The sequence below is a fragment of the Phyllobates terribilis genome, unplaced genomic scaffold, assembly GCF_046119375.1.
Source record: "Phyllobates terribilis strain yellow unplaced genomic scaffold, ASM4611937v1 Scaffold_3__8_contigs__length_932513732, whole genome shotgun sequence".
Classification (NCBI taxonomy): Eukaryota; Metazoa; Chordata; class Amphibia; order Anura; family Dendrobatidae; genus Phyllobates; species Phyllobates terribilis.
Window position 1 is genome coordinate 752,350,557 of NW_027362763.1, and position 109,055 is coordinate 752,459,611.

General features: G+C 47.1%; 1 protein-coding gene across 1 annotated transcript; it reads left to right on the forward strand.

The window, feature by feature from the left end:
* Nucleotides 1-8,375: 8,375 nt before the first annotated feature.
* Nucleotides 8,376-82,738, forward strand: CNRIP1 (cannabinoid receptor interacting protein 1). The gene is made up of 3 exons (XM_073672187.1): nucleotides 8,376-8,763; nucleotides 16,509-16,653; nucleotides 80,029-82,738. Exons 1-3 carry the CDS (start codon nucleotides 8,585-8,587, stop codon nucleotides 80,191-80,193), a joined length of 489 nt encoding a protein of 162 aa, XP_073528288.1. The 5' UTR covers nucleotides 8,376-8,584; the 3' UTR covers nucleotides 80,194-82,738.
* The last annotated feature ends 26,317 nt before the right edge of the window (nucleotides 82,739-109,055 follow it).

Here is a 109,055-nt window from a genome sequence, read left to right on the forward strand (position 1 = left end):
TCCTGTGCAGAGTGCTCCCTATCTCCTGTGCAGTGTGCTCCTTATCTCCTGTGCAGTGTGCTCCTTATCTCCTGTGCAGTGTGCTCCTTATCTCCTGTGCAGAGTGCTCCCTATCTCCTGTGCAGTGTGCTCCTTATCTCCTGTGCAGTGTGCTCCTTATCTCCTGTGCAGAGTGCTCCCTATCTCCTGTGCAGTGTGCTCCTTATCTCCTGTGCAGTGTGCTCCTTATCTCCTGTGCAGTGTGCTCCCAATCTCCTGTGCAGTGTGCTCCTTATCTCCTGTGCAGTGTGCTCCTTATCTCCTGTGCAGTGTGCTCCTCATCTCTTGTGCAGTGTGCTCCTTATCCCCTGTGCAGTGCTCCTTATCTCCTGTGCACTGTGCTCATCTCCTGTGCAGTGTGCTCCCAATCTCCTGTGCAGTGTGCTCCTTATCTCCTGTGCAGTGTGCTCCTTATCTCCTGTGCAGTGTGCTCCTCATCTCTTGTGCAGTGTGCTCCTTATCTCCTGTGCAGTGTGCTCCCTATCTCCTGTGCAGTGTGCTTCTTATCTCCTGTGCAGTGTGCTCCTTATCTCCTGTGCAGTGTGCTCCTTATCTCTTGTGCAGTCTGCTCCTTATCTCCTGTGCAGTGTGCTCTTTATCTCCTGTGCAGTGTGCTTCTTATCTCCTGTGCAGTGTGCTCCTTATCTCCTGTGCACTGTGCTCCTTATCTCCTGTGCAGTGTGCTCTTTATCTCCTGTGCACTGTGCTCCCTATCTCCTGTGCAGCGTGCTCCTTATCTCCTGTGCAGTGTGCTCCTTATCTCCTGTGCACTGTGCTCCTTATCTCCTGTGCAATGTGCTCCTTATCTCCTGTGCAGTGTGCTCCTTATCTCCTGTGCACTGTGCTCCTTATCTCCTGTGCACTGTGCTCCCTATCTCCTGTGCACTGTGCTCCCTATCTCCTGTGCAGTGTGCTCCTTATCTCCTGTGCAGTGTGCTGCCTATCTCCTGTGCAGTGTGCTCCCTATCTTCTGTGCACTGTGCTACCTATCTCCTGTGCAGAGTGCTCCTTATCTTCTGTGCAGTGTGCTCCTTATCTCCTGTGCAATGTGCTCCTTATCTCCTGTGTACTGTGCTCCTTATCTCCTGTGCAGCGTGCTCCCTATCTCCTGTGCAGCGTGCTCCCTATCTCCTGTGCAGCATGCTCCTTATCTCCTGTGCAGTGTGCTCCTTATCTCCTGTGCAGTGTGCTCCTTATCTCCTGTGCAGTGTGCTCCTTATTTCCTGTGTACTGTGCTCCCTTTCTCCTGTGCAGCTTGCTCCTTATCTCCTGTGCAGCGTGCTCCTTATCTCCTGTGCAGCGTGCTCCTTATCTCCTGTGCAGTGTGCTCCCTATCTCCTGTGCGGCGTGCTCTTATCTCCTGTGCAGCGTGCTCCTTATCTCCTGTGCAGCGTGCTCCTTATCTCCTGTGCAGCGTGCTCCTTATCTCCTGTGCAGTGTGCTCCTTATCTCCTGTGCAGTGTGCTCCCTATCTCCTGTGCAGTGTGCTCCCTATCTCCTGTGCAGTGTGCACCCTATCTCCTGTGCAGTGTGCTCCTTATCTCCTGTGCAGCGTGCTCCTTATCTCCTGTGCAGCGTGCTCCTTATCTCCTGTGCAGTGTGCTCCTTATCTCCTGTGCAGAGTGCTCCTTATCTCCTGTGCAGAGTGCTCCTTATCTCCTGTGCAGTGTGCTCCTTATCTCCTGTGCAGTGTGCTCCTTATCTCCTGTGCAGAGTGCTCCCTATCTCCTGTGCAGTGTGCTCCTTATCTGTTGTGCAGTGTGCTCCTTATCTCATGTGCAGTGTGCTCTTTATCTGTTGTGCAGTGTGCTCCTTATCTCCTGTGCAGTGTGCTCCTTATCTCCTGTGCAGCGTGCTCCTTATTTCCTGTGCAGTGTGCTCCTTATCTCCTGTGCAATGTGCTCCTTATCTCCTGTGCAGTGTGCTCCTTATTTCCTGTGCAGTGTGCTCCTTATCTCCTGTGCAGTGTGCTCCTTATCCCCTGTGCAGTGCTCCTTATCTCCTGTGCACTGTGCTCCTTATCTCCTGTGCAGTGTGCTCCCAATCTCCTGTGCAGTGTGCTCCTCATATCCTGTGCAGTGTGCTCCTCATCTCTTGTGCAGTGTGCTCCTTATCTCCTGTGCAGTGTGCTCCCTATCTCCTGTGCAGTGTGCTTCTTATCTCCTGTGCAGTGTGCTCCTTATCTCCTGTGCAGTGTGCTCCTTATCTCCTGTGCAGTGTGCTCCTTATCTCATGTGCAGTGTGCTCCTTATCTGTTGTGCAGTGTGCTCCTTATCTCCTGTGCAGTGTGCTCCTTATCTCCTGTGCAGTGTGCTCCTTATCTGTTGTGCAGTGTGCTCCTTATCTCCTGTGCAGTGTGCTCCTTATCTCCTGTGCAGTGTGCTCCTTACTTCCTGTGCAGTGTGCTCCTTATCTCCTGTGCAATGTGCTCCTTATCTCCTGTGCAGTGTGCTCCTTATTTCCTGTGCAGTGTGCTCCTTATCTCCTGTGCAGTGTGCTCCTTATCCCCTGTGCAGTGCTCCTTATCTCCTGTGCACTGTGCTCCTTATCTCCTGTGCAGTGTGCTCCCAATCTCCTGTGCAGTGTGCTCCTCATCTCATGTGCAGTGTGCTCCTCATCTCCTGTGCAGTGTGCTCCTCATCTCTTGTGCAGTGTGCTCCTTATCTCCTGTGCAGTGTGCTCCCTATCTCCTGTGCAGTGTGCTCCTTATCTCCTGTGCAGTGTGCTCTTTATCTCCTGTGCAGTGTGCTCCTTATCTCCTGTGCAGTGTGCTTCTTATCTCCTGTGCAGTGTGCTCCTTGTGTGCTCCTTATCTCCTGTGCAGTGTGCTTCTTATCTCCTGTGCAGTGTGCTCCTTATCTCCTGTACGCTGTGCTCCTTATCTCATGTGCAGTGTGCTCCTTATCTCCTGTGCACTGTGCTCCCTATCTCCTGTGCAGCGTGCTCCTTATCTCCTGTGCAGTGTGCTCCTTATCTCCTGTGCACTGTGCTCCTTATCTCCTGTGCAGTGTGCTCCTTATCTCCTGTGCACTGTGCTCCTTATCTCCTGTGCACTGTGCTCCCTATCTCCTGTGCAGTGTGCTCCTTATCTCCTGTGCAGTGTGCTCCCTATCTCCTGTTCAGTGTGCTCCCTATCTTCTGTGCACTGTGCTCCCTATCTTCTGTGCACTGTGCTACCTATCTCCTGTGCAGTGTGCTCCTTATCTCCTGTGCAATGTGCTCCTTATCTCCTGTGTACTGTGCTCCTTATCTCCTGTGCAGCGTGCTCCCTATCTCCTGTGCAGCGTGCTCACTATCTACTGTGCAGCGTGCTCCTTATCTCCTGTGCAGTGTGCTCCTTATCTCCTGTGCAGTGTGCTCCTTATTTCCTGTGTACTGTGCTCCCTTTCTCCTGTGCAGCGTGCTCCTTATCTCCTGTGCAGCGTGCTCCTTATCTCCTGTGCAGCGTGCTCCTTATCTCCTGTGCAGCGTGCTCCTTATCTCCTGTGCAGCGTGCTCCTTATCTTCTGTGCAGTGTGCTCCTTATCTTCTGTGCAGTGTGCTCCCTATCTCCTGTGCAGCGTGCTCTTATCTCCTGTGCAGCGTGCTCCTTGTCTCCTGTGCAGCGTGCTCTTTATCTCCTGTGCAGCGTGCTCCTTATCTCCTGTGCAGTGTGCTCCCTATCTCCTGTGCAGTGTGCTCCCTATCTCCTGTGCAGTGTGCACCTTATCTCCTGTGCAGTGTGCTCCTTATCTCCTGTGCAGTGTGCTCCTTATCTCCTGTGCAGAGTGCTCCTTATCTCCTGTGCAGTGTGCTCCTTATCTCTTGTGCAGAGTGCTCCCTATCTCCTGTGCAGTGTGCTCCTTATCTCTTTTGCAGTGTGCTCCTTATCTCATGTGCAGTGTGCTCCTTATCTGTTGTGCAGTGTGCTCCTTATCTCCTGTGCAGTGTGCTCCTTATCTCCTGTGCAGTGTGCTCCTTATTTCCTGTGCAGTGTTCTCCTTATCTCCTGTGCAATGTGCTCCTTATCTCCTGTGCAGTGTGCTCCTTATTTCCTGTGCAGTGTGCTCCTTATCTCCTGTGCAGTATGCTCCTTATCCCCTGTGCAGTTCTCCTTATCTCCTGTGCACTGTGCTCCTTATCTCCTGTGCAGTGTGCTCCCAATCTCCTGTGCAGTGTGCTCCTTATCTCATGTGCAGTGTGCTCCTCATCTCCTGTGCAGTGTGCTCCTCATCTCTTGTGCAGTGTGCTCCTTATCTCCTGTGCAGTGTGCTCCCTATCTCCTGTGCAGTGTGCTTCTTATCTCCTGTGCAGTGTGCTCCTTATCTCCTGTGCAGTGTGCTCCTTATCTCCTGTGCAGTGTGCTCCTTATCTCCTGTGCAGTGTGCTCCTTGTGTGATCCTTATCTCCTGTGCAGTGTGCTTCTTATCTCCTGTGCAGTGTGCTCCTTATCTCCTGTGCAGTGTGCTCCTTATCTCCAGTGCACTGTGCTCCTTATCTCCTGTGCAGTGTGCTCCTTATCTCCTGTGCACTGTGCTCCTTATCTCCTGTGCACTGTGCTCCCTATCTCCTGTGCAGTGTGCTCCTTATCTCCTGTGCAGTGTGCTCCCTATCTCCTGTGCAGTGTGCTCCCTATCTTCTGTGCACTGTGCTCCCTATCTTCTGTGCACTGTGCTACCTATCTCCTGTGCAGAGTGCTCCTTATATTCTGTGCAGTGTGCTCCTTATCTCCTGTGCAGTGTGCTCCTTATCTCCTGTGTACTGTGCTCCTTATCTCCTGTGCAGCGCGCTCCCTATCTCCTGTGCAGCGTGCTCCCTATCTCCTGTGCAGTGTGCTCCCTATCTCCTGTGCAGTGTGCTCCTTATCTCCTGTGCAGCGTGCTCCTTATCTCCTGTGCAGCGTGCTCCTTATCTCCTGTGCAGCGTGCTCCTTATCTCCTGTGCAGTGTGCTCCCTATCTCCTGTGCAGTGTGCTTCTTATCTCCTGTGCAGTGTGCTCCTTATCTCCTGTGCAGAGTGCTCCTTATCTCCTGTGCAGTGTGCTCCTTATCTCCTGTGCAGAGTGCTCCTTATCTCCTGTGCAGTGTGCTCCTTATCTCCTGTGTAGTTCTCCTTATCTCCTGTGCACTGTGCTCCTTATCTCCTGTGCAGTGTGCTCCTTATCTCATGTGCAGTGTGCTCCTCATCTCCTGTGCAGTGTGCTCCTCATCTCTTGTGCAGTGTGCTCCTTATCTCCTGTGCAGTGTGCTCCCTATCTCCTGTGCAGTGTGCTTATCTCCTGTGCAGTGTGCTCCTTATCTCCTGTGCAGTGTGCTCCTTATCTCCTGTGCAGTGTGCTCCTTGTGTGCTCCTTATCTCCTGTGCAGTGTGCTTCTTATCTCCTGTGCAGTGTGCTCCTTATCTCCTGTAAGCTGTGCTCCTTATCTCCTGTGCAGAGTGCTCCTTATCTCCTGTGCAGTGTGCTCCTTATCTCCTGTGCAGTGTGCTCCTTATCTCCTGTGCAGAGTGCTCCCTATCTCCTGTGCAGTGTGCTCCTTATCTCCTGTGCAGTGTGCTCCTTATCTCCTGTGCAGAGTGCTCCCTATCTCCTGTGCAGTGTGCTCCTTATCTCCTGTGCAGTGTGCTCCTTATCTCCTGTGCAGAGTGCTCCCTATCTCCTGTGCAGTGTGCTCCTTATCTCCTGTGCAGTGTGCTCCTTATCTCCTGTGCAGTGTGCTCCTTATCTCCTGTGCAGAGTGCTCCCTATCTCCTGTGCAGTGTGCTCCCAATCTCCTGTGCAGTGTGCTCCTTATCTCATGTGCAGTGTGCTCCTCATCTCCTGTGCAGTGTGCTCCTCATCTCTTGTGCAGTGTGCTCCTTATCTCCTGTGCAGTGTGCTCCCTATCTCCTGTGCAGTGTGCTTCTTATCTCCTGTGCAGTGTGCTCCTTATCTCCTGTGCAGTGTGCTCCTTATCTCCTGTGCAGTGTGCTTCTTATCTCCTGTGCAGTGTGCTCCTTGTGTGATCCTTATCTCCTGTGCAGTGTGCTTCTTATCTCCTGTGCAGTGTGCTCCTTATCTCCTGTGCAGTGTGCTCCTTATCTCCAGTGCACTGTGCTCCTTATCTCCTGTGCAGTGTGATCCTTATCTCCTGTGCACTGTGCTCCCTATCTCCTGTGCAGTGTGCTCCTTATCTCCTGTGCAGTGTGCTCCCTATCTCCTGTGCAGTGTGCTCCCTATCTTCTGTGCACTGTGCTCCCTATCTTCTGTGCACTGTGCTACCTATCTCCTGTGCAGAGTGCTCCTTATATTCTGTGCAGTGTGCTCCTTATCTCCTGTGCAGTGTGCTCCTTATCTCCTGTGTACTGTGCTCCTTATCTCCTGTGCAGCGCGCTCCCTATCTCCTGTGCAGCGTGCTCCCTATCTCCTGTGCAGCGTGCTCCCTATCTCCTGTGCAGTGTGCTCCTTATCTCCTGTGCAGCGTGCTCCTTATCTCCTGTGCAGCGTGCTCCTTATCTCCTGTGCAGCGTGCTCCTTATCTCCTGTGCAGTGTGCTCCCTATCTCCTGTGCAGTGTGCTTCTTATCTCCTGTGCAGTGTGCTCCTTATCTCCTGTGCAGAGTGCTCCTTATCTCCTGTGCAGTGTGCTCCTTATCTCCTGTGCAGAGTGCTCCTTATCTCCTGTGCAGTGTGCTCCTTATCTCCTGTGCAGTTCTCCTTATCTCCTGTGCACTGTGCTCCTTATCTCCTGTGCAGTGTGCTCCTTATCTCATGTGCAGTGTGCTCCTCATCTCCTGTGCAGTGTGCTCCTCATCTCTTGTGCAGTGTGCTCCTCATCTCTTGTGCAGTGTGCTCCTCATCTCCTGTGCAGTGTGCTCCCTATCTCCTGTGCAGTGTGCTCCTTATCTCCTGTGCAGTGTGCTCCTTGTGTGCTCCTTATCTCCTGTGCAGTGTGCTTCTTATCTCCTGTGCAGTGTGCTCCTTATCTCCTGTAAGCTGTGCTCCTTATCTCCTGTGCAGAGTGCTCCTTATCTCCTGTGCAGTGTGCTCCTTATCTCCTGTGCAGTGTGCTCCTTATCTCCTGTGCAGAGTGCTCCCTATCTCCTGTGCAGTGTGCTCCTTATCTCCTGTGCAGTGTGCTCCTTATCTCCTGTGCAGTGTGCTCCTTATCTCCTGTGCAGAGTGCTCCCTATCTCCTGTGCAGTGTGCTCCTTATCTCCTGTGCAGTGTGCTCCTTATCTCCTCTGCAGTGTGCTCCTTATCTCCTGTGCAGTGTGCTCCTTATCTCCTGTGCAGAGTGCTCCCTATCTCCTGTGCAGTGTGCTCCTTATCTCCTGTGCAGTGTGCTCCTTATCTCCTGTGCAGAGTGCTCCCTATCTCCTGTGCAGTGTGCTCCTTATCTCCTGTGCAGTGTGCTCCTTATCTCCTGTGCAGTGTGCTCCTTATCTCCTGTGCAGTGTGCTCCTTATCTCCTGTGCAGAGTGCTCCCTATCTCCTGTGCAGTGTGCTCCTTATCTCCTGTGCAGTGTGCTCCTCATCTCCTGTGCAGTGTGCTCCCTATCTCCTGTGCAGTGTGCTCCTTATCTCCTGTGCAGTGTGCTCCTTGTGTGCTCCTTATCTCCTGTGCAGTGTGCTTCTTATCTCCTGTGCAGTGTGCTCCTTATCTCCTGTAAGCTGTGCTCATTATCTCCTGTGCAGAGTGCTCCTTATCTCCTGTGCAGTGTGCTCCTTATCTCCTGTGCAGTGTGCTCCTTATCTCCTGTGCAGAGTGCTCCCTATCTCCTGTGCAGTGTGCTCCTTATCTCCTGTGCAGTGTGCTCCTTATCTCCTGTGCAGTGTGCTCCTTATCTCCTGTGCAGAGTGCTCCCTATCTCCTGTGCAGTGTGCTCCTTATCTCCTGTGCAGTGTGCTCCTTATCTCCTGTGCAGTGTGCTCCTTATCTCCTGTGCAGAGTGCTCCCTATCTCCTGTGCAGTGTGCTCCTTATCTCCTGTGCAGTGTGCTCCTTATCTCCTGTGCAGAGTGCTCCCTATCTCCTGTGCAGTGTGCTCCTTATCTCCTGTGCAGTGTGCTCCTTATCTCCTGTGCAGTGTGCTCCTTATCTCCTGTGCAGAGTGCTCCCTATCTCCTGTGCAGTGTGCTCCTTATCTCCTGTGCAGTGCTCCTTATCTCCTGTGCAGTGTGCTCCTTATCTCCTGTGCAGTGTGCTCCCTATCTCCTGTGCAGAGTGCTCCCTATCTCCTGTGCAGTGTGCTCCTTATCTCCTGTGCAGTGTGCTCCTTATCTCCTGTGCAGAGTGCTCCCTATCTCCTGTGCAGTGTGCTCCTTATCTCCTGTGCAGCGTGCTCCTTATCTCCTTGCTGCCGTCTTGCAGGGAGGATCCTGCCTTCCCTCCCCCTTCTCAGAGATTGGATTATAATGCAGCAATCGCAGAGGATTAGAGAGCTCAGGACTCCGTGCATTGTGCTGCCGCCGCTGCCAGTGGATGGCTCTGCCCTGCCGGCTGCACCATCAGTCAGTGCTGGTCCCATAGGGAGCGTGCGATCCCTCGTCCTCCTCCTCCCCGAGCTGTCAGTGTCCTCTGCTCCAACATGGGGGAGATCCCTAATCTGGTGAAAATCTCGGTCTCCCTTAAGATCCAGCCTAATGACGGCCCGGTGTATTTTAAGGTGGACGGGCAGAGATTCGGCCAGAACAGGACGATCAAATTGTTAACTGGAGCCAAATACAAGATCGAGGTCGCCCTGAAGCCGGGAGCGGTGAGAGCCAAGTAAGTGGTGCAGAGTGCGCTGCCGGCGGCGGAGGGGTTACTGCTCATCCTGTGCGGGCTCCAGCTGCTGCTGCTGCCTCCTCTTCCTCCTCTTCTTCCTCCTGAGCTGTCATCAGCCGTACACAAACCGCACATTCCTGACATTCAGCTGCAGTGCCAGGGATTACTGCCCAGCGCCCTGTATGTTTATTCACAGTGTAGTAATAACATCCTTGTTCCCATGCATTCAGGCCTGGGGCCACATCTTGTCAAGCTGCCCGAAGGCGATAGATCGCCATCCAGCCATATTGTAGTATTTATAGGATAAATATTGATAATTGATCAGTTTGCACTAAAGGCTGCGTTCACACATTGGGCGTACAACCGCAGAGTTTTTGCAAATCTGGAGAGGGTTTGTTGCCATTGTGGCAAAAAAAAATGTGGGAAGGCAGAATAAAAATCCATTTTTGCAGGGAATTAATCATAGGTCAGGGATGGATGTGCCATGTGAATGGGTATTTATATGTTCAGTACAGATGATATGTGTTTGGGGCGATTATCGCAGTCAAGATCGATAACAATCAATGTCATTGGGCCCTGAGATGATCAGGACATCAGAAATGCTGTGATCGTGGTTGTGAGCCCTTGAATCCATCCTTGTCAATTAGGCCTTTTCAGAAATCAGATCCACATAGAGGTCATGAAGACAGGAGGTTGATACATTATTGCATAACAATGGAACAATCATGGCCATATTGACGCGCCCCCTGGGCCATGTTGTGTAGCGTTGCGCACGCGGGGAATACCCGGAGCCGGATCCGATAGGGGTAGTAGTCCTCGTGGCGGTGACCCGGTCCATGCCCAGGGTGTCAAACTAAGTGGCAGTTATTGGTATGATGGTATTAGTGTCCGACTACGCCACCCGTTGAATGCGGCTATGAAGCCGCCGCTGCAGGGCAGTCCGCTGAGGCCGGTGGTACGGATGTGCAGCGTGGATGGTATAACCCCCAACGGGAGGGGTATGGCCTCAGGGCAGAGGATGTGAATGATGTTGGGAGAGGTGGTGTGTATGTCCCAGTACTGATGGTGCAGGTGCGACGACGAAACACGGAGGCTTGAAGTGCAGTTTCAAAAGCTTTACTCACAGTTCTTTATCAGGTCCCTTGTGCACAGTTGGACCACCCGAGCCGTGCTGCGTCCACCAGGTCAGGGACTCGGCCAACTCCCAGGCAGTTCCAGAGCGTGGTCCTGAGCTCCCCTCTCTTCCTTCCTACTGGCCGTCCCCACCAGGGATCCACCTTTGTCCAGCTCCCTCGGGCCTTCTGGTGGTGAAACCTTTCCTGGCTTCCCTGACCCTATACGTGGTATGCCTTCCTGGTGGATATGGCGAGGGGTCGCGCCAAAACTTGTCCACGACCTCCGGTTCCTGGCTAAGGATAATTGGCCTCCACCAGTTTGGGATCTGGTACCCTGCTCTGCCAACCCTTCACCCGTTTCCGTTCTCTCGTGGGATCTCAGGGTTCCCTCTATGCTTTCGTCTCTGGGCCTTTCCTTGCGTCTCTCTTCTTCCTCCTTTTTCCTTCTCTCTCTCTCTCTCTCTGCTTCAGGCCTGGCTCTGGAGCTGGGCCCAGACGGAGCCACAGCTCCCTGTCAGCCCTCTCTGGCTGAGCTCCTCTCTGCACAGAGCAGACCAAAAAGACCCTGTCCTAAGATGGTGCCCACCTTATATACTCCCTCTGACACCCGAGCCCAGGTGACAAGCACCCAATGGGCTCCTACCTATGCCCAGAGTCCCTCCCCTATCTGCTCCTACACCACTAGGATGTTCCTCCCCCCTCCCCACTCCAGCCAGGGACAGAAGCTGTCGTACCTGCACATCTATCTGGTGGGAGTACCGTTGATCTGTCCCCCAGAAATGGGGTGAGTGTGGTGCATGCAGCTATCTGAGCCCAGTTCCACACTCCATCCTTACCCGGGAGTGGAATACCACACCTCTGGTTCGAGGTGCAATACCCCTGTAGCAACCGAGTCCTCAGGGTGCTACAATATCATGTAGATGAAAGCTTTTCTTCCCCTGCTATATCCTTGGATCCAAATTCCCTGGCTAGGCCAAAGTGGGTAGTTGTATCCTCCCTGGCACCTACCACCTAGGGCATATGGCGCATCATCTACACTACTGCGAGAGCTCCTGTCCGGTTTTTGGATGTTATTTAACACAGGCAATGTATTTTTTGCACAGATGTTTTGGGGATTTGCAGATAAAATAATGGCAGATAATCACGGCAGGGGGTATAGTTATTATATGCAGTACTGCCAAGAACAAAACAACCAGGTCATCCAGCCCCGGCGTGTGTATAATGTAATAGCTATTAATTTCTGCATTATTATTTACTAAATGCAATACAAATATTTACCATAGACTAAAGTTATTTATTTATGCAGCGATTAATAGATACAGGGATTATTGGAATATTTATACATTATTTTCAGTATTTTTTTATTTATTTAATTAGGATCAAGTTAACGGAAAATTATAAGTTTTGCTGCTTCCGGATCTATGGTCTTTTCCTTCCGACATTACTGGAAGGACTTGTGTGCTCTTTCTAGGAAAAAAAATGTTTTTAAAAGCAAATTACTGTAATTCTAGACATCAGTTGTAGATCTGTCAAGGGTTTGTAGGCAAATATATCTTTTGTCCCCCCCCCTTTTGGGCTGAGCATTTAGTCTACATAGCTGTCCACGGGCCGGTGCAAAACAGTCAGGCCTGGGTCCTGCTCTGCGCCATCTATTGAGTCCTGCTGGCACTTAGAGAGGTTGGATACTAGCGATAGGACCATCCCGGTTGGGTGCACCTTGTCTCTGTGGGATGGATTTTACGCTTTTTTGATCAAAATAGTATCAACCAAGTACCCTATGTTATTTACATGTACTATTACTAATTACTTACTTAGTGCAGGGTATTTGCTCATTGCTTTTATCCTAGGTTTTGTCTGCGGTGTGAATGTGCACCTACATATTGCACTTAGACCAGCAGGTGAGCCGACTCATTTCTTCAGTTTTAAATATATCTTATGGTTTGCTTAAAGGGAATCTGTCAAGTCATTTTTGCCTAGCCTACAAATAGTCTCCTGAAAACGGGCTCGGGCAGCCCTTTCAGGATCTGTAACTTTTATTAATGTAGGTTACCCCATTGTGTTGCTGTAAGCCCCTGAAAATTTATAGTCATGTGCCGTAAAGTCAAGCGTACATTAATGCCAAATGAATATTCGCCCCTTCCCCCTCCCATAATCCCGCCCCCATCCCTCTACCGGTGTCAGTGATTCAGTCACACTGCCGTATGCCCGGAGGATCGCATCGCAATCCTTGGACTGACCATCGGCTCTCCCAACCAGAGGGTGACAGCTGCATAGAAATACATCACGCTGTCATGCTCAAGCCAGGAGAGCAGACGGACAGTCTGAGGATTGCGATGTGATCCTCAGGTGAGTGGTAAGGCCGTTTGGCTGAATCAGTGATGCCGGCGCAGAGGGGTGGGCGGTATTATGGGCAGGGGAGGGGTGTATATTGATTTGGCATTAACATGTGCTTGACTTGCTGGCGCGCGACAATGCATTTTCCAGCCCTTACAGCAGCACAATGGGGCAACGTACATGAATAAAAGTTACATATCTTGAAAGGGTTGCCCAAGCCCTATTTCAGGATACTATTAGTAGGGTACACAAAAATTACCTGACAGATTCCCAAGGCTATGTGCGCACGTTCAAGATTTGATTGCAGAAACTTCTGCAGCGTTTCTGCATCTCTTGGCAGGAAAAACACTGTGGATAAAACACGCATTTTGACTCTATTTTGGCGCATTTTTAAATGCGTTTTTGATGCGTTTCTGTACATCAATGAATGCTTTTTGAAGCTAAATAAAGATATTTGAAAAAAGAAATGTGGGACATTGCTTTAACCCTTGGATTACCATCAGACCTGGGGTGAGTATATTGGTTAATTTAAATGATTAAAGAATGTGTCTGTTGTATTTCAAATAAAATGTTTTACTCGGTGTGTGTATTTATTTAACTCTTTACTTTAATTAGGTGTCTGATTGACACCTTGTCACCACCAAACAAAAGGGCTAGGTGTCAGCTAATCCCATACACCCAATCTCATTAGCATTTCCATTCATGTAATTTCTGGGGCAGCTGAGAGCTGCTATTTTTAGCGTAGGAAAGTGCCATTAGGCAAACATGTTTCCTGACTATTAATAACAGCTCACAGCTGTTTGGTTAGCTGCTATGTTTCCACGATCAGAAACAAGCATATTTTCGCCTCGTCCAAAACGCTGTGTTCAAATGCCGCACTTTTGTTGTCAATACACGCGGATCCACCGCATATAATGACATTTCAATTGGTCAAACTCTGCAGCCGAGATTAGAGTGTCCGGTACAGAAATTAACATGCTGCGGGTGAGTTTGGGTACGTGCCCATGATCAGGAGCCACTGCGGGTTTGAAGCTGCATGTTTATGCAACATCAAATCTTCAGCTTCGAGCTGTTACAGCACAGTGGATGGGATTTCTAGAAATCCCATGTCCACTATGCGTCCATCTGAGGCTGCGGATCACCCGTGGACACTGACATGCGGCGTGTCTTTCAGGACCGCGGCATGTCAAATTCTCTTGCGGATTCGCTAGTCTCCTCAACAGAACTTTGACCACTAGAATGTATTGAATGCGATAAATCCGCATGGTTCAGTGAACACATGAGGATTTACCTGTGTTCAATAGAACACAGCGTTTTGGACACAGCAAAAGTATACTACATCCAAAGCGCTGCTACGTCTGGATTGTGGGCACATACCCTAAAAATTAACAAAAAAAAATGGCCTGGGCTCCCACGTTATTTTCATAACCAGCAGAGGGAAAGCCGGCCGCTGGGAGCTGATATTAGTAGCCGGGGAAGGGGCCATTAGCTAAAAATATTCCCTGGCTATTAATAACCGCCCACAGCTGTTTGCTTAGCCTTTACTGGCTAGATTACAAGGGGACGCCAGAAAAAAATTGACGTAGGGTCCCCTGATAAAATTTAATGAGAAAAGGCTAAACAGACAGCTGTGGGCTGATATTAATAGCCAGGGAAGGGGCCATGGATCCTGGCCCCCTCTGTGGCTAATAATATCACCCCTCAGCAGTTCCAGAAATGGCGCAACCATAAGATGCGCCAAATCTGGTGCTTAGCCTCCGCTCTTCCCACTGCCGTGTAGCGGTAGCGAGTGGGGTAATAAGGTTGGAGTTCATGTCAGCCTTGGATTGGTGCCCCCAATTACTGACGCCCCCATTACTGACCCCGTAGTAAAGTTTTCTACAGCTTTTCAATAAAAACACGGCCAGAATAAAGTCTTTTATTGAAATAAAATTACACACGGTTTTGATAATTTATTTATTATTCGGCTAATCCCCGAATCCCTCGTCTCCTTAAAAAACAACAAAAAAACAACAACCATATCCCTCACTGTCCGCCGTCATGACGTAATCCAGATTGTCCCACGGCGATCCTGGTAACTTCTACAGTAGCCACATCAATCACTGTATCTCTTGGACAACCAATTCTTCAACTAAATGTTTGGCCCCAATAAAATGAAAAGGCCTATACTCACCTCCCCTGTCGGCGCGATTCCAGTGGTGTCAGCACTGTGTGTGTGTGGTTGTTGTGACACATGATGGTGGCGGCCAATCAGCATTAAATTACTGTCTCCGCCTTCAGACAAATCGAACATGGGCGCCGTCATCACATGTCACAACAACCACACGAGAGCCCCGGTGAGAGCGAGTGCCGACACCACTGGAGTGGAGCCAGAACGGGCTGTGGCCACTTTTGGCTCTGGTAAAAAAAAATTTCTGTTACTCTGGTAGAAAACCCAATACTAATATAACAGTATGCAGTAGGCTCTTGAGCTCCCTCTACCTGTAGCTATAGGCCTGGAAAAGATATGGTGTTAAAAGGTGCATGGTCACTTTAAGGCTTTATTCAATTGTCCTTTTTTTTAACGCACATTTTGGGTGTGTTTTTCACAGATAGATCATGTACCCTTTATAGTCTATGGTGATATTCACATGTCCGTTTTTTGATCTGAGTCACAGATTAAAAATCACCCATACAAGTCTTTGGGTCTATGGACATCACAAACTGTACACAGATGCCAGCCGTGTTCAATAATTCTGTTTCCGTCATTAACATTGTAATGGGTAGGAGATGCCTTGCAGTGTATTTATGACAAATGAGAAAATCACACATAGGAAATCTGGACCAAAATTGTTAATTTTTTTCTTCTTTTGTAAGAAAAAAAAATCAGATGTCTAAATGAAGACTAAGGTATTATTATTATTAATAATATTATTATTTATTTTTAGAGCACCATTAATTCTATAGTGCTGTACATGAGAAGGGGTTACATACAAAATACAGATATAAATTACAGTGAACAAACTAACAATGATAAATTGGTACAGAGGGGCGAGGACCCTGCCCTTGAGGGCTTATAATCTACAGCAGGGGTGGGGAACCTCAGGCCTGTGGAAATGGCCTATGATGACCTTTTCTCCAGCCCCCAAGCAGATTCCTGGGGACCACAATGCTTGGGCCGGCAGCTGTGTTTTGATGGCCACCAGCCTTTTCATTTCTTCTTGCTCTGCGAGCATGCACACAGTGTTCACTGCTGACCCCTGAGGCGCGTGCGATGAAAGATTACATCCTGACACCAGTGCCAGCTTCAAGACTTACTTTGTGAGCGAGATAATGCACAATTTGTACAACCCCCAAAGGATGAATAAATATCCAAATGACCCTTGTTAGAAAAAAGGTTCCCCACTCATGGTCTGCAGGGTAATGGGGAAAGATACAGTAGGTTGGGGGGTTGCGGCAGCTTTGGTGGTGAGGTGGCAGCTGGTCATTGCAGGCTGTAAGTTTTCTTGAAGAGATGCGTTTTCAAGTTTCGTCTGAAAGTTCCAAATGGTGTGGATAATCGGACATATCGGAGCACAGAATTCCAGAGGATGGTGGATAGGAGAAGCTTTGGAGGCAATTGGGTGAGTAATGTATAAGTGTGGAGGAGAGAAGGAGGTCTTGGGAGGACCGGAGAATACGTGTTGGAAGGTACCGGGAGATTAGTTCGGAGATATATGGAGGAGATAGGTTATGGATGGCTTTGTAGGTCAGGGATAGTATAGTATAGGTTTTAATAGTTTGAAAATCATTTTCAGTTTTGATTTGCATTTACCAGCAACATCCCTGAAGGTAAGCCAGTGCTTTCTCCACTAATGATCAAAATGGCCATGCCCTATACCTTGTCTTTACCCCTCCGTATATCAAAGTCATTATTACCATCAGTCCTATATTGTGTTACTGTCCTGATTAATGCATACACCAGTTTAACATTTCATTGAAGCATTACACATTCCAGAGGATGATTATTTCAGACTGACAGATTCTTTAATTAGGTGGGGCTCTCCTGACCCTATCTCCAGGCTGAGGACCTAATGGGCTGTGAAATCCTGCATTGATTGTGCGTAGTTACTGAGAGCATATTCTAATAATGATACAGGCAGGGCTGCTATGATACAGTTCAATAAAATGCATTATGTACCAGGGAGGGCCACAGTATTTGCAGGACAACCAAAAACAGCTAGAGAAGAAAGTGACACCCAAACCACTCCAGGGCCAGTTTCTCCCATTTTGATTATTTACTGATGATATATATATATTTTTTTACATCTCTTTCAGGACAATGAATTTAGGAGGATTGGTGATTCCACTAGAAGAAAAATCCAGAGATCCTCAGATGGCTTGTTACACAGCCTTCTATGATACGGAGGGAGTGACTCACACCAAAAGTGGGGAGAGGCAGCCACTCCAAGTCATGATCCAGGTACCCAACAAGTAAATTGCAACTTTTTAGGAATTTATTTTTTACAGCTATTTGATTTTTTTGATCCACAACATTTTTCTGTCTGTTCAGTTAGAAAGATCATACAAATGTGATAGCTTTGACGTTAATTCTAGACCTACAATACAGTTATCAAGGATGAGGATGAGAGGATCTAAATAACTATTCCTGGTAATAGAATTGGATAGAGCCTTGCGAATAGCTGAGTGCTTGACTCTTTCCGACAGTCCTATTAATTTGTATGTAAAGTCGCTGCGATGTCATGGCCAAATGGTGAGCTGGAGAAGAGGGACCAGTGGAACGTCAGTATTTCTTCTCAATGTTTGAAGATGTGGATTAACATCATTGCTGTCATTGTAAGAACCTCGGGGGCGGTGCTTGATGACATTTTTTATATCTTTCTACAATTGTCTGTAACATTGGTACTGGAGTATGAAGCTTAAAAGGGTTATTCAGGACCTTGTTTTTCTACGGGGCCAAACACTTATCAGCAGGTAGTTGTGCACTATTTTCCTGTTCTGCCCTGCGACGATCTCTCATGGCTCAAAGTGGTCCTAGACTACTCATGGCGGCAATTCTCCTGCTTCCTGTGACATCATGTTGACAGAGCAGCTACGTCTCCTTATCTTTTGTAATCTGAGTGTATTAATATATTCACCTACATCCACTCTCTCCGGGATCCAGCGCCGTTCTGCTCCACTTCTCAGTGACGTCACCGCTCTGCAGACTCTCTGGGTCACACTGTGCTGTGCGTGACGCAGAAGTGTCATTTACAATGTAAGGCTATGTATCATCAGTTGGTGTGTCATGTTTTAAATAAGGCTGCTTTATTTTTGATAATTCCTGGAATTTGGCTTTGACAAAACTTTATTGCCCTGAAGTGCCCTAAAATGGAAGTGGCCTAAAAATGCATGTGCGTTCTTTACATGCAGATTTTCTGCATTTAATGCAATTCTATGGGGAAAAGAGAAATTTACATGTTGCGGATGTGAAACACGCACCGCAGGTCAGTTTACGCTGAGTAAAAAAGAAACACAATGGACAGGAGAGTTCTATAAATCCCATCCTTTTTTATGGGTTTGCTTTTTTAAACAATCATAAAATAAAGGATCTTCACACAACAATGTCTTTGTACACTGTACATCGAAGTACCTCAATGGATTACTATAAAGAGTGAGCAAAGCATATATATATATATACCCTCATGGACATTTACTTAACTTCAAAGGACAAAGTTGATGACTAACTACTGTGTGAAGAAATATCTGTATATCAAAATGCAAGAATTTAGGTGAGAGAAAGGGAAAACACTTAAATTGAGATACACATTGAGAACTATTCTGGGAATTATGCTAAAAGATCGGGTTTTCTATACGTTTAAAGTAGAAAATTTAATAAAAAATGATCCTCTGATATAGATGTCAGAGATATACTGTAAGCCGGTCTTGATGAGGGGGTGTGGTGGAGTCATAGACGGACTGATTCATTAAGAGGCACATGGCTTAACAGTGGAGTGTGCTTCGACAGAAATCTTACTCCACAGATTGGAGTAAGATTTGTAGTGTATGGTACACCACGCTACAGGCGTCGCCATGACCCGTCTCGCTCCAGCTGCGCTCATTTTGGCGGAGCTGTCAAAGAAACTAAAAACTGCCATGAGAATGCGGCCTCGTGTTGCGCAAAAATTTTGCAACTTTTCAAAGTGTTTTGCACCAAATCTTTGGTGTAAATACTTTGATGAATCGGGGGCCAATCTTCTCAGCAACTAACTATTGATGTGTCAATGGAATGTGACTGTCCAACTTGAATCTGTGAGGTGTCAGACCCACGGACAGATGGAGAGCTATATCTGGAATAATGAGCCATGTTTTCTATTCCTTTAACTGTCATTTTAATTATTATTCAATAACGCTAATTATGTAGAGCAAGCAATTTTATCCCCTTTCTGACATGATACGTACTAATACGTATTTGCGACCTGGGCCTTATGGACCACATCCGTATTAGTACACATCGGCGCCGGGTGCCAGCTGATTGTCACAGCTGACACCCGGTACTAGCGGTCCCGCACCGCTCCTAGCACATTACCCCCAAAATGCTGCGATCAAAGTCGATCGCAGCATTCTGGTGGCAAGAGGAGGTAAGCGCCGATACTTACCTCCTCTGCCGGTGTCCCTCGGTGTCTGTGGCTGGGTCCCGTGGTTGTCATGGTGACCTGGATGTCGTCATGACGACATCCGGGTAACCAGACAGCAGGAAGATACTTTGATCAAGCGCAGTGCACGATCACAGTATCTTCTGCCTGTGCAGCGCTGACAGGCTGTATAGCACATGGATGCTGCTGCATTCCTGTGCTATACAGGCGATCAGCCTGCTAAAAGTGAAAGTCCCATAGTGAGACAACATGTAAAAGTTAAAAAATGAATCAGAAAGTGAAAAAAAAAAAAAAAATGGAAAAAATAATCCCCAAAAAATAAAAATATAATGTACTCATCAATAAATAGTATTATGAAAAAAACAAAACAGTAAAAGTACACATATTTGGTATCACCGCGTCTGGAACTACCTGACCTATAAAACTATCCCACTAGTTAATCCCTTTAGTGAACACGGTAAAAAATAAAAATAAAAAACAAACAAAAAAACTATGCTTTATCATCATACCGCCAAACAAAAAATGGAATATTATGCGATCAAAAAGACGAATGTAAATAAAAATGGTACCGCTGAAAACGTCATGTTGTCCCGCAAAAAACAAGCCACCATACAGCTCCATCAGCCGAAAAGTAAAAAGGTTATAGCTCTCAGAATAAAGCGATAAAAAAAATATTATTTTTCTATAAAATAGTTTTTATTGTGTAAAAGCAACAAAACATAAAAAACTATATAAATGTGGTACCGCTGTAAACGTAATGACCCGAAGAATAAAGAAGCTACCTTATCAATTTTACCACACGCGGATCGGCATAAAAAAACCCCCAAAATTCCTGAATTGTTGTTTTTTTGTTTATTCTTCCTCTCAAAAATTTGAACAGAAAGCGATCAAAAAATGTCAAGTGCCTGAAAATGGTACCAATAAAAACGCCAACTCGTTCCGCAAAAAACAAGCCATCATATGACCCTGTCGGCCAAAATATGGAAAAATTATAGCTTTCAAAATATAGCGATGCAAAAACTAGTCTTTGCAAAAAAAAAAAAGCGTCTTTTAGTGTGTGCCAGCTGTCAATCATAAAAAAACGATATGAATCTATCGCTGTAATCGCACCGACCCAAAGAATAAAGTCGCCTAATCACTTATATGGCACGAGGAAAGGCGTAAAAAATAAACGCTAGGGTTAGGGTGGTGCTAGGGTTAGGGTTGTGCTAGGGTTAGGATTGTGTTGGGGTTGGGGTTGGGTAAAGAAAAAAAATGACGATATGGCGACTAGTGTTGAGCGCAAGTGCTCGCTACTTGAGTTTGCATCGGGTGCTCGGGTATGCACCGAGTATCGCGGGTGCTCGAGTGACATGCTCAAGTCTCCACCCCATATGCTTCGCGGCCAAAACAACCTGGCGGGGATTGCCTGCCATGCACGAGCGATCCCCACACGTTTTTTTTTGGGTGTCTAACAGCCGTGAAACATGCGGGGGGGAGACTCAAGCATGTCACTCGAGCACCTGCGATACATGGTGCATACCTGAGTACTCGATGCAAACTCAAGTAGCGAGCACTTGCGCTCAAGACTAATGACAACTTATTCAATATGATGGCCTAATGTTATCAATTTCTGTGTCGTACCTCTGGGTTCAAAATGTTCACTATATACCCCTTGATAAAATCCTTGAGGGGTCTAGTTTCCAAAATAGGGTCACTTGTGGGGGGTTTCCACTATTTAGGCGCATCAGGGGCTCTCCAAACGCGACATTGCGTCCTCTCTCAATTCCAGCCAATTTTGCGTTCAAAAAGTCACACAGTGCTCCTTCCCTTCTGAACCCTGCCGTGCGCCCAAACAGTGTATTTTCCCCACATATGGGGTATGGGCGTACTCAGGAGAAATTTCACAAAAGTTTTTTGGGTCCATTTTCTCCTCTTACCGAAAAAAATTTGGGGCTAAAACATAATTTTTGTGGAAAAAGTTAGATTTTTTGTTATAAACTTCTGTGAAGCACCTGGGGGTTCTGGGTGCTCACTACACATCTAGATAAATTCCCTGAGGGGTCTAGTTTCCAAAATGGTGTCACTTGTGGGGGGTTTCCACAGTTTAGACACATCAGGGGCTGTCAAACGCAACATGGTATCCGCTAATTATTCAAGCAAAATTTTACATTCAAAAAGTCAAATGGCGCGCCTTCCCTTCTGAACCCTGCCGTGCGCCTAAACAGTGGTTTGCCCCCACATATGAAGTATTGGCGTGCCCAGGAGAAATTGCACAACAAATTTTGGGGTTCATTTTTTCTTGTTACCCTTGCAAAAATAAAAAAATTGGGGTCTAAGTAACATTTTTGTGAAAAAAGTTAAATGTTCATTTTTTTCTTCCACTTTCCAAAAATTCCTGTGAAGCACCTGAAGGGTTAATAAACTTATTGAATGTGGTTTTGAGCACCTTGAGGGGTGCATTGTTTAGAATGGTGTCACTTTGGGTATTTTCTGTCATAAAGGCCCCTCAAAGTCACTTCAAATGTGATGTAGTCCCTAAAAAAATGGTTTTGTAAATTTTGTTGTAAAAATGAGAAATCTCTGGTCAACTTTTAACCCTTATAGCTCCCTAACAAAAAAAAATGTTGATTCCAAAATTGTGCTGATGTAAAGTAGACATGTGGGAAATGTTATTTATTAACTATTTTGTGTGACATATCTCTCTGATTTAAGGGCATGAAAATTCAAAGTTTGAACATTGTGAAATTTTAAAATTTTTTGCCAAATTTCAGTTTTTTTCACAAATAAACAAAAGTGATATCGAAGAAATTTTACTACTATCATGAAGTACAATATGTCATGAAAAAACATTCTCAGAATCAGCGGGATCCGTTGAAGCGTTCCAGAGTTATTACCTCATAAAGTGACAGTGGTCAGAATTGTAAAAATTGGCCTGGTCATTAACGTGCTAACCACCCTCGGGGGTAAAGGGGTTAATACATTCTCAAATATACTTTTTAAATGACATCCAAAAGAAAACCTTTAAAAAAAGTCAGATCATTAAAGAGGTTGTCCTGCCAAGCAAAATATTTTGAAAAGGGCTTAGACGGGTATAAATTAATAATAATTCTAAAAAAAATCACCTTACTGATTCCCCGTGACTCCTGTTTTGATACTTAATCAGTCCCTGCTAAATTCTTCTTCCGGGTTCTATCTCAACGCTTTTGAAATGAAAAGAATTATTGTTAAAGGGGCTGATTCCTAAAAAATATTTTGAAAAGGACTATAACATAGGAAAAGAATCACTACTCGCCTAACCGATTCTCCACAAGAAATGACCTCTCGACCAATTACTAGCCACAACCATGACCTTCTCTATCCACTCATTGGTTGAGTGAGCTTTTCCTGAGAAATTGGTGAGGGAGAGTATTGATTTATTTTTATATAAGAATTAGCTATTTTCATATTATTTTTTATCTGCTCGACTACAATAAGGCCATGTTCACACTGTAGCAATGCCAGTTAGGCGAAGGTTAAATCCTAGTTCTGCAAGCTTTGATTAGTACACCTGCCTAACACTCTGCATATAAACAGGCTAGGTGTTCATTTAAGTCAGTTAACTCAGAGAAGCTGACCAGACTGGATGTGTTTTGGAGCTCGAAAGAGAGAGACAGGACAGAATTCCTCTCTGAGAAGAGTCTGCACAGGCGTGTACAGAGAACCGTATCAGCTGTTGCTATGGATAATTGCTCTTTTGGTTGACCGAGCTCGGCTAGCCCTGATGAATTGGTAAAGGCAGTGGCTTCTGATTGATACATTCACACTGAGAATTATTTTGTGTGGAAAAAAACTCTTATAATATTAAAATGTTTGTCCGCTACTTAGACAACCGGTTCTCAATTGCTATATTCCCTCTTATAACATAATAGCCTAAACTCCCCTCTGATGCCGGCGCTGTTCCAGCGATGAGAGCACTGGCTCTTAGACAACCGGTTCTCAATTGCTATATTCCCTCTTATAACATAATAGCCTAAACTCCCCTCTGATGCCGGCGCTGTTCCAGCGATGACAGCACTGGCTCTTAGACAACCGGTTCTCAATTGCTATATTCCCTCTTATAACATAATAGCCTAAACTCCCTCTGATGCCGGTGCTGTTCCAGCGATGACAGCACTGGCTCTTAGACAACCGGTTCTCAATTGCTATTGACGCGCCCCTGGGCCTGTGTCGCGCTGCGATGCGCACGCGGGAGCTTACCCGGAGCCGGATCTCTTGAGGGTTGTAGTCTCGTGGCGGCGACCCGGTCCGTGCCCAGGGAGTCAAACTGAGCGGCGATGTACTAGCAGTAGATGGTTGGTGACTACGCCACCCGTTGAATGCAGCTATGGAGCTGCCGCTGCAGGGCAGACCGCTGAGGCCGGTGGAAGGATGGTGCAGCGTGGATGGTATAACCCCCAACGGGAGGGGTATGGCCTCAGGGCAGCCGACGTGGATGATGGGGGTAGCAGGAACCACTCAGAGACGGTGCGGTGTAGTTCAGGGTCTTTACTGGTGACAAAGAAAGACCCTCCCGGAGTACTTGCTAGTGATAGGGGCCTGGTCAGTCCTTGAGCAGATGGGATCTCCCCTGGCCAGGCGGAGTTGTAGGCCTTCCCAACTAACTGTACTCTTCTGGCTACCTTGCTAGAGGCGGGAATAAGTAGCCCACGTCCCTGAGTGTACCGTGTGGTGCTCACCCGTATGGCCGGTGACTCGGGGCCTTCTAATGGCTTCCGCTCCACGATGGCGGTGCTGGTCCCACGCGTGTGACCGTGCCTTCGGGCTTCTGGGCCAGAGGACCTGAAATCCTCTGCCGGACGGTTTCTGCTGCTGGGTAGGAGTTAGTCCCCACAGCCTCGGACTCCGGGTCCGGTAAGAAATCTTCTCAGTCAGGGCGAGCTCTGCAGCTGCCAGCCCCTGACTCGTTGTAACACTGCTCCCCACAGAGCTCCTGATGTTTCTTGCTATGCTGCTTCTCTTCTCTACTCTTGTTCTGTCTTCTTTCTCACTAACCCTGCCTCAGCCCCGGGTTTATATAGGGGAAGTCCTTCCCCTCCCAAGACTGGGCAGGAGGTGTGGCATGCACAGGATCCCTGACCAAAGGACCTCCCACCTGCTCTCAGACGTAATATCTCTATCACTGTGGCAACCAGACCCCTGGGGTGTCACATTCCCCCCTAGTGAAATTTAGTACTCCGGGACTAAACATATTTTTTTTTTTTTTTTTTTTAGAAAAACATAACAAGGTATAACAATACAATAAGAAAAACACATAAGATGGTTACGGCGTGTCCGCAACCGGGTGCAGTTTTGAAAAGCAAGGTGTCCATTTCACCAAAACAGGGAGACGTAACCAGGTAGGGGCCTGTCCTGCCCCGAGTCCTTAACAGTCTTTAGTCCATCCTGGGTTACGCTCCAACTATGTACAAGGATTCCCGGTAAATCCACCAAGGACTCCTAAAAAGAACTAGAAACACAAAATTATACACAAGCAACTATAAACAAGTAAACATATAAGATAGCTTAAACATTTAGATCCTCCAACGTGCGGGTAGCTGGCCTCTAGTGGCCCTAGTGGACCTACGGAGCTGACTGTCTGGCCCTGAACTACAGGGTGTAGGAGCTGTCAAGGGTAAACTGGGCAGCTGTCTATGGGCCCTCTGGCTCACTAGGGGTATGGCAGGCTCACTATAAGCAGAGGGTTGATTTTCCGGGTCTGCTTGTGTAGAGTCTTCTGCCTCCTGGACTGGCTGTTCTTCCAGCTCTACCGGTTGCTCCGTAGGTTCTTGGGATGATGGTTGGAGGAAGGTGAGTACGGGTACCACAACTGCACCATTGACTTGAGTCCAAGACCGAGGGAAGTCCCCGAGCACGGTACTAACCATATCTTCCCTTTCCTCTACGGGTCGATGGTCTTCTTGTTCCTCTTCAGGGTTCCTCAGTTGTTCGGGACACTTCTTCAGGTGGTCCCGGGATACAATGGCTGTGGTTTCCCCTCCGTCTTTACTGATGGTACAGACCTTCGGGTTTTCGTGGCTTGAGGGCAGTACAGTGTACGGGTCCTTCTCCCACTGGTCGTCCAACTTGTGGAGCCGTCTCTTCCTCTTCAAGACCTGTTCTCCGGGTACCAGGGGAACAGCGGGAGCATACTGGTTGTAAGTTTTCTCTTGTCTTTCCCTAGCCTGACAGAGACTTCGCTCCACGCTCTCCTGTACTCTCCGGTACTGCTGCTGCCTCTCTGTGTCCCAGTCTGTTTCTGGTGAAGTGTCCTCGGGTGTTAGGACTCCCATTTCCAGGTCAACAGGTAACTTACCAGGTCTTGCCCTCATTAGGTAAGCCGGGGTACAGTTGGTGGAACCTACTGGGATGTGGTTGTATAGGTCCACCAGATCGGGCAACTTCTCAGGCCACAGACTGCGTTCTTCCAGGGGCAACGTTTTTAGAAGATCCATTACCACCTGGTTCATTTTCTCACAAAGTCCATTAGTTTGCGGATGGTAGGGTGTCGTCCTTATCTTCCGGCAGCCATACAGATTGCAGAATTCCTGGAAGACCTCCGCTTCAAAGGCAGGTCCCTGGTCCGTCAGCACTTGGTCCGGGTACCCGTGTGGACGGCAAAAGTGCTGCTGGAAGGCTCTAGCTGCTGTTTGAGCCGTTAAGTCCTTGACGGGTACGACAACCAGAAACCGGGAGTAATGATCCACGATGGTTAACGCGTAGACGTAGCCACTTCTGCTTGGGGTCAGTTTTACATGATCCAAGGCTACCAGTTCCAACGGTTGCCGGGTGACGATGGACTGCAGGGGAGTCTTCTGGCTGGCACGGTCCTTCCTTCTCAGGTTGCACGGGCCACAGTCTCTGCACCACTTCTCGATGGTTCCCCTCATGCCTACCCAGTGGAACCGCTCGCGCAGCAGGAACTCCAGCTTCTTCCACCCGAAGTGTCCAGCTCCGTCGTGGTATGCCTCCATCACCATGGCTGCGTCTCTTCGTGGCACCACTACTTGCCAGAGTAATTCATGCGTCCGGGAGTTAACCATTCTGCGGCACAACTTCCCTTTGTAAAGGAACAGTCGACTCTTCTCTGCCCATAGTTGTTTGGCTTCCTCCGGAGCGTCTGGTTCAAGGCGAGCCTCCGGCCGAGTCAGCATCTCCTTCACCAGTCGGACGGCAGGGTCGCTGTCTTGCGTTTCCGCCCAGTTGTAGTGGGGTAAGGGGTTCAACGTAGCAGCCTGCTTACTCCTTACCCGGTGGGAATACTGGATAGTCCCATGACGGTGGAACGCAGGGAGTTCAACTTCTTCCAGTCCCTCCGGATCTTCTCCTCCGTCCGGCAGGTTGGGCATCCTGGACAGGGCGTCCGCGTTGGTATTGGAGCGTCCTGCCCGGTATTTGATTGTGAACTCATAGTTGGACAGACGGGCCATCCACCTCTGCTCCAGGGCACCGAGTCTTGCCGTGTCCAGGTGTGTCAACGGGTTGTTATCCGTGTACACGGTGAAACGGGAAGAAGCGAGGTAATGCTTAAAGCGCTCGGTGACTGCCCATACTACGGCCAGGAACTCTAACTTAAATGAGCTGTAATTCTCGGGGATCCTTTCGGTGGGTCGCAGTTTTCGGCTGGCGTAGGCGATTACTCGTTCCTTCCCCTGCTGGATCTGGGACAGTACGGCTCCTAGCCCGATGTTACTGGCGTCGGTGTAGAGGATAAAGGGCTGGCTATAATCCGGGTACGCCAGGATTTCGTCCCCCGTGAGGGCCATCTTCAGCTGGCGGAAGGACTCTTCTTCCAGCTCCCCCCATTTGAAGGGCGGCTTCTGGTTCTTGGCCTTCCGGGACTGGCCTATCAGGAGGTCCTGCATAGGTGCTGCCTTTTTGGTGAAACCGGGAATAAACCTTCGGTAGTAGCCTACCAACCCGAGGAACTGCCGCACTTCTTTTACACTGGAGGGGCTTGGCCATTCCTTAATTGCGGTGATCTTATCAGGGTCGGGAGCCACTCCGTCAGCGCTCACCACATGTCCCAGGTACTGCACCTTTGGTTTCAGGAGGTGACACTTGGAGGGTTTCACCTTTAGGCCGTAACTCGCCAGAGCTTCGAACACTTCCGCCAGGTGTTTCAGGTGGTCCTCATACGTCTTGGAATATACGATGACATCGTCCAGGTACAACAGGACCGTCTCGAAGTTTCTGTGGCCCAGACAACACTCCATTAGTCGTTGGAAGGTTCCTGGTGCGTTGCAGAGTCCGAACGGCATGCAGGTGAACTCGCTAAGTCCCATCGGGGTGGTGAATGCGGTCTTCTCCCGGTCCGCCTCTGCTACAGGAACCTGCCAGTACCCGCTAGTGAGATCCAAGGTAGAGAAGAAGTTAGCAGATCTTAAAGCAGCCAATGACTCCTCTATCCTTGGTAAGGGGTACGCATCCTTGTGTGTGATACGGTTGATTTTCCGGTAATCTACACACATCCTCATGGTGTTGTCTTTTTTTCTGACTAAGACTAGTGGAGCTGCCCAGGGGCTACAGCTATCCCTGATCACCCCAGCCTCCTTCATGTCTCTAAGCATCCCCTTGGCGTGTTGGTAGTGTGCAGGGGGTACGGGTCGATACCTCTCTTTTATGGGAGGATGGTCTCCCGTGGGGATGTGGTGTTCTACCCCCTTGACTCGCCCGAAGTCTAACGGGTGTTTACTAAACACTCTCTCGTACTCTTGAACCACCCGATAGACTCCCTGTTTCTGATGTGAGGGAGTGGAGTCAGTACCCAAATGTAGTTGCTGACACCAGTCCTCCATTGTTTTCTTAGAGCCGTTACCTTCCTCCGGGTGAGATGGAGGCAAGGGTTCCACAGATTGTATAGCATTTTGGTTAATGGTATATAATTTGGCTAGCGTGGCATACCGGGGCAGGTACACTTCCCTCTTCCCGATATTGATTATGCGAACGGGCACCCTCCCATGGCGTACATTAACCACCCCCCGTGCTGTCAAGATGGTGGGCCTACTGTCTGAGTAAACTGGTTCTACCATTGCCTGGTAATCTCTACCTCTCAGACCAATAGCTGCCCGGCACCAAATCATCATTTCACTTTTTGGGGGCATGGCAATAGGAAAAGGGTCACACATTCTTACGCTACCAATCTCACCGCCGGAGAGTTCCACCTGTTGCCGTCGCATCAGTGCCCGGATCTCTTTCTGGAGCACCCGCTGCTCGCCGGAGCTGGCGTTCTTGGCAACCTGCTGTAAAAGGAAAATCACCTCTGCAAGACAATTTTCAATTACATTAGTTCCTAGAGTTATTTTTGGGTGGCTCTCATGTTTGTCAATGTCTACAATGATCAGTCCCTGTGCTGCCAGTTCGACTCTACCGATTTTGATGGTCACCTCTTTAAATCCGATCTGTGGCACGGGCTGGCCATTGCTGGCGATGATACTCAAGTCGTCGTCAGGGTAGCGGGTAATATCCGAGTCATTCCAGTACTGCTTAAAGAGCACGTACGGGATGGTGGTGACCTGTGACCCGGTGTCCAGTAGGGCACTCATGGGAATGCCATCCAGTACCACAGGCAAGACTGGACGTCCTCCCACATATCTGTCGCGCCAGTTCGATGGGCCTGGTGATCTTTTTCCTGGGGGTTGGCCCTCTACCCCAGGTTGTGCCCGTTTAAAGAACAGTACCTTTCCATATGTCCGGGTTGATTGCAGCGGCGGCAGATGGGTTGTCCGTCCTCGCTGTATCGGTCACTGGGTCTTCCTCTGGCCGGTGGGGTCCTCCTTGGTCGACGCCACGGGATGTCCTCCGGTCCGGATGCCAGCTGGATCTTCCCTGGGGTGGAAACCTGTAAAGACTGCACAGTTCGGGTTAGCGCAGCAACGCTCTTAGCTAGCTCTTGGACCTGATGGCGTAGGTCTGGAGCCGGGTCATTGTCCAAAGCCTGCGCATCAGCTCCCACAGGCCCTGCCGACAAGGGCGCCGCCTCCTGGTGGTAAGTGATAGCTGGGCGCCTGTGGGTCACAACGCCACCCGGTGCCGGTTCTCGGAGCACCCGGATGGCTCTGTCCTTGAACTGTGCAAAGTCTAGATGGGGATCCTGTAAGGCCATTGCCCGCAACTGGGTTCGGTGGGCATTGCAATATAAACCCTCTATAAATTGTTCAGTCAACAGCCTGTCCTCGTTTCCCACCCCATCAGGGTCGGTCTGCTTTATGGCCCTCAGGGCCTCTTGTAGGTTTAGTGCATAGTCCCTTATACTCTCATGCGCTCGCTGCTTGCACCCGTAGAATCTAAGCTTAATCTCGGCTGAGGTGCGGGTATCAAAGGTGTCCTTCAGCCGGGTTAGTATCCCTGCGACAGTCCTCCTCCCAGGTGGCCAGGATTTTACTTCCCTTTTGGCTGCCCCAGTTAGTTGGGCCACCAGGATGCTCACTTTTTGCTCTTCTGTGAGGGGGTACACCTGGAAGAGGCTATCCAGCTTTTCTCTAAAGTCATGCAGGGTATGTGACTCCCCTGAGTACTGGGGTAGCCAAGCTGCTCCCGGGATATAGGGCATGGTGAAGGGCATAACTGCAGCAGCGGTGGCGCTGGCGGGGGTTGAGGCAGTGAAGCTCTCCTCCGTATCCGACATCTTCCTCCCCCCTAGTGGACCGTGGCCTACCTTGCGATGATCCTGTTCCGTAGGCCGCGGCTCCGCAGTGGATCGTCAGGGTTGAGGACCTTCCGTCGCGCTCTGGTGACGTCGGCGTCTGCTGGGCTCCTTCCAGGACCTTACGCAACGTCCGGACGTGAGGCGGGGCTTCAGTTCTCGCGCGCTTTCGGAATCCACGCCCCTCTTCTTCCCGCGCGGCGTCCTCAAGATGGCGTCCAATGGCGGGAAAACTCCACGGATGGCGGGAAGAAGGTCGAAGATGGCGCCGGATGGCGGGAAAACTTCGCGGATGGCGGGAAGAAGGTAGAAGATGGCGCCGGATGGCGGGAAACCTCCACGGATAGCGGGAATCTTCACCACTGGTAAGTTTGAACAGTCTTTGCTTTTCAGGCACGCAGTACCCGGTGGTTGCGGGCACGAGATCCTGCCGACTACGCCAAAGTTGACGCGCCCCTGGGCCTGTGTCGCGCTGCGATGCGCACGCGGGAGCTTACCCGGAGCCGGATCTCTTGAGGGTTGTAGTCTCGTGGCGGCGACCCGGTCCGTGCCCAGGGAGTCAAACTGAGCGGCGATGTACTAGCAGTAGATGGTTGGTGACTACGCCACCCGTTGAATGCAGCTATGGAGCTGCCGCTGCAGGGCAGACCGCTGAGGCCGGTGGAAGGATGGTGCAGCGTGGATGGTATAACCCCCAACGGGAGGGGTATGGCCTCAGGGCAGCCGACGTGGATGATGGGGGTAGCAGGAACCACTCAGAGACGGTGCGGTGTAGTTCAGGGTCTTTACTGGTGACAAAGAAAGACCCTCCCGGAGTACTTGCTAGTGATAGGGGCCTGGTCAGTCCTTGAGCAGATGGGATCTCCCCTGGCCAGGCGGAGTTGTAGGCCTTCCCAACTAACTGTACTCTTCTGGCTACCTTGCTAGAGGCGGGAATAAGTAGCCCACGTCCCTGAGTGTACCGTGTGGTGCTCACCCGTATGGCCGGTGACTCGGGGCCTTCTAATGGCTTCCGCTCCACGATGGCGGTGCTGGTCCCACGCGTGTGACCGTGCCTTCGGGCTTCTGGGCCAGAGGACCTGAAATCCTCTGCCGGACGGTTTCTGCTGCTGGGTAGGAGTTAGTCCCCACAGCCTCGGACTCCGGGTCCGGTAAGAAATCTTCTCAGTCAGGGCGAGCTCTGCAGCTGCCAGCCCCTGACTCGTTGTAACACTGCTCCCCACAGAGCTCCTGATGTTTCTTGCTATGCTGCTTCTCTTCTCTACTCTTGTTCTGTCTTCTTTCTCACTAACCCTGCCTCAGCCCCGGGTTTATATAGGGGAAGTCCTTCCCCTCCCAAGACTGGGCAGGAGGTGTGGCATGCACAGGATCCCTGACCAAAGGACCTCCCACCTGCTCTCAGACGTAATATCTCTATCACTGTGGCAACCAGACCCCTGGGGTGTCACACTATATTCCCTCTTATAACATAATAGCCTAAACTCCCCTCTGATGCCGGCGCTGTTCCAGCGATGACAGCACTGGCTCTCCCGGGGCTTGTGTGACCTTGTTATATCACGTGAACTCTACGGCCTGTAAGTGGCCGCTTCACTCTCACTTCCTTTGGATGTCAGTGACACCCAGAAGAAGTGAGAGTTGCTGCAGCTCTCTGGCTTCCTCTGGACATCAGATAAGTCAGAAGGAAGTGAGAGTCAGGTGGTTGATGATCGACTGCAGGGCTCATTTGTCATAACAACGTCACGTGGGCCCCAGGAGAGCCAGTGCCATCATCTCTGGAACGGCACGAGAAAAGGATATAGACTGTTATTTTATAGAAATTTAGAAGGGGTTTTCTGAGGAGTGGAAAACCTTTTAAATTTGCACAGGAAACCCTCAGATCAGATTTCTGCTCTGGAATTGCAATTTTAACAACATTCAGTGGGAGTGAACACAGAAAATGACAGCTTACCACACCCGCATCACTTGCATCTTGGGTACACGAGAGCCTGAGCAGGCAAGGAGGTCTAGCAGCAGAAGAACAGCAGAAGAAAGTCAGCACTCCGTTTTCCTTGGTTCAGTGCTGTATTGGAAATCCATGTGCACAGATGACATACAGTGTGGTCTTCAATACAGCTTACGCTTTTCGGAATATCATTCCTTAATCATAGAAGTCTTCTATGGATGGATTTCCAATAAAGCATTGAACCAAGGAAAACCGAATGCCGACTTTCTCATTCAGTGAGGCTCATCTGTTTATGGCTGCCTCCCACAATTCCCCAAGCCGAAGTCCAAATGAAAAAACATGGATTGAAGGCCCCTATTTATTCTTACAGCATTTGTCCAAAAAATAAAAACTTGTCACAAATACACTTGCCTAGATGAGGCCGTACATACAGGAATTTGGCTGAAGAAACAAAACCACAAACTGCATTGAATTACTGTACCCAATTTTAGGAGTTGGAGTCTGTCCATTTTATACCGATTCCGACTCCACAGCCCTGCCATTAACTACTAGGGTTTTAATGACATTTGCTGAAGGAGCCACGCGATAAGAAGTGACTTGGGGTAGTAAGATCGAGGGACAGATGAGAAGGCATCCATGCTCGCTGTGGCCACTGTCGGGCACATACCTTCTGAGTGTGTGCCTATGGCTAGGGTCACACACACGACCGTATGTTTTCCATCCGAGAAAGAACGTACGATTATGCTAATCAGACTGTAATCAGGGTTTGTTCAGAGTATGATCTGAGTGGCATACGTTTTTCTCGCATGGGGCTTATATAACAAAAAAAAATAAAAAAATTCTCCATTCTATTAGTACGTAAAAATCAGATCGCACTCGGATACCATCTCAGTGGGGTCCGATTTTTTTATTTATTTTTTTTCGCAAACTTATAAACTTGAATGGCCAAGTGTGATCCGTATCGGAGACAAATCGTGCATGCTGTGATTTTATTTATTTATTTATTTTCCTCGGACGTGTTCACGGCGTCATTGAATAACATTGGTATTAGTGTGATGTTTTTACCAAACAGTGTGAATCTTTGATGCCCCAAATGCATTAAGATGAGGTACATTCCTTTCAAATAATATAATTTACTCCTTTCTAATAATATAACTTATTTCAGTAGCCTTCTGACTGAAACGCCAGTCCCCCCAATGGAGTATAAATCGTATGTGTGTGCAAGTCACAACAATTTGCTTTTAAAGCTGCCATTAACAGGGCGCATAGTAGGTAATATTGAAGCTGTTTGTTGCCCATAGCAACCAATCACAGCGAATCTTTCATTTTCCCAGACCAGTTAGAAAAATGAAAGCTGAGCTCTGATTGGTTGCTATTGACAACTAGACAGGCTGTTGTTTTTTTGGACCATCTTGATAAATAAGGCCCAAGTTTAGGCCCATCTAACCATGTCATCATTATATAGTCAATTCCGTTTGTTATGGTATCCTAAATTATATTTTGAGTCTACCTACTAGACTTCCTTATAAGTCCCCCATCATCCATCAGCAGATGGATGATGGGGACTGGTAGGACGGGAGTAAAGGATATTTTTTAGTAAATAGAACATTTGGCAAGAGCCTGAATGTTTAGAGATTTGGAAATATCCCAACAAACTGAGGAAATTCCACGTTCTAATAACACAAAGGCATGAAGGAGGCCATGTGCAGTCTGAAATGCTTCATTAATATCATTATAGCACTGATAAAACCCAGAATTGTTCCCAATTATGTAACAACAAAAGGCACCTTCCCCGTGATGTGAACAATGGGGTGTTTGTGCTGTGTCATTAGTGAGCTCTTTAAACTAAAAATATCTCTTTTTGTTGGCGAAACAGCTTGGAAATTGACTTTGCATGTCACTTACCTAATAAATATATATTTTAATAAGTCTTGCCATAATGCAGGGATGTCAAACTCAAACACACAGAGGGCCAAAATTAAAAACTTGGACAAAGTCATGGGCCAACTAGTATACAGTATAATGGGCCCCACATAGTCCTCCATATAGAATAATGGGCCCCACATAGTCCTCCTAACAGTATAATGGACCCCACATAGTCCTCCATACAGAATAATGGGCACCACATAGTCCTCCTAACAGAATAATGGGTCCCACATAGTCCTCCATACAGAATAATGGGTCCCACATAGTCCTCCATACAGAATAATGGGCCCCACATAGTCCTCCTAACAGTATAATGGACCCCACATAGTCCTCCATACAGAATAATGGGCACCACATAGTCCTCCTAACAGTATAATGGACCCCACATAGTCCTCCATACAGAATAATGGGCCCCACATAGTCCTCTTAACAGTATAATGGACCCCACATAGTCTTCCATACAGAATAATGGGCCCCACATAGTCCTCCATACAAAATAATGGGCCCCACATAGTCCTCCATACAGAATAATGGGCCCTACATAGTCCTCCATACAGTATAATGGCCCCACTTAGTGCTCCATACAGTATAATGGGCACCACATAGTCCTCCATACAGAATAATGGCCCCACATAGTCCTCCATACAGAATAATGGGGCCCACATAGTCCTCCATACAGAAAAATGTGCCGCACATAGTCCTCCATACAGAATAATGGTCCCCACATAGTCCTCCATACAGTATAGTGGCCCCACATAGTCCTCCATACAGAATAATAGGCCGCACTTAAAAACAAGTGCAAAGACCCCAAAAATGCTTTTTGTGGAGCAGATCACCCTTCGGAAAAAGCCTGCAGAGTTCCTCTGTAAGGCCATGGCCCCACTATCAGTATCTGGTCAGTGTTTAGTCAGTATTTTTCTGCAGTATTTGTAAGCCAAAACCAGGAGTGGGTCAAAAATGTAGAATTGGTGCACTTGTTGATATTAAGCCACGACCCCACTATCAGTATTTGGTCAGTATTCGGTCAGTATTTTTCTCATAAGTAGGAGCCAAAACCAGGTGAGGAACAATCAGAGAAAAATAGAAACAAGTCACCAATTCTGCATTTATCACCCACTCCTGGGTTTGGCTCCCACTCCTGAGAAAAATACTGACCGAATACTGATAGTGGGGCTGTGGACTTAAACATATTCTTCCAGTGTGCCTGAAAACAAAGTACAGGGAACTTATAGTTCCCCGCAAGCAGAGGCATTAATTGAAACTTGTGATGCAGGTGCAAAATCTAAAACAAGGACCCTTTTACTGCCATTTTTGGTTCTGGTGCACTCGAGTCTTTTCCAGTACCAGGGTATGTGCAATTGCAATCTTTGCACCCTCTGTAGGTACACTTCTGCATGAGCGCACGCCGAGCAGTGTAGGGGCTGATAGACTTTCTATGGCGTCCGTACACTGCTGTGTGCACACAATGCTCTGCTCCTACACAGTCCAACGTGTGTAGGAGCAGAGTGCTCCTGCTCCCTGAGCACCACTCATCTGAAAAGTGTGATCTGCAAGGTGTTTCAGTGTCTGTCACATTAAAAAAAATAAAGTGTGGGAACCCTGTTAATATCCATACATTTTTCATTTTATGGTCAAGTAAAAAAAGTTCCCTCTGCGGTTTTACCTGCTATTCCAGTTCATGGTGTTTGCACTTTGGATGGCATTGTCTAATAGGAATAATTAGAATTAATGACTCCATGGTACCATTTTAGGCTCACTGCTACTTTAAAGGGGTATTCCCATCTCCAAGATCATATCCCAATATGTTGTAGGTGTAATAATAATATTAGCAAATACCTCCAATTAGAAATGTAGTATAGTTCTTCTGATTCGCTATGTCGCTTACCCCATGTGCAGGGCATTGCAGTAGCTTAGGTATCCATAGTTACGACCACTCATATAGTGACAGTTAGTTTGCTGTTAGTGGTGGTAACTATGGATAGATAAGCTACTGCAATGCCCTGCACATGGGGTAAGTGACATAGCGAATCTTAAAAAAAATACTACATTTCTGATTGGAGGTACTTGCTAATATTATTATTATTACACCTACTACATATTGGGATAGGATCTTGGAGATGGGAATACCCCTTTAACAACTCATCAGCATCCCATGATTACAGGATCTTCATGGTTGCAGTGTGACCTTGGCTGTCACTTACAGCAGGGGTCTCGTGGTGATCACATCTCCCGATCCCGAAGATGTACGTACTTGTAATTTATGCCAAGTACATGCTACATTTGCATAATTTAGCATTAAGGTGAGATTTTCATTTTTCATCGTCTTCCATTAGGAAAGATTTACACTAGGGCATCTGATGAAGAATGGCATAATTTTTTTTTCATTTATGGCTGCTAAAACACCTAATTAAAAAAGTATAATGGCGTACATTTGGACAACACCTTCTCAATTTCTATAATTCCCCTTCTAAAATAACAGCCTGTACTCCTCTCCGCCGCCATTTCCAGCAATGACGGCAATGGGAGTAAACAATAACACACTATTTTTGTAATCGTTATTAGGCTGTGTGCCCACTATGCGTTTTTTAAGCGTTTCCGCAGCGGTAATTCCACTGCAGAAACGCTTAAAAACCGCTTGGTAGAAGATCTGCTATGTTCCCCAATGATAATCCGCATGTGCTGTGCAGATGCTGCGGAAATTTCCGTTTTCGCCGCCATTGACTTGCATTGGACCGCATGGAATCCGCATCACTGAATCTGTACATGTGGATAACATGCATTTCAATGTGTGGATGGTACCCGGGTCTGAAGAAGAGGAGACTCTCCTCCGGACCCAGGTACCATAGTACCTGTAAAAAACAAGAATAAAATAAAAAATATATATTATACTTACCTTCTGATGCCCCCCGGCGTCCTTGTCTCTACTTGTCGGCAGATTGCGGTAGACTAAAGGACCTGCCATGACGTCATTTAGTCATGTGATGGGTCACGCGACAGCTGACGTCGGCAGGTCCTTAAATCTACCGCGAGCTGCCGGCAAACCAGGACCCATCGGATAAAGACACCAGGGGCCATCAAGAGGTTAGTATAGATTTATTTTTTATTTTTTACCATTCTTCGGTCACACTATATAAATCCATGCCGGTTGCATGGATTTATATAGTGTGACCAAGTTGTCAAGCACTTTCCAAGTGATGCTAAAATCGCTTGGAAAGCGCTTGACAACCCGCATGCGGAAATGCATGTGAAGAACGCTTCACATCCGCATGTCCCTGGCAGGAAAAACGCATGTAAAATCCGCATGTACAATCTGCATGCGTTTTTTTCTGCCAGGGAGATGCAGAAATGCTCAGGAAAAAATCCGGAGCATTTCTGCATTGTGGGTACATAGCCTTAATGTGAATCAAACTAAAGTAGAAACCTAAAAAAATGTTCATTGTATTGCAGGGAATTTTAATTTTATTTTGTTTATAGCTAAACTGCTATACATCTGCAGTATATCTCGCCTCACAAGAGATAAGGGTTCTGATTATATACTTGTAAACCAGAATTTACGAAGCTTCTAGAAATTGTCGTTTACTGTAGATGTTCACAACTTTCATCCTACTGAGAAGGTTCTCACCATCTGGGATTTTATTTAGTTTAATTAGCAACAAGGGATTTGGGAGCCTCCGTATGCCATGTGGGAAAATCTTGGATAAAAATGTTGCACTAATAAAATGCATTCAGAATGGATATTTTAATGATTTACTCTGTAGCCAAGAACTAGACCAGGTAGTTAGTAACATGTACTATGATCAGCAAGTCACACATCATCACATTGCATGGTAATGTATTCGTACATAGGTGAGATTTAGTAAGGCTGGAATGGAAAGATCACATAAGGATGTGTTGATGGCAGCGGTCTAACATAGTAGCTGTGCTATTGATAGATGTGTGGTGCTGTTGCGATAATGAGCGACGCAACCAAAGTTTGATGCTCCACCAACCATTTAGTTATAGTTATAACTCTAAGCAGTTTTGGCTCACATAAAAATGCAAAGTTTAAGGGAATTTGCCATCAGGATTTCACCTCCCAAACTATTTATGTGCACATGTCCAGCAATACCTTTACATGGCCAGTTTGCTCTTCCATTACTAGGAAATCAGTGTTTGAATTATGCAAATGAATCTGAAGAGCTATTTGTAGATCTGAAGCCTCTGTTACTGCTGCTCTATTCTCCGACCAGAACCACCTCTTCCTGCTTAACTGACAGCCTTCCTGCTGTGTGCTTTCAAGCAAAGGAGCTATCAGTCAAGCAGGAGCAGGAGGCACTGGATGGGGAATAGAGCTGGAGTGACAGAGGTTTATCAATTCGAATGCTGATTTCTCAGTAATGGAGGAAAGGACTGGCCATGTAAAGGCATTGCTGGATTTGTCTTTGAAAGAGCTACATGCGTATATAACTAGTTGGCAGTGTGGAATCCTGCTGACAGATTCTCAGATTCTCTTTTAATGGTCAGATACAGTTGGAGACCTAGTAGTAGAGGCGTCAGTTCTGAAGGTTGTTTCCACAGGGAATGTTTGGTCTGTCAGACTCCAATCCGGTAGCTTCCTTTTATCTATTTCCCAATCTCTAAATATTGTAAGGTGCTCCTCAGTCACACTTCTTTTGACCTGGAACGGACCCCGTGTACCTCCCACTGGTGCTCAGTGTGGTGAGTCGCTTCACCACACTACGCCTGATCGCCGAAGGTCTACCAGTTAAATTCCCACCAATTGTCTGCTCATACCTTCTGCATGAACCACTGCGGGTAACATTTGGTATGCCATCATACTCTTTTAGACAAAGTTCCCAGAGAAGAAGTCATTCTTTGCAAAAGAGAAGGTTCCAAGCTTGAGACCTCCATCTATGATGTCAATATGCCTTTATATATTTATGTGTACATATTTATGCATACATTATATATGTATAAATTATCTTTATATTTATATATACATGCATATGTCTGTACATGTTGTCATCATTTTAATGGGTGCTGTAGAATCTGGATCTCTGAGACCAGCTAATCTTTATAAATGTACAAACCTAATACTTCTCATCTGTTTGCTGTGGTTTTGGATCAGAGAATCCCTTCAATCAGCTGTTCTGTCCACAAGAAGCTCCAGCCAGAGAAATATAGCTTTAGGCTGCGTGCCCACTATGAGTTTTTTAAGCGTTTTTGCCGCGGAATTTCCGCAGCGAAAATTCTTAAAAAGCGCTTGGTAATACGTGCCCCATGGTCCCCTATGATAATCCAAATGTGCTGTGCACATGCTGCGGAAATTTCCGCTGCGGATTATCATTGCGGAAAAATACGCAGCATGTCCATTAATTTTGCGGATATGCAGCGTAATTGCCACCATTGACTTGCATTGAATCGCTTAATATCCGCATGACTACATGTGCACATGCGGATATTAAGCGATTCAATGTGTGGATGGTACCCAGGTCTGGAGAAGAGGAGACTCTCATCCAGACTCGGGTACCATAGAACCTGTTAAAAAAAGAATTTAAAATAAAAAATAAAGATTATACTTACCTTCCGATGGCCCCCAGACCACCGCGAGCTGTACAAGAGACCGGACGCACCGGAGAAAAGACCGGGGGCCATCGGAAGGTATGTATAATCTTTATTTTTTACCATTTTTATTCTTTTTTTTAACTACTAACTTGGTCACACTATATAAATCCATGCCGGTTGCATGGATTTATATAGTGTGACCAAATTGTCAAGCACTTTTATAAATGATGCTAAAATCACTTTGAAAAGCTCTTGATAACCTGCATGCAAAAACACTTGACAAACGCTTCTACCTGGCAGGAAAAACGCATGTAAAATCTGCATGCGTTTTTCCTGCCAGGGAGATGCGGAAAAAATCTGCAGCATTTCTGCATCGCGGGCACTTAGCCTAATGTGGCGCTCCTGAGGGTTCGGCCGCCACAGGAATGCTGCACTTCTTTAAAGGAGTGTGGTGTTCCTCCTCTGAGGTAAGTCCGGTGTGATGGTAGTTACCTAGTTTTGCATCCAACACCACATCTCCACCAGAGGGAGCTAGTATGCACTAGGTGCTGCTCCCCTGGTTACAGGGAGACTGGGGAACACAAAGTGGTAGGAACCAGTTAGTGGGTGTGGGTGGAGGAACAGTTAGTTAGTGACCCTTCTAATTTGATATATATTAGAATGCCATCTTTGATCTTGGTCCTTCAGTCCTTTGATCTTGGTTCTGCTCTGGTCCTGTGTGGACCTGTCCAGCCCTTCAGACCTGTGTGGTCTCTGACAGTGTGTCTGTCAAGTGGTCGTACTGTGCTGTCATGAACTGTGTGTGAAGTGACTTCCCTCCGGGAGCGCAGATCCTGTGTGGGCCTGCACCGGCATGGGACACAGCCCTCGTACCCCGATCTATGGGACGAGAGGTAGGTTGCAGACGAGGAATGTCTCAACCCGACCAAGGACCAGGATCAAGAAGGCCCGGGAGCTTTAGAGTGTGGCTCCCTAGCAAATGGGTCCCGGGGAGGATGCAGACGGAGCGGAGCACGCCACCTGTCCTCTTCTACCTGATCTATTCAGAGGGATTCCGGCTGCAAGAGGGGTACCGGCCCCAGACACCCGACCTTGTACTCTATGTCCAGGACGGGAAAGCCCGGTTAGGCCCTGAGGATCCCGGCGGGCTTCGGATTGAGAGGAATTGCCACCCGAGCCGTACACCTGAGAGGAGCTCAGAGGGAGACCTGGCCTATCCACACATGCACAGACGGGAAGGGGTAAAGTCTGTAGTGCAGGAACACTCTGGTGTAGGGACGCTACCAAACACTGGACTTCCTCGGAGGTAGTCGGACCCCCGTCCCTGGTGGCCGCAGGACTCCGTGAGGAGCAGGGAGAAGCCTTGAGCTGCTGATGAGAACTGTGAGTAAAGCCTTGGAAATTCATCCCTATGGCCTCCGGACTGTTCATTACGCGCCATACCACGCGACACGGTGCCCTACTCCCGCACTACTACCCCCCTTCATCCTGCCTTGCCTGCCCTGAGGCCGCGCTCCGCCTGTGGGGAGCAGCGAGAACTTTAGCCGCCATGACATCGGGCCTCAGCGGACTGCTAGCGGCGCTGGTGGCGCATCACCAGACACCACAGGTGGCGTAGTCGATAAATTACCACTCAACCCGGATAGCCCTAACATCATTTTTAATGTGACGGCCCTGGGCACGGAACGGGTCAAGGCCACGACTGCATCCCCCGTTCTCAACATCTGACCCGGCTCCGAGTACCCCATCTTCCCAGGGCAGGGCTTGAGAGGCGTCACATCACTGGCGTAGTCGGCAGGATATCGTGCCCGCAGCAACGGAGAAAAGTGCCCATTGCTATCGGGTACTGTGCGCCTTACACCTTGGACTGTTGTTTTACACTTAAAATGGCGCCCGCCCAAGAAGAACAGGCGCCATAATGTTGTGAAAAGACTGTCTTTGTACACCTCCCATCGTGGGATGGGCTCCCGCTTGGCGCCAAAAATGTGGACTGCCCCTTCCAGCAGAGACTGTCCGCGGGGTAATGCCCGTCAAACTGGATGGGCTGAACGAAGGCGGGCCTGTCAGCATGCCGCCCAGGATCCGCCCCGAAAGAGGAGGAAGAAGAAGCAAAGCAACAAGGTGCGGCCATTGCAGTTGGAGTTTGGCAGCGAACGGAGAAGGTCATGGATGACCCTGGAGAACCAAGCCATGCGACTGCTGCACCCAGTCCAGGCCCTTCACCCGGAGGAGAGTCTAGCGGCAGTGCGTTGACACCGGGAGACTTCGAGTTTCTTAACCGGGAGGCTCCAGAGCTTGCAAGGAGGCAGAAGAAGGCCCAGGAGGCGGCGACGGCTGCGTGGAAAGCAGAGATGATGCAGCGGATCCGAGACCGCCGCCGAGGAGAGGAGGCTCCGGAAGCAGTTGGCCCGGAGGTCAAGGTGGAAACCGACCTGACGGCAGGTGAGGAGGCAACCCCTGCCCCAGCTGCGGAGCCCTCGGAGCTGATCCTGGACCTCATGGCGGAGTATGTACATCCCCAAACTGTCACCTGGGAGCAGGCGCTGGCTCCTGAGCTGCAAGCGGCGGCTATCGGTGGGGATTTGCACTGCCCCAAAAGCTCTCTAATGGAGGTGCCTGGAGTTGCGGAGGAGACTACCGCCTCCAACCCGGACTGGTCCGCTCTACTAGAGGACACTCAGCAGCCCGTTCTGACCCCGCTACCTGCCCCGGCGGTGACCTGGCCCGAGGCCGAAGAGTGGGCCTGGGAAAACCAGGGGGGCGACCTGATGGGCTTCCCGTGGGAGACCGCAGCTGAAGCGCAGAGGAGGAGCCAATGGTGCAGTGATCAGGTCCTCCAGATGGCACGGGAGCGACGTCGGCGGGAGCAACGCTGCTAGCTCCTCGAAGTCCGGACCAAGGCTTCCATGACTCGGGCACGACATGAGGAGGCTACCCATCCCGGTCCCCGGTATGAGGGCAAGGTTGTGCGATTTCACCACGAGTCGGGGTGGGGGTTTATTCGGTGTCCCCTCTTCCGTGATGATGTGTTCTTCAGCCGGCGGGACGTCGAGCCGCGCCTCAAAAAGGGACACCCCGGCCGGAACCTCTCCCCGGGCGATACTGTGACTTTCGCTCGCCACCAGGGGGAGCGTGGGTGGTACGCCCTGGACGTCCGCAAAGTGTCCGGGAGCGAGGCCACAACCTCCTCAGCCTCGGGTGATCGGCTGCCCTCTGTCGGGAGGAACGAGCCATTCCCTCCTCGCGACCCCCAAGTCTAAAGTAGCCCCGGCTGCTGTTGTTGTTGTTTGAAGTTAACTGTTTGCTGCTATCTGCATACTGTGTGATCTTTTCTTTATAGAGACTTTGGTCCCTGCGGACTATGGCAGGCGGCGGACTGTAATGTACATAGTTATGCACCTATTTAGGTGCTCCCTATTGGTTTTATACAAAACCGTGCCTTTCTTACTACCTCAAGACCTCAGAAGCAAAACCTGTCTGGAGTGGCACGTGTGGGGGTCCAGCACCGGATCTTTATGCCCTGCAGCCACCCCAGGGCCCACGTAGAGGGTTTACGGCAGGTCCCTCTTGCTACTGAACTTACCGCCGTTCCATCACTGGCATAGTCGTCACTTTAAATCAATCCGCTGCCTAACTCAAAAAGTCTCTTGTCTTAATTTATAATTTTGCACTTTTATATCTCTGTACTTTTATAATTTTTATACTTTTGTACTTTTATATTGTTATGCAACATTATAAGAAATGTGCCTCCCATAAAGGGATGATAGTTTTGTTTATATATAAAAAGAATTTTCCTGGGTGATATTCCTTTGCAGCCCGCGGACGTGCTGTGTTTTACCAGGGGGGAATGTGGCGCCCCTGAGGGTTCGGCCGCCACAGGAATGCTGCACTTCTTTAAAGGAGTGTGGTGTTCCTCCTCTGAGGTAAGTCCGGTGTGATGGTAGTTACCTAGTTTTGCATCCAACACCACATCTCCACCAGAGGGAGCTAGTATGCACTAGGTGCTGCTCCCCTGGTTACAGGGAGACTGGGGAACACAAAGTGGTAGGAACCAGTTAGTGGGTGTGGGTGGAGGAACAGTTAGTTAGTGACCCTTCTAATTTGATATATATTAGAATGCCATCTTTGATCTTGGTCCTTCAGTCCTTTGATCTTGGTTCTGCTCTGGTCCTGTGTGGACCTGTCCAGCCCTTCAGACCTGTGTGGTCTCTGACAGTGTGTCTGTCAAGTGGTCGTACTGTGCTGTCATGAACTTTGTGTAATGTGACCTCCCTCCGGGAGCGCAGATCCTGTGTGGGCCTGCACCGGCAAAGGGACAGAGCCCTCGTACCCTGGCCTTGGGACGAGAGGTAGGCAGTAGACGAGGAATGTCTCAACCCGGCCAATGACCAGGATCAAGAAGGCCCGGAGCTTCAGAGTGTGGCAGCACAGCAAATGGATCCCAGGCAGGATGCAGACGGAGCGGTGTACGCCACCTGTCCTCACCATGCTGATATATTCAGAGGGACTCTGGCTGCAAAAGGGGTACCGGCCCCCGACACCCGACCTTGCTACTCTACGTCCTGGACGGGAAAGCCCGGTAGGCCCTGAGGATCCCACCGGGTATCGGACGGAGCGGAGCTGCCACCCGTGCCCTTGTTCTGAGAGGAGTTCAGAGGGAGTCCCGGCCGATTTGCACACACACGGACAGGAAAGGATTCGGTCTGTAGTTCAGGAACACTCTGGTGTAGGGTCCCGACTGAATGCTGGACTTACTCGAAGGTTGTCGGACCCCCGTCCCTGGTGACCACAGGACTCCGCGGGGAGCAGGGAGTCGCCTTCCTTTGCCAGCTATGTGAGTAAAGCCTTGGAAGTTCACCCCTATGGCCTCTGGACAGTTATGTCTGCGCCACACCGCACGACGCGGCATCTGTTCTTCCTCTACTACTTCCCCCATCCTCCTGTCCCTCTGCCCTGAGGCCTTGCTCCGCCTGTGGGGAGCAGTGAGAACTTAGGCTGCCATGACACCAGGCCTCGGTCAACTGCAGCGGCGCTGGTGACCCTTCACCAGGCACCACAGGTGGCGTAGTCGTTAAATAAGCCACTCAACCCGGATGAGCCCACAACATCTTCCTTTTCATGTGACGGCCCTGAGCACGGGTCGGGTCAGGGCCATGGCTGCACTCCATCTCTTCGTCTCATGACCCGACACCGAGTCCCCCATCACCCAGGGTAAAGGGGCTCTTTCGAGAATGAGGCGCCACACAGGCAACTGCATTGATAATTTTTGTAAAGAACTCGTAGCAGTAAGTTGTACTGAACATAGATGTATATTATACTGCAGGTCTCCTCACAATGGGAAATCCATCACTGCTCACGTTAAATTTATAGAACTCAAGCAGTGGGAGATATGTAGTGTATACATCACATAGGAGACACTGGGACTGCTGTATATACATCACAAAGGACTCACTGAGACTGCTGCATCTATAGGACTGAGACTAGTGTTGCGCAAGTATGCTCGGTTAACCCTTTCACCGAGCACGCTCGTGTGCTACCCGAGTATTTTCGCCGTGCTCGGCATCTATGCTTGAGCCGCCGTGGCTGCATGTGTCACGGCTGTTAGACAGCTGTGATACATGCAGGGATTGCCTGTTTGGCGAGCACATGGAGGGCTGTGCGGCCCTCCAAAGAAATGCCACAGAACACCAGGATTGGCAAAGTCACCACTGGCGCCCTGTGCTCTTCACAACAAAGCAGGTTCACACTGAGCACATGTGACAGACGTGACAGAGTCTGGAGACGCCATGGAGAGCGATCTGCTGCCTGCAACATCCTTCAGCAAGACCGGTTTGGCAGTGGGTCAGTAATGGTGTGGGGTGGCATTTCTTTGGAGGGCCGCACAGCCCTCCATGTGCTCGTCAGAGGTAGCCTGACTGCCATTAGGTACTGAGATGAGATCCTCAGACCCCGTATGAGACCATATGCTGGTGCGGTTGGCCCTGGGTTCCTCCTAATGCAGGACAATGCCAGACCTCATGTGGTTGGAGTGTGTCCGCAGTTCCTGCAAGATGAAGGCATTGAAGCTATGGACTGGCCCGCCCATTCCCCAAACCTGAATCTGATTGAGCACATCTGGGACATCATGTCTCGCTCCACCCACCAATGTCACACATTGCACCACAGACTGTCCAGGAGTTGGCGGATGCTTTAGTCCAGGTCTGGGAGGAGATCCTACAGGAGACCATTCGCAACCTCATCAGGAGCATGCCCAGGCGTTGTAGGGAGGTCATACAGGCACGTTGAGCCAAACACAATACTGAGCCTCATTTTAACTTGTCTTTAGGACATTACATCAAAGTTGGATCAGCCTGTAGTGTGTTTTTCCACTTTAATTTCGGGGGTGACTCCAAATCCAGGCCTCCATTGGTTAATAAATTTGATTTCCATTGATGATTTTTGTGTGATTTTGTTGTCAGCACATTCAACTTTGTACAGAACAAAGTATTCAATGAGAATATTTCATTCATTTAGATCTAGGATGTGTTATTTGAGTGTTCCCTTTATTTTTTGAGCAGTGTACATCACATAGCAGACACTGAGACTACTGTATATACATCACATAGGAGACACCGGGACTGCTGTATATACATCATAGGAGACTCTGGGCCTGCTGTATATACATCACAGGAGACTGCGGTGTCACGTTTCTGTTGTCAGATTACCCAGGGGCTCCTTCCCTGTCCCTAACGCTAGGGGCACCCTAGCTATCCCTGCTCCCCGGATTAATTCTGATGGTGACAATGCTGGGGCCACGTACCTTGCTAAACTCTTGAATCAGCCCTATATCTGTCCTTCTCACCCACCCAGGGAAGTGGGGAGGAATAGTGTATGTATATACACAAACCAGACAAACAAGGAAAGACGTACAGAGATAAATGAAAATACCAATCATACAAATATGCACTCACAGACAAATGAGGGCAACGCTGGGGAGAAGAGGTAGGGAAACTAAATAGGAGAGGACAAGGAATTGCACACAGCCGAAAACCTAGCAACAGTCATAGATAAACACTCCAAACGCCTCTACCAACAACCGACACCTCCACTCCTCACCAGGCAGTACAAGACTTAACACTGGCAATCCAGATTGCCAGAGGCGAGTATATATAGGAGAGGGGAGTTATCAATACTGAACAGCTGAGATCACCCAAGCTGGGAAGTTACAGAGACTCCAAGCTGAACAGATTAACCCCTGCCCTGCTAACAGAAACCTGCACCGTTTAATATGAAGTGCTTCTGATCAGTGCAGGAGTCCGTGAAATCAGACGCTGCGGTGTCTTCGCTCCTCTCTGTCGTGTTAAACCCGTGACATGTGGTATATACATCACAGGAACGAAAAAGACTAACCGTCACATCCAAAACAGAAAACTGGTGTGTACAAGTGCTTACTAAGAGTAGCCATCTCCATATATAAATAACAAATAAAGTAGCACACTGTAATGCTAAGTATGCAAACATGAAATATATGAAATTTAAATAGCAATACTGCTCAAGAAAATAGAAATAATTGAGATATATTAGCACATAAATTGTCCAATTCATGTGTACGTGGTAGCCATGATAAGGCGTTTCTCGTTGCCAGGAACCTGCCAATATGAATCCTCTTTTAGAGATTAAAGTCTGCATGTGTATGGGAAGGTAAGAACCTTCTGTAAGTAAAACCACCTGTGGCTTAGAGGCTGAATGCTCAGTCAAAAGGCCTATGCATATAAACGAAAAAGACTGACCGTCACATCCAAAATAGAAATCTGGTGTGTACAGGTGCTTACTAAGAGTAGCCATCTCCATATATAACTACCAAATAAAGTAGCACTCTGTAACACTAAGTATGCAAACATGACATACCGTATTTTTCGGACTATAAGACGCACTTTTTTCCTCCAAAATTTTGGAGGAAAGTGGGGGGTACATATTATAGTCCGAATGTACTCTATTATACTGTTGCTGTGGGTGGTGTGGATTGTGGGGGGAGCGGGAGCGGTGGAGGGGCGGGGCATAGGAGGCAGGAGCCGCCTGCTGCAGCCCAGACTGTGCCCGCTGCTGAAGAAAATGACTATTCACTGCTCCCCACGCCCATGGGCATGTGGAGCACTGAATATTCATTCTCCTTAATAGCATGCACAGTGTCAGCCCAGCCGCGGGAGTGGGAGTGGAGAGGAGTGAATATTCATTTTCTTTAATAGTGGGCACACGCGATTGCCGAGCAGCTGCAGGAGTCACGGCTGGGCTGACACTGTGCGCTATTAAAGATAATGAAGTCACTACTCCCCATGCCCATAGTCCTGGCGTGGAGAACAGTGAATCTTCCAGCAGCTTATCTCACCGTTTGAGGGAGCATGGCAGTGACGTCATGCGCGGCTCACATGGTGAGATCAGCTGCTGGTAGCAGAACAGGACACAGCGCTAGAGCAGATGGAAGATGAGTAGAATCTTTTATTTTTTTGTGTGCAGCGTGATGAGGATGGAGGTGCCATGCATACCAGGATGAGTGGTGCCATGCATACTAGGATGGGGATGAGGGGTGCAATGCATACCAGGATGGGGGATTGGGTGCCATGCATACCCGGATGAGGGATTGGGGTGCCATGCATACCAGGATGGGGGATTGGAGTGCCATGCATACTAGGATGGGGATGAGGGGTGCCATGCATACCAGGATGGGGATGGGGGCCAGCTATAACAGGAAAGGGGGTCCATATATGCCAGAATGGGGGATATTAACAGAATTGGGGGACATTACCGCTATAACACTGTCAGCAGCAGAACCCCTCCCCCATCACAGTTCATCATGACCACATTTTTTGCTTCAATTTTTTTTCTATTTTCCTCCTCTAAAACCTAGGTGCGTCTTATGGTTTGGTGCATCTTATAGTCTGAAAAATATGGTATATTAAATTTGAATAGCAATACTGCTCAAGAAAATAGAAATAATTGAGGAATCTTAGCTCATAAATTGGCCAATTCATGTGTATCTGGTAGCCACAGTAAGGGGTTTCTTGTTACCAGGAACCTACCAATGTGCATCCTCTCTGACTCGCGTTACAGAGTGCTTCTTTATTTGTTAGGTATACATCACAGGAGACATGAGGCTGCAGTATTGTCATCACATTAGACATGGGACTGGGGCATAGACATGACAGGAGACACTGCAGCTGTTGTCTTCTACTGTGGGATGGGAGCGCATCATGTGCTAACTCCACCCACAAAGTATGTTGCTGACCCTGGCCAGCGTGAGGGCATAGTCTTTCATTGCATGTGCCGCAGCATTCAGTGGTGAACGCTGCATGCTCTTACTCGCAGGCGAAGAAGAGATTAAAGGGGAGGGAGCTGCCAGCCCGAGCACGGTGGTCCCCAGGAATCTGCCCAGGGGCCGGAGAAAAGGTCATCGAGGGCCGTAAATGGCCTGCGGACCTGAGGTTTCCACCCCTGTAATACAGGAACAAGCCATAGTTACGCTTTGTTCACACATGGCATTTTTGCATCATTTTTTATTCAACTTTTTTCCTGCAGAAAAGAAGATGCATTTTACAGTACCTGCAAAGCTATGAGATTTCAGAAATCTCATGCACATGCAGCTTTTTTTTCCCTGACTCAATTCGAGCACTGCAGCATTTTTGAAAATATGCAGCATTTGTCAATTCTTTCAGCATTTTTGCAGCCTTTTTTTCACCCATAGAAAGCAATGAGAAACACAGTGTAACTTTTGTGCTGTGTTTTTTCAGCATTTATGGTGAATAATACTAATTTTATTAAAGGGAATCTGTCACCCCCCCTGGGCGACATCTGACCTCTACTATGGCCATACAGGGTATAGAAAAGTAAATCTATACATACCTGTATGGCACATAGTAGAGGTCTGATTGCAGAGAAAAGCGCTTTAATCAATTCTTTTTTCCACAGGCTTGGCGTCCGTGGGATGCCAAGCAATCCCTGCTTATCTGCTTATTATTCCCCCAAATCCCCGCCTATACGCTTAATTATCATATCCCCTGCTCCCCTGCATGTCACAGGGCCCTGTGATGTGCACTGTGCTCCCTGACTTCCGGGCATGCGCAAAGCGCCGCTCACATAGAGCTCACATAGAGCGCGCTTTGCTTCATCCCGACCCGTCTACCTGTGCTCTGCGCTGCAGGTTTCTATTGCGCAGGCGCCGGGGGGGTCACTGTCACTTTCCGGCGCCTGCGCAATAGAAACCTGCGGCGCAGAGCACAGGTAGACGGGTCGGGATGAAGCAAAGCGCGCTCTGTGAGCTCTATGTGAGCGGCGCTTTGCGCATGCCCGGAAGTCAGGGAGTACAGTGCACGTCACAGGGTCTGACACAGGGCCCTGTGACGTGCAGGAGGGGGGATATGATAATTAAGCAGAGAGGTGGGGATTTAGGGGAATAATAAGCACATAGGTGGGGATTGCTTGGAGTCCCCCGGACACCAAGCCTGTGGAAAAAAGAATTGATTAAAGTGCTTTTCTCTGCAATCAGACCTCTACTATGGGTCGTACAGGTATGTGTAGATTCACTTTTCAATACCCTGTATGGCCCATAGAGGTCTGATATCGCCCAGGGGGTGACAGATTCCCTTTAACATGTACTATAGAGAAATTACAGAGGCAGCAAAAACGCAGCTATTTGCTGCATTTTATATGTAACATTTTTACTGCTGAGTGTGAAGGTTTTGTCTGCAAAAAAAACCCCACAACGTGTGAAAATGGCTCTAAGCAGTAAATTCATTGCACAAAATGTCCCATATATAGAAACTGTAATTCCCTTCCAGCACAAACCTGACACGAGGTACAGTACAGCATAATACAGGACTTAAATACATCTTCCATGTACACTGTCATTTTCATTTTAGGATTCTGTTGAATCAGAAGAGTTATGTTAGTACATGGAAAGTTGATGATTACCGTTTCTATTCATAGGAATGTTAAAATGAGTGGACAGGAAACCAAAGACCGAAAAACACTTCAATTACAGTTATTTTCTTAGCTGTAATTAGTGGGAAACGGAGTTTCTATGAGGGTTGTGTTATTACCAGATGTTATGAAAAGTCACCATAGACTTGACCACAAAAACCTGCTGTGTTACGTAGCAGAGGGACCTGCTCATTACCAACCAGACATGTATTATCTCGTCTCATTTCTCATTATAGCTTACAGTCCTTTATGTGTAAAGTGAATATCTAGGACACACACAGGTGCATCTCACTAAATTAGAATATCATCAAAAAGTTAATTTATTTCAGTTCTTCAATCCAAAAAGTGAAACTCATATACTATATAGAGTCATTACAAACAGAGTGATCTATTTCAAGTGTTTATTTCTGTTAATGTTGATAAAGGCTTACAGCCAATGAGAACACAAAAGTCATTATCTCATTAAATTAGAATAATTGAAGAACTGAAATAAATTAACTTTTTGATGATATTCTAATTTTGTGAGATGCACCTGTAGATGTCATATAGTGGGGTCTGCTACTTGGAACCTCCATCATTCAACCGAAGAGAAGAGCTGCTGTAATGATTGGTACCTGTTTTGGAAGACTCAACATGACACAGGAGGCTCCTAGATTAAACCTATGGTATATTATATAACTGCTTGTATAGAAATTCCTTGTTTATAGTATTGGAGTAGGGATGAGCGATTCCAACCTGTTTTGGCCGGACTTGAGAAAAAAGTTTGGTTCGGGTACCAGTACTTGACCCCAGACCTGAACCCCATATAAGTCAATGGGGACCTGAACTTTGGTGCTGGAAAATGGCTGCTAAATGGTCGTAGTAAGGGCTAGGGGTCTGCAAAAGGAAGCAAAATGGGGATCAGAGCAGGACAATTGCCCTGCAAACAAATGTGAATAGGAAAATGACTTAAAATAACATAGAATAAAAAAAAAGAAAAAATAATCTTGAACCAGGAGGCAGAGGTCACTTCCCTACAAGTTCTCTCTTTTACCCATTTATTACCCCCCAAGAAATAATCCACAGGGGTTCGTCACTATCCAAATGGAGGTCCCACGACCATCCCCGTCCAGTCTATAGAGCCCCATTCAGAGAACACAGCTCTATAGACTGGTGCAGCAGCCATTGCCCGGTCTGACGCTGTGCTCCGCGAGACCCGGCCACTATGAACTGAGGTGACGTCAGTAAGGTTACCTCAGTTACCAGCGTCCGGTTCTGAAGAGGGAAGCGCGAGTGCTGGACTGATAAGCGATGACTTCAGTACAGTAAGAAGTCCGCGTTTGGGGTTTGAACCCCGAACTTTACAGTTCAGGTGCTCTCATCCCTAATTGGAAGTTCTGCCATTATGATTTCTAGTGATCCAATTAGAGTGCATTATGTATTCGGCTTAAAGACTCTTGAAGCATTGGTAGAATTTTTTTTTTCTTCATTGATCCCCCTACGAGTGTTAGGCTATGTGCCCACTATGCAGAATTGATGCAGATTTTTCCTGAGCGTTTCTGCCTCTCCCTGGCAGAAAAAATGCATGCGGATTTTACATGCGTTTTTTCTGCCAGGGAGAAGCGTTTTTTAAGCGTTTTTGCATGCATTTCCGCATGTGTTTTTTCAAGCTCTTTTCCAAGTGATGCTTAAAATCGCTTTAGCATCACTTGTAAAGTGCTTGACAAGTTGGTCACACAATATAAATCCATGCAACCGGCATGGATTTATATTGTGTGACCAACTTATGCTGGTTTAAATGCAGCATGAATAGTAAAAAAAGAATTAAAACTTAAAAAATAAAGAAAAACATTATACTTACCTCTCCAGTGGTGTCCTCTGTCATTGGCATCCCGTGGTGTTCTGAAAGGACCTGCAGTGACGTCATTTAGTCAGCTGACAGGTCACGCGACCGCTGACGTCAGCGGTCGCGTGACCATCACATGACTAAATGACGTCACCGCAGGTCCTTTGAGAACACCGTGGGACACCGAGGACGTCACTGGAGAGGAGACCGGGGGCCACCGGAGAGGTAAGTATGTTTTTTTACATTTTTTACGTTTTAATTTTTTTTTTACTAATGGTACCCGGGTCGGATAAGAGTCCCCTCTTCTCCAGACCCGGGTACCATCCGCGCATTGAACCGCATGTATACATGCGGATGTTTTGCGGTTCAATGCAAGTCAATGTCGGCTATTTCGCCGCGATTACGCACAAGAAATGGTTGTGCTGCGGATTTTTCCGCAATGATAATCCGCAGCGGAAATTTCCGCAGCATGTGCACAGCACATGCGGATTATCATTGGGAAACATGGCAGACAACTTAACAAGCGTTTTTAATGCGTTTTCGCAGCGGAAATGCAGCCGCGGAAACACATTAAATCCGCATTGTGGGCACACAGCCTTATAAAGGCAATCCCTTTATAGTGGAAGCCATTGGCCAGGTGGTATGGGCTAACATTCCTCAGAAACAATGCAAGTAGTTGTTGTCTAGCAATGCAGCACATTGTCAGGAGGTCAGCACCAGCGGCCGCTCTACTAAGTCCAATGCTAAAGACACTTGGTATAAAGGGGTCAAATAACTCTCGACCCTGCAATAGTCATTAGAAATGTCATTTTGTGCTGAATTTGGAGAAACCTCTCATTATATTAGATGTGTTGAATTATTTAAATTTTTCTTGTTTGGTTTATTGCAAATAGCAGAAAGTTTGTACATTTTCAGAATGAAACTAGTTTGCAATGGGGGTTGAATAATTTTGATTCATACTGTTGGTATCAGATAATTGGAGTATTTACGAATATTTGTTATTTTATGTAACCCCTTAATGACCACCAATATGCCTTCTTACGATTATGATGGGGTGCTGCTAGTTTTCCATGGCAATCCAAGGACAATATTTTAGCAACTGTGTGTGTGTCACCCCAGGCCTGGATGCCACAAACTTGTAAGGCTGTGTCTGAGAGCAGGAGGGAGGTTCTCTGGTCATGGACCATTTGCAAGCAGCACCTCCTGTGCCAGGCCAGTAGGGGGAGCAGGCTGCCCCTATAAAAACTGGTACTGAGGGCAGGGTTAGGGAGACCAGGACCCACTTCTGAAGCATCCAGAAGGGTTCCCAGAAGAGAGGGACAGGTCAGCCGCAGCTGAGGAGTCCAGGAGGCAAAGGAGGAACAGAAAGCCAGGGACAGAGGTGACGAGAGCCGGTCCTGGCAGAGAGAGACTACACAACCGGACACTGGGGTCCGAGGCTGTCAGGGTTGCAAGCCCTTCGGCAGATAACCAACCCGCAAGGGATTTCAGGTCCCTTGGCCTAAGAAGCCTGGAGGCTCCGCCACACAGAGGGTCCGGTACAGCACGGAGAAGCTACAGGTACCTAAGGCCCGAGTCGCAAGCCATACAGGCGTAGTACACGGCAAGCTCAGGGACGTGGGCTATCATACCACTAAAGGGGGAGATAGTCAGCAAGGGCAGAGAGAGAACGGTAGGCCTACCCACTCACCCTGACCAGCGGAGCTCGCCCGAATGCTCTCAGACACCCAGGTCCATTCCTACCCTGTACTCCTGGTGGGTCTGTGATAAGATCTGCAGTAAAAGCCCCTGGACTGCATTATTGGACTCTGTGTGGTTACTGCTGCGCCTGCACCATCACCCCCAGCATCCTGTTACACTGCCCTGAGGCTACACTCCTCCCGTGGGGAGTTGTACTATTCCCTGCTGCATCCCCAACACCAGCCTCAGCGGTCTGCCTTGCAGCGGCGGTCCTCCCTGACCGCAATCCACGGGTGGCGTTGTCGGACATTACCTAAAACATATACTGCCACTGGTCTGACCACCCTGAGCCATGGGACCGGGTCGCCACTACTACTCCCAGCATTGCCCTGAAGCCCGGTCCCGAGTGCCCCACGGCCCAGGGGGCGAGTCAGCTTTGGCGTAGTCGGCAGGATTGTGACCAACCCGCCACAAACGGGTATTGCGTGCCTGAAAAAGACTGTACACGTACCTTAAAAAGGAGTTTCCCGCCATCCGGAGCCGTTTCCCGCCGTTTTCAGCCGTCTCCCGCCATCTTCAGCAGTTTTCCCGCCATCTTCAGCCATTTTCCCGCCATCTTCAGGACGTCGCGCGGGAAGAAGAGGGGCGTGGACGTCCAAAGCGCGCAAGACTTGAAGCCCCGCCCTACGCACCGACGCTGCGCAAGATCCTGGAAGGGAGAGAGAGCGACGCTGACGTCACCAGGACGCGACGCAAGGTCCTCACACGGAGCAGCACCAGCGGAGCCGTGGCCTACAGAAGAGGATCGTCGGAAGGTAGGCCACGCTTAACTAGGGGGGAGGAAGATGACGGACACGGAGGGGCCTTCTACAACCAGCGGGGCTGCAGCAGCGGTGATGCCGTTCTCTATGCCCTACATCCCCGGAGCAGCCTGGCTACCCCAATACTCAGGGGACCCCCATACCTTAACTGACTTTAGGGAAAGACTGCACAGTTTATTCAAAGTTTATCCCCTGACAGAAGAACAGAAAGTGAGCATTCTGACGGGGCAGCTCACCGGTGCAGCCCAGCGGTAAGTGAAATCATGGTCAGATGAGGAGAAAAGGACAGTAAAGGACATTCTGACCCGGCTGCGGAGTACCTTTGATACCCGTACCTCAGCAGAAATCAAAATGCGGTTCTATGGCTGTAAGCAGCGGGCCCAGGATAGTATCAGAGACTATGCCTTGAACCTGCAAGAAGCCCTGAGAGTTATCAAACAAGCTGACCCTGGTAGTGTGCAGGACTCTGATAAACTGTTGACTGACCAGTTCATAGAAGGTCTGCTGTCCAGCGCCCACAGAACCCAGCTGCGCCTCATGGCCCTACAGAACCCCGATTTGACTTTTGCGCAGTTCAAGGATCGGGCCATCCGGGTGCTCAGAGTACCCGCAGCAGGTGGCGCTCTAGCTTCCCGGCGCCCTGCCATCACTTACCACCAGGGGACAGCGCCCTACCCCGCAGACCTTGTGGGGGCTGATGCACAGGCCCTAAATCCATCCCAGCCTGCAGACCTGCACCATCAGGTCCAGGAGCTAACAAAGAGTGTGGCCGCATTAACCAGGACCGTACAGTCGTTGCAGGTGGAACCGTCAAGACCAATCGAGCTGGCTTGCAGTCCGGAGGATGTCCCGTGGCGTCGACAGAGGAGGATCCCGCCGTTCAGAGGGAGGCCCGCCGACCGCTACACTGAGTATGGACAGCCGATTTGCCGCCGTTGCAGTCAGCCAGGACACATAGCAAGGTACTGTACTTTAAATGGGTCCGACCTGGGGCAGAGGGCCAACCCCCAGGCATAAGGTCATCAGGCCCGTCTAATTGGCGTGATAAGTACGTGGGAGGACGCCCGGTCTTACCCGTAGTGCTGGACGGTATCCCCATGAGTGCACTGCTGGACACCGGGTCTCAAGTGACTACCATCCACTACGTACTTTTCAAGCGGTACTGGAGTGACGCTGACATAACCCGTTACCCAGACGATGACTTAAGCATCATTGCCAGCAATGGCCAACCCGTGCCGCTGGTGGGGTTCAGAGAGATGACCATCAAGATTGGTAAGGTGGAACTGCCGGCACAGGGAGTGATCATTGTGGACATTGACCGTCGTGAAAGTCACCCTAAAATAACTGTGGGTACTAATGTAATTGAAAACTGTCTTTCAGAAGTAATTGTGATTTTACAGCAGGTGGCGATGAATGCGAGCTCCAGCCAACAGAGGGTCCTCCAGAAAGAGATAAGAGCCCTGATGAGACGGCAGCAGGTAGAACTGTCTGGTGATGAGATCGGTAGCGTAAGAATGAGTGAACCATTCCCCATTTCCATGCCTCCCAAAAGTGAAATGATGATCTGGTGTCGGACTGCAATTAGGTTGAGAGGCAGAGACTACCAAGCCATGGTAGAACCCGTGTACTCAGACAGCAGGCCCACCATTTTGACAGCCCGGGGGGTGGTTGATGTCCATCATGGGAGGGTGCCCGTTCGCATTCTCAGCATTGGGGAGAGGGAGGTACACCTACCCAGGTACGCTACACTTGCCAAACTGTTTGCTGTTGAGCACTAAGCTATCAGGGCCATGGAACCGTTGCCTCCATCACCACAGGCGGAGGGTAGAATCTTAGAATCATAGAATCATAGAATGGTAGAGTTGGAAGGGACCTCCTGGGTCATCTGGTCCAACCCCCTGCTCAAAGCAGGATTCACTAGATCATCTCAGACAGATGTCTGTCCAGCCTCTGTTTGAAGACGTCCATTGAAGGGGAACTCACCACCTCTCGTGGCAGCCTGTTCCACTCATTAATCACCCTAACTGTCAAAAAGTTTTTTCTAATATCTAATCTGTGTCTCCTCCCATTTAGTTTCATCCCATTGCTTCTAGTCTTTCCTTGTGCAAATGAGAATAAAGATGATCCTTCTACAATGTGACAGCCCTTGACATATTTGTAGACAGCTATTAAGTCTCCTCTCAGTCTTCTTTTTTGCAAGCTAAACATTCCCAAATCCTGCAACCGTTCCTCATAGGACATGGTTTGCAGACCAGTCACCATTCTGGTCGCTCTTCTCTAAACTTGCTCCAGTTTGTCTATGTCTTTTTTAAAATGTGGTGCCCAAAACTGTACACAGTATTCCAGATGAGGTCTGACCAAAGAGGAGTAAAGACCGATAATGACTTCACGTGATCTAGACTGTATGCTTCTGTTAATACATCCCAGAATTGTATTTGCCTTTTTTGCTGCTGCATCACACTGTTGACTCATGTTCAGTCTATGATCTATTAGTATACCTAAGTCTTTTTCACATGTACTGTTGCTTAGCTCTATTCCTCCCATTCTGTATATGCTTTTTTCATTTTTATTGCCCAGATGTAGTACTTTGCATTTTTCCCTGTTAAAAACCATTCTGTTGGTTGCTGCCCACTGCTCCAGTTTATTTAGGTCTTTTTGAATCCTCTCTCTCTCTTCTCTAGTATTAGCTATCCCTCCTAGCTTTGTGTCATCAGCAAATTTAATCAGTTTACCCTCAATTCCTTCATCTAAATCATTGATAAAGATGTTGAACAATACAGGTCCCAGGACGGAGCCCTGTGGTACCCCACTTGAGACATTCATCCAGCTGGATGTGAAGCCATTTACAACCACCCTTTGAGTCCGATCACTAAGCCAGTTATGAATCCACCTAACAGTTGCCTGGTCCATTGCATACTTGGTCATTTTTTCAATAAGGATGGTGTGAGATACTTTGTCAAATGCTTTGCTGAAGTCAAGATATACTATATCTACAGCATTTCCCTGATCCACCCAGTCAGTGATTCTGTCATAGAAGGAAATTAAGTTAGTCTGACATGACTTGTTAGTTACAAACCCATGCTGACTCTGGTTAATCACTTCATTCTTATCCATGTACTTACATACATGTTGTTTAATAATTTGTTCAAATATCTTTCCTGGTATAGAAGTCAGACTCACCGGCCTATAGTTCCCTGGGTCCACCTTCCCCTTTTTGAAGATAGGAACAACATTTGCTCTTCTCCAGTCTTCTGGGACTTCTCCTGTTCTCCAAGAATTTTCAAAGATTATGGAGAGTGGTTCTAAAATTTCTTCTACGATCTCCTTCAGTACTCTGGGGTGTAATTCATCTGGACCTGGAGACTTGAACTCATTTATGTTAGCTAAATATTCCCTCATAATCTTTCTGTTTACAGATAACTTGGATTCCTCTATTCCTTTAAAAGGACAGTGAAGATCAGTTGATGTTACATTTTCTTTCTGAGAGAAAACAGATGCAAAATAGGAATTAAAAAGTTCGGCCTTCTCAACATCCTCTCTTACCATTTCTCCATTTTCATCCTGTAAAAATCCTATAGCATCTTTGACTTTTCTTTTACTTTTGACATACCCCCAAAATCCTTTTTTATTGCTTTTGACATCTCTTGCAAGCCTTAATTCATTGTCAGCTTTAGCTAACCTGATACGTGCCCTGCAGGATCTGCAGACTGCATTATAATCTTCTTTAGATATGCCTCCCTCTTTCCATTTAATAAACATTTCTTTCTTTCTTTTTAGCATGTGTTTAAGTTCTGTGTTCATCCATCCTGGTTTCCTTAAATGCTTCCCATTCTTCCTACTTTTCGGGATTGTTAACGATTGTGCTTTGCGAATCTCATTTTTAAAAATTTCCCATCCTTCCTGGACATTTTTGTCCTTAAGGACATCCAGCCATTGGATCCCTCCTATTCTCTTTCTGAGTCTCTTAAAATCTGCCTTTCTAAAATCTAACCTTGAAGTCTGAGTCTTCACATGTCTTCCTCCTCTAGTTATCCAAAATTCTATAATAGCATGATCGCTGCCTCCTAGGGTCCCAGCCACCTTTATCTCCTCAACCATTTCCTCCCTGTTTATAAGGATTAGATCCAAAGTAGCAGATCCCCTTGTTTTCTCCCCTACCTTTTGGAAGATAAAGTTGTCAGCAAGAGAGGATAAGAATTTGCTTGACCTGTTAGTTTTACTTGAGAGAGATTCCCAACAAATGTCTGGATAGTTGAAATCTCCCATGACCACTACGTCATATTTTTTGGAGAACTTGGTCATTTGATACATAAAGAGTTCATCCATATCTTCAGCTTGCCCAGGTGGCCTGTAGTAAATGCCTACAATGGTGTCCTTTCCGTTGTTCTCTCCTTGTATTCTTACCCAAACAGTTTCCACAGAACTCCCAGTCTCTGAAGCTTCAATCTCTGTGCAGATATACGCTTTTCTAACATACAATGCAACACCTCCTCCTCGTTTATCAAGTCTGTTTCTTGCAAATAAGTTGTATCCTTTTAGCCTTTTATTCCAATCATGTGTATCGTCCCACCAAGTTTCAGTGATTCCAATGACATCATATTCCTTTTCCTGCATTAGTAGTTCCAATTCTCCTTGTTTGTTGCCCATGCTTTGTGCATTTGTATAAAAACATTTTAGTTTGTGATTGGTTTCTCTTCCTCCCATATTTTTATTATTTAAATTGTTTTGTCTTTGTTCTTCCTTTCCACTTCCAGTAGCAGAGATCTCAATTGTATTTGTCAGCTGTATGGCTTTTTCTGGCCTTTTGCTTCCCTTCCCACATTGTTCTAGTTTAAAGCTCTTCTGATGAGTGTAGCAAGGCGACTTCCAAATACATGTTTTCCAGTCTTCGTAAGGTGCACCCCATCTCTAGCAAGTAGTCCATCGTATAGGTAATTCATTCCGTGATCCAGAAATCCAAATCCTTGTTGACGGCACCATCGACGTAGCCATTTGTTCACCTGTAAAATCTTATTCCACCTCATTGTTCCATGGCCATCCACTGGGAGGATGGATGAGAAGACCACCTGCGCTCCCAATTCTTTCACTTTCTTGCCTAAGTCTTCAAAGTCACTGCAGATGGTTTCCAGGTCCTTTCTTGCGGTGTCATTTGTCCCCACATGTATTAGCAGGAATGGGTAGTGATCTGTAGGTCTGAAGAGTCTTGATATCCTGTCAGACACATCTTTAATTTTTGCTCCTGGAAGACAGCACATTTCTCTTGAGGTTATGTCTGGTCTGCAGATAGCGGCCTCTGTTCCTCTTAACAGGGAATCCCCCATGACCACCACTCTCCGTTTTTTCTTCACAACATTCTTCTTTCTCCATCCAGGAGGATTCTGAGGGCTTACAAGGTTATTCATTGCTGGCAAAGTCTTATTTTGCTGTATTTCTTCATGGTTCTCCTGCGTGAGAGCCTGGTACTGGTTCCTGAGCAGTATGGGTGCTGACTGCCTCTCGATCCTCCTGCTTCTGTGGGTCACATGCTTCCATTCCTCTGTTTCGTCAGGTGCAGTTCGAATTTCTTCTCTTTCTGAATCATGAAGAGATAATTCTGCTCTGTCTAAGAACTCTTCACCTTCCTTAATGATTTTCAAGGTAGTTAACCTCTCTTCTAGATTTCGCAATTTTTCCTCCAACAGGGACACAAGCTTGCATTTCTGGCATGTGAAGTTTGGATTTTCCACTGGCAAGTCTGTGAACATGTAGCAGGATATGCAGCTCACCAAATGGCTCCTGGACTCTTCCATGTTCTTATTGTTAATGTTCTGAAAACAGTGAAAAAAGCTTAAGAAAAAAGCTTCAAAATACCGGCGCGCGGTTTACCGATGTCCTCTTTTCAGCTCCAACAGCCAAACTCCAGTGTTCTTTGAGCTTGCGGAGACTCTTCACTTACCCCAAAATGCCAGTGGGAATATGCAAATTATCTCCTCAGGACTCCTCCCCTGGTTTACCGATGTCCTCTTTTCAGCTCCAACAGCCAAAATCCAGTGTTCTTTGAGCTCGCGGAGACTCTTCACTTACCCCAAAATGCAGTGGGAATATGCAAATTATCTCCTCAGGACTCCTCCCCTGGGTAATGGCTCCCAGAAACAAAAGGAGGACTGGTGCCAGAAACTCCATGTGGGTGCTGACTCCACTCCCCTGCACCAAAAACAAGGAGTCTACCGGATGGTTAAGGAGTACGAGACAATTTTTAGTAAGCACCCGCTAGACTTTGGCAGAGTAAAAGGGATAGAACACCATATCCCCACGGGGAGCCACCCACCAATAAAAGAGAGACACAGGCCTGTACCCCCAGCACATTATCAGAACGCCAAGGGTATGCTGAGAGAAATGAAAGAAGCTGGGGTCATTAGAGATAGCTGTAGCCCCTGGGCAGCTCCCTTAGTTTTGGTAAAAAAGAAAGACGGTACCATGAGAATGTGCGTGGACTATAGACATATCAATCGTATCACCCATAAAGATGCATACCCGTTACCTAGGATAGAGGAGTCTTTAGCAGCTCTGAAATCAGCTAATTTCTTCTCTACTTTGGACCTTACTAACGGGTACTGGCAGGTTCCTGTGGCAGAGGCTGACAAGGAGAAGACCGCCTTCACCACCCCGATGGGACTGAGCGAGTTCAACTGTATGCCCTTCGGGCTCTGCAACGCACCAGGGACCTTCCAGAGGCTGATGGAATGCTGTCTAGGGCACCAAAACTTCGAGACAGTCCTCCTTTACCTGGACGACGTGATCGTCTATTCGAAGACTTACGAGGACCATCTAAAGCACCTGGCCGAGGTGTTCGAAGCCCTGGCAGGCTACGGCCTGAAAGTGAAGCCTTCAAAGTGCCACCTGTTAAAACCGAAGGTCCAATACCTAGGACACGTGGTGAGTGCAGAGGGAGTAGCCCCCGACCCCGACAAAGTTACAGCCATCAAGAGTTGGCCAAGCCCCTCTAACATCAAAGAAGTGAGGCAATTCCTCGGGTTGGTAGGCTACTACCGAAGGTTCATCCCCGGGTTCACTAAGATGGCAGCCCCTATGCAGGACTTCCTGATAGGGCAATCTAAATCCAGAAGTCACAAGCCACCCTTCAAGTGGGACAAGCCGGAAGAGGAGTTCTTCCACCAGTTGAAGATGGCCCTCACGGGGGATGAGATACTAGCCTACCCTGATTATGGCCAGCCTTTTATCCTCCACACAGATGCCAGTAACGTGGGGCTGGGAGCCGTACTGTCACAGGACCAACAGGGCAGAGAAAGGGTGATCGCGTATGCCAGCCGGAAGCTGAGGCCCACTGAAAGAAACCCGGAGAATTACAGCTCCTTCAAGCTAGAATTCTTGGCAGTGGTGTGGGCCGTCACAGAACGGTTTAAGCATTACCTGGCCTCCGCAAAGTTCACAGTGTACACGGACAACAACCCGTTGACACATCTGGACAATGCAAGACTAGGTGCCCTAGAACAGCGGTGGATGGCCCGGCTATCCAATTATGACTTCACAATCAAATACCGGGCAGGCAGAACCAACGCCAACGCAGACGCCCTATCAAGAATGCCCCACCTACCTGAAGGAGGAGACGACTCGGAAGAGCTGGAGGAAATAGAGCTCCCTGCGTTCCACCGGTATGGGGCCACTCAGCATTCTCACCGGGTAAGAGACAAAGACTTAACCACCGTCATGTTCAATCCCTGACCCCACCACGGCTGGGCTGAAACGCAAGATAGCGACCCTGCAATACGCCTGGTGAAAGACATGTTAACCCAGGAAGACGCTAGCCCTGGCCCGGACGCTCCAGAGGAAGCCAAGCAGATATGGAAGGAGAAAAGCAGGCTATTCCTCTATGAGGGTAAGCTGTGCAGAAGGCTTGTCAACCACCGGACGCACGAGCTGACCTGGCAGATAGTGGTCCCAAGGCGGGATGCAGCAATGGTCCTGAAGGCCTACCATGACAGAGCGGGACACTTCGGGTGGAAGAAACTGGAGTTCCTACTGAGAGAGCGGTTCTACTGGGTCGGCATGAGAAGGGCCATCGAGAAGTGGAGCAGGGACTGCGGCCCATGTCACCTCAGAAGGAAGGACCGTACCAGCCAGCAGACACCCTTGAGGCCCATCGTCACCAGGCAGCCTCTTGAGCTGGTAGCTCTGGACCATGTGAAATTGGCTCCGAGCCGGTCGGGCTACGTCTATGCCCTGACAATTGTGGACCATTACTCCCGGTTCCTGGTGGTGGTTCCTGTTAAAGACCTGACAGCCCAGACAGCGGCCAGAGCCTTCCAGCAACACTTCTGCCGTCCACATGGGTATCCGGAACAGGTCTTGACAGATCAAGGTCCAGCGTTTGAGGCTGAAGTATTCCAGGAGTTCTGCAACCTCTACGGCTGTAGGAAGATTCGGACAACGCCTTACCACCCGCAAACCAACGGGCTGTGTGAGAAAATGAACAATATCATCATCGATCTCCTCAAGACGTTACCCCTGGAAGAACGCAGCCTGTGGCCGGAGAAGCTGCCAGATCTGATTGACTTGTACAACCACATCCCGGTGAATGCTACAAATTGCACCCCGGCTTACCTGATGCGAGCAAGACCAGGTAAGCTGCCGATCGACCTGGAAATGGGAGTCCTGACACCTGAGGACACCTCCCCAGACGCGGACTGGGATACGGAACGGCGGCTACAGTACAAGAAGGTACAGGAGAGTGTGGAGAGGAGTCTGGCTCAAGCGAGAGAAAAGCAAGAGAGGCTCTTCAACCAACACGCCCCTGCTGGTCCCCTGGAACCTGGTGAGCAGGTCCTGAAGCGGAAGAGAAGGCTTCACAAGCTGGATGACCAGTGGGAGAGAGACCCTTACACAGTGCTGCAGTCCGACCATGACAACCCGAAGGTATGTGTGATTACCAAGGATGGAGGAGAAACCACTAGCACCGTCTCCAGAGACCACCTAAAACGGTGCCCCGAGCAACTACAGAGTCCCAAGTGAAGATCAAGATGACCTTGAACCCGCAGAGGACAAGGAAGAGATGATCAGCACAGTTCTCGGAGAGTTCCCCCTGACCTGGACTCAGATAAATGGCGCAATAGTTGTACCCGTCCTACACTTCCTTCAGCCTACCCAGCAGGAGCCTACAGGAGGACAGGAAGAACAAGAAGAGCAAGCGGCCCCAGAGGCGGAAGAACCCACGCCAGCAGCCCAGGAGAGTCAGCCCTCTGCTGACAGTGAGCCTGCCATGCCTGCGGTAAGCCAAAGGACCCGCAGACTGCTGCCTGCCCTGCCTGTACACCCAGCTAGTAGCTATACCCTCAATGATAGTGGGGAAAGCCAGGTTGGTCCACCACCAGACAGTGGGCTACGGAGGTCAACCCGGAGCACTAGGGGTCAAATGCCAGCTCGCTGGAAGATCTAAATGTAAAATGTATATATTTAATGTGTTATGTTTGTACCCTGGTTATTAATACTGTTTTCCAGTTTTTCATAGTGACAAATGGACTAAAAGGTTATGAACTTTGAGTAACCAGGACTTCCTTGTAAATATGTTCGGAGCCTAACCAAAGGAAAGAATAAAGACTGTCAAGGACTCGGGGCAAGGACAGACCCCCACCTGGTTAAGGCTCCCGTTGTGTTGGTGAAATGGACACCCGGGCACAGGCCATACTGTGACCTAAAGAACTCAATATGTGGTGTTGTTTGTTGTTGTCTTCTCTGTTATGTTTATGTTATGATTTCTACCCTGTATCGTGTTTCTCGTTTAGTCCCGGAGTACTAAGCTTTCCTAGGGTGGAATGTGTCACCCGAGGCCTGGATGCCACAAACTTGTAAGGCTGTGTCTGAGAGCAGGAGGGAGGTTCTCTGTTCATGGACCATTTGCATGCAGCACCTCCTGTCCCAGGCAAGTAGGGGGAGCAGGCTGCCCCTATAAAAACTGGTACTGAGGGCAGGGTTAGGGAGACCAGGACCCACTTCTGAAGCATCCAGAAGGGTTCCCAGAAGAGAGGGACAGGTCAGCCGCAGCTGAGGAGTCGAGGAGGCAAAGGAGGAACAGAAAGCCAGGGACAGAGGCGACGAGAGCCGGTCCTGGCAGAGAGAGACTACACAACCGGACACTGGGGTCCGAGGCTGTCAGGGTTGCAAGCCCTGCAGCAGATATCCAACCTGCAAGGGTTTTCAGGTCCCTTGGCCTAAGAAGCCTGGAGGCTCCGCCACACAGAGGGACCGGTACAGCACGGAGAAGCTACAGGTACCTAAGGCCCGAGTCGCAAGCCATACAGGCGTAGTACACGGCAAGCTCAGGGACGTGGGCTATCATACCACTAAAGGGGGAGATAGTCAGCAAGGGCAGAGAGAGAACGGTAGGCCTACCCACTCACCCTGACCAGCGGAGCTTGCCCGAATGCCCTCAGACACCCAGGTCCATTCCTACCCTGTACTCCTGGTGGGTCTGTGATAAGATCTGCAGTAAAAGCCCCTGGACTGCATTATTGGACTCTGTGTGGTTACTGCTGCGCCTGCACCATCACCCCCAGCATCCTATTTGCTGCCCTGAGGCTACACTCCTCCCGTGGGGAGTTGTACTATTCCCTGCTGCATCCCCAACACCAGCCTCAGCGGTTTGCCTTGCAGCGGCGGTCCTCCCTGACCGCAATCCACGGGTGGCGTAGTCGGACATTACCTAAAACATATAAAAGACTGCCACTGGTCTGACCACCCTGAGCCACGGGACCGGGTCACCACTACTACTCCCAGCATTGCCCTGAAGCCCGGTCCCGAGGGCCCCACGGCCCAGGGGGCGAGTCATGTGTAGTGAAAAAAAATAAAATTTTCATTCTATTTTGCATTAATTCCTTTAAAGCACATGAAGGGTTAACAAACTTCCTGACAGCAGTTTCGAATAGACCAAAGGTGGGTTGATTTAATCTCCAATTTATGTTACAAAGAAGAGACTGGGTGCTTGAACCACTGGAGCAGACCACATTACTCCCTACTTCATCAGAAAATGAATAGTGTATAGAGGAATAGCTCACTAAGATTAGGCACAAAAAGGAATGTTTTTTTTTAATGCTTTTTATTTTTCTTCTGTGAGGCATTGACCGGGATCGCAACGAGGGACGTTATATATCCCCCAGAATGTGTACAGAGACCTATTAAATCCATTGGAGTGCACTGCAGTCACAGACACACCTGCGGCTGCAATGCAGGAATGAAGGTGAGCATTGACCTGGTCAGGTTATCTGGCTAAGGCAGATTAATAAAACCTGGCAGGGCCTTCATTTCTTGGAGGAGGTCACAGGAGGCAGTGGGGCGGCCTCCTCCCTCCAACCCGGGTTTTCCAGTGGCTCTTGCCACAGGTCCTTTGAAACCCCTGCACTAGGAGCATAACAGGAAAGCTCAGCAGGATTGAGGGTGGCTGAACCCACGCCTGGGAAGGCTCTGCACCTGTCAGGCTCTGAGCGGCGCGGCCATTGCCCCCGGCAACCATTGTTTATGGACTCATGTTAACCCGGCTGCGAACCGGAGGACTTTCTGTTTACCCGTGAGTTGCTGAATAAAAGCTGTTTATGTTGGACTTGCTTGGGTCACTGCCTCAGTTACTGCACGGTGTGAACACCGCCGCCTTACAGCTTGGTGGAGAATACGGGCATTGTGACTGAGGCATACCCCCACCGGCAGCGGCATGACCACTATCCGGCCTACCACCTTTCATTTCCACCCCATGGACAAAATGGAGGAGCTGTTAAAGCAGCTGGTACTCACCCAGCAGCTGCAGTCTCAGCGGCAACAGCAGGAGCAGCACCAGAGTCTCCAACGGCAACAGCAGGAACAATACCTGAGTCTCCAACGGCAATAGCGTATGTTTTTGTGGGCATATGTGGAGACCCGACCCGCCCGTTCTCAGGCTTATGATCTTCCTGCAGCTGGTAAAGAGGTGGCTCCAGCCTGAGACTTTGTCTCCAGCCCAGATGGTGGAGAGGGTGGTGGTTGACCGGTTGGTTAGGACTCTGCTGGCCGCTAGCCAACGTTGGGTGGGGCAGGGGGACCCCGGCACCCTCGATCAGGTGGTCAGTCTGATCGACCGCTACTCGGCCACTCAGGACTTCATTCGAGACTCCGCCCCCTCTCGGCTGTCACGCCGATCCCAGCCAACCCAGGAATCGGAAAAGGGGTCACGTCCCTCTGCTGGGGACAGTCAGCACCGTGCGTGTGCTGAAGGGGTACCCCGGAGTGAGAGTGGCAGGAGACCGGTTCCCTCCCAAACTGTCATAAGACCTAACAGTACCTCCACCCTTAGGTGCTGGCGGTGTCAGGGGCCGGGACATGTGGTTGCTAATTGTCCTCTGACTACGGAACCCATGGACTGCGGATATAGCCGCCGGGTCTCAATGTATGTCCAGACCGTCTGCACGGCGAGCGCCGAACCCCGGGACAGTGAACTCCAACTATGCCAGATACTGGTTAATGGGTACCCCACGGAGGCCCTCCTGGACTCAGGGAGCCTTGTGACTTTGGTACATGGGTCGCTGGTGGCAGGAGACAGCCCCAGTGGACGGCCAGTCGGGGTTGTGTGTATCCATGGGGACCTCCGAGAGTACCCAACTGCGGAGGTAGTTTTGTCCACGCCATGTGGAGATATAAAACATGTGGTAGGGGTGGTAAAAACTGTTCCCTATGGGACTGTGTTGGGAAGAGACTTGCCCCTGTTCTGGACTCTGTGGAAAAACAAAATCCACTCTCCCCCGGTAAAAAGTGTTACAGGCTCTGTACCCGACGAACCTGAGTCAGGGGAACCTGCCGTAGGGGTGTCCAACATAGGGACAGAGTGTGACCCCGATAGGTTTCCCTTAGAGGTGCTGGCAGGAGAGGTCGAGGAGACCCCATCGATCCCCGAGCTGGAAGTGTCCCGGGACACGTTTGGGACGGCTCAGCTACAGGATCCCACCCTGACTCAGGCGCGGAAAAGGGTGGTAGAGGTAAACGGCGTAGCCCAACAGCCCGGTGCAGATACTGTATTTCCACGCATGGCAGTCAACGGTGAGTTGCTCTATAGGATAGATAAGATTAGGGACGAGGTCGTGGAACAGTTGGTGGTACCTCAGTCGTATCGTCGGGTGATTCTAGATTTGGCACACACACACCTGCTGGGTGGACACTTAAGGGTAAAAAAGACGCAAGAACGTATCTTGCAGCGGTTCTTTTGGCCTGGGGTTTACGCGGAGGTCAAAAGGTACTGTGAATCCTGCCCCGAATGTCAGTTGACCACACCCACCGCAAGTTTCCGTAGCCCATTGGTACCCCTACCAGTGATAGAGGTACCTTTTGAACGGATTGCAATGGACTTGGTAGGGCCCATTGTAAAATCCGCCCGTGGCCACCAACATATACTGGTGGTCGTCGACTATGCCACTATGCCACCCTATACCGCTACTCCACACCTCGGCAAAACTGATTGCACGGGAGCTGTTTGCCATGTTCTGTCGCCTTGGACTACCTAAGGAGATCCTGACGGATCAGGGGACCCCTTTTATGTCCAAAGTGATAAGGGAACTGTGCAAATTGCTAAAAATTAAACATTTGCACACCTCGGTGTACCACCCTCAAACCGATGGGCTAGTAGAACGGTTCAATAAAACCCTCAAGTCCATGTTAAAAAAGATGGTTTGTAAGGACAGAAGGGATTGGGACATGTTGCTACCCTATTTGATGTTCGCCGTCCGTGAGGTACCCCAGGCTTCCACAGGGTTCTCTCCCTTTGAGTTATTGTACGGCAGACACCCTAGGGGTCTGTTGGACGTAGCCAAAGAGACATGGGAACAAGAGCCGACTCCACATAGGAGTATAATTGAACATGAGGCTAGTGTGCAGGATCGGATCGCGGTGGTCATGCCCATCGTGAAAGAACATCTGTTAGATGCCCAGGCAGCCCAGAGGCGCACATATAATAAAAGCCAGAGTCAGGTCTTTTAATAAGGGCGATCGGGTGTTAATACTGGTACCCACAGCCGAGAGTAAGCTCATGGCCAAGTGGCAAGGGCCATATGAGGTTCGAGAGAAAGTGGGGGAGGTAAATTACCGGGTGTATCAGCCCGGAAGGAGGAAACCTGAGCAGCTTTACCATGTAAACCTGCTAAAGCCTTGGAAAGATCGAGAGTGTTTAGTTACAGACGTCACCCCAGGCATATCACCAGAGAGTTCTCTACCTTCAGCCAGGGATGCGTCCGGGGGAGAGGTCAGGATAAGTGATGCTCTCACTAAGCAGCAGCGACGGGAGGCTCGCTCGCTAGTGCAGCACAATACCGACGTGTTCTCAGAGCTACCGGGTAGAACTACGGTTATCCAACATGACATTGTCACCGAACCTGGGGTAAGGGTGCGAATAAGACCGTACCGGGTACCCGAAGCCCGGAGGCAAGTCATCACGGCTGAGGTAAAACAAATGCTCCAGTTAGGCGTCATCGAGGAATCACGGGGTGAGTGGGCTAGCCCCATCGTACTGATTCCAAAACCAGACGGATCCTTACGCTTCTGTAACGATTTCCGGAAATTGAATGAAGTGTCAAAGTTTGACCTCTATCCAATGCCCAGGGTGGACGAGCTGATTGAGAGACTGGGGCAGGCCCAGTACTTTACCACGCTCGATCTCACCAAGGGTTACTGGCAGGTACCTCTCACAGATTCGGCGAAGGAAAAGACCGCCTTCTTAACTACGGAGGGTCTATACCACTATGTGGTCTTACCTTTAGGGTTACATGGGGCCCCGGCTACATTCCAGAGGTTGATGGACATAGTGCTCAAGCCTCATCAGGAGTACGCGTCCGCGTATCTAGATGATATTATCATCTTTAGCACCGACTGGCATATGCACCTATCACAGGTACAAGCAGTGCTGGATTCTCTCAGAGCCGCGGGGTTAACGGCAAACCCAAAAAAATGTGCGATAGGGCTAGAGGAAGCCCGATATTTGGGGTATGTGATAGGCCGAGGAGCTATCAAGCCCCAAATCAATAAAGTTGAGGCCATAAAAAACTGACCTAAACCGTCAAGTACAAAGCAGGTGAGGGCGTTCCTTGGCATCCTTGGGTATTACCGCCGGTTTATACCTAATTTTGCTGGGTGAACGGCGGACCTGACTGATCTCTTGAAAGGGAAAAAATCGGTAATGGTTCGGTGGAACCCTCAGGCAGAAGAAGCTTTTCAGTCCATGAAGTTGGCCCAATGTGGAAAGCCGGTCCTCATCAGCCCCAAACCTTCATTGTACAGACAGATGCCTCGGAGGTAGGCCTAGGGGCAGTATTGTCACAAAAAGTGAATGGTGAAGAGCACCCGGTCACCTACTTGAGTAGAAAAAACTTGTCCCGGCAGAGAAAAACTATAGCGTGGTAGAGAAGGAGTGTTTGGCTATTAAGTGGGCCTTGGAATCGCTACGTTATTATTTACTCGGGCGTCAGTTCCGCTTGGTGACGGACCACTCACCCTTGGTATGGATGAGGAATGCCAAGGAGAAGAATGCGCGAGTCACCAGGTGGTTCCTGTAACTGCAAAATTTCAATTACTCTGTAGAACATCGCCCTGGGTAGTTGAAAGCAAACGCGGATGCCATGTCCCGGGCACCCTGTATGGTGGCAAATGTTCAACCCGGCAAGTTTGAACAGAGGGGGGGGGATATGTGAGGCAGTGACTGGGATCATATACGAGGGACGTTATATATCCCCCAGAATGTGTACAGAGACCTATTAAATCCATTGGAGTGCATTGCAGTCACAAACTCACCTGCGGCTGCAATGCAGGAATGAAGGTGAGCAATGACCTGGTCAGACCACCTGGCTAAGGCAGATTAAGTAAAACCTGGCAGGGCCTTCATTTATTGAAAGAGGTCACAGGAGGCAGTGGGGCGTCCTCCTCCCTCCAACCCGGGTTTTCCAGTGGCTCTTGCCACAGGTCCTTTAAAAACCCTGCACTAAGGATTAGTGTTGTTCTATGTTGAAACCTGCTAGGAGCATAGCTGGAAAGCTCAGCAGGATTGAGTGTGGCTGAACCTCCGCCTAGGAAGGCTCTGCACCTGTCAGGCTCTGAGCGGCCCGGCGTGGCCGTTGCCCCCGGCAACCATTGTTTATGGACTCATGTTAACCCGGCTGCGAACCGGAGGACTTTCTGTTTACCTGTGAGTTGCTGAATAAAAGCTGATTATGTTGGACTTGCTTGGGTCACTGCCTCAGTTACTGCACGGTGTGAACACCGCCGCCTTACACTTCCCTCATATCCAGAAAAAATGTACTGTAAATACATCAGAGGGTGAAGTATAGCTAAGTTTCCGGTAGTGTACCCTTCGTCAGGCTGAGTAGGGTATGTGTGGAATGTCTTTTTTGGATGAAATAACGAAACAAAGGGTACATTTTCCAAAACGTTGCTATACTCCATCCTGTGGCGTAACATTTTTTTGGATACGAGGGAAGAAATATAATAAGCATTCAAAAAACATTTCTTTTTGTGCCAGTTCTTGGTGTGCTATTATTTTATACACTAAAAATTGCTGCTTAAACTTTTTTTCTCCTCTGGAATAGTTTGGTGGATTAAGATAAATAAAAAAAACACAGACTATTCATTGGAGGAGCAGGAATAAAATAAGAGAAAAAATTGGTCACTTTTGACCTGGTAACATGTCTTCGTAAGGTTCAGTATTTTATAGGCGCTCAGTTTGGGACTGTAGTGTTGTGGTTAAAGGTAAAACATAACTGCTGTTCATAAGTGTTAGTTTGCTGACTTGTTTTGTACTTTGCTACTATCCTTAGCCAATGTTTAACAATGAGAATTGATGCGTGCTGCTGTGGTGTACAAACTCCCAGCTTCACTTCTACTATTGTGAACTTTAGCCATGGTTATCAAAGGGCATTAAACTTTGGAACAATATATCACAGTTATATAGAGAAAATAAAGGGGGTTTTGCACGCCTGTTGCAAGATGAGTCGCACTGGAATCTTCAAGGAAGGGTGCTGAATCCAGCCGTTGATGCATGGCAAATTACCATGAAAAAAAAGGGAACTAGGTGACGGCCCGTCCATCCAGTAAAATCGGTAAACATTAGTTAGATATCCATAAAAACAAGTGGAGCCACATAGCAGCTTAAAAATCTGACGCGTTTCTAGCTTGAGAAACGCCCTTAATCATAGGATGAAGAAAGGGGCTATGGGAAATCTATTTAAATGGGGAGGAACCAATCATTAAAGTAAATACATAGACCAATGGGAAAAAGCTACAGTATGATAATGAACCTGTAAAAATCAAAATGAAGTGATCAAAACTAATTATATGCGGGTCGTATGATGCGGATGGCATCTGCTGGATTTTAGGATAGCATTCCCGGCCACATCTTTCACATATAGGGATGTTTCTATTCTGCCTTCATCAGGATTACTTGTTAGTAGGATATCAAAAAAGGGTACTTGAATAAGATGGGTAAAACGCAAATTATATTTATTGCTGTATAAATAAGCAACAAAATCTGGGAAGGGGCGAGACGTCACCGGACCAAACCAGAAGAAGATCATCCACATATTAGCCGTACAAGACTACATGGATTGGTATTATTGAAAATAAACTTCTTTTATGGATATCTAAATAAAGTTTACCAATTTTACTGGATGGATGTTTTGGCATTTTCCCCCTATAATAATCTGCACAAAAAAAGTTAAACTTTATCTTTATTTTGTGGTGTTTTTTATTTATCTGTTTGTCTATTTGTTTTCTCCAGTGATATTGGCCCACATACACATTAGATTACAGTTGTCAAACCAGACAGAGACTTGGGAGCCATCTGATGTGTATTGGGCCTGAAATATTTGTTCTAATAATTTAGCATACTCTCCCCGATAGATGATGTTGAAGGAGATAAGAAATCTGAAGTTTGAAGTCAAGTAATGGAAATAAGGCACCACAAGCTGCTTTCTCCCCCCCAACCCAATCAAACACTTAATAATAAGCCGAACCTGAAAGGTCATTTGTGAAGGGGAGTTTGGAGAGATAGCTGTAGGGTGTATAAGTTTCTTACAACATTATGCCTTAAAAAAATGCATCATGATCCATAGATTACTAAAAATTTGACCGTATATTGCTGTATAATGAAATGGTGCTTTTTAGCGCAAAGGTAGCCCCCCATACGAAACTATGCAGCCCACAATAAACTGTGCAGTACTATTATGTATTGCATACTGCATAATAGGAAACATTGCACACAGTAATATGCATGAGTCCTAAAAGTGAATCTCTCCTTTCACTATTTTTGATTGAGACAGTCATTATTGGGGGCACAATTTTCAAGTAAATTATTTTTTACTTCATTTTTATAATCGATCAGAACTCCAGTTTTCTGAACTAGAGCACAGAATGTACATTGTATTGTCATAGATTAAAACTATAACCAGATACCTGCTGCCCTCACTAGAGGAATCTTCGCTTACTGTCCTGTTATTGAATTTAAAGAGGGAAAGAGGTTGGCCACTAATTTTTATATTAATGACCTATCCTATATCCTAAGATGAGATCGATATCAATATGAGATTGGTGGGAATGCGACACTCGGCATACCCACCGATTAGCTGTTTCAAGTTATCAGTTGCGAAGCAGAAGAACACAGCTCCGTCAACTGTGTAGTGGCTGCAGCAGCATATTGCTCATCCATTCATTCAAATTGGGGTGGCTGTGCAGTATCTGGCCACAACCAATATACAGTTGATGGAGCTGTGCAGCTCCTCCAGAAATAACATATGGCAGTCGTCGGCACCAAGAACAACTGATTGGTGGGGGTGCTGGGTGTTGCACCCTCCCCGATCTGGTATTGATGACCCGTTCTAAAGATAGGTCATCAGTATAAAAGTAATGGATAGCCACTTCTGGTAGTGGGTGATGTTTTCTGTTAAATCTACAGTGGCATGTAAAAGTTACAAAAAATGCAAAATTACTGTTATTGTGAACAGTTAAGCAAGTTGAAGATGAAATGATCTCTAAAAGGCCTAAAGTTAAAGATGACACATTTCCTTTATATATGTTTTTAACTAAAATACATATATATATTTTCATATTTTACATTTTAAAAATTACAAAAAGTAAAATGGCCGATGCAAATGTTTGGGCATCCTGCATGGTTAGTACCTAGTAGCACCCCCTTTTTTAAAGTATTACAACTTGTAAACACATCTTGTAGCCAGACAAGAGTCTTTCAATTTTTGTTTGAGGGATTTTCATCAATTTTTCCTTGGAAAATTCTTCCAGTTCTGTGAGATTCCTGGGTCGTCTTGCATGCACTAGTCTTTTGAGGTTTAGCCACAGATCAATGATGTTCAGATCAGGGGACTGTGAGGAACATTGTAAAACCTTCAGCCTGCGCCTTTTGAGGTAGTCTATTGTAGATTTTGAGGTGTGTTTAGGATCATTATCCATTTGTAGAAGCCATCCTCTTTTCAACTTCAGCTTTTTTACAGATGGTGTTATGTTTGCATCAAGAATTTGTTGAAATTTCATTGAATCTATTCTTCCCTCCACCCATGAAATGTTCCCCGTGCCCTTGGCTGCAACACAACCCCAAATCATGATTGATCCACCCCCATGCTTAATGGTTGGCGAGATATTCTTTTCTTGAAATTCTGTGCCCTTTTTTCTCCACACATACCTTTGATCATTGTGGCAAAAGAGTTCTATTTTAATCTCATCGATCCACAAGACTTGTTTCCAGAATGCATCAGGCTTGTTTAGATGTTCTTTGCATACTTATGATGCTGAATTTTATGGTGAGGGTGCAGGAGAGGTTTTCTTCTGATGACTCTTCTATGAAGACCATATTTGTGCAGGCGTCTCTGGAGTTGTGGTACATTGTTCTACTTTTCAGAGTCTGCTAAATCTTTCTGAGGTCTTTTGCAGGCAAGCTGGGGTTCTGATTTGCCATTTTGCTTTATCTTCCAGACCTTATCCTGACCTCCACAGTTCCTGTTAACTGCCATTTCCTAATGACATTTCCAATTAAGGAAAGGGCAATTTGAAAACTCTTTGCTATCTTCTTATAGCCTTCTTCTGCTTTGTGAGCCTACACCATTTTCATTTTTGGAGTACTAGGCAGCTGCTTAGAAGATCCCATGGCTGCTGTTTTTTGGCACAAGGTTAGAGGAGGCTGGGTTTTTATAAAACTGGAAAATTTGCATGACCTGGTGTCACGCAAGGTGTGGGAAAGACTTAGTGCAACACAGAGGGAAAGGGAGCCCAGACACTTGGGAAATGGGGGCATGGAGGCCTCCTAGTCTGATCTAGTGTCACCCTGTCTCAACTACCGTCCCTATATTGGCTCTTCACCAATCGCCGCATGCGTGCCTCGCCCTGACTTTCCCTGGCGTATGGCTAAGGCTAGGGAAGTTAGGAGATGAGGACTAGTCGATCTCCACTAAATTCTATAGACAACAAGGGTAGACAAACAGGGAGGAATTCCTTAGCTTTATATGACCCAAAACAAATGCTCACACGGCCTCAAGCTCCAGAGAGGACGAAGAACTGCTCTTGCTAAGCCTCACATGTAGTAATGAATATCGCCGACACCTCCCTCTCAGACACACCAGGTATTTATACACCCAGGCCAGGGAGCTAATTAGCCAGAGGGAGGTAGCCGCTGAGTCCTAGAGACATCCCGCCTCGAGGAAGATGTTTGTAATGCCAAACGTAGAGATCTCCTGCAACCCACTGCAGAGCGACTGTCTGTCGCCTCTGACACACCCGTGACACCTGGCCTTTTCTAACAGCCATAACCCTAACAGGCTAATTAGGGTCTGAAACCTTGGTCACACAAATCTACAAAGGTGCCCAACCTTTGCATCATCCCATTTTCCTTTTTTGTAAGTTTTAAAATGTAAAAGATGAAAATACATATATATTTTTTTGCCTAAAATACAAAGGAAATGTGTCATCTTTAACTTTAGGCCTTTTAGAGATCATTTAATCTTCAACTTGCTTAAATGTTCACAATAAGGCCACGGCCCCACTATTTGTTCAGTATTCGGTCAGTATTTTTTCTTAGGAGTGGGAGCCAAAACCAGTGGGTGATAAATGCCGAATTGGTGACTTGTTTCTATTAGGCTATGTGCACAAGATGCAGAAATGCTCAGGATTTTTTCCTGAGCGATTCTGCATCTCCCTGGCAGAAAAAAACGCATGCGGATTGTACATGCGTTTTCCTGCCAGGGACATGCGGAAATGAAGCGGTTACCCACTGACATTTCCGCATGCGGATTGACAAGCGCTTTCCAAGCGATTAGCATCACTTGGAAAGTGCTTGTGACAACTAGGTCACACTATATAAATCCATGCAAACAGCATGGATTTATATAGTGTGACCCGAGAGAGTGGTAAAAATAAAAAAATAAATGTATGCTTACCCACCGATGGCCCCCGGTGTCCCGCTCACTCCGTTCTCCCTTGCCGGCAGCAGTGAATTGAAAGACCTGCCGACGTCAGCGTCACGTGACCCGTCACATGACTCTGACGTCAGTGCAGGTCCTTCAACTCACTGCAAAGTGCCGGGAACCAAGCAGGAGCGGTGCGTGGGCCGACAGAAGGTAAGTATACATTTATTTTTTATTTTATTCTTGTTTTTACAGCTTTTTTATGGTACCTGGGTGTGGAGGAGAGTCTCATCTTCTCCACACTCGGGTACCATCCGCACATTAGAACGCGCCAATAATGCAAGTACAAATGCAGTCTTGCGGTATTGGCGCGTTCTAATGCAAGTCAATGGCGGCGAAAACGCCGCGTTTCTGCAAAATTAATGGACATGCTGCGGATTTTTGAGCGCAGCATAAACGCTGCGGAAAAATCCGCAGGATGGGCACAGCACATGCGGATTATCATTGGGGAATATTGCTGCCCTTCTACCGTGTGCACACAGCCTTATACCTTTTCTCTGATTGTTCCTCACCTGGTTTTGGCAACCACTCCTTAGAAAAAATACTGACCGAATATTGACCAAAGACTGATAGTGTGGCCGTGGCCTAACAGTCATTTTGACTAGGGGTGCCCAGACTTCTACATACCACTGTATATCCATGCAGGGAATTTCGAGCTAGAAAAACTGAGCTCTGACAATTAGTTATTGAAAGAAAAGAATTAGCAAATCATTTTCTAGAAATCTGCTACTTACACTGTGTTCCAAATTATTATGCAAATAATATTTTCTCAGATTTTCCCAAATTACCTATATGAATTGCAGTCATTGTAATTTTCCAGTCAAATAACTATTAGAGTACAATTGAAAGGTTTTTGTACAAACTGCCTATAATAACAGTATATTTAAAAAAAAAAAAAAAACTCAAACTGCACTCAAAATGCATGTTCCAAATTATTATGCACAGCAGAGTTTTCAACCTTTTCATTTTAATAAAGAACAAAAAAATGGTCATTTTTGAAATTATAAGCATTAGCAGGTTATTACAACCTGAAATCAAACAGTTTTCAACTCAAAACTTTATTCTAGGTGATGTTACATTTGCACATAGGACCCCTTGTTCGAAAGGAGCTTCTGAACTCTCTCGTCCATTGAATTTGACAGGTTTTGGATGGTTTCTGCTTTAATTGTTTTGCATGAGGACAGAATACCCTCCCAGAGCTGTTGCTTAGATGTGAACTGCCTCCCGCCATCATAGACACTCCTTTTGATGATGCTCCAGAGGTTCTCAATGGGGTTGAGGTCAGGGGAGCATGGGTGCCACACCATAAGTTTGTCCCCTTTTATGCCCATAGCAGCCAGAGATGTAGATGTGTTATGTGCAGCATGAGACGGGGCATTATCATGCATGAAATGATCTCGATGGTCCAGATGGATGGAGTGGAGGATGGCTGGTTGATGGACACCCCATTCAAACACGGCTACGGCGCTAACAAGGAGGAGGTGGAGTAATGTTTTGGGCTGGAATCATGGGGAGAGAGATTGTCGGCCCTTTTAGGATTCCTGAAGGGGTAAAGATGAACTCCATACTGTATGTTGAGTTTCTCAAACAGCACTTCCTTCCATGGTTCAAGAAGAAGAACCGTGCATTCCGCAGCAAGATCATTTTCATGCATGATAATGCCCCGTCTCATGCAACGCTAGCCTGAGATTAGTCAACGCCATTTAAAGGCTTTCATGAGGGAATGACGCACTGATTCTTCACCCTGGATAATGGTATTGGGTCGCCTAATGTACATTAGCCGGACCACTGTCGTTTATATTCCAGATATACTAAGAGCTCTAAGTTACATTGATTTGGTCATTGAAGCAATGGTATGGTCATTTCACCAAAGTGACACAGGAGAAATTTTTCAACATGAGAACACCAGGCCACATGTTGCTTGAGATACTATGAGCAGTCTGCATGGTCTAAATGTGCTACCATGGCCTCCAATTGATTGTCAATTGCAAAAGGAGCTGCCAGCAGCTGATCTTGATAATTGGCCCAAGTGCATTCAGCGGCAGGACATTCCTGTTATGATCTGCAACATGTACTAAGGAAAGAAAGGGAAAACCTGTCCCTACAATAAGACTAAGTTGAATCCCTACGATGTAGTGGGCTGCCTGTTCCTAGCGAACAGACCCGCCTTAGTGCTCGGCTAGTCTGAACGAAGACCTATAGCATAAGGGGAGGGGTCCCTAAAAGAACTAAGGACTTGAACAAAAATGGGACACCTCCTAAACAGAGAAGTTGTTGCAGAACACAAAATGACAACTGACAAAAAGGTACTAGAGGTCCGAGAAGGACCAAGCGAACTGACAGAGATAGGCACCGAAGCACCTGGCTAGAGAAACAGTCAAACAACACTGAAGTCCAGCACAGCCAAAAGGGCGGAGCTGGAATATAAATGCAGATGGTCACGTGACCCCAAAACACAAGAAGAAAAAAACAAACAGGAGTGTTCTAACAATTCCTCAGACAACCATTAATAACCTCATTCATAGCTTGCCAAGGTGTATAAGTGCTGGGATTTCTGCGTGTGGTGCTCCTACTTGATACTGAATAAATCCAGATGTATTGAAAATTTTGTTTCCATTTTTTCCATCATTTGCATATACTTAACATATCTGTCTATTGTGAGATTTACATATTCTTTTTTTTTCCTTCTTGGTGTTGTCAATTCAATGTTGAGGAGTGTACTGTAGGTATCAAATAATACAATTAACACAAATGTCCCAGAAAGTAAGGCATACCACTTCAAATGTACTATGTTTTATCTTTAAGCATATATCTCTTCATTGTCTCTGATTGAACTCTAATCTAGAGCTGTGAGATTGTATCAAATAATACAACTATACAAGGATCAAATATCTACATTGTGATGAAATATTACCTTTATACTGTTATTGAGCAAAACACACTATACAAATACCAATACTACTAATGAAAACACTATACAAGGCCTACATAATACCACCACTACAACTATACAATGGCTCCTTGATGATGCCAGATTGCTCAGGTGCCTGTATAGCTTGGATATCTGATGCCGTAGGTATCTTTCCTGCACCCCCAAACCCCACATACACCGTTATGCTCGGCTCAACCAAGCACTCATGTATTCAGTTTGTGGAGAATGTAGTAAGCCTCTGCCAGACACCTAGGTCTCCTTTAGTCACCTTTTACAGTACACATACTCAAGTTGTCTCTTAACTCACTAAACATACACACTTTGCAAAAAACTACACTGACGTTTTATGCAAGTTATCTGAGTGCAATGAAAGAGGAATCCCAATGTGAAAAACCAGCAGCTTCATGTACATGGCAGGGGTGAGGCTGAGAGCCTCAAGGTGGCTGCAGTTATCATCCCCCATCCGACTGAAGAGATGTATTATATTAATAGCAATACCGGAGATTGAGGTAGCACAGAAAGTTACATTAAAGGGGTTCTCCACTACTCGTACAACCCGTTCTTAAATACTATCTTCCCCAATGTAAAATAAAAATACTCTATACTCACCTCCCATACCAGTGCTGTTCCAGTTATTTCGGCGCCTCGGTCTCCCAAGGCTTGTATGACATTGTTATGCCACATGAGCCCTGCAGCCAGTCAACAGTTTCTAATGGACTACTAATTCGATGGACTCTCAAATGGACATTTGTCACTATTAGGCTACGGTCACACCATCAGTAGTTGGTTAGTATTTTACCTCAGTATTTGTAAGCCAAAATCAGGAGTGGAACAATCAGAGGACAAGTATAATAGAAACTCGTCACCACTTCTGTATTTATCACCCACTCCTGGTTTTGGCTTTCAAATACTGATGTAAAATTCTGACCAAATACTGATGTGAAATACTGACCAAATACTGATAGTGTGACCATAGCCTTAGGAAGGAGACCCACCCACTCAATTTTCAGGTTACTAATGGCTCTCGCCTGAATATTAATGATGCTCTCCTTTCTGCTTTGTATTATACACATATTGTCACATGTTCTGATTAGATTTGTTGTGATTTAGTTAAGATTTTTGTTTGCCTCTACCATCATTTAACTATCAGTATCTCTCTGTATCCTTACACTTGCTTGTCCTCGGAGCGCTGAATCTGCTTTTTAGTATTTCTGGTTATCTGGGTTGTTTGCTAGCGCATCTTTGGCAGGGCACACTAGATTTTTGCTGCACTTTACTTTTGAAATGTAGGAACCTGTTTTGATACTAAAGATGGTGGAACTTAAGTGGTGTCACTCTGATTTATGCTGCCAGTGTCTTGGGCAGCATGAATCAGATAGAAGATTCCCTTTAATAGTAGTGGTTTTATAGCATAAATTGTATCTAAATCTTTGGGGAAATCTTAATAAAAGTTGTTCTTTTTATCTTTTGCTTTGTTCACAGTTTGAAGACATTGGAAGCTTTGAGACAGTATGGCAAGTGAAGTTTTACAACTACCATAAAAGAGATCATTGCCAATGGGGCAACAGCTTTAGCAGTATTGAATATGAGTGTAAGCCCAACGAGACCCGCAGCCTGATGTGGATCAATAAAGAGATGTTCCACTGAAGCCACCAAAGCTGGACAATCTTCTCATGAAAACTCAACTTGACCAGCACAACAAGCCTACTAAAGCCACAAAGCAGTGTGTAAATAGCATATTATGATCCCAAAAAATCCTTGATGACTAATGTTTACTTGAGTTAAACCAATCCCCTACGTCGTTGGTGGTGACCGTAAGAGACATTACATTGTCAGTTTACTATGGACAACTAATATCATTGAGACCCTAAATGCTTATGGGTAGGGCTACACAGCAGTTTGACATCTAACAATTTTTTTCCTTGATTACTAGATAAGTGTTCCCTTATTCAAAAAATGTGAGCTACCAGTTTGACCTCATATCGTGGATGATCTCATGTTGCTGTGTAGCCCAAATTTGCTTCTTCATGTTGACGTAATGTCATTGGTTCAGAGTGAAGTGAGAAGTTGCAGTCTTGTATGTATGTGTGTATCAGCCAGGCCATCGGCCACCCCACCTGTGTGTTCGACAGGTCCAATTTTAAAGGGTTTCCTATCATTATAAGGGATGGCATATCACTTCCTTACTGCTATGGCACATTCACAATTTTTCTCTGCATCCACTTGTTCAGGGAAGTATTCACTTCAGTAGAGTCATGCTTTAGTTCTCTACTTGATGGGTGGGTTGGATCATCACCGCTGTGCAGGGTAAAAGATGAAGGAACATCTCTGTCCTACAGATTGTTTTCCGTCACAGATACTAGACCCCAACTAGCTCTAATCTTCAATTATTTCCTAGTGATATGCCATTACATTTTAAGATGGGAACACCTTTTTAACTAAAAGATAATTTGTCCAAAAATTATAAAAGCACAAATAACCAGTAAATAATATACTTTATCTGTCCTCCTTCTGGTCTACGAAATTCAACTCTGTGTGGAGGCCAAGTGTCAAGAATGGAAGTGGATCTCATCCGGAAGAAAAAGTTTTATTTACTATATCTGAAGGCATTCAATCCTGTCAATGGTTAAAAAATACTTCACCCATGTTATGGCCTTCTGAATGTGGCCTAGAGCTGTTGACCTCATTTTAAATGACAACCAATATGGCCACCACCACATCTAATACACATTATTTCATTAAGCTTTTCCAGAACACTGAATTGCAATTTTGGAGAGGGAATGCAGACACATTTGCTATTTAGATGTCTGGAAAAACTTGGTAAAAGTTCAAAAAGAGGAAAACTGAAGAGTGATTTACAGGTCAATTAATATATTAGAGGCAACTGCTCTTTAAATTAAAAGATAGGAACAGTTAAGGTTAAGATCTGCAGTGTTGGACCTTCAAGGCTTTACCTGCACCATATCCGAATCACCAAAACAACCACAACATATGGTTCTTCATTCTCTTTATTGCACTTGTGGGAAGGGGAGTAAACCAAATCACTGACACATTACTCGATGATGTGTAAGAAGTTAGTCATTTCACGTTTAGATCAGGTATGGTCGTCCACTTTTGAGGACAATTTTTCTTTTTTTTTGTACATGAATGCCTGTATTTGGGGCTGAAAAAAAATAACTTTTGCAATTGGATGTCAATAAAAATTTTGCCTTCTACAGCCTCTGTGATGTACTGCTTATTGCTGGCTGCAGAATGAGTTATCTGATATTCCGTCAGTGAACCTGCTATGAAGGTCTAATTCAGAGGTTGTAGCTCTTTTATCTTATCTTTTTCTGAGCTCCTTTCAGCTGATTTATGACCACGGACCACATCAAAGTTGAACATGCTGGAAACAAAGAGTTTGCAAAAGCCAAAAGGTGTCAAATTTTGAATAAAACCCAATTTCAAACATGTTTTTTTAGCTCCAAATTCATGTATTTAAGTTTAAAAAAAAATTGTCCTCAAAAAGCGGACAGCCCTTAATCATTACCTGTGATAAGATCAGGAATTTCTGGGTCACAGAAGAGACAATGTGAAGTATTGCTCTGTGACATGATTCTTCTATATTTATATCCTATTTCTGTTTACAGTAGTGTTAGTTGATATGTATTATTTTTGTATATACTGTTGTGTCTATAATGTTATTGCTTCTTGGCTTTAGAACATTAGTATTTAAGAACATGAAATCCTGATAGATGAAATATGAAGACTACAGAATAGCTGTCATTGCCTTTATTTATCAAGCGTTTAAAGGGAAACTATCATTACTATGTTTTACTTTGTGCCTTTCTATCTTGGCTGTGTTGAGAAACATTATGTCTTTTTTATATAATTTATGTAATTGCTCTTGTTTCTTTGATTGCTGTATTTCTATGTTGTGTATGCACCTGAGCAAATTTTACACGTCTGCTTTGGTGCTAAAAATATGAAGATATTATTTGGAGTTCAATACTCATCGCGGTGCTGAGAACCCTAATATAGAAGATCTCAACATTTCAATAGGCATATCATACACCAATGGGAAATGTACTGCACTGGATCGTAATCAGAGTGTGAAGGTGAATAAATATAAAACAGATAATGATAGTTTCCCTTTATATATGTGATTTTTTTTGTCTGTTTTGGTAAAGTTACATCGATAAGTTTTGCAAAATGTGTTGGTGTGTTGTTTTTTTTTACACGGTATTTCTTACGCTGTTCTAATGTATGTAGTTCTTAAAATAAGTTGCAGAAAAAGGTGATGGACTCATTCATGTCCTTGTCCCATGCCCTACAAAACTAGACTAGTGGGATGGAGATATTGGTGGTGAAATACTAATGAACCCATACATGTCCTTGTACCATACCCTACAAAACTGAACTAGTGGGATGGAGATATTGGTGGTAAAATGCTGATGAACCCATACATGTCCTTGTACCATACCCTACAAAACTGGACTAGTGGGATGGAGATATTGATGGTAAAATACTGATGAACCCATACCTGTCTTTGTCTCCTGCCTACAAAACTGGACTAATGGAATGGAGATATTGGTGGTAAAATGCTGATGAACCCATACATGTCCTTGTACCATACCCTACAAAACTGGACTAGCGGGATGGAGATATTGGTGGTAAAATGCTGATGAACCCATACATGTCCTTGTACCATGCCCTACAAAACTAGACTAGTGGGATGGAGATATTGGTGGTAAAATACTGATGAACCCATACCTGTCCTTGTCTCCTGCCTACAAAACTGGACTAATGCGATGGAGATATTGGTGGTAAAATGCTGATGAACCCATACATGCCCTTGTACCATACCCTACAAAGCTGGACTAGTGGGTTGGAGATATTGGGGGTAAAATACTGATGAATCCATACCTGTCCTTGTCTCCTGCCTACAAAACTGGACTAATGGGATGGAGATATTGGTGATATAAGCCAATTTCAAGCTAATATACATAGTGCATAAATGCATGTGTTATACAGACTAGAAGCATAGTCTCTTTAGAGGGATATTCCAGCCTAAAGCATATAATCATCTTTCGACTAGATCACTGGGGGGTCCAAACCCTGGGACTCTACCATGTGAACCTTTTTTTCCCCACCACGAGCCTGTGGGTAGAAGAAGTTTGAATGGAGCACTTACTGTAGATCTGTAAGTAGGAGTCATTTAAAGGGGTTGTCCTATAGTGGACAAATATTAATAGCCCTAAGGTGCTGCAAAAACTTCAAATAAATTATACTTACTTCCCAGACTGGTACAGCCCCTCCGATCTTAGCCCTGTCTCTACTGCCAGTATCCTACAATAAACAATTTCACATGACTGCTGCAGCCAGTCAGTGTAGTCTTCACATTTCCATCCAAAACAGAAAAATAGTGTTTCTTCTTCTTATACAGAAATGCGAAGGATGCAACCCATCAGTGACTGCTGATTGGCTGCTGTAATCATGGGACATTGTTTATGCCGTGAGGCTGGCGGGGGACACAGGGCTCAGAGCGGAGAAGGTTGTCCACTACTTTTTGATTAATGACCTATCCTTAGGATAGATCAATGTCTGATCGGCAGGGGTCTGACACCCAGCACCCCTCGCCAATCAGTTGTTATCGGTGTTGGTGGCGGCGGCTGCCAGCCAGAAGTAGCCACCTGCGGAGCTTGCCATCTTCTGCTAGTGGCCAAAGCTTAGTACTGCACATCCGCTTCCTATTCAAATCACAGACACTGATAACTGCTGATCGGTGGGAGTGCCGGGTGTCGGACCCCGGCTGATCAGACGTTGATAACCCATCCTAAGGATAGGTCATCAATGTAAAAGTAGTGGACAACCTCTTTAATATTAGATAAATAGTAAAAATCAGTGACCATATTACCACATTGGTTTCTGTTATATACGTAGTATAGTAATCAGGGGAACTGAAACCAAGTAAAATGCATTTTGCCAAAGCCAAAAATGACTGAAAAATGACTACTGAGAATTGGTTATGTCATCTTATGTCAGGAAATACATTCATAGAACCTGCACACATACCCTTTATGGGATGCTCCACATGTGAGGCACCAGTAAGATCCAAGTCCTTCATTAATTATTGAATTTAGAGTGAACCTATAAAATATTGTGGTTAGTAGTACTTCACAAATATTTCATCTGACGCAAATGTGAAACTTCCATAGGATGATTGCGTGGAATCAGTTACATTTAAAGGATATATTCGCATTTCTCATACCAATATTAATGAAAAATATTTAATTTCACAAATTTAGATTTTGAACCAAAGGGCAGATAGCATAATTTTAAATTCCAGTTGTTGGCATAATAGCAACCACTGCTTTGTATAAGTGATGCATTAGATAGAAATACTTTTTACATCGTTATTTAGTGCAGAGGAAAGTAATAGGGCAACTAAAGAGGATAATAAACATATGGCAATTAGATTATATTCCAAGTTTATTTCTTCATATAAATCCAGCTAATAAATATAATTTTTTTTATTAAAGGGACTCTCCGAGAATACGAAAAAAATAAATGAAGAAAGGAAATGTTCAAAGCTAATTTCTAAATACATTTAATTTCCAAATCACACTCATTTTGTCTATATTACATTAAAATGAATGCAGATTTGTTGCTCTAACAGAGAACTGTCCTAGAATGTTAAGAGGAAATTAGATAGAAAAACAGGAAGTCCAATGGCGCTGTCTGATTAAAGCGCCTTTTATTGATGGTGTGTTGAAACCAGGATAAAACCGGGGTAAATTGCAAAAACAATAAAAGACTTCGTGGTCTTGCAATGAGTGCCAAAAACACTGTCTTTAAACCAGGCAGATTAATTGCTACTGCTAAGAATTAGTAAACCTGAGGAAGGTCTTGGTACTGGACCGAAAACTCATTTGATTAACCTATGTTGTGTTTTATTTTTATTGTTTTTGTAACTTACAACAGCTTTATCCTGGTTTTAAAACAAAAGCAATAAAATTGATTTTAAATCAGACAACGCCATTGGACTTTTCATTTTTCTATCTACTACCCTAGTATCACACATGTAAGCACCCTTGTCTCCCTGATTTTCTTTTTTAGTATTAGGAATGTTAACAGGGCAGATGAACATGTGCAATAGGAAGGTCTGTTGGCTGTGACCTGGTGATAACCTAGATTACATACTGTCAAGCTATTTCAGTCACTCAGCATTCAAAAAGACAGGGTGAACAGCAGTATGCGCAGCCTTTCCCTACCTCAGCTCCTCTGGTATATCCAGTATTAGATCATATAGACAGGGTGAACAGAAGTGTGAGCAACCTCTTCTTACATCAGCACCCCTGGTATCTCCAGTATTAGATCATATAGACAGGGTGGACCGCAGTGTGAGCAGTTTCTTACCTGAGTACCTCTGTTATCTCCAGTATTGGATCTGAAAGACATGATGGACAGCAGTGTGAGCAGCCTCTTCTTACTTCAACACACCTGGTATCTTCAATATTAAATCAGATAGACAGGGTGGACTGTAGTATGAGTAGCTTTTTACCTCAGCACTCCTGGTATCTCCAGTTTTAGATCCGAAAGACATGATGGACAGCAATGTGAGCAGCCTCTTCTTACCTCAGCTCCCCTGATATCTTCAATGTTAGATCAGAAAGACGGGGTGGACAGCGGTGTCAGCAGCTTCTTACCTCATCATTCCTGTTATTTCCAGTATTAGATCTGAAAGACATAATGGACAGCAATGTGAGCAGCCTCTTCTTCCCTCAGCACCCCTGGTATCTTCAATATTAGATCAGAAAGACAGGGTGGACAGTAGTGTGAGCAGCTTCTTACATCAGCACACCTGGTATTTCCAGTATTAGATCTGAAAGACACAATGGACCGCAGTGTGAGCAGCCTCTTCTTACCTCAGCACCTCAAGTATCTCCAGTATTATATAAACAGGGTGGACAGCAGTGTGAGCAGCCTCTTCTTACCTCAGCACTACTTTTATCTCCAATATTAGATCAGATAAACAGGGTGGATAGCAGTATGAGTAGTTTCTTACCTTAGCACTCCTGGTATCTCTAGTTTTAGATCCAAAACACATGATGGACAGCAATGTGAGTAGCCTCTTCTTACCTTAGCACCCTGTTATCTTCAATATTAGATCAGAAAGACAGGGTGGACAGCAGTGTGAGCAGCTTCTTACCTCAGCACTCCTGTTATCTCCAGTATTAGATCTGAAAGACATGATGAACAGCAATGTGATCAGTCTCTTCTTTCCTCAGCACCCCTGGTAGCTTCGGTATTAGAACTGAAAGACATGATGGACAGCAGTGTGAACAGCCTCTTCTTACCTTAGCACTACTGGTATCTTCAATATTCAATCAAAAAGACAGGACGGACAGCAGTATTTGCAGTTTATTACCTAAGCCCTCCTGGTGTCTCCAGTATTAGATCTGCAAGACATGGACAGCAATGTGAGCAGCCTCTTACCCTAGCACCCCTGGTATCTTCAGTATTAGATCAGAAAGACAGTGTAGACAGCAATGTGAGAAGCTTTTTACCTCAGCACTCCTGGTATCTCCAGTATTAGATCTGAAAGACTTGTTGGAGAGCAATGTGAGCATCCTCTTCTTACCTCAGCACTCCTGGTATCTTCAATATTAGATCAGAAAGATAGGGTGGACAGCAGTGTGAGCAGCCTCTTCTTACCTCACTATCCCTGATATTTCAGGTATTAGATCAGATAGATAGGGTGGACAGCAGTGTGAGCAGGCTATTCTTACCTCACCCCCCCCCCCCCGATATCTCCAATATTAGATCAGATAGATGTGGTTGACAGCAGTATGATCGAACTCTTCTTACCTCAGCACCTCTGGTATCTCCAATATTAGATTACAATGTCCACAGGGAACACATCTTTCCACACATGAAGGGAGGGGGCAAAGCTCTTACTACACACGCTCACAGGCACCTGTCCTATTAATTTTAAGCAAAAGTAGAAACAGAGTCAGCTCACCAGCAGAAGTAACACCTGTTGCCACAGAAGGGAACCACGCACGGAATTGCCCTGGTCCAGGCTGCAAAACTGCTGACAAATAGAAGAAAATCTCCAGAAAAGGATCCAAAGGTAAGTAAAATCTTAATTTTTATTGAAAAATTCTAAAAAAACAAGTAGAACAATAGCAGGCCAAACTCCAAATGATGATGCTGCAACATACGCGTTTCGACGTATAGCCTTAACCATGGTATAGGCTATACGCCTGTTATGCACACGCCCGGACTGACTGGCGTGTGCGGGTGTTGTGGTTCCACTGGACCATGAACCGGAGAGTGCCTGGAGGGGCGTGACTAAGTATCTGGCCGATCCGACCAAGGTGGCACGACGGCATACGACGCCAGTGCACCAGGGAGAAACCGGGCAGAGGGACCAGGTGCTACTCCAGGTCAAACTCCGGACACGGGGGTTGACCCACACAGGGATTACTGGAACAGGCTGGTTAGGCTGGCGCACAGACTGGAGGGTATAGGCAGGCACGACTGGTATGCAGGCAGGCGGGTAAAGGCATGCGCAGCTAGAGTGCAGACAGGGAGGCACTAGCAGGTAGGAACACAGGCGGGATAGGACCCAGTACACACTGGGACTCAGGAACAATACAGGCAGAGGGGTACAGGCAAGCACAGCTAGAGTGCAGACAGGGAGGCACTAGCAGGTAGGAACACAGGCGGGATAGGACCCAGTACACACTGGGACTCAGGAACAGGCAGGTTAGGCTGGCACAGACTGGTGGATGTAAGCAAACACGGCAGGTATGCAGATGGGTGGATACAGGCGAGTATGCAGGCAGGGAGGTACTGGCCGAAAGGACGGGCTGGAGCACAGAAAGGTTAAGACCCAGTACAGACTGGGTCACAGAACCGCAGATGCGGTAGACAACCACAGCAGAGAGGGAACGCCCGAAGCGGTGGGCAAGAGCAGAGCAGGACGGGGCTGCAGGAGCAGCAAGCACAAGCAGGGCAGGACAGGATTGCCGGAGCAGCGGGCAGAAGCAGGGCAGGACAGGACTGCCGGAGCAGCGGGCAGAAGCAGGGCAGGACAGGACTGCCGGAGCAGCGGGCAGAAGCAGGGCAGGACAGGACTGCCGGAGCAGCGGGCAGAAGCAGGGCAGGACAGGACTGTCGGAGCAGCGGGCAGAAGCAGGGCAGGACAGGACTGCCGGAGCAGCGGGCAGAAGCAGGGCAGGACAGGACTGCCGGAGCAGCGAGCAAGGAGTCAGAGCAGGCTAGAACCGCCGGAGCGGTAAGCAAAGGAGTCAGAGCAGGCTAGAACCGCCGGAGCGGTGAGCAAAGGAGTCAGAGCAGGCTAGAACCGCCGGAGCGGTGAGCAAAGGAGTCAGAGCAGGCTAGAACCGCCGGAGCGGTGAGCAAAGGAGTCAGAGCAGGCTAGGCTGAGTAGGGGGGACAGGGCTCTGTTCACACGGAACAGACAGGAAGGGAAAGGCAGAGCCAGACACCCACAGGGTACTAGCAGAGAAGTAGCGAGTGGACCACAAACTCACAAACGGGAGTACAGAGACAACAAGCAGGAGTTAGGTACGAGTTCAGACTCTGCAGAAAAAGGAAGGGAACGGACATAGAGGCAAAACAGGTAAAGGATAGGAGAGAGTACAGACTGGAACTGAGTGTACGGAGGAGACCGACACTGCAGCGGAATACAGGAGCGGGTCTGGGAATACGGCCCCCAGAGAGGCAGGACGAACAGGCAAGGAGCGTGTTCAGACAGGACAGACAAGATACAGGAGCGGGTCTAGGTAATCAGCCCCTAGAAGGCGGGAGGAACAGGCTAGGAGCGTGTTCAGACAGGTCAGACAAGATACAGGAACGGGTCTAGGTAATCGGCCCCTAGAAGGCAGGAGGAACAGGCTAGGAGCGTGTTCAGACAGGCCTGGAAATACAGCCTCCAGGATAGGCAGACAAGAGAACACAGAACGGGACCTGGCACCTTCAGAGTGCAAGCACACACTGAATGAAACACTATGCTCAGGCAGGAATAGATGGGAGCAGCTGAGCTATATACCAGGTGACAGACAGCAATAGGCTGAGGACGCACAAGGGGTGTGACCCACAGCAGGTACAAAAAGCAGGAAGTGATCGGGCGCCGCCCTTAAGCAGCAGAAACAGACACAAACAGACAGCATGGAGGGAAGCCAGAGAGACATTCTGGACTGGAGATCAAGTGCGCGCTCTTGCACAGTGGGAGATGGACCACCATGCAAGGACGCCGCCAGGTATGTTACAGTACCCCCCCCCTTACGCCCCCTCTTCTTCAGGCCTGCCAGAATCTTCCGCAGGGAATTCGAGGACCAGTCGTTCACTTCAAGGAGATCACTTCCACTGTCCACAGGAAAAACTGATCTCATTTGGTTAGCTAGGATGCTACCTCCTATCCAGCCATCCTCAGCAACAGACGAAACGGGTGGAGTACCAGGAACAGCACACAAGGAAGTCTCTCTCCACATATTTTCAGGTGGCACCCCAGAGGGTACAGGAGACAACTGGAAGTCCTTCACCGGGTTGGAGGGGGACAGAGACTTGGGGGTAATCTCTGCTTCGAGGTACATCTTGTCAAGCTCACAGGAAGAAATAGACGGGTTATCAGGTACATAATGAGGAAAAGTCACTGTCTCTTTGTTATCTGGTGGTACCCCGGAGGATTCAGGAAACAACTGGAGGTCCTCCGCCGGGTCAGAAGAGTGCAGAGGCTCAGAGAAAACATCTGCTTCAGAGTACACTAGGTCGGACTCACTGGACGAAGCAGGCGAGGTATCGGGTACCGAGTATAGGAAAGTCTCTGTCCATTCACCACCAGGTGGCACCCCGAAGGGTTCTGGAGACAACTGGCGGTCCTCCGCCTGGTCAGAAGGGTGTAGAGACTCACGGGTAACCTCTGCTTCAGAGTACACTAGGTTGGACTCACTGGACGAAGCGAGCGAGGTATCAGGTACAGAGTAAAGGAGAGTCTCTGTCCTTTCGCTACCAGGTAGCACCCCGAAGGGTTCTGGAGACAACTGGAGGTCCTCCGCCTGGTCGGAGGGGTGTAGAGACTCGGGAGTAACCTCTGCTTCGGAGTACACTAGGTTGGACTCACTGGACGAAGCGAGCGAGGTATCAGGTACAGAGTATAGGAGAGTCTCTGTCCTTTCGCTACCAGGTAGCACCCCGAAGGGTTCTGGAGACAACTGGAGGTCCTCCGCCTGGTCGGAGGGGTGTAGAGACTCGGGGGTAACTACCACTTTGGGGTACCGATTGTCAGGCTCACAGGACGAAGCGGACAAAGTATCGAGTACCGAGTGTAGAGAAGTCTCTCTCCATTTGTCATCGAGTGGTATCCCGGAGGATTCAGGAGGCAACAGGGGGTCCTCCGCCAGGTAATAGAGGTGCACAGACTCAGAGGTAACCACAGCTTTGGAGCATCCTTGGACATGCACACCGGTTAAAGTGGGTGAAGCATCTGATGCCGGGTGCAGGAAGTTCTCCTGTGTGGAGTCTGGATGGGCAGAAGTCTCTTCGGGCAGGAGAACCGGAGCACTACCCACGCACATTACCCGTTGGGGCTTCTCCGGGATACAGGGAGATGAAGCTTCAGTAGGGACTTCAAGGTTGGGGTCAGGAGGTCTCAGGGAGGACAGACCCTGGCGTGACGGCTTGCCTCTACGTCTAGCACGTCTGGACTGCCTCTTGAGGTTGGGAGATGTATTCAGGAAAGCGTAGTCACCCTGTGAAGATTCTGGGTGGACAGTAGTCTCATTGGGCTGGAGGACTATTGCGCTACCCACACACATTACTCATCGGGGCTGCTCCGGGATATTGGGAGGTGAAGCTTCAGCAGGAGCCTCCGGGTTAGGATCATCGAAGACCATTAGAAAGGCCACCAGGAAGGCCATTAGGTCCAGGAGGATCGGATCCTGTGTTTCATATAGGGGGTTGATCCATTCCAAGGCATCACCCGCCAGGTAAGACATAATGAATGCCACCTTAACCCGATCGGTGGGAAAACATAGAGGGTAGAACTTGAAGTGTAGCATGCATTGCTCCACAAATGCACGACTTTGTCTTGGATCCCCATAGTAACGTGGCGGATCCGCAGGAACGAGAGCAGATAGATCCATCTGGACGGGTGCGTAATTCGCCTGGAACTCAGCTGAGAAAAAAAAAAAATAAATTTTATTTATTTATTTTTAATGCATGTATTCGCTGGAAAACTTCTCAGAGAGCGAAGGCCGTGGGGCTCAACGGGAACCATGGCCTGAGCATGCTGTTATGCACACGCCCGGACTGACTGGCGTGTGCGGGTGTTGTGGTTCCACTGGACCATGAACCGGAGAGTGCCTGGAGGGGCGTGACTAAGTATCTGGCCGATCCGACCAAGGTGGCACGACGGCATACGACGCCAGTGCACCAGGGAGAAACCGGGCAGAGGGACCAGGTGCTACTCCAGGTCAAACTCCGGACACGGGGGTTGACCCACACAGGGATTACTGGAACAGGCTGGTTAGGCTGGCGCACAGACTGGAGGGTATAGGCAGGCACGACTGGTATGCAGGCAGGCGGGTAAAGGCATGCGCAGCTAGAGTGCAGACAGGGAGGCACTAGCAGGTAGGAACACAGGCGGGATAGGACCCAGTACACACTGGGACTCAGGAACAATACAGGCAGAGGGGTACAGGCAAGCACAGCTAGAGTGCAGACAGGGAGGCACTAGCAGGTAGGAACACAGGCGGGATAGGACCCAGTACACACTGGGACTCAGGAACAGGCAGGTTAGGCTGGCACAGACTGGTGGATGTAAGCAAACACGGCAGGTATGCAGATGGGTGGATACAGGCGAGTATGCAGGCAGGGAGGTACTGGCCGAAAGGACGGGCTGGAGCACAGAAAGGTTAAGACCCAGTACAGACTGGGTCACAGAACCGCAGATGCGGTAGACAACCACAGCAGAGAGGGAACGCCCGAAGCGGTGGGCAAGAGCAGAACAGGACGGGGCTGCAGGAGCAGCGAGCACAAGCAGGGCAGGACAGGATTGCCGGAGCAGCGGGCAGAAGCAGGGCAGGACAGGACTGCCGGAGCAGCGGGCAGAAGCAGGGCAGGACAGGACTGCCGGAGCAGCGGGCAGAAGCAGGGCAGGACAGGACTGCCGGAGCAGCGGGCAGAAGCAGGGCAGGACAGGACTGTCGGAGCAGCGGGCAGAAGCAGGGCAGGACAGGACTGCCGGAGCAGCGGGCAGAAGCAGGGCAGGACAGGACTGCCGGAGCAGCGAGCAAGGAGTCAGAGCAGGCTAGAACCGCCGGAGCGGTAAGCAAAGGAGTCAGAGCAGGCTAGAACCGCCGGAGCGGTGAGCAAAGGAGTCAGAGCAGGCTAGAACCGCCGGAGCGGTGAGCAAAGGAGTCAGAGCAGGCTAGAACCGCCGGAGCGGTGAGCAAAGGAGTCAGAGCAGGCTAGGCTGAGTAGGGGGGACAGGGCTCTGTTCACACGGAACAGACAGGAAGGGAAAGGCAGAGCCAGACACCCACAGGGTACTAGCAGAGAAGTAGCGAGTGGACCACAAACTCACAAACGGGAGTACAGAGACAACAAGCAGGAGTTAGGTACGAGTTCAGACTCTGCAGAAAAAGGAAGGGAACGGACATAGAGGCAAAACAGGTAAAGGATAGGAGAGAGTACAGACTGGAACTGAGTGTACGGAGGAGACCGACACTGCAGCGGAATACAGGAGCGGGTCTGGGAATACGGCCCCCAGAGAGGCAGGACGAACAGGCAAGGAGCGTGTTCAGACAGGACAGACAAGATACAGGAGCGGGTCTAGGTAATCAGCCCCTAGAAGGCGGGAGGAACAGGCTAGGAGCGTGTTCAGACAGGTCAGACAAGATACAGGAACGGGTCTAGGTAATCGGCCCCTAGAAGGCAGGAGGAACAGGCTAGGAGCGTGTTCAGACAGGCCTGGAAATACAGCCTCCAGGATAGGCAGACAAGAGAACACAGAACGGGACCTGGCACCTTCAGAGTGCAAGCACACACTGAATGAAACACTATGCTCAGGCAGGAATAGATGGGAGCAGCTGAGCTATATACCAGGTGACAGACAGCAATAGGCTGAGGATGCACAAGGGGTGTGACCCACAGCAGGTACAAAAAGCAGGAAGTGATCGGGCGCCGCCCTTAAGCAGCAGAAACAGACACAAACAGACAGCATGGAGGGAAGCCAGAGAGACATTCTGGACTGGAGATCAAGTGCGCGCTCTTGCACAGTGGGAGATGGACCACCATGCAAGGACGCCGCCAGGTATGTTACAACGCCAAAATGCGTAGGTTGCGACATCTTCATTTGGACTCTGGCCTTCTATTGTTCTACTTGTTTTTAAGAATTTTTCAATAAAAAATGCAAATTGCCTCTTCAGAGAAAAAGAGGACTTGTACTCAATAGCGCCACCTATTGGAAGCAGCAATCCTACAAGTCACAATCTTTAACGTGTCGTGCAATATGACTTAGGATAAAAGCCAAATCAGAATCTCAATTTGCAGACATGGTGTTTCGGGCTGTTGGCCCTCGTCAGTGCAAAGTATGAGAACTGATTTAGCTAGGTGAGAGGCTCTGGACTGAGGTCTAAGGGGTAACGTTTCTCCTTATGGAGAGTGACACATAGGTGGCGCTATAGAGTACAAGTCCTCTTTTTCTCTGAAGAGGCAATTTGCATATTAAATTTCCCAGAGGAGCATTGCATGGCGAATAAGCCTCCTTACCTTGACGTGCCAGAGCTGGTGTGTCAGTCTCCATAAGGAGAAACGTTACCCCTTAGACCTCAGTCCAGAGCCTCTCACCTAGCCAAATAAGATCTCATACCGTGCACTGATGAGGGCCAACAGCCCGAAACACCGTGTCTGCAAATTGAGATTCTGATTTGGCTTTTATCCTAAGTCATATTGCACGACTCGTTAAAGGGTTGATTGTGACTTGTAGGATTGCTGCTTCCAATGGGTGGCGCTATAGAGTACAAGTCCTCTTTTTCTCTGAAGAGGCAATTTGCATATTAAATTTCCCAGAGGAGCATTGCATGGCAAATAAGCCTCCTTACCTTGACGTGCCAGAGCAGGTGTGTCACTCTCCATAAGGAGAAATGTTACCCCTTAGACCTCAATAAAAAATAAGATTTTACTTACTTGATGATCCTTTGCTGGAATTTTTCTTCTACTTGTCCTATTAATTTTGTAATTAAAGTTTATTTGGAATTGATTTATAACTGCATTTTCTTTTTTCTTTTTTTCTATTCCTACAAAAATTCATTTAGAAGGAATCTGACACCAGTTTTTTTCTGCCTAATCTGAGAGCAACATGATTTATGGGGCAGAGACCCTGATTCCAGCAATGTGACACTTACTGAATTGCTAGCTGTAGTTTTGATAAAATCATTATTTTAGCAGGAGATTATTACTAGATGACTAGTAAAGCTGCTGTCATGTAATCTTAATACTCATGAGCTCTGAAAAACCCCACCCCCACCATTGATTGGCAGCTTTCTGCCTATGCATAGTGTACACGCAAAGCTGCCAATCAGTGATGTGTGCAGGGTGAAATAGAGCTCAGCAATCAGAGAACTGCTAGATTTGCAGCAGATAAAACTGCGATTTTATAAAAACTGCAGCAACCAGCCCAGTACATGATACATTGCTGGAATCACTGACTCTTTTTAGTTTTTTACTATTTAAAGAAGCAGTATCACTTTTTCAAGTGTCCTTTGCTTTTAGTTTTTGTTAAGAATACTCAAGTTTACTGAAGACATGCCACAAGGACCAACATAATTACATAAAATGACTTTTAACATGTTGGGAAAAGCAAAACCCTTTCTAGGTGCATACACAGGTGCATCTCACAAAATTAGAATATCGTCAAAAAGTTAATTTATTTCAGCTCCTCAATACAAAAAGTGAAACTAATATATTATATAGAGTCATTACAGAGTGATCTATTTCAAGTGTTTATTTCTGTTAATGTTGATGATTATGGCTTACAGTCAATTAATGTATACCAACTTATGCTACAGCTCATTTCTTTGTTTTGCTGTATTTTCATGTACTTTGTTCAAACAGGGACGTGGCCTCTATGATGAAATGGCAGCAGGGAGACCCCGCAGAATCTCGTTGTTGCCACCACTTATGATAGATCCAAACCCCGCCACGCACCTGACGTCACAGTTACGTCAGATGGAGCACGTGGTATGGACCTGCCCTCTGCACCTATGTGACGTTCCTCACCCTCTCGAGGACGCGTAAGGTCAGGTACAGTTCTGCACAGACACCCCCTGTCCATACAGGTACAGGAAGGCAATAGGGAGTGAGAAGAGGAGGCCCACTCAGTCACTGATGTGGCATCACACTCGCTCCCACCCCCTGACAGGCTGAGAGGCTCTTTCACTAGCTCCAGTGAAGCAGAGCCTAGTCGACCTGGGAGAGCTGCCATCAGTTTCTATTAGATATAACGGACTTATATCGGGCTAGAAACCCACCCGATAACGTGTCCGTTGAACCAAACAACAGACGTGAGGTTCATGGATCGAGATAAAAGAACAGCCTAAGATTAAATTATATATTTAATCGCTTTAGGGGCACACTAAACAATACGCTGTATACATAATGGTTATACATACAGTCATGGCCAAAAGTATTGAGAATGAGACAAATAGTAATTTTCCAAAGTTTACTGCTTCATTTTTTGTAATGGCAATTTGCATATACTCCTGAATGTCAAAGAGTGATCAGCTTAACAGCAATTACTGTACTTGCAAAGTCAATATTTGTCCAGAAAATTAACTTTAACCCCCAAAACACATTTCAACATCATTGCAGTCCTGCCTTAAAAGGAGCAGCTAACATCGTTTTAGTGATTGATCCATTAACACAGGTGTGGGTGTTGATGAGGACAGGGCTGGCGATCAATCAGTCATGATTAAGTAAGAATGACATCACTGGACACTTTAAAAGGAGGCTGGTTCTTGGTATCATTGTTTCTCTTCAGTTAACCATGGTTATCTCTAAAGAAACACGTGCAGCCATCATTGCACTGCACAAAAATGGCCTAACAGGGAAGAGTATCGCAGCTACAAAGATTGCACCTCAGTCAATAATCTATCGCATCATCAAGAACTTCAAGGAGAGAGCTTCCATTGTTGTCAAAAAGGCTCCAGGGCACCCAAGAAAGACCAGCAAGCGCCAGGACCGTATCTTAAAACTGTTTCAGCTGCGGGATCGGACTACCAGCAGTGCTGAGCTTGCTCAGGAATGCCAGCAGGCTGGTGTGAGTGCTTCTGCACGCACTGTGAGGCGGAGACTCTTTGAGCAAGGGCTGGTTTCAAGGAGGGCAGCAAAGAAGCCACTACTCTCTATAAAAAACAACATGGACCGACTGATATTCTGCAAAAGGTACAGGGAGTGGACTGCTGAGGACTGGGGCAAAGTCATTTTCTCTGATGAATCCCCTTTTCGATTGTTTGGGACATCTGGAAAACAGCTTATTCGGAGAAGAAGAGGTGAGCGCTACCACCAGTCTTGTCTCATGCCAACTGTAAAGCATCCTGAAACCATTCATGTGTGGGGTTGCTTCTCAGCCAAGGGAATCGGCTCACTCACAGTCTTGCCTAAAAGCACAGCCATGAATAAAGAATGGTACCAGAATGTCCTCCAAGAGCAACTTCTCCCAACCGTCCAAGAGCAGTTTGGCGCCCAAAAATGCCTTTTCCAGCATGATGGAACACCTTGCCATAAAGCAAAGGTGATAACAAAATGGCTCATGGAACAAAACATAGAGATTTGGGGTCCATGGCCTGGAAACCCCCCAGATCTTAATCCCATTGAGAACTTGTGGTCAATCATCAAGAGACGGGTGGACAAACAAAAACCAACAAATTCTGGCAAAACGCAAGCACTGATTATGCAAGAATGGACTGCTATCAGTCAGGATTTGGTCCAAAAGTTGATTGAGAGCATGCCAGGGAGAATTACAGAGGTCTTGAAGAAGAAGGGGCAACACTGCAAATATTGACTTGCTGCATTAACTCATTCTAACTGTCAATATAACCTATTGGTACTCATAATATGATTGCAATTATATTTCTGTATGTGATATAAACATCAGATAAACACTAATAAAAACCAGAGGCCAGCAGATCATGTGAAAATATAATTTTGGTGTCATTCTCAAAACTTTTGGCCATGACTGTACACAGTGGTCAGAGTTACAAATACAATGGCCAGGGTAAAAAAGGTATGAAGCAGTTATTACAAGTCAGTTACCAGTTTAGATGGAAAGGCCTGGCTTTCGGGGGAAGGGCTACCACATGGGAGACGTGCGGGCCCTCTTGTTGTTATAGGACTTTTCCCACATGACTTGACGTCACAACCTCTCCTGGAAAATACAATGGACCTGGGGCGGCAGGATCTTTTAACCTCTCTGGGTCACTCCCCTTACGGCCCCCAGGCTGGACCTAGATCTCCACCCCTAGCCTCTCTTAGCTAGCAAACTCCCAAAACTAAAATAGGCCATACATTCTTACTGGACAGTACTAGGGAGCCGGTTCTGGTGTCATCAGATCTAGCCGGGCCCCTGCTACGTGTGGATACCAAACACCCGGGCCCTAGGGGCCCCCAAAAGGCTTTGCTGGGTATCTCTCTTTCCTTATGCACTGGACAATGTTTAAAGCTAGGGTTACATTCCCCATTCCCCCAGGTTCCCAAAAATCTGGTTGGTTTATCACTGAGATGAATCGTATGCCCATAACTCGGTGTTGAAATATCGTAGTTTACACAAAGAGCACATGGCTTGGGGGAAGGGCCTGCCTGCAGCAGCTTCCCAGTTGCTGCTGGTGGGGGCTTTTGTCACTTACTGTGTCAGCCCCCCCCCTCTGCTTGAGCAGCAGTCTGTCGGATTTACATAGGTAGAGCTCTGTAAAACCCAACTGGCAGTGCACAGTGATCGACAGGATTACCTTGAATATCTTCACAGCCTCCCTTTCTGAGCTAGGCATTTATATAGCTTCCATGGACCGGTGTCTCAACAATCGGGCCCCTGTCCTGTTCTGCCCTTATTCACATTGAGGTCGGCTGACACAAGGTAAGGTTTTAATACTAAGACAGGCTACGACCATCCTGACTGGGTGCACCTTGTCGCAGTGGGATGGCTTTTATACTTCTTTTTTTTAGTCAAAATAGCGTTAACTAAATACCCTATGTTATTTGCGTGTACTATTACTGTTTACTTATTACTGTAGGCTATTTGCTCAAGTAGTTTTTTTTTCTTGGCTTTTCTAAAGTAAAAGTAACTTCCAACCATGGGAAATAGAGAATTTTGAAACTACAAATTGTTTCCATTTTTGCAATATTTATGCTATATTTAGAGTCTATTAATATAGAACAAAATCCAATCTGTATCCAAATAGAGAAGCAGCGTGACCGTGTGTAATTGCTGTCAGCTACTCAGTTTCCTATGAGTCAGTAAATGTATTGTCTGAGCAATACTTCAGGTCATTTATGTTTAATTTTGTGGTTTCTGCTAATTATATGTTTAGTATTTTTCCTTTTAGTAGGACAGAACAGCTCTTTGTTATACAAACAGAACATTAGTTAAGCTAATATTCATGAAGGAGATGTCTAGATGGGCTAAACAAGACATAAGTGTGGCGGCCCTGCGGGTTCAGTCGCCACAGAGGTACTGCATCTCACCCAGAGGTGTGGTATCTCACTCACAGGTTAGGATGGAGAACTGCCCGGGACCCAAACACCTGCTTCCAACACTATACTACTCCAGGCTAGCAGGAGGGGCAAGATGCACTGCTGCGCTGCTGAGCCCTGTCCCTGGCTGGAGTGGGGGGGAACCAAGAGAGGGGGAGGAAGAAGTTCAGGGGAGCACTTGAGAAGGAGGATATAAAAAGAGAAGCCATCTTGTGAAGTCAGTCCAGTCAGTCTGTCAGAGGACAGTGAAAGGAGCAGGAGCTCTACAGGAGCTCTGCTCAGGAGGAGGGCCTAGTGAGAGAGGTCCAGGACAGACTGAAGAGAGGAGAGGAGCAGGAAGGAAGGCTCCAGAACGGAAAGGATCCCAGGGTCATGGGCAGTGCGGATGCTACCCGTGCGCCCAAATCTACCAGGAGTGGAAGGATCAGGCCGCAGAGGGGACCGGCCCCTAAGCTAGCGGAGTTCTTCAGGTCTCAGCTAGATAACAGGAGGGTGCAGCATTTCAGGTGCTGCAGCCAGCAGGCACATCTAAATCGCCAAAAAGGTGGTCATAGAGGACCCAGGGGACAGAGAAGACGTCGCCCGACAAGGTCCGCGGTCACTGGCTTGGGACACTGGGTGTGAGGCGCAGGGCAGGAGGGTGAGAGCCAGCACAGGAAGTCGACCAGAAAAGGCACACAGAACGGGGTCCTGCTAGGTGCTCTGGAATTACCTGAGGGTTTGCTGAACCCCTCCCTGAGTAGACACAGGACGACGTGGGAGGTTATACACCAGGAACTGTAACCTGGAGTCTTGGCAAACTGTGAGTAAAACCCTGAAGACTGCACCCACTGTCTCTGTAAATAATCACCTGCCTGCACCACACTGCAACAGCAACATCTATTACATCCCCACTACTCTGCCCTGGAGCTAAGCTCTACCTGTGGAGAGCTAAACCAACTCTGCTGCATTAACAACAGCTCCAGGGGACCTGCTCCGCAGCGGGGGCTCCCTTTAGCCGCATACCACAGGTGGCGTCACGAACATTAAACTTTAAACCAGACAATGTGAACTGAGGTCTAAGATGGCAGACATACAAGAAACAGAGGCATGTTCACACTAGCAAAAAAGAAAAAAAGAAGCAAGACAAAAATATATCTCATACCCTACCATAATTATATATAAATGTAAAGCAAAGTTGCATAATAAATATAGGGTACTTAGTGAACTATTTTTGATCAAAAAAAGTATACAAGCCGTCCCACCAGCGGCAAGGTGACCCTAAATTGGGACGGTATCTATACTGCCTATATTAAAAACCTTACTGTATATCAAAGTTGAAGTAATGCATATAAAAGGGTAGACAAATAGGACCGGGTCCCAACTCCAGACCACCTAGGCCCGTGGTAAGCTACATATATACCAATCAGCTCAGCAAAGGGCATGCCACACCCTTAAATTGCACAGAATGCAAACAAGTCAAAAAACCAGACAATGTGAACTGAGGTCTAAGATGGCAGACATACAAGAAACAGAGGCATGTTCACACTAGCAAAAAAGAAAAAAAGAAGCAAGACAAAAATATATCTCATACCCTACCATAATTATATATAAATGTAAAGCAAAGTTGCATAATAAATATAGGGTACTTAGTGAACTATTTTTGATCAAAAAAAGTATACAAGCCGTCCCACCAGCGGCAAGGTGACCCTAAATTGGGACGGTACCTATACTGCCTATATTAAAAACCTTACTGTATATCAAAGTTGAAGTAATGCATATAAAAGGGTAGACAAATAGGACCGGGTCCCAACTCCAGACCACCTAGGCCCGTGGTAAGCTACATATATACCAATCAGCTCAGCAAAGGGCATGCCACACCCTTAAATTGCACAGAATGCAAACAAGTCAATAAACCAGACAATGTGAACTGAGGTCTAAGATGGCAGACATACAAGAAACAGAGGCATGTTCACACTAGCAAAAAAGAAAAAAAGAAGCAAGACAAAAATATATCTCATACCCTACCATAATTATATATAAATGTAAAGCAAAGTTGCATAATAAATATAGGGTACTTAGTGAACTATTTTTGATCAAAAAAAGTATACAAGCCGTCCCACCAGCGGCAAGGTGACCCTAAATTGGGACGGTACCTATACTGCCTATATTAAAAACCTTACTGTATATCAAAGTTGAAGTAATGCATATAAAAGGGTAGACAAATAGGACCGGGTCCCAACTCCAGACCACCTAGGCCCGTGGTAAGCTACATATATACCAATCAGCTCAGCAAAGGGCATGCCACACCCTTAAATTGCACAGAATGCAAACAAGTCAAAAAACCAGACAATGTGAACTGAGGTCTAAGATGGCAGACATACAAGAAACAGAGGCATGTTCACACTAGCAAAAAAGAAAAAAAGAAGCAAGACAAAAATATATCTCATACCCTACCATAATTATATATAAATGTAAAGCAAAGTTGCATAATAAATATAGGGTACTTAGTGAACTATTTTTGATCAAAAAAAGTATACAAGCCGTCCCACCAGCGGCAAGGTGACCCTAAATTGGGACGGTACCTATACTGCCTATATTAAAAACCTTACTGTATATCAAAGTTGAAGTAATGCATATAAAAGGGTAGACAAATAGGACCGGGTCCCAACTCCAGACCACCTAGGCCCGTGGTAAGCTACATATATACCAATCAGCTCAGCAAAGGGCATGCCACACCCTTAAATTGCACAGAATGCAAACAAGTCAAAAAACCAGACAATGTGAACTGAGGTCTAAGATGGCAGACATACAAGAAACAGAGGCATGTTCACACTAGCAAAAAAGAAAAAAAGAAGCAAGACAAAAATATATCTCATACCCTACCATAATTATATATAAATGTAAAGCAAAGTTGCATAATAAATATAGGGTACTTAGTGAACTATTTTTGATCAAAAAAAGTATACAAGCCGTCCCACCAGCGGCAAGGTGACCCTAAATTGGGACGGTACCTATACTGCCTATATTAAAAACCTTACTGTATATCAAAGTTGAAGTAATGCATATAAAAGGGTAGACAAATAGGACCGGGTCCCAACTCCAGACCACCTAGGCCCGTGGTAAGCTACATATATACCAATCAGCTCAGCAAAGGGCATGCCACACCCTTAAATTGCACAGAATGCAAACAAGTCAAAAAACCAGACAATGTGAACTGAGGTCTAAGATGGCAGACATACAAGAAACAGAGGCATGTTCACACTAGCAAAAAAGAAAAAAAGAAGCAAGACAAAAATATATCTCATACCCTACCATAATTATATATAAATGTAAAGCAAAGTTGCATAATAAATATAGGGTACTTAGTGAACTATTTTTGATCAAAAAAAGTATACAAGCCGTCCCACCAGCGGCAAGGTGACCCTAAATTGGGACGGTACCTATACTGCCTATATTAAAAACCTTACTGTATATCAAAGTTGAAGTAATGCATATAAAAGGGTAGACAAATAGGACCGGGTCCCAACTCCAGACCACCTAGGCCCGTGGTAAGCTACATATATACCAATCAGCTCAGCAAAGGGCATGCCACACCCTTAAATTGCACAGAATGCAAACAAGTCAAAAAACCAGACAATGTGAACTGAGGTCTAAGATGGCAGACATACAAGAAACAGAGGCATGTTCACACTAGCAAAAAAGAAAAAAAGAAGCAAGACAAAAATATATCTCATACCCTACCATAATTATATATAAATGTAAAGCAAAGTTGCATAATAAATATAGGGTACTTAGTGAACTATTTTTGATCAAAAAAAGTATACAAGCCGTCCCACCAGCGGCAAGGTGACCCTAATCCCCTGTAATCCCACCTTTTATTGACCGCCCTGGGTCACAGACAGGGTCACCGCCACTGTGACATCTCCCCTAGCAACGACCGGCCCGGCTACCGAGTACCCCACGGCCCAGGGGGTGCGTCATAAGCCTGTAGTCACGTTTTAAATCAGTGTTTCCCAAACCCCATCCTCATGTTTTCAGGATCTCCTTAGTATTACACAGGTGATTGAAGTATCATCAAGGCATCAGGAATTCTCTCACCTGTGCAATACTAAGGAGATCCTGAAAACATGACCTGTGGGGGGCATGCCATCCTTCAGAGACACTGCAGAGCGCAAGCATGCCTGCGCTCCACAGTGTCTCTGACGGATGACAAGCTGGATGGCGGCGTTCTGCTACCATCCAGCCTGCCATCTCAATGCCATCCCAGCGTGGGAGAATTCTCCTGCTCAAGCGGTGACATAATTTGCCGGCACCGCATGCGCAGGAGAACTCTCCCACGCTGTCAGTGACGTGCATGAGGTGAGCTGAGTTCATTGGACATGAGCTCGGCTCATCTGGATGCCGTCACAGCCAGACACTGAGGAGCTTCACTGAGGAGCTTCTCAGTGTCTGCGGCATGGCAAGCTGGATGGCAGCGTTCTGGGTGTTTGAGGTTTTTTTTAACTTTCACTATGGGGTTAGTAATGGGGGTGTCTTATAGACGCCTCTACATTACTAACCTGGGCTTGATGTCAGCTGGCATTATAAGCTGACATCAACCCAAACCCTACTGCCACCGCTACAGGGCAGTGGGAAGAGCGAGGCTAAGTGCCAGAATTGGCGCATCCTATGGATGCACCATTTCTGGGGCGGCTGACGGCTGGTGTTTCTAGCCTGGGAGGGGGCCAATATTCATGGCACCCTTCCTTGGCTATTAATATCAGCCCACAGCTGTCTGCCTAGCCTTTGCTAGCTATTAAAATAGGGGGGACCCCACGTCATTTTTTTTTTGGGTCCCCCATTTTAATAGCTAGTAAAGGCTAGGTATTCAGCTGGGGGCTGATATTAGTAGCCTGGGAAGCTCCGTGGGTATTACCCCTTCCCAGGCTTCAAACATCTGCCCCCGCTAGAGACTAAAATTACGGGGAACCCCACGCCAATTTTTTTTTTAATAAATCCTTTATTTTAACACTAAATAAAAGTACAGTAACCAACACTGTCATTGTACTTATTATATATGTGACTGACATGTTTATATCTATCTAATCTATGCGTGATGCTCTATTCTTTCTGTTCTAAATTGTCGGGTACCAGTGTATGCTGCTGATGAATTGCCGGCTGGCTTTTTTAAAGAGACAAAAACACTATTATTTTTTTTTTTTTTTATAAATCCTTAATTTTAACACTAAATAACAAGTACAGTAACCAACACTGTTACTGTACTTATTATATATGTGACTGACATGTTTCTATCTATCTAATCTATGTGTGATGCTCTATTCTTTTTGTTCTAAATTGTCGGGTATCGGTGTACGCCGCTGCTGAATTGCCGGACAGCTTTTTTAAAGAGACGGGTGCATGAAAATCGGAGGGCACTAGTGTGTTCCAAGTGCCTTGCTATGTTTTTCATGCACCCTCCTATATACCCTGCCTGCCTGTCTGCCTATATATTCTGCCTGCCTGACGTTTAATTGAGCACTGTTCCCATCGATTTGGGCAATTTTTGACCTTCTGCAGACCGCTGGGGGGGGATTGCCAGAAAAATGCTCGAGTTTCCCATAGACTTACATTGGGCTCGTTGCTCGCGTCAAGCACCCGAGTATTCCAATGTGCTCGACCCGAGCTTCGAGCACCCGAGCATTTTAGTGCTTGCTCATCACTAGTGGTGAGGTGTTAGTATGTCATCATTGACTGCAGTTATCATATGTTGATATGTCATAATTTCCAAAGAAGGAATAAAAAACACTGATAAAATGGGCTGTGCTGGTGGAAAAAGATGAATTGCGTTTCAATGGGTCTTTTTCAAGTCAAAGAAGTGTTTTTTTCTATTTGAGAAAGCCACCAGTCTGGCGTCGAAACGCATTGTCTGAAGAAAAGAACCTTCTTCATATTGCCTGCAGCAATTCATCTTCTTCCACCAGCACAACCTATATTATCACTGTTTTTTTTTCCATTTTTGGACATTTTACCTTGGGCCTCTCCCTATCCAAGAGGCAGCAGCAGGTGGATCTTTTAATAGAGGCACCCACCATCCCCTAGGTGAGGATCACCTTTTCACTATGTTTTCTCCCTCCTTAAATAGGGTCACCTTATTGTGTGTGTTTCTACAAGGTATGCCATAATTAATTTACTGTAGTGCTTGCGTTGGTACGTCATCATTGACTGTAGTGGTCACGTCAGTATCTCATCATTGATTGACTGCAACGTTAAAGTGACGGTACATCATCATTGATTGACTGAAATGGTCAGGTGTCAGTACGTCATCATCGAAGCAAGTGTCACGCAAGGTGAGGGAATGAACAAGCATACAATAACGGAAAGAGGGGGAAGAAAGCCCAACAACTAGGGAAAGGAGGAGTGGAGAGCATTAGGCAGATCTAATATCACCCTGACTACCCTATCGTCCCTAAATAGGTTCCGCACCTATCGCCGAGCAGGAAACCTAATCCCTAAATATCCCTAGAGCTAGGCCCTAGGTAGGGAGAGGACGGGGTGAACACTAGTCAGGCGCCGTTGTAACTAAAGACAATAAGGTAAACAAAGGGGATACACTTAGCTTGAGAAGACACCAGAGAGATAACGCTAATTGTCCTCAAAGGGAAGTCCAAAAAGAACCTAGCTGACAACTAGTACTTCAGGCATGGACAGAGAAATATAGAACTATCACTGGCGACTCTCTGGAGACCCTGAGAGTTTTTAACTAGCAAGCAAGGGTGTGTCAATTAGCAGCAGAAGGTGGGTCCTAAAGGGAGAAGGATATTACTACAGTACAGAGATGGTCAAGAAGGCAATGCCAAGCGCAGTGACGTTCTATAGCCGGAACCAGAAAGACTGTCTGTCACACTTGAAACACACATGACAGCAAGACAGAGACCAGCTGAGGATCACTGCTAATAGGGACTTATTTGTTGATTAACCACAGAGACAGTCCTCAAAAAAGTAAGACCAGCATCCTGAATTTTGGAATGTTTGCTAATTTTAAGGAGTTTAGTTTTCAACTATTCCAGAGACACAGTAAGTATTTGGAATACTTGGAAATTTTTAGCATACCCCTTATTTTTTAGATTCAATAAGAATTTTGGCCACAGTTATGGTCAAGGCCACGCTACTCATTGCATGGTCTAATTCTAGCTAATAATCCAATTTCCAAATTTCTACCTGATGACCCAATTCAATGAGCATTTCAATATAAAGGGTGAGAAAGAAGGGTGAGTGTGAGCACACTAAAACACAAACATACAGTGGCTTGCAAAAGTATTCACCCCCCATGGCATATTTTGTGTTTTGCTACCTCACAATCTGGAATTTCACAGTTTTTTGAGGGTTTGCATAAGTTCATACAAAGAACATGCCTACAACTGTGAACATTTGATTTTCTATTTATTTTGAAGCAAACAACAAATAGGGTAAAATAATTGAAAACTTCAGTGTGCATAAATACAGTGGGTACGGAAAGTATTCAGACCCCTTTAAATTTTTCACTCTTTGTTTCATTGCAGCCATTTGGTAAATTCTAAAAAGTTGATTTTTTTTCTCATTAAAGTACATTCTGCACCCCATCTTGACTGAAAAAAACAGAAATGTAGAAATTTTTGCAAATTTATTAAAAAAGAAAAACTGAAATATCACATGGTCATAAGTATTCAGACCCTTTGCTCATTATTGAGTAGAAGCCCCCTTTTGAGCTAGTACAGCCATGAGTCTTCTTGGGAATGATGCAACAAGTTTTTCACACCTGGATTTTGGGATCCTCTGCCATTCTTCCTTGCAGATCCTCTCCAGTTCCGTCAGGTTGGATGGTGAACGTTGGTTGACAGGCATTTTCAGGTCTCTCCAGAGATGATCAATTGGGTTTAGTCAAGAATGGTCACAGAGTTGTTCTGAAGCCACTCCTTTGTTATTTTAGCTGTGTGCTTAGGGTCATTGTCTAGTTGGAAGGTGAACCTTCGGCCAAGTCTGAGGCCCAGAGCACTCTGGAAGAAATTTTCATCCAGGGTATCTCTGTACTTTGCCGCATTTATGTTTCCTTCAATTGCAACCAGTTGTCCTGTCCCTGCAGCTGAAAAACACCCCCATAGCATGATGCTGCCACCACCATGTTTCGCTGTTGGGATTATATTGGGCAGGTGATGAGCAGTGCCTGGTTTTCTCCACACATTCCGATTGGAATTATCACCAAAAAGTTCTATCTTTGTCTCATCAGACCAGAGAATCTTATTTCTCATAGTCTGGGAGTCCTTCATTTGTTTTTGAGCAAACTCTATGGGGGCTTTCATATGTCTTGCACTGAGGAGAGGCTTTCTTTGGGCCACTCTGCCATAAAGGCCCGATTGATGGAGCAGTGATAGTTGACTTTGTGGAACTTTCTCCCATCTCTCTACTGCATCTCTGGAGCTCAGTCACAGTGATCTTGGGGTTCTTCTTTACCTCCCTCACCAAGGCTCTTCTCCCACGATTGCTCAGTTTGGCTGGACGGACAGGTCTAGGAAGACTACTGGTGGTCCCAAACTTCTTCCATTTAAGGATTATGGAGGCCATTGTGCTGTTAGGAACCTTGAGTAATGCAGAAATTCTTTTGTAACCTTGGCCAGATCTGTGCCTTGCCACAATTCTGTCTCTGAGCTCCTTGGGCAGTTCCTTTGAGCTCATGATTCTCATTTGGTCTGACATGCACTGTGAGCTGTGTGGTCTTATATAGACAGGTGTGTGCCTTTCCAAATCAAGTCCTATCAGTTTAATTAAGCACAGATGGACTCCAGTGAAGGAGTAGAACCATCTCAAGGAGGATCACAAGGAAATGAACAGCATGTGACTTAAATATAAGTGTCTGAGCAAAGGGTCTGAATACTTATGACCATGTGATATTTCAGCTTTTCTTTTTTAATAAATTTGTAAAAATTTCTACATTTCTGTTTTTTTCAGTGAAGATGGGGTGCAGAGTGTACTTTAATGAGAAAAAAATGAACTTTTTAGAATTTACCAAATGGCTGCAATGAAACAAAGAGTGAAAAATTTAAAGGGGTCTGAATACTTTCCGCACCCACTGTATTCGCCCCCTAAAGTCAGTACTTTGTTAAAGCCTCTTTTGGTAGCAATTACAGCTGAAAGTCGTTTTGGATAAGTCTCTATGAGCTGCTTTCCACATCTTGCCACTGGGATTTTTGCCCATTCCTCAAGGCAAAACTGCTCCAGCTCCTTCAAGTTAGATGGTTTCCTCTGGTGAACAGCAATCTTCAAGTCTGACCACAGATTCCCAATCGGATTAAGGTCTGGGCTTTGACTAGGCCACGCCAAAACATTTACACGTTTCCCCTGAAGCCACTCGAGTGTCGCTTTAGCAGTATGCATTGGGTCATTGTCTTGTTGGAAGGTGAACCTCCGTCCCAGTCTCAAATCAATGGCAGACAGAAACGGGTTTTGCTCAAAAATATCCCTGTATTTCGCACCATCCATCTTCCCCTCGAGTTGTACAATTTCCCAGTCCCTGCTGCTGAAAAACATCCCCACAGCATGATGCTATCACCACCATGTTTCACTGTGAGGATGGTGTTCTTGGGGTCATGAGCTGTGTTGATTTGGCGCCAGACATAGCGTTTACCTTGGTGGCCAAAAAGTTAAATTTTGGTCTCATCTGACCATAGCACCTTCTCCATACATTTGGAGAGTCTCCGACATATTTTTTTGGCAAATTCAAAATGAGCCTTACATGTTTTGTGTGTAAGTAAAAG

Excerpts from the sequence above, each read along its gene's own strand:
- CNRIP1 (XM_073672187.1), top strand. The coding sequence starts at position 8,585 with ATGGGGGAGATCCCTAATCTGGTGAAAATCTCGGTCTCCCTTAAGATC. Across the intron at positions 8,764-16,508 it reads CCGGGAGCGGTGAGAGCCAA|GACAATGAATTTAGGAGGAT; the intron begins GTAAGTGGTGCA and ends CATCTCTTTCAG. Across the intron at positions 16,654-80,028 it reads CACTCCAAGTCATGATCCAG|TTTGAAGACATTGGAAGCTT; the intron begins GTACCCAACAAG and ends CTTTGTTCACAG.